This window comes from Carassius gibelio, chromosome B1 (assembly GCF_023724105.1).
Source record: "Carassius gibelio isolate Cgi1373 ecotype wild population from Czech Republic chromosome B1, carGib1.2-hapl.c, whole genome shotgun sequence".
Lineage (NCBI taxonomy): Eukaryota > Metazoa > Chordata > Actinopteri > Cypriniformes > Cyprinidae > Carassius > Carassius gibelio.
This window is the reverse complement of record NC_068396.1, coordinates 29,615,616-29,729,289: the sequence shown is the minus strand read 5'-3', so window position 1 is coordinate 29,729,289 and position 113,674 is coordinate 29,615,616. Positions and strand designations below refer to the sequence as shown.

Here is a 113,674-nt window from a genome sequence, read left to right as displayed (position 1 = left end):
TCGCAGAATATTAAATGTTAACTGGTACAGAAGACTGTTGACTGTTAAGTTTTACTTAAAAATGTGTACGATTAAAACATTCCAATGTTGCCAAATGAATTTTATTTCTTTTTCGTCTCACATTCACAGCTGTTCCCCTATCACCACTGATGATGTGTTTGTGAAAGATGGCAAGTTTATTGCGATTGAGAAATAAATTGTAGCAGCTAAGAAAGAGACAGAGCGACTGATTATGTCCAAAAACACTGGCAAAAATTTAATAAAAAATGTTTAAGTTAAATACTGTATATAGTACATTTGGAAACGTTTTTAAAAGAAGTTAATACAGTACTTTACAGCAAGAACCTATTAAATCGATCCAAAGTTACAGTAAAAACCTTTATACTGTCACAAATATTGTAACATTTATATAATTGTTATTGTGAATAATGTGTCTTGAGCAGGCAGATATATATATGTATTAATATCACTTAATTTTTTTAATATAAAACTATTTGTGACAATAAGTTCTTATATAACAGATTCTGAAGATTCATTAAAAAGGGAGAAAAAGATGGTCTCCAGCACAACTGAATCCACGATTACTGGTATATTCAGATAACGTCACTTACTGTATATTGTCTAATTAATAATAAAATCTTCCCTTAAATGACATACAATAAAACCATCATTTATGTGCTTTCAGCTTCCAGAGCATCAATGAAAGACAAGGCAGCCTATGCAGGTAAATGTAATTCAAATATTACAAAAACTGTCATCCACATCAGTTCATTCAGCAATGATTGCCTTGTCTGGATCTTGTTTTTGTTCATAGTCTCATATTCTAATGTCCCAACAGAGATCCGTAAAGATGAGTCTGACAGTGCAGGACTAGGATTCTGTTCCTGCTGCTCGTGCTGGAAGTGGCTTCTAGGTCTTCTCCTTCTTCTGGGACTCCTCTGTGGTCTCATCGCACTGGGTACATTATGTATCATGATATTATTTTAGACCTACTGATATAGCTTGTGCTTTGGCAGTTTACTTCAAAATGAACATTTCTCTTCTAGGTGAGGAGGTCCGGAAGCTGAAGGCTCGTGTGGATGCTATTGATGGTGGAGAAAGCACAGTCTCTGCTCGAACCAGTCGTTTGTCTGCCTCCTCGGATGTAAACATCATTGATCCACTGGAGTCTTCATACGCTGAGCGATTCTTTGGCGTCCGTGCTGATAACACTATAAACCTGGATTCAGCATCTGCTGGACAAGACCCTGTGGTTCTGGAGAGGACCATCCAACAGATCCTCAGATCCGAACTTCAGTCGGACACCATCAGAGGTGTTAATTATATATTCATGATAAACATATGATAGAGTTATATAAACATTTATACATTTTTATGATTTCATTATAGCTTCACTTGCAGCTTCACTTAAGGGTGAGAGAGGAGTGCCTGGGTCTAAAGGTAATACCTACAGATAAATACATTCAATAGATAAACCTGGAGAAATACTGAGTGAAAATGAGTGAATGCATTTTACACATACATACATACATTTTACTTCTACTCACGTAATTCTAGGTGACCAAGGACCTCCTGGAGTGAAAGGTACTGTATTCATAAAAATATAACAGCCAGCTAAATAAACATCCATGATATAGCAACAGTATCACATAATATCACAAATATTTTACAGTATCACAAAGATATTACAATGATATCACAAACATATTATAATATAAATGTTTTAGAACTATATCACAAATATCACATTGTCACATATTATCACAACAATGTCACATAAAATCACAAGTATCAAAAATGTATCACAATAATGACACATCACCACAGAATCGCTTAACATCACAAATATATAACAATATCACAGCAATATCACAAATGTATCAGTTATATCACAAATTTATCACAGTTATATCACAAATACCTCACTGTCACACATTGTCACAATAGTGTCACATATAATAACAGGTATCACACATTTATCACAATAATGTCACGTCACAACAGCATCACATAACATCACAAATATATCACAGCAATATCACAAATGTATGAGTTATATCACAAATGTATGACAGTTATATCACATTGTCACAATAGTGTCACATAAAATCACAAGTATCACAAATTTATCACAATAATGTCACATCACAACAGCATCACTTATATACACACATGTATCACAATATCACAGCAATATTACAAATGTATCAGTTATATCACAAATGTATCACAATTATATCACAAATATCACTTTGTCACACATCACAATAATGTCACATAAAATCACAAGTATCACAAATTTATCACAATAATATCACAACAGCATCACATAGCATCGCAAATATATCACAGTGTCCCAGCAATATCACAAATGTATCAGTTATATCACAAATGTATCACAATTATATCACATTGTCACAATAGTGTCACATAAAATCACAAGTATCACAAATTTATCACAACATCACAACAGCATCACTTATATACACACATGTATCACAATATCACAGCAGTATTACAAATGTATCAGTTATATCACAAATGTATCACAATTATATCACAAATATCACTTTGTCACACATCACAATAATGTCACATAAAATCACAAGTATCACAAACTTATCACAATATCACAACAGCATCACATAACATCGCAAATATATCACAGTGTCCCAGCAATATCACAAATGTATCAGTTATATCAAAAATGTATCACAATTATATAACAAATATCACTTTGTCACACACCACAATAATGTCACATAAAATCACAAGTATCACAAATTTATCACAATATCACAACAGCATCACATAACATCGCAAATATATCACAGTGTCCCAGCAATATCACAAATGTATCAGTTATATCACAAATGTATCACAATTATATCACAATTATAACATTGTCACACATTATCACAATAGTGTCACACAAAATCACAAGTATCACAAATTTATCACAGTAATGTCACATCACAGCAGCATCACATAACATCACAAATATATCACAATATCACTGCAATATCACAGATGTATCACAACATTACAACTATATTATAATGTGACAAATGTTTTAAAATTATATTGTGACAGTGTTACAAGTGTCACATAATTATATCACAAACCTATCACAATAATATCACATCATCACAACAGTATCACAATATCATAAATATATCACAATAATGTCACAACACAGCAGCATCACAATTATATCACAATAATCACAATTTCACATTATCACACAACTGTGTCACATAATATCGTAAATATATCACAATAATGGCACATTATTGCAACAATATCATAGTATCAGAAATGTATCACAAATATATCACAATAATGCCACATCACAATAGTACCATACGGCACAAATATCACATCAATGTAACACATGTATCAGTTAAATCACAAATATATATGATATAATAAGAAATGTCATGAAAATGTTACAATAATATTACAAATAATTTGACAGGTGATACCGGGTTTCCTGGAATTCCAGGTAATTATTTTTTAATATCACAAAACAATAAAGAATATAGATTTGATATGTACTTACAAGAAAAGCCTAAATTAATAAACTGAATTACTGAATGGCATACTTTTAGGTCCTTCCAATTTATAATGATTAGTAATTTTTCTAAAAAAACAATGCATTTTCAAAGTTTTAAAAAAAAACATAATATCTTACCTACCCCAAACTTTTGGATGGTATTGTATGAACATTTTGAACACATATGGATTTAAAAAAGGACTATATGTGTTGTATCATATGTATAATATATATTTTTTATATACAGTACTCCAAGTACCACCAGGTTTGATTTCATTTGTTCTCCGCTGCATATGAAACAAAACATATCTAGCTTTTTTTTTTTTGTGAAACTGCAGACACTGACAGGCTAACCTTAATTGTTTTATTAAAATTTATTTTATTACATGACATTACTCTAGGTTTGCCAGGTACTCCAGGGCAGCCAGGAGCTAAAGGTATTATTATTATTATTATTATTATTATTATTATTATTATTTCAATTCAGTTCTATTTAATACCATGCCATTATGACTGAAGTTCAGTGAGGTAGAAATTTGTATGATGTATGTATATATTTACAAACATAATTATCATATTATACATGATGTTGTCTCTTTAGGTGAGCCCGGAAGAGTCATTTCTGCAGGTGAGGGAAACACAAATGATAATTTGTTAGTAATAATAATAATAATCTCATTTGATGGTGACAACATTCCTCATTATTTCTTATTTCTGGTCACTCCTGACAGGCACTAATACTAACACTGTGGGTGTACCTGGACCCCCTGGACCTCCTGGAGCTCCGGGTCCTTCCGGACCACCTGGACTATCAGGTGTCATGAAGTTCATCATGGATTATCTCAAATGCATTTAATATGAAATGAAAAGAATCAGTTAAACTGCAGTATGTTCATGCTAATATTGCTAACATTTTCTTTTTCTTTTAAACCTCAGGTCCTATTGGTCCTCCTGGTCTTCCTGGTTCCCCTGGTAAAATGTTTTTTTCAATAAAACAAAGACTGAAATCAGGAAATTTTAGTCTCCTGACATTTCAATCTCTGTAGGTTCAAAGGGAGATAAAGGAGACAGAGGAGAAGATGGGAAGCCTGGAGTCTCTGAGAGTGCAGGGAGTGAGTGTGATCACAAATCTATATTATAAATATATATATCAATAATTAATTAATTCATTCTCATTTAATCTAAATTGAACAGAGAAAGCTGCTTCTGAACCTGGTCCTCCTGGCCCACCCGGACCGCCTGGGAATGATGGAAAACCAGGTACATAGTTCCTGAATTTAGTTCAGTCTGACTTTATTATCTCCAAGTGGCATTTCTGTACTGTTATGGTATTAATTTTTTATTTAAAATATTTTCCAACAGGTATTGGTCATCCTGGTCCTCCTGGTAAAAAAGGTGAACCGGGAAGCTTTGTACCCACTTCAGGTATACTTTAATTCACTGTATGTATACTGTATTGAGATCTTAAATAATGGTATGAAAGTGATCTGACTGTGTTTTTTTGTGATCAATCAGAAACCTTCTTTGCTGGACCGCCTGGGCCTCCTGGACGTATTGGACCAAAGGGATCAAAAGGTAGATCCAAAACATCTTTTTCCCCCCCTGGAAACAACTGGAGCCTGTGAATTTTAATATTAAATTATGTTCTCTGTTCAGGTGATATTGGCCCTCAAGGTTCCCCTGGTAAGACCGACACAACCTATCACACATACAGTATATAATAATCATTCTGACATTTTTGAATTACATGCAAATTCTCTTTGATCTTTCTTTACTCAAGGCCAGCCTGGACTAACTGGAGAACCTGGAATCGGTTAGTGATTCAAAAAAATAAAAATATATATATTAGGGGTGTAACGGTACGTACCTCGGTTTTAAATTCACGGTTCGGTTCATTTTCGGTACAGTAAGGGAAATAAATGCAAACAGTAAACTGCAGGTTGTTTATTACAATACAGTTTTTTTCAAATCCTTTTTAATAATATATATATAAAATAAAAAGAACAAGAAATAAAATACTGCTACAAAGTTCTCCACTAAATAAAATACTCTCAGACTCAAACCAATATCATATAATAAAATATAATGAAAAATATAAATAAATAACTATGATTACAGTGCAGCATTACCAATCCCAGTTTATAGGCCTGCTTCACCAAAACCGCGCTTTGCCTGCTGCTGTAGGTGACAGGGAGACCGCAGACAGACCAGGCTCTTGTCTTCATGTCAACAATATCTAATATCTATACTTCATGTTGAGCATAAATATAAAGCCTACTGATAAAGGACACCGTCAACAGTATTGACTGCAAAATAGACTAAGTTTGACAAGTGCAATACTTGAAAATCGATAATTATTAATTTATTTTTTAAATTACATTTATATCTGAATTTATGTCAACCTATAGATTTTCAAACATCAAAGTGTCATGAATTAATATGTATTTGTGTACAAAATGACATAAACATATTTTCCTATTCTATTTTGCCTGGAAATGCTTCCAACACGCGCGCGTGTCGCGTGAAAAATAAGCGTCGGTTCTATTTCCAGCATGCACGCATTTTCCGCGCGACTCAAGCCGCGCCTGAGAAGCGCATCTCACTCAGGCAGTCTGCCTGTATATAATTAATTAATATATATAATTTTTTTTTACCTTGAATCCAGGTATTCCAGGACAGCCAGGGCCACCGGGACCACGTGGAGAACAAGATCCTGAGGGTCCACCAGGACCACAGGGACCTTCAGGACTAATGGGTCCCATGGGGCCACAAGGTCCAAAAGGTATAATGGAAAAAATATATCCAGTTAGCGTAAAACATTTCTACATAGATTTTTGATATCCCATTTGTATGAACTGTTTTGTTTAAGATTCTGGTTTCAGAGGTCTGCCAGGACCTCAAGGAGCACAGGGAAGCGCCAGAGGACTAGTGTCTTATGCTCTTAACGAAAACCAACAGCAATTCCGCGCAGAGCCTCAGGAGTATATCAAAAGTAAGAAGAGTGTTTTGCTAACTGTATTTCATCTTAAGTCTTGCTCATCGGTGGCTTGTTTATCAGATGAGATTAATTGAGCTGAATAATTACATTACATTACAGTCTGTCCTTCGGATGAGACGTTAAACCGAGGTCCTGACTTTCTGTGGTCATTAAAAATCCCAGAATGTCTTTCGAAAAGAGTAGAGGTGTGACCTCGGCATCCTGGCTAAAATCCGCCCATTGGCCTCTGACCATCATGCCCTCCTAACCATCCCCATATCTGCTGATTGGCTTCTTCACTCTGTCTCCTCTCCACCAGTAAGCTGGTGTGTGGTGGGCGTTATGGTTGCCGTCGCGTCATCCAGGTGGATGCTGCACACTGGTGGTGGATGAGGAGATACCCCCTGACTATGTTAGCGCTTTGAGTGTCTAGAAAAGCTATATAAATGTAAGGAATTATTAATCTTCTGTAGAGCTGCTTCAAATTAATTTCATAATTGATGCATTTCACAACATCGACCCTGTTACTGTACCTGTTGACTTTCCTGGATAACAACACCATTGTTAGCTGCTTATAGCTGAATTCAACTTGTTTTGTAAATCAAACTGATTTAACAGTGACAGTAAAACTAGTATAGGCTTTTTAGAGCTGCTTAAAAAGCATAAATAGAATTTTATCTCATATTTGATGACGTTTGTGTTACACTTGTCAAAGATGAGGCGGTGCTCTTCCTTTTTGCAACACATTTATTTTCTGTATGAAAGTATGAAAAAGACAGTTTAGATTGGGAACACTCTCGGTAGCGTGTGCACTCAAACTCACTCGTTACATACTGATCGCTCTTTCACTCTACTAGCTTCAGTATTCTTAACAGAATCAAAAATAATGTCTCAAAGTGCAAGCATTTATGCATATTCATGACACTGACTGGGACACACCAATACAATATCCTTAAAGTTACATTTTCTAAACCGATTAACACTGTAACACAATAAATCTAAACATCTTCAATACCCAATCTTACACTGTGCAGAAGCAAGTATAGTAAATAACATTCAAGTATCACATTAGACTCTGGTAACAATTACAGGTAAGTACAGTGAAACTCTATACTCAAACGCTGAAAATCACAATTCAGTATATAACTGCATTACTCCAGCATTTATAAATTGTATAAACTTTTCTTATTGCTCTTTTTATCATTTTATTAATTATTTTAATCACAGTTTTAACCCAATAATGGTTTCTATATTTTAACATTACATTCTCAGCAAATGGATTCTAAAATTATTAACACACAGAATCTGATTTCTGATTAATAATACACCATGAAATGCTCTTTCTCACAGTTAATGGCTTATGATGAAATGACTCTCAATAAAGTTAACACGTGAGTGGGATGACTACAGGCCTACTCACACGTGTGCATTTTAGCTTAACTTCTTTAACACTACATGACTACTTCAGGTTCTTTAACATCGATTTAGTGTATCACCTATCTGACATTTTTATGTGAATCATGGTATTTTTACACACTTACTACTCATTTTCACTCATGCAGAAAGTTATGATCTTTTATCAGGATTGTTAATCTGATCGTCGGCCATTTTAGGTGCAAAAACTCTGAACCAGTGTAACATTGAACATCTCAATATGTTTCTCGCAAGAACTACAGTTTTAGAAGCACATAATACCGCTGTGAATTACTACAAGGTGAATTTCGTCAGCTTACCTGTATGAAAGTATGAAAAAGACAGTTTAGATTGGGAACACTCTCGGTAGCGTGTGCACTCAAACTCACTCGTTACATACTGATCGCTCTTTCACTTTACTAGCGTCAGTTACCAATCCTCAGCTGAGTGTACAGCTTAGGGTGCCCTCTATCGGTGAAGCTGAGTTTCACAACAGTAACACTTTTTCTAAAATACATCACAACAGTATGATCACCAAATTTCAACGTAATTCTTATCATCAGAACTCAGTTACTGAAATCAAAATTTAAAGGGGCAATGTTTATACGTGTCTCTTAAAGGGGCAATAAACACTCAGGGCTACACTCTCCCCCACAAAATTAAATGTCTCCGGACATTTCCGTGAACAAGGAAAACATCACTTTAGAACACCTCAGCCATCCAAGGCCTCCAGTAACCATTAGTCTGTGTTACTTGAGTCTCTGTTACCTTACAGTTTCTTTGTACCAAGGACGGTTGACCCAATGTATCATAGCTCAGTACCACAGGCTGGTGTCTTAGTCTCTGGGGTCGCTGTCTTACCACCTGTTTCTCCCTTTGCATCAGAACCAGAGAGTCGGCTCCGGATTCACCATGCTCAGGCCTATCAGGACTTAAGTCAGGTCTCTGAGATTGTAGTGGCATATCCTCTTCGCTTTGTAGTGGCAAATCCTCTTCGCTTTGTAGTGGCAAATCCTCTTCGCTTTGTACTGGCAAATCCTCTTCGCTTTGTAGTGGCACATCCTCTTCGCTTTGTAGTGGCACATCCTCTTCGTGATGCTGAGGACTCTGCTGAGGCTGAAAAGGCTCTGCTAGAGGATTCAATGAACCCTGTCTTTGCCGTGTCCCTCGGCCAGGTCTGAGATGCCACTGGTAGTTGCCGCTGCATTCGTCGCTGGAGGTGTCACTCTGCTCTAGCTGTTGCCAATGCTGTCGTTCTGGCTTGTTTCTTCCCTTTGAATAGCTCTGGGACTCGTGTTGCTGACGAATCTCTGCTGGTGGCTGATCAACGGGAAGGAAATCACAGGGCAGCAGAAGATTTCTATGAACCACTCTGTCTCTTCCTTTACCACTTTCTGGACTGATCTCATAAACGGGACTGCCATCGGCTTTTCTCCCCTTCACTTTGTACACTTGACCCTCCCAGTAGGACTGGATCTTTCCAGGACCCCCTCTGGGAGTGAGGTTTCTGAGGAGAACTCTGTCGCCGGGGTGGAGGTCTCTCCCCTGAACTTTTCTGTCATAGAGGACTTTTCCCCGAACTGCTCCCTTGACAGCTGTTTTTGCCGCAATCTTGTATGCCTCCTGCATTCTCGTCTTCCAATGACTCACGTAGTCATCATAGGTGTCACGGGCCTCATCCTTTTCCAGATTAAATAACAGATCAATTGGCAGGCGAGGAGAACGTCCAAAGATAAGGTAATAGGGCGCGTAACCTGTTGCCTCATTCTTTGTGCAGTTGTACGCGTGGACAACTTTAGCGAGGTATTCCTTCCAATCCTCCTTCTCCTTGTCCTCCAGGGTACGCAGCATGGACAACAGGGTACGGTTAAACCTCTCCACCTGCCCGTTACCCTGGGGGTGGTATGGTGTCGTGTGCGAGCCCTGGATGCCAGAGAGTTTCTTCAAGCTAGCCATCAATCTGTTCTCAAACTCTTTACCCATATCGTGATGTAGTCGGCTGGGAAACCCGAACTTAAGGGCAAAATCGTTGAAAATCTTGTCAGCTACAGTCTTGGTCGCTTTGTTCCTAGTTGCGTAGGCCTGCGCGAATCTTGTAAAATGGTCCATGACCACCAATATATACTCATACCCATGCTTACATTTCTCCAAATGCAGAAAATCTATGGAAACGAGCTGGAATGGGTATGTGGTCTGGATGGACACCAGAGGTGCACGGGTCTGCTTACTCGGTTTCTTCTTCTTGAGGCATTCACACACTTTACTGACAAAATGTTCAACGTCCCTACTCATCTGTGGCCAGTAGAACCGTTCTCGAATCAGGTCAAGTGTTCTTTCGACCCCCAAGTGACCCATGTCCTGGTGTAGTTCTTTGAAGACCAGCGGATGATAAACTTTGGGGAGCAGCAGTTGTTCTCGATGGGAAGTTCTACGGCGCAGAACACCATCTTGACCAACATGAACCTTTAGCCACTGTTTCAGCAGTATGGACACTGCAGGGTTTTCTGCTTTCACTTCAGCTCTACTTGGCCTCCTGCTCTGTGACTTGTACCAGAGGACTCTTGACAGGATTTCATCCTCCTCCTGTGCTTTGCAGATTTGATCTGTGGTGAGAGGTTGGCTGGTCTCACTGTCCTTCACCATGCTCAAAGCACTGACCTGAATCAACCCCACACCCTGGCAAGGGTGTATCCTTTCCGTTATGACCCTCTCCATGGACGCACTGATTACATCTTGACTGGCCTCAGCCGTACAGCAACGCATGTAGTCCTCAATATCCAAGGGCATCCGTGACAACCCATCTGCATCGGAATTGTTCTTGCCTGGGCGGTACCGGATAGTAAAGTTATAATCGGCCAACTCCGCCACCCATCTGTGTCCTGTTGCGTTGAGTTTTGCGGTGGTGAGCACATACGTTAGTGGATTGTTATCCGTGTATACCACGAATGATGGGGCATGGTAAAGGTAATCCCGGAAACGTTCGCAGATGGCCCACTTCAATGCTAAAAACTCTAATTTTCCAGAGTGCAGATGGTACCTCTTTTCTGATGGACTCAGCGTGCGGGAGCCATAGGCGATCACTCTCATCTTTCCCTGCTGTCTCTGATATAATACTGCACCAAGGCCAACTTGGGATGCATCACAATGTAATACGAACGCCTGGGTGAAATCCGGATATCCAAGGACAGGGGGCTTTGTCAGTGCATCTATTAGCTGGATCAACACTTCCTGGTGGGAGTTAGTCCACTGTACAGGTGTCTGTGATGGTAAGTGACCCTTGTATTTCTTTCCTGTTTTACAGAGCTTCTTCACGGTTGGGTCTGGAGTGCACTTCTCGATGTTCGGGACAGTGAGCAAGTTATACAGTGGGTGGGCCACACGGGAGAAATTTGGGATGAATGATCTATAGTAGGAGAGGAACCCAAGGATCTGGCGTACATCACCCACTGTAACAGGGGTCTTCTCCTTTAACGCCTGCACTGGAGCCATCTCTGCAGGGTCCATTGTGTAACCCTCTCCTGTCACCAACTTGCCAAGAAACCTGACACTCGATTTAAACAGCTCACATTTCTTTGGGGTCAGCTTCACACCATGTTCCTTATAACGCTGGAGAACAAGACGGATGTGTTCCACGTGCTCCTCGAAGCTACGACTGTGTACCAGGTTGTCATCGAGGTATGGGAGACAGCTCGTGTCTCTCAACCCAGTCAAACAATGCTCCATGCTCCTCTGAAACTCTGCGGGTGCCGAACCCAGGCCAAAGGGTATGCGCACCCATTCATAGAGCCCCCAGGGTGTGATGAAAGCTGTTAGAGGACGACTCTCCTCATCCAGATAACCCTGGTGGTACGCTTTACCCTGATCTAAGACTGAGAACCACGAGCTCCCACCTAGAGCATCCAACATGTCTTGAATCCTTGGAATCGGATGGCGGTCGGGGACTGACTTACGATTTAGTTCTCTGAAGTCAACACAGAGACGAAGACTACCATCCTTCTTCCGGACACACACCACTGGCGATGAATAAGGGGATCGAGAAGGTGTGATCCACCCTCTTCTCAACAAATCCTGTAGATACTCCTTAACTTCATTGTGAAGAGGCTTTGGAACGGACATGTAAGTCTTTTGAACAGGGCTCGTATCATGGAGGGTAATATGCATCTTGAGTGATGGTATACACCCCACATCGTCACTGTCAAAGGAAAATGCCTCACATTCCTCCCGCAACATCCTCCTCACCACCTCTTGCTGTTCTTCTGAGAGATGGCAGAGATCCACAGGAGGGTCCCATGAGGTTGGTCTACGTGCTTGAGTGTAATCTGATTGTGGTGTGCTACTTGCTTCCCTAGGCTTTGTCACTGTGCTGTCCTTCATTTCAGCTCCTGTATCATTCTTATTTATTTGTATAGGTGCTGTGTATACGGTCTTGACTGGTTCCAGATATCCAATCACACTGTGACGGTCCAGACAGATGGTGCGATCAGTCGTGTTGGTCATGGAGACGGGTATGTATGGAACTCTCCTTTCTGGGATCTGCACCAGTACATCATTGTAAATAATGCCTTCTGGGGGAGGATTAAGTAAGTCAGGTGAAAAGAACATATGTTGACCTTGGGCTCGTGAACTCACATGTGCTCTTATATAGACAGTGGTGACTTGGTTAGCTGGTAATGGAACTCTTTTTCCACCGGTACGAACTACACCAATCTCTGAATTTGAATCACCATTATGCATCAACTTGACTCCACGATGAGCAGTTTTCACTGTTATTGCAAGGGCTCTACTCACTTTCTGTGCCAACTGCTTTCTTTCCCTTTTTGTCTTTTCCTCATTTCTGTTAATGATTGCCTCAATGACGTTGTAGCCGATGATGGGGTCACTGGCAACTGCTGGGTCACTTGACACAAGCATTGGGACTTGTAGTTCATTCATTTTGGTGGGGTCACTACCTAATCTGAAACTGACTTCAATCCAGCCGATATATGGAATGGGCGTGTCATTGGCAGCAAAGACTGTCAGTGTCTCATCCCCCAACAACTCTGAGATGGGTTTTACAACGGTGTGGGGGAGGTGGTTCAGTCGCCAGGGTTCATTCACTATGCTGGACTGTGCTCCTGTGTCCCACAGGGCTCTAACTGGGCGATTGTCCATGACACAGTCCACTATACATCGGCTTCCTACAAGGCTTACTAACTGTGGCTGGTATCGAGGTGGAATATAGTTAACTACACTTACAGCTGATGAGGCACCAGATGCTCTCTTTCCAAGGGCTGTTATAGGTTGAATAACTGGGCTGGGTGATGGCTGCTTGTTTTGGAGCGCTGTTTCTTGGACTACTGCTGGCCCCATCTCAGTAGTCCCTGCCCGTTTCCCGACGATGCTCTGCATCCACGAGAGAAATGGCCTTCCTGCCCACATTTGAAACAGTGTGAACAGCTCTCACCTATCCCCTCATCCCTGCATTTCTTGCAGCCTTTCGCTCTCTGCTTTTATTCAGGAGGACGGGGGCTTGCTTCCATTACAGCCAGAAACATTTGCTTCATCTCTTTGCGAAGTTCTTCCATCATCTGATGCACATTCATGCTGTCAGGCTTAGTGTCGTTTCCTTTTACTGTTTTGATCGCTGCTGTTGAGTTGGACTCCTTAAGTTTAGAGGGGCTCTGGGCAGGTGTGGATTTGACCTGAGTATCTGCTTGAAGCTCCTGCACTTTGGGTGTTTTACCAGCAGTGGATCTTTTCCGTTTTTCTTGTCTCTCACTTTCGACTTTGGCCGCCTCATCCACTTTCTGTATAAGTTCTTCATCTGATATACTCACATCACTGAGGTAGGGTAGAATTTGGAATTTCACAGAATCACTTAAAAGTCCAGTTTCTATTGAGCGGAGGAACTTGCGTTGAATGACGGCTCTGCTGTACTGTTCATCTGTGTCCTCATTCGCTGCTTTCCATAACAGCTTCTCTTTCAACTCAATTGCACGGAATACAAAGTTCAGAGCAGTTTCTTTGGGCTCTTGAGAGATGTTAAGCAGCTGGTGGTAAAGTTCAGTGGAGCTATCTACCCGATAGTGACCTTTCAGGATGGTGAGAAGTGAACTAAGGGTCAGACCACGCTTGATTTCTAGCATGTCTCTCAAAGGCAGCCCTGGACTGACAGCCCTGATTACAGCTTCTACTACTTCCGTCTGTGTGTGCCCTTTTTCTATTCCCAGCTCAATCTGACGGACTAAACTGAGATATGACAATTTATCCCTCTGACCACTCTCTCCAATTTGACCACAGATTTTAAACTCTCTTCGCAATGTTACCTCAGGCAATGGGCGAGTTGGCTCTAATCGACTCTTGAGTGGGGAATCGTTTTTCTTTACATGAGAGCTGTGTGGTGAAAAATCTTTTTTCTGTTCTTCTTTTTGAGCTGGCTTCTCTGATGGGTACACTTCATCTTGTTGACGACACTCTTTACTTTGTCTTTCAATGAACATTAATAAATCAGCACAGTACTGTTTAACTTCATCACACTCTTGTTTCTCCTCAAGCTCATCCAATACACACTCAGCCATCTTGATAAGTGCCCTCCGTGTCCTGCTGCAGGACTCTCCACTGTCCAGGCCATCACATTTCAGGTACCTGCAGACATCCCAGAGAGACTCTTCCCCAAGCTGCCACAGAACTGCACTCACTTGATCACGCAGGATCTGACTGGTGTCCATGTTGTTGAAGGCTCAACTCGTTAGGAAGGAGGGGGGGTTAATGATGCTGATCACTTTGTCGCCTCCTCCTGGCTGGCTCGCCAAAATATGTTACACTTTTCAAAGATGAGGCGGTGCTCTTCCTTTTTGCAACACATTTATTTTCTGTATGAAAGTATGAAAAAGACAGTTTAGATTGGGAACACTCTCGGTAGCGTGTGCACTCAAACTCACTCGTTACATACTGATCGCTCTTTCACTCTACTAGCTTCAGTATTCTTAACAGTATCAAAAATAATGTCTCAAAGTGCAAGCATTTATGCATATTCATGACACTGACTGGGACACACCAATACAATATCCTTAAAGTTACATTTTCTAAACCGATTAACACTGTAACACAATAAATCTAAACATCTTCAATACCCAATCTTACACTGTGCAGAAGCAAGTATAGTAAATAACATTCAAGTATCACATTAGACTCTGGTAACAATTACAGGTAAGTACAGTGAAACTCTATACTCAAACGCTGAAAATCACAATTCAGTATATAACTGCATTACTCCAGCATTTATAAATTGTATAAACTTTTCTTATTGCTCTTTTTATCATTTTATTAATTATTTTAATCACAGTTTTAACCCAATAATGGTTTCTATATTTTAACATTACATTCTCAGCAAATGGATTCTAAAATTATTAACACACAGAATCTGATTTCTGATTAATAATACACCATGAAATGCTCTTTCTCACAGTTAATGGCTTATGATGAAATGACTCTCAATAAAGTTAACACGTGAGTGGGATGACTACAGGCCTACTCACACGTGTGCATTTTAGCTTAACTTCTTTAACACTACATGACTACTTCAGGTTCTTTAACATCGATTTAGTGTATCACCTATCTGACATTTTTATGTGAATCATGGTATTTTTACACACTTACTACTCATTTTCACTCATGCAGAAAGTTATGATCTTTTATCAGGATTGTTAATCTGATCGTCGGCCATTTTAGGTGCAAAAACTCTGAACCAGTGTAACATTGAACATCTCAATATGTTTCTCGCAAGAACTACAGTTTTAGAAGCACATAATACCGCTGTGAATTACTACAAGGTGAATTTCGTCAGCTTACCTGTATGAAAGTATGAAAAAGACAGTTTAGATTGGGAACACTCTCGGTAGCGTGTGCACTCAAACTCACTCGTTACATACTGATCGCTCTTTCACTCTACTAGCGTCAGTTACCAATCCTCAGCTGAGTGTACAGTTTAGGGTGCCCTCTATCGGTGAAGCTGAGTTTCACAACAGTAACACTTTTTCTAAAATACATCACAACAGTATGATCACCAAATTTCAACGTAATTCTTATCATCAGAACTCAGTTACTGAAATCAAAATTTAAAGGGGCAATGTTTATACGTGTCTCTTAAAGGGGCAATAAACACTCAGGGCTACACTTGCATGATTGACTTCCTGTTTAATGCTGTGAAGCGGCTTTGAGAAGATCTGTATTGTATAACGTGCTGTATAAGTAAATGTGTCTTGACATTTGCAGGTCACCCAAGTGCTGATGAGAATTTGGATTACGCAGATATCGCGACGAAGGTTTTAGATTACATTAAGTGTAAGTAATACTATATGTGGCAGTCATTTAAATAGCATTGAAAAGTACAAGATATGGGCAGAAACAGATGTAGGATTTCTTTCTTGAGCATTGTATGTTTGCATTTTTCCACAGCTCAAGGCCTGTTACGAGGCCAAAGTGGTTCTATAGCAATTCCAGGTCCACGAGGTATACAAGGATTCCCTGGACCCTCTGGACCCCGTGGAGCCCGTGGACTGCCTGGAAGTGATGGATTACCTGGACTCCCTGGACCTCCAGGAATCAGTGTAGACTTTTCTCCCTCCAATATGACAGCGATCATGAACTACATCAGAGGCAAGATGGAACTTGTTCAAATTTTTTTTAATAATCTTACATATTTACTATGCATGGTTTTAATTACCACTGACTGTTTCTATAGAAAACCATATGATTGGACAACCAGGTATACCAGGACAGAAAGGGGAGAATGGATATCAGGGACTTCCTGGACCAACAGGAGCGAAAGGTACATATCATATGCCCATATGACTTTCATGTCAGGGTCAGCAAAGCAAGCAAACTTAGTTACCTTCAGTATCTGTGTGATGATAGTAGGAAGTGACATGTCATGACCTTTTAGTATAATTGTAAAAATGTCCCTACTTAAGATTGTGGTTCACATGTATTTAGGTTGTATTTATGTTCACATGTATATATGTCTTATTTTTCACATGTACTGTATATACAGTTGTGTTCAAAATTATTCAACCCCCTTGACTTGCAAGACAATTTGCTGTGGAGGATAACATTTTATGAAATCAATTTAACAGAGGCATCAGTAAAGTATTAGAGAAAGTTTGTTAATACACTTTTGAGTGATTCTGAGAAAGGAACATTGATGAATCATGATAAAATTCGAATTGGCTCTAAACATTCATGTTCAAAATTATTCGTTGTGCAGAATCTTTTATTCTTTAAAATCACCAATTAATGCAGTCTGTATGTGTTTAGAAGCTTCTGTCACCTCGCTACTACATTTTTGGCCCATTCCACACCTGAAAAAGCTTCCAGATCACTGATAATCTTTGGTTTTCACATTGCCACTGCTTTCTTCAAATTCAACCAGATATTGGAAATGAGAATTAAGCCTGGAGACTGAACAGATCACTCAAGTACATTCTGTGACTGATCCCTGAACCAAGCAGTAGTAGATTTGGATGTGTACTTTGGGATGACTGCTTCAGTTTTTGCAACAAAGGCATCACAATTCTTGTCAAAATGGCCTGACACTTTAAAGAATCCATGATTTCCTTCATACAGCCATGATTTCCAGTTCCTGCCACAGTAAAGAAACCCCATAACAGGACTGATCCACCTCCAAGTTTGAGGATGGAGATGGTGTTCTTCTGCTTAAGAGCTTTGCCTTTTTTTGCAGCAGACATACCGCTGATCCATGGGTCCAAAAAGTTCCAGTTTGGTCACATCACTCCATAAAACATTCCTCCAGAGCTCCACAGGTCTACACAATGAATTTTATCAAGTTCAAGTTGGCTTTTTGTTCTTCTTGATCAAGGGTGGTATTTATCAAGATGTCTCAACATGAAGTCCATACTTGTCTAGTGTTCTTCTTACACGCTGCATTGAAATAGTTTTCCTCCTTTCATCGGGTCATCTTGCAAGTCTTTGGCTTAACATTGCAGATTTTTCTCAGTTGCTCTGATTAAACATTTTATGATATTGTGCTTTTTCTTCAACACCCTCAAAGATTTTCTGGTAAAACACACTTTAACCTAAGAAATAAGGCTGAGAACTGTGTCTCTAGGAACTTTCAATGTTTTGGAAATCTTCATAGCCTTAGCCTTTCTAAAGTACTACGATATTTATTCTCTTTAGCTTTTGTGAGATCTCTGTTGACATTTTTGCTACTCAACTTCAGTCTATGTATGGGCTAACTGTATGTGTAACAGCTCAAGCTAATTCTGTTTTTAATAGAGTTTCTAAAGGCTTAATTGTGTTTTGAGACTGTTGTATTCCCCACCATGCAAATAAGTGATTTAAAAACAGCAATGTTGATTAGGGGTTGAATAATTATGACATAGCAGTATTATTAAAAAATCTTATAACTCAAATATATTACATTATATATTGACAATATCACTTTTAATATGCCAGTGAACTGTTATAGATGCAAGTTTTATTATATCCTGGATCTTCAGAAAAGCTTGTATTTGTAAAGTACTGCAGTCCCCAGGGGGTTGAATAATTTTGAACACAACTGTATGTCTTACTTTTGTTAAGTACATATAAGAAAAACTTTTAGATTATTAGTCATATTTAAAGATGAGCACTTGCTGGACTAAAGCAACTTTTTTGTTGTTGTTCAAAAAACCGTGGTAAAATGCATCAAATTTGACAGTCTTTTGACCAGTTTATTTTTAATCTGTCAAATCATCTTTGTATAAACTTAGATCCCTCACAATAAAACCCACAGAGTTTTGATTGTAAAACTAAGCATTTCAAACAGTATATGCATAATTAAGGGATATAGAGTGACTACTGATATTTATGTGCATTTATGAAATGCAAGTAGTCTGTAATAAAGATCTCACTGATATACATTACAAAATCTCTAAATTTCATCATACCTTTTGTCTGTATAAACATCAGCAACTGCATAACTGTTCAGATCTCCTCTATCTTGTTTCATGTTTTGACTTATATTTCACTCCATGCAGGTGACAGAGGATCCATAGGTCCACCAGGCTTCACAGGCCAACCAGGAATGAAAGGACAAAAGGGAGAGAAGGGTATGTATTTGTTTACAAAATACATGAACGATCATAACGTTTTTTTTTTTTTCATGATAAAGTCCAAACAACCCTTTTTTTCCTGCAGGCGAGGCTTCATATCTCACTCGCAGGAGGAAGAGGAACACAGTCATTTAGCTAGTGTGCCTAAAACGTACATATTTACTCTATTCTATTCTTTTTTCTCTTTCTTGCTTTAGACCAAGTTATTACAAAAGCTAAATATATTCAAATTGAATTAACAAGCATCACATGATCAAATTCACCTTTATGATGGCAGTTTTAATGAAATTTAGTTTTGCTAATGTTTTGATTTTCTTGCATGAATGCAGAATGGGATTGAACATAATCTGGGGATGTGCTTTATATTCTGCTTTTTGTCATTTGTGCTGTTAAAATGCTTTCATTAGACTCAAAAGTGGCTTAACTTTTAAACTGAGCATAAAGATTGATTGATTTTTTATTATTGTGGCTTGTAGTATACTTACAGATATGTTCATAAACAGAGACACTTGAATAGAGACCCAGATGACTGAACTATTCACCACAAATGTTTTAATCACAGCAGCTTCCTATAATCACAATGCTTTGATCTTTGACACAAACAGTACATACAACTGCTAACTTCACCTCACAAGTTTATAATGCTTAAAAATAAAATCAAGACAAACTCAAAGTCAAAATGCAAAGAGGCATCATGAATGCTTCATCTGAAGGTGCACAGCACTCTCTGTACAGTCAGATACATTTAGTCTTTTCACAGATTTGAAATATTGTTTTGTTCAGTTTTTACAGAGCACTGCACAAATGTAAACGCAGAAAACATTTTGAACTGTATGTTAACAGTTGAGATGAAAAGAAAACTATTACTACAAAAATGTGCTACATGTGTATACAAGAATAAAATAACATCTGTCTGATTAAAGTATGGTTTACAGGGCACATCATCTTCTACACAATTTTACTGAAAACTACACTAATGCATTGTAGTGATATCTGGGTGAACTAAAACGCAAGTAATTGAAAAACCATTTGTTTCTTTTTCATAAGTAGTATGGACAGTATGAAGAGATTGAGCTCTCTTGCTTTGAAGTTCACAGAAATATGTTGAGATGATTTAATTAGTCTACATGATCACATTGCATAGCAGTGCAAGTGCAAATCACAGCTTAAACCACAGTGATGTCAGGATATTTGCATACAGTGTGGCTGATATGCTCAAACATCTCTAAGAAATGAATATCGCTGCTACTATAAAACCTATAGATCCATATTATGATATACAAAGCTCAAGAAGGCAATGTGTATTTGCCTTTAAATAATGTGCATTTAAACTTCATTAGAATTGTCATCAAAAATGTAAAAACATTTTATTATGGTTCAGATTATTTAAATTTTGATTCAGATTTAGTTAAATCATTTGCTTAGTGTAGTGCACGCAAATTAGCCTGAACTTGAACAGTCATTCCATTATGCAGATATAATCCTAAAAATATCACAGTAGGTTAAATCACAACATTAATACACCGAGACCAATGATTCGAGAGAGAAAAAAAGCTATTTAGTGGCATACAGAATCACATTTTCTTTCATGAACCATTGCTGAAATGTTTAGGGAAACCACACTGAAAATCCACTATTAAAGATTAAATAAAAATAATAAAAGCAAAAACTCCTCTGTATATTACTGGAACAGTGAAGTCCCTCCTTCGTTTCGGCCTGACGTCAGCGATCAGAGGGAGCAAGGCAGCCGAGGTTCAGTCACAATGCGGTTTAGCATCTCTGTGCTCTTAGTGTGAACGTGTGCGTTAAAACCCAGTGGAGTGGACACTCGGGACGGGGTAGAACTTTGAGATCCGGCTCTGGGTGGAGGGGTTAAGGCATGCAGACTCCCCGCTCATTTTAAAGAACATTTCCTGTTCCTGTAGCTTACGGGTGAACTCTTCCTCAAGGGCCTGCATGCAGAGGTTTCATGTACTTAGTAAATGCACTTATTAATTTGATTGAAATGTTGAATAGCAATGGTGCACTCAGTTATTTTCTTATAGGACTGACACCTAGTGGTGTGGATGAAGCATTACATAAACTCTTATCATGGTCCATTCATGAGGTGTGAGAAAGTCTTGTAATAGGGTGCTTACCAAGAAAACTAAATGTATAATGATTCAAGCATTCAGAAGTGTGACTAAGGTGAAGTACAGTAGGTGGTACCTTCTTGCGGGGTCTGAGTTTCTCTCTCCAGTCCTTGAGCTCTGCGCTGTGCTCCTCATCCAGCTCCTTCAGCTTCTGAGTCTCATGCTCAATCAACAGATGGCACTTCTCATTCTGCAACACACAGATGACTCTATCACTGTTGTTTGTATGTAGATGAAATGCTGTACCGTGTCTCTCCAGCAGTATGTGTGTACCTGCAGCTGCTGTAGCTCTCGGAGGTTGGCGTCGCACTGCGTCTGCAGGTCTCTCATCTGAGTCTCATGCTTCTGTTGTTGATGGTGACGCTCGTTCCTTTGTCTCTGCTCCTCCTGTGCTGCAAACTGTTCATTGGCCACACAAATATTACAATATTACTACACAACAAGAAGAAAATGATCTGTGCAATAAGTTTAAATATTTAGGGATGCACTATATATAAATTATGGACTAATATTAGATATTTTTAATTGGTAACCTGCAATATTGGATATATAATAGTGCTATCAACTCATCTTGCAATATTGACTGATATATATCCAATATCTGTGGATACCAATTAATTGAAATCTCTAGCAGCATCTGATAACATATTATGGCAATATTACACCGGTACCCATTGACTGCATACATATCAGACAATATTGGGTATTTAATTAAGCATGTTTATTTCCCTTACAGCATGAAAAAATAAGCTTGCCAGTTATTATTGGCCAGAATGTTAATAACGACAATTAACTTTTCATGTTCATGGATTGGTTTACGTTTATAAATGGTGTTTGATCTGTGCATATTTCTCTCCTGATTCAGACAAGGAGACTTTTTCACTGGATAAAGCGATATTATCGATAAAACTTGAATTTAAAAATGTCATAATGATGGATTTGTTTATACTGCTTTTGGTTTGACAAGACTTTAAATGATGGACTGGAGTTGTGTGAGTTACTGTGATGTTTTTATCAGCTGATGGCATCCATTCACTGCAGAAGATCCACTGGTGAACAAGTGCTAAATTTCTCTAAATCAGACTCATCCACATCTCAGATCACTTGAGGGTGAGTATTTTCAGCAAACTGTCTTTTTTCTGGTGAACTATTCCTTTAATGTTTCAGTCTGAACCCGATATGACCTCTGACCTGTTTGACCCGCTCACGTTCCAGTTCCGGCGTGACCCCTGTGGTCGTGATGCGCAGGCTCTTTTTGAACATGGCCATGCGGGTCTTTGCATCACTGCGCTGGATCTTTGGCAGTCTGGTCTTCTCCTGCGTCTGTTTGTTCTTCATCTCCTCTATCAGACGCTGGATATACCGATGCATCTGCTCCATTTCCTGTACAGAAACACATTCAGAGTGAAAACAAATTCACACCAATAGCCGCCAGAAAAGCATATACAAGACCGATCTGGGAAGTTACCTTCTCGTGTCTTTTAAGCAGCTGGTGTCGTTGCATGAAGTACTGGTCTTTCAACTGCTGTTTGTGCAGCTGGTGTTTTTCCTGTAGGTGGCGCTCTTCCAGCTCCCACATAGCGGCTTCTCGGGCTGCGAGAATCCCAAAGAACCGATTTTAGCCATCAAAACATAACATACAATATAAAAAATGGATATTTCTTTCAACAGTAGTTTATGTTTTAAAGGAAAAAAAATTATATTTGAATAAATATGAAAGGCTGATGCCCAAAATCCATGTTTGCATAGAGAGGTGTGTAAAACAAATGTGCAAACAAATGCTATTTTAGTTTTATATAATCACCTTCTGAACATCAGACAACATTACAGGGTTTGGGCATCTGAGATTTCAAATAGGAATTACATTCAACTTTGTTTGAAATGCTGTACGAGCCTCCATAAAAAAATTTAAAAAACCCTGTGGAGGTCATATGGAGCAGATGCCATGGCAATACATTTAACAGCAGGATCAGATCCGACCAGGCCACATGACAAGCATCAGAGAACTGTGCTGCTACTGCATCGCTCACCACACAAACAACCCACTAAAGCCCTGTCTGAATAACTGCTAGCACTGCAGAAGCTGTAAATGAAGACTTGGGAAGAATGGGAAGGAGACTAATGCTAATATTGACCTCTTAGGAGCTGCTGCTTGTTGTTGAGACAGTCTCTCTCAATAGTGGCCAGCTCATGTTTGTGCTGCTGGATGATCTTCTTCAGAGAGCTGTCCAGATCCTGCTGCTGCTTCTGAAGAAACTCCTGCTCCTACAAACACACACGCATACAGAACCTTAGAAATCGGGAAAAAACAACAGAACACATCCATTTCGAAAGGACAGACCACATTTAAAAATAATAATAATAATAATAATAAAAAATAGAGAACTAAAGCAAAACAGAACTTTTTTTTAAAAACTTTTTAAAAACTCTTTAGTTTTGGACCAATATCTCTCGACTTTAATTATAAATCACTATTCACTGCTCTAAACTGGCCTAAATTTAAAATAAAAGCTGCTTTGTCATATATGGATATGGAATATGGAACTTTACAGGCCCAAATTGAGAAAAAAATAGCAATTTGATGCTAATGTTGGTACTTATGTCCAAAAATGACATTAAAAAGGCAGAACTTATTAATAGAATGAAACTGCTATAACCATACGAGCTAACCCTGTTAATATTTCTTATGTAGACAGAAAATAACGAACAACAGAGTTCATGTTTCAAGGCACACTGTCATTAGACACACTGCTTATGTCCTGCAGGGCGGCGCTGGAGAGACCGTCATCACATGAGCTACGTCCTGTGAGCTAACGTCAGTTAAGACACACGTATCGAATTCCTACTTAAACTGTATAAACAAACACATCGGAATACATTTGAACCAAACCAAAACACCAACACACAAAACTGTGCTGAAACTATTCACCTCGTTGTGCTCGTGTAACATGCACCACATAATCAGAAGTGTCACACTCTTAATATAGCCTACTATAAATTCTTAGTGTCGTGCAAAAAACAAAGGAAAAAACAAAAAACAAAAAAAACAACAACAGCCAAATGTGCCTCATCTAGAAAAAAAGTAGTGAAAAATCTTAGAAAATATGTTTTTGGATGTTACCTCCTCACAAGGAGTCTGCATTAGATCCTTTCTAATACGTTTCAGGATGATCAAATGTTTAGGCGAGAGCTCCTGCACTCCCCGAAAAATGTCAAGAGAGGGAAGATAATGATTTGGGTGGATTTTACAAGGTGAAGCTAGGCCACGTTAATTTGCAATCTGCGAGAGGAGCTTACAAATGTACAAATCTTCTGGAAAGCATTGGAACAACTTCCTAAATTTTCCATACCTCTTTCTTGCGGTTCTTGAGTGTACTCTGAAACTTGGAAAGCTCTTTGTCCTGCTCTGCTTTAATGCGTTTGGCCTCGTCTCTGAGGCGCTCGGTGTGATCCTGCTCCAGACGCTCGATGGTCTGTTTCTGCTGCCGCTCCATATTCTCCACCTCCGTATCATACTGACGCTTCTTACTCTGACAAGACAAGAACACTGAAATTATAAAGCAGCTCCTTGACCCTAAAGAGCCACTCAAAATACTGAGACAGACATAAATAAGTAGGTAGAAGTCACACAGAAATCGGTTCCAGGAAATGGAGCTTAAAATACTGACCTTCACTTAATAATCAGACACCGATTACACATCCTAAATATGACGACACTGCTGAGCATGTGATGTAACTCAGAAAGGTTCATGCCAATGTTTCTGGTTTTGGTGTCAGCCCTAGTCACCACCAGTTAAACCATAACACCGGTATGCTCATGAGCATGAGCTCTTGGGTTGCCAGGTTTTCACAAAAAAATCCTCCCAATTGCTACTTGAAACTAACCCAATCATATTTTGAAGAGGATCCCCCAGTAAAAATTGTATTCTGGTAGGATAAAATTCAAGATTTTGGTGGGAGTCCCATGGTAAAATTCACATTTTAGGGGCTAAATGTCACATTATTGGGGTTGCTTAAACCCACAGGAAAGACTTGGCAACACTGACCAGCACTTGTCTGGGAGGCGGGAGCAGCAGCTAATTTTCATTTAAAGGGGACAAACACCAAAACAGTGGGTTTTGGCTCATACCATAAAAGTGGCAATTTCAACAAACTATAAAAAATTATTGGTGGGGTATTTTGAGATAAAACTTCACATACAAACTATATGATATCAGAGAACATTTTTTAAAATATTGTAATTAATGCATTCAATTGCACCTTTAATCACACACCCTCCTGTCGTTCCAAACCTGTAAGACCTCCGTTCATCTTCGGAACACTACTTAAATAATAATAATAAGGAAATTGGTAAAATAGTCCATGTGACATCAGGGGTTCAACTGTAATTGTACAAAGCTACGAGAATACTTTTTGTGAGCAAAAAAGACAAAAATAACGACTTTATTCAACAATTTTTTTCATCCACATCACCCCATAGCACTATTTTGGAGAGTATCAAATACGTAAACAACATATTCAACGTATGTACGTGGATTTGTTGTTTACGTTCAGATCAAAGCATAAACGACATAAACAGCATATCCGTGAACGGTGCTGCTGAAACAGAAAAGCATATGCTGTTTACTGTTTGTGCTACTTTCCAAATAAAGCTGTTTTTTGTTTTCTTTGCACACAAAATTATTCTCATAGCTTTGTAAAATTACGCTTGAACGCTTGGACCTTGATTGTGGTAATTACACTGCTGTCTATGGAGGGTCAGAGAGCTCTCTGGTTTTGTGGGTTTGGAACGATATGAGGGTGAGTAATTAAAAGGGGGCTACAAGGTTGTTTTATACAAATATTGTGTGCCTTAATTATTCTGTTTAAGAAGCCACATCATCTCACAGAAGGATTTATTTTAAACACTCTACTGATGTTATGAAGTGAATCTGGAGTTAAAACATTATTAAATGTGCTATTTTCACATGCTCTCAGATGGAGCAGTATTTACTACACAGAGCCTTAGTTCATTGAGAAGATACACAAACAGCTGTCATAATAGCAAACGATTTTGTCAATTTCATAATCCTACAATTATAACGTCTGCAATTACGAACACAATTTTGCATAGCTTGTCAGAGAACTACAGCTCTGTGTAGTAAATGCTGTTCCACCTAAAAGCAGGTGATGGAGATTTACTTTTAATCACAGAACCGGCTGTACTGACAAAATGTGCATGACTTATCATGATTAATAGTGCAGCCCTAGACCAAAGCGAGAGAGAGATCGTGCCCCACGACGAGCTTCATCTGGGGGCAGCGTTGTACTGGACTCGCTTGGGAAGAATGTCTCCAAAGAAGTATGTTTTTGGTTTTAAGGGAAAGATAAGTTTGTTCAGCTTCCTAAAGAACCAACGTTATGTAAGCAGTGGATACAGTTTGTTTTTCCTGGGAATTTTATAAACTTTTACAAACAAGGCCCATTTCAATGATGGATTTGCACATCGTTTTATACTGAAAGATAGAGTGGTTCCAGCTATGAAAGATCCCAGCCATGAACTAGAACTGCAGACGGTAAGTGAAACAACATCAAAAGTCTGTTTAGTTGGCATTCGGCACTCTAGCGCTCGTCACTCTTTAGCTCCTCCCATGGCGCACCTCCAGATCATCAGCTTTTTCTGGAGAGAATCGGAAAGCTGTATCTCTCTTTTATAAATATGATAAAACTAAAGACTTTTTGGAGATATGAAGGATGCAGTACTACTCCATAGGTACTCAAGATTAACATGAGATTGAGTGAAACCGTGTGTGTTATGCCTCCTTTAATGACATAATTTTGGGTGAACTATCCCTTTAATATCTTCGCTTGATCTTGCTCACCGTGACTTCCTGTTCGAAGCGTTTGTAGATCTGCTCTCTCTGCTGCTGGAGTTTGTTGCTGAGCTGCTGCTGGGCTCTCTGCTCCTCTTTCTGAAGAAGTCTGAGTTCCCTCAGCTCCTGACGCCTGAAACACAAACATTTTACAGGGATCAAAAAAAAATAAAAAAAAAATCTCACAGGACCTTTCCATTCCATAAAAGGTTCTTTATAAGTGGAACAAGATTATTTCGATGTTTCAAATTTTTAAATTGTTCTTTTAAAAACATAAGCATTTTTTTGGGGGGGGGGGGGTCCTTTTGTAACTTTTTTTTTTTTTTTTTAAGAATGCACAGTATTTAAATTACCTTTATATGGCATTTTTAGCATTTTATGCAATCAAATAAATCCACCTACAAATGCAGATTATGAAAACATTTTTTTTTATGGCACTATCCAGTCTAACAGGATGCTCGTCCAGGCAGGAACAGGAAGTATCACTCAGATTGTTTTCCCTTTAGCACATCTGGTGTTGAAAACTGTACTTAAAAACACTGCACAGGAAACTATTTGCCGCTTCGTAGTTAAAAAAAAAACAAAAAACAGCACAACACCTCTTTTATTCTGTCCTGCCATGAAAGAGGATTGAACACTTAAGGCCACTAGCAGTCTGTGTACATTTACCAAAAGAGGTGAGGTTGTTACATGCAGAAGAGGCAGAAGCTCTTACCATAACATTTCTACCACAACATGAAACAGGCAGAGCTGAAGTCATTACCAGTGAATGCAAATATGATGCAAACATGAAGCAAATATGAAGCAAAACATGCAAATCATCCCAGAGCAGTTAAGCAGCTGATGTCTCACCTGAGGAATCGCATCTCCTCACTTTTGGTGTCATTGTCTGTGATGATCTTGGACGTTGTTACGCTGACTTCCACACCATCCACAACGAACTTGCGAGTCTTTTTCAGAGTCTTTTTCTGTCTCTTTTTGTCCTAGAATACATTAAGATATTATTTAAAAATACTGAAATATAATACAACAACAAAAAAAAACTATTTCTGATATTTTTCAGCATTTTTAATCAATACATAACGCAATATTTTTAAAGGGATACTTCACCCCAAAATGAAAAGTTTTTCATTAATCACATGTCGTTCCAAACCTGTAAAAGCTTTGTTCGTCTTCAGGACACAATTTAAGATATTTTGGATGAAAACTGGGAGGCTTGAGACTGTCCCATAGACTGCCAAGTAAATAACAGTGTCAAGTAGGGCTGCACGATATTGGGAAAAAATGACATTGCGATATTTTATTTTTCTGCGATATATATTGCGATATTTTTTCTTACAAACAAAAAGGGGTGAGCACACTTACATTCTCATTTTAAATTATTTAAACATCGACACCATCGTGTCAATTGATTAATATGCGGGAGGGAGAGAGAGCAAGACAGCGCTCATGTTGTTTGAAAAGGGCTCACTCTCTCTCGGTCTCTCTCTCTCTCTCTCTCTCTCAATTCAATTCGATTCAATTCAATTCAATTCAATTCAATTCAAATTGCTTTATTGGCATGACATACAAAGGTACATATTGCCAAAGCATTGTACATAGCAGAATAGAAACAAACAAAACAAAAATACATATATATTCATAAGAAGAAAAAAAATACATGCAAAATAAATCCATATACATTTCTATAAACATTGATGGTACTTCTAATGTACTCTCTGTCTGTCTCTCTCTGTTTCTCTCGTGCGCAGGCTCTCTCTCTCGCTCTCGCACGCTCTCTCTCTCTCTCGCGCACGCTCTCTCTCTCTCTGTCTCTCTCGCGCGCACTCTCTCTCTCTCTCTGTCTCTCTCGCGCGCACTCTCTCTCTCTCTCTCGCTCGCTCTCGCACGCTCTCTCTCTCTCTGTCTCTCTCGCGCGCGCTCTCTCTCTCCCTGTCTCTCTCGCGCGCGCTCTCTCTCTCCCTGTCTCTCTCGAGCGCGCTCTCTCTCTTTCTCTCTGTCTCTCTCGCGCTCCCTCTCTCTCTGCCCTGTTAAACTTGCATGTGGTTTTCAGTCCTGTCAATGATAAAATTTCACTCTATGATGGTTAAGCTGTGCAGTTGATCTGCGAATCACATTCGTCAAGCGCCGGGGAGCAGCTGGCCCATACAGTTAATGGAACAACTACGACAGCCTACATCGCACATCCTGCGATGTGACTATCGTGGATTCGTACATCGCGATATCGATGCTTAAAGGACACATCGTGCAGCCCTAGTGTCAAGGTCCAGAAAAGTATGAAAACAATCGTCAAAATAGTCCATCTGCCATCAGTGGTACAACTGTAACGTTATGAAGTGACGATAATACTTTTTGTACTTGAAAAAAAAAAAAACTATATTCAACAATTCCTTTGTCAACAGTCTCCACTGTGTCTCTTCATATCACCGTATGCTGGGTATGGTCTTCTGTATCAGCCACGCCACAAGAATGCAATGATTTCTTTCTAATCAAAGAATAAATACACGTAGAAACAGCGCATTCTAGAGGCCCATCCGACACAGAAGAGCATACGAAAAGTGTTCTTGTTGCATCATTACATCACAGCTTTTATCCAAAATATCTTAAATTGTATTCCGAAGATGAACAAAGCTTTTATGGGTTTGGAAAAACACGGGGGTAAGTGATTAATGACATAATTTTAATTATGGGGTGGAGTATCCCTTTAATACGGTTATATACAGTACTGTGAAAATTGTCAACACTTAAAAAATTCAGATCATCAAACAAATTGTAATATTACACAAAGATAATGCAAGTAAATACAAAATGCAGTTCTTAAATGATGATTTAATTTATTAAGGAAAAAAGAACTGTAAAAAAGCTTCCACCCTGTCAATTTTCTCCACGCTCGAGCAGCTGTAAAGTCAACAATGTCTCGCAAGCAATCCCGATGCTCCATGTTCGGATTTTAGACAGAACATAATAGTCTTTGTTCTCTTCCAACATCTGAGCTGCTGAGGACGCTGTGGGTTAATTTCAAGGTACTTTTCCAAGGTAATGCACCTAAAATTTTGCCTAAATACGTGTATCACTCCAGACTCCTGTTGTTGTAAAAGTGCTTTGTGTGCATAAATTAAGTATTTTTTATCTGATCTGTAACATTGTGCTGTTTCGTCCCACTTTAAGTGCATTTGACATCCCATATGTACGGTTAAACACAGGTTATCTCGCTCTGAGTTAAGTTGCTTCTACTGGCTGTTTATTGCTGTAGATATGCAATGCAGTGCCTTCTTCTGGAGAAGGGGCGGGATAAGCAGCTCATTTACATTTAAAGCGATACACTCCAAAACAGCTCTTTTTTTTTTAAAAGACAAACCCCAAAATGACATTCTTCAGCTGCTGTAATAAATAATCTGCTGGGTATTATTCTGGGGACACCCAAGACCACTATTACATATTGTAAAAAGTGGCATAATAAAAAAATAAAAAAATAATAATAATAATAATTCAACCAGGTGTAACAACACTTACATTTAAATCAGAGGCTCCACTGAAAAATGTTCATTTTAGCTATTATAACTAAACTGGTGTAATGAAAGATGTTGTTTCTCACCTGCTGAGAGATGGTTCCTGGCTCCTTGGATTTGCTAATAAAGCTGGAGATGGATAAGTTCAGGTCTATGCTGCTGTTGTCAGCTGAAGAACTGATCCCAGAGTCGGAGTCCTCCTTCTTCACATACCTGGGCTTCACTGGGCTTGGTTTCTCCACCAGTTCAGGTTTCTCCTTTTCCTCAACACTCTCTTCTTCTTTCAATGGAGATGTTGGAATAGGTCCATCAGGTTCTGTTGGTGTCTCCAATGAAGAAATGTCTGATGCAGACGCTTCCTTTATGAGTTCACCATTGCCCACCACCTCCTTTTCCCCTTCCAGTATCTCTCCATCAGGTTTGGCTCTTTGCTCCTCTGTTGGGACTACTGTATCCGCAGGAGTCTCTGGTTTTACAGGCTCCACTTCAGCTTTGGGTTCTTGAGATTCCTTTGGAGATACTTCCACACCTTGTTCCTTAGATCCAGGTTCTGCTACATCCTCAATGTGGTTCTCACCCACCTTCAGAGGTTCTTCTTCCTTCTTTATTCCAGTTGTAACATTATCATCTGGCGGTTTGGCTGTAGAGGCCTCTTCAATCTTCTCAGGAACAGACTCCAATGTGGACGGCGACTGAGGAAGCTTCTCGTCTTCAGAGCTTCCAATGCTAGCGTCAGACGCTGCGCGTTTGTGTCCACGAAGCAGCTAAGGGAAAGATCATTTTAAACATGTTAGCATAATACTGAAGAAAGGGAAAATATAAACATGCTGCTATGTAATAAATTAAAAGGGCACCTCAGGACAATGGTCTGCTGAATACTCATCCAGATTTAGTAGTCTACACTAGATTTAATCTTTCTCTGAAAAGTGTTCTTAATTCGTTAGCAGTTCCTATAATCTCTTACCAGATCTTCTTCCTCCTCTTCCTCCTTCAGGTCCTCGATCTCCTCTGTAACCTCTGCCTTGGCCTCAGCGATGAGCTCCCGCAGGGGTCGGCTGTCAGTCACGCTACTCACAAACGGGTGCTGCACAGATGAAGGAAACTACTTTCACTACAATAAACATTAAAATTACACATGCATATTTTAACAAGACAGTAATAATCTGAACATCCAGAAGTCAGATTACTCCATTCCAGACAAATTCCTTTAAAGCAAGCATCGTCCAACATATTTAATATACAAGTTTTAATTTCATCTGATATTATTGACAATTTTCAGAAAATAATAAATATATTAATAATAATAATAAATACCACACACACACACACATACATATACACACAAACTGTACAAAATTGTACTGTGCAATATAAAAAATGTATAATAATTTTGAGAATATATTTAACAGTACTATTAAATTATTAGTGTTTTCAAAGATCTTATAGAGGAAAATAAATATATTTTACATGAATCAACCTTTGTCTCATATCATTTTGAAGCCTGTTGGAACTGGTGGCCAAAAAATAAATAAATAAACAGTGCCATTAAATTATTATTATTATTTTAAAAAAATTTATAAAATTAACTTTGCCAAATCTAAATGCAAAAATATAAAGAAATGAGCCCCCACAATGAAACCAATATGGTAAGTTGGACAAGAGCCACATCTAGTATGATAACCAGGTATGATAATGATACAGTGTGCATCACCATTTGGAATTAAGAAAATAAGGCCTAATTTAGGACCTTAGATTTATTGCAATGTCGTATTGCAAACAGAAAATTCCTGAAGCTCAAGAGGAAAACGACCACAACAAAATCAATGCCCGGTGAGGATCCTAGTCTCCATTTCTTACCTTTCTTGGCTTTGAGACCTGCTGCACACAGTCTATAGCTGGTCTGAGGATGTGCAGCTTCTTTGATATGATCGCCTTAATGGGAAGAAAACTCCAGTTCTGTATTTTCAGCCCCATTCAGCCTCTAACTGCAGCGTTTAGCGCTTGTGAGTGAGTGTGTGTGCATATGCTCGCGTCAGTCCTAGTGCTGGCCTACTTAAAGCCTCCAATAGAAAATCTCCTTTGTTGACGTCAGTTCTTAGGACGAAGGCTGGTGCAGAAAGTGCCTGACACAGACAAACTTCTGAATGAACAGCTGCTAATTCATGTGGCAAGCAAGGCCACCTGGAGCAGCAGAGCAGGGTGATGATAAACAAGAGACTGCTGCTATACTGACTCAGGTTAGGTCAAGGTTGTGAGGATGTGGTCTTAGATTATAAGTGTTGAAATAAAGGTGGGACATGGCAATTCACCTGAAGAAGTTGTGCTGTGCTCCACCTGTTGTCCACGTTCTTATCCAGCGCATGTTTCAGGAAGTCATTAAACTTAGGAGACCTGCAGAAGGATGCAGAGAGAAGTCATTACAACTCTGAAATAAACCAAATGGAAGTAATATATGTTTAATATATGTGACCCTGGACCTAGTCATAAGGGTCTTTTTTTTTTTTTTAATAATATTAGAATTTTTTTTTTAATAAGCTTTCCATTGATGTTTGGTTTGTTAGGATATGTCAATACTTGGCCGAGATCCAGCTACCGTATTTTCCGGGCTATAAGTCACACTTTTTTTCATAGTTTGGCTGGTCCTGCGACTTATATTCAGGTGCGACCTATTTATGAAAATTAATTTGAAATGAACCGAGAGACATGAACCAAGAGAAAACATTACCGTCTCCAGCCCCCAGATGCCGCTCTACACTGAAGACATAGAGCGCCCTCTCGCGGCTGGAGACGGTAATGTTTTCTCTTGGTTCTAAATAAATGCGACTTATAGTCCAGTGCGACTTATATATGTTTTTTTCTCATCATGACGTATTTTTGGACTGATGCGACTTATAGTCCGAAAAATACGGTATTTGAAAATCTGGAATCTGAGGGTGCAAAAAAAAATCTAAATACAGAGAAAATCACCTCTAAAGTTGTCCAAATGAAGTTCTTAGCAATGCATATTACTAATCAAAAATTAAGTTTTGATATATTTACAGGAGGAAATTTACAAAATATCTTCATTGAACATGATGTTTACCTAGTATCATAATGATTTTTGGCATAAAAGACACTGTATTTTTGGCTGTTGCTACAAACATACCCATGCTACTTCTGACTGGTTTTGTGCTCCAGGGTCACATATAAAAAAAAAAAAAATTAATAATAATAAAAAAAAAACGGAACTCTGTGTCATACTATTCATGCAAACCACTTGGTTTTGTACCATTTTGAAGGCTGCTGGAGAGTAGGCGGCTCAGCTTTGGCGATCTTGAGCAGAACTCTCATTGGGTTCATCTCATGGTTGGGCGGTTCGATCTGGGCCAGCTCGATCAGAGTGATTCCTAGAGACCAAATATCAGCCTTATAGTCATACGGCCTGTCCTTAGACGTCTCGCACATCACAACCTCTGGAGCCATCCTGAATAAAAGAGAGTGTTATCAATGTGTCAGCAACGTCAATGTGTGTAAGTACATGTAGCTTCATTTGATGAAACTCTAACTTGCCAGTAGGGGGTTCCAATGAAGGAGTCTCTTCGCTGGATGGTCTTTGTGTTCTTGGCAGACACTCCAAAGTCAGCTGAAAAACAGAAAACATTCTTATTGTGAACATTCTGCCTGCAAAGAGTGCCTGTGAAACCTTTATATATATAAAAAAACAGGGCTCATCTTGATATTTTATTGTCAAATGCAATGACATTCAGTATTTTTACAACCCAGCATCACAGAATAATTTACATCTGGTCACTGTGGTAACGTTTATTTTAGCTGCGGTTTAGTCAGGCATGTAAATGAGCATCCTCAGTTGCTCTCTGTACTCTCTCTCACCCAGTTTGACGTCTCCGTCGAGGGTGAGCAGGATGTTTCCAGCCTTCAGGTCTCTGTGGATCACCTTGTTGTCATGCAGATACTGCAGAGCATCCAGAGTCTGCTTACAAACCACCCTGATCTGCGGCTCCGTCAGAGGCCTTTCCAACTCTACACACACACATGAAAATTGTTTTCTATTTTAATATATTTTAATAATAATTAATCAAATGTATTCCTGTGATGCAAAGCTGAATTTTCAGCATCATTACTCCAGTCTTCAGTGTCACATGATCCTTCAGAAATCACTCTAATATGCTGATTTGCTGCTAAAGAGACATTTATTATGAAGCTGCTTATCAATATTTCACAATACTGTAAAATCAAAAGTTGTACTTTTATATCTTTATAAAAATAGTGAAACTTGTTTAAGGATTCTCTGGTGAACAGAAAGAAAAACAGCATTTATTTGCAACTGAAATCTTTTATTATAAGAGTCTTTACTATCACTTTTGATAAATGTAATGCATCCTTGATAAATAAAAGTATTAATTTCCTGACCCTCATTCTACAAAACAAAACAAATCTATAGTGAACTGATTGCTTTAACAGGTCAAGCAACCAGTGTAAATAATCAATGTGCAGTTAAAGTTCAACTCCGCCTTTAAGAATTCAATGTGTTTTTGAATAATGACAAGGAACTGGTCGTTGTAAATGACCTTTTCTTGATGCAGTCTTGCATGTTAAATGCTTTCTGTGAACTCACCGAGCATGACAGCATCAATGGCTCCGCCGGCGCAGAACTCGATCAGGATCTGCAGACAGAAACATTAAGAACATAAAACTGGGTCTTTCCTAAAGCACAATCACACTGTTTTACAAAAGCACGGCTGCTTACATTACATTGCACAAAAACAAATCGACTGAGATTAGCATACTGCCTTTATTTCACAACGTTCACCTGGACACAATAGCAGCATTGTTTAGTAGAGAAATCCGTTTATCCTATTACCATGCTACTCATTCAGAAAGCCACCGTTTATTCAACTCATTTATTCTTGTGCACATGAGCACAAACAACAACATCTAGAACTCTCACTCCGCTTCGCTCACGAACACATCAGAGCTTGCGGCAGAAGTCCAGTTTAACAACATCCAAACCTGGAAAGACTAGACCACATTATTACGAAACAAGTCACTTCGCAGGGCTGCGATTGGTCAACAGCGCTGCATTGCAGGGTCGTGATTGGTCGCTGAGGCTGCTGAGTCTTGAAGGCTTTTCTTGCTCCTCAATATGGTGAATGACATAACAGGCCTGTATGAGCACGAGGAGGGAGGAAAGCTTTCTGCACATTAGCACAGCCCAGTCCTTTCTGTCCTAATAGGATTAGAACAGGGTTTCCGTGAACTGCAGGCGGATGGAGGGGTCACGGACGGGGTCACCTGGAGAGGATGGGCAGCACTGGGCAGCACTGGTAGAGATTGCTCACATAGCTCACACTACTAAAAAAAGAAAAAAATTGCTTCCTGCAGGATCGTGTGACACTGAAGACTGGAGTAATGATGCAGATAATTCAGGGTTTTTTACAATAATATTTTAAAATACATTCAAATAGAAAAAAAGCTATTTCATACTGTAGTAATATTCCATAATATGCAGAACCCACAAAGTAATATATTGACAAATTATCAACAAAGCTTTTGTGAACTGTGTTGTCCTCACTGACTCAGAATCAGTTCAGTTCTTTTGAATGAATCAGAAGAATCATCGGCATGAATCATAGACTGAATCAGTCTAAAAATGTACTACTACACCAAATAATCATGGATTAAGCTAATTGCTTGCTGACTAAAATGAGCTCAAATTTTTAAAATAAGAGTGCCAATGGCTTCGGCTCAGAAACACATGAAGCTTTAAAACTACTGATGCAGCTCTCAGAGCAGTCAGCGTTGTTCATTCTCTCGAGCGCTGGGTCACTGTGGGTGAGATGTTGCTTTAGACTGACAACAATGAGAACACAGAAGCCCTCACAGTGCGGTCATTCAGTCTGAGAACTACAATGAGACTTCTTTTACACCTCTGAAATATAGCACTGTCTGGATTACAGAATGCACTATTAAGCCTCGGTTATACCACATTGAGAGGCCTTAATTTGTTTGTCTTAAAAATGTCTACATGTCATTGAAGATTGCAAAATATCAAACCAAGTGGCATCTGAAATTGATGTCATCTAAGATTTTCTACTAATATATAACCAAGTTTAGAGGGATGGAATACTGAACAGATTTATTAATACCGATGTGTTATTAATGCTGCTTAAGCTCTAAGTGGCTGATGAATAATCCAGTTCAAACATTCCTGGAATCACAGCTAAATCTAAGCCCTCCTATACCTTCATACGGAAATGGGTGAGGTTAATAACAGTCCTCGCTGTGAGAAAGTGCTTTGACTTTGATTCTAGACTTGCTTTTCCGGTAAATCTCTTGAAACGTTTGAAGACATGTCCAGGTCATATTGACTTTCGAATTAAACTGAATAATAATGCATATTTGATTTGAAAATGGGCTAAAATTTGAAGGCTCTTATGCGTAGGAATATATATATATATATATATATGTATGTATGTATGTATGTATGTGGGTTCATTACTGCCGTATCATTTTAAGTTGTTTTTAAATATAACAAAGAAACTCTTTGCAAAATATTTTTTTTAAAGATTTCAAACCATTGCTGTGGAAAACACTTTCAAAACAAAATCTGTGTAACAATGAAACATAAACTAAATCCACACTCACCCACAGTTTGCTCTCGTAGTAAAACGCGTCAAGCAGCTTGACAATATTGTGATGATCACATGACGCCAAGATGTCGATCTCCACCATGTAGTCCTCCAGCTCATCTTCAGTTTTGGTGTCAATCACCTTTGCAGCAGCAAAAATGCCTGTCTGCTTGTTTTGAGCCTGAATAAACAGAACATTATATTTCAATAATAAGTATATTTATGCATAAATATGTGTGTAGACTCAACACAATCTCTTTTAAAAACTAGCAAAACAAGTACTTTGGAGGAAAAAAAAACCTAATTCGACTCATGCAGTCAGAGTGACGCAGTCCACCCTTCGACAGAAATCCTATTCAGTGTCATTCACAGTAATGAGTCTTTCTGCAATGCAGAGCAATGAAGGTCACAGCACAATTCAACCCAACGTACAAATGAGTTGTAATCTAAAGTATTTAGAAGCTAATATGATTCAGTAGTGAAAAAATAACTCGGTTAAAGTCTGCTTTTTATTGCAGGATGATTGTGAATGTGCATTGGTTTTTGACTGCATTTTGCCATTATGTTTGCTTTTGAGGTATTTGACATGTTATCGAGACTTTTAGATTTTTAGAATTCAAGCTCTGTCAATGTTAAACTTACATTCAATAAAAAAACACATATAGAATTTGTAATGCAAATTCATAAAATATGAATTAATACAACAACAAAAAAATAGTAATAGTATTGAAACTGAGTTAAAATTATTTAAAAAGTCAAGTGTTTCTAATTTAAGCAAATATTTTGTAAACATAAATAAAAGTTACACAGGCTAATTTTTTCAGGTACTAAAATGATTATAGCCTCCGACTAAAAAGAAAGAACCTTTTCTTTAACATATTTATGGCTGGTGAATATACCCCTCCAAACAATGGTTGACTGAAAAAGTGGTAAACCTGTCTGGAAACAGTCATTATTCTGTCTCCTTAGTGCCCATAGTGGTGGAGCTCAAACAAAACCACACTGTGTCGGCTGAAAATCAATAAAACCCACTGTCCTAAAACCCCAGGACCTCAACCCAAATAATCATTAGTGAGCTGACTAGAAAACTACTATTTACAAACCATCGCCATCATACTTGATGGAAGCATGAAGAAGTACTACTGCAGTTTTTGACCTTATACAGACAATATGGCCTTAGACTTAATCTCCAAATCACCCTGTAACTCTAACAAACTAAGAACCATTAAGCCTTAAAACAGAGAAAGCATTCAAGGAAACAAGACTAGAAAACAATCAAGCAGATTGGACACTACATGATGAGGTCATGTGCAGAACAACCAGGGTTACGTGCTTGAAGATGTCATGCAAGTTGTGACATCATAAATCTCAAAGAATTCAGAAACTTTCTGCACTTTCATTAGTGTGTACAAGACAGACTGCGTTATAAGTGCATTGCATGCAGGTAACCCTGTATTCTATTCATAAGAAAACTATTGGGGACCAAAAATCACATAAAACAGATACCAACTCTAACAGCGAGAGGAGATCAATCAATGTCTTTGTTCACATTGTACCTTGAACACCTTTCCGAAGGCTCCATCCCCCAGTTCTCCCACAATCTCCCAGATTTCCTCCGGATTTGTGTCCCTGTGCACATGATCATATTGTTTCTTCTTCTTCTCTGCGCCCAGTTTAAAGATTTTTCGGAAATTAAAGAAGGACATAGCCAGATCCCACGGGTCTCTCTCTTTCTCTGGTCGGTTGACAAAAAGATATTTCTTTCAGCTAATGTCTAAAGTGGCGCAAATCAATGCAACTGCTATTGCATTCCCATTGCAATCCAATACTATTCAGCCTCTCGTCTAATCAGGAAACAGTGTTGACATGTTCGTCTTTGCAGGTTATTACTGGAGAGATTGGTGTGTTGCACAGACAAAGACAATCCTTGATTCTAGCTATTCCTTGCTCTGAGAGCTTAAGTCCAGAAAATCATATTTTCAAAATAAAAATAAATGATTAAATTGCATTAATCTACTCTGTGCAAGGGTGTAAAGGCGATCCTGAGATGAATACATCATTTCGAGGTAACGTAAGTCATGATGTTGTTGTTGTTCCTCAGAGTTTCATGGATCTTTTTCGTAAAAGCATCTAGTTGTTTCTCTTTCTCTTTAAATAAAGTCTGACAAAAGGCTGATAAAATGTTCGTATCTCCGGTACAATCTCAGTCCTCACAGATCGTACATCCTCCGCTCCTGGATTAAAAGCGAAACCCTCTCCAAACGCGTGAAAACGCACAATAGTTTTTGTTTGGAGAAAATGTGCTCCTGTGCGTGCGTGCGCGCGCCTCCTGTAATCTATTGGATGTGTGTCACTGCGCGCGTCCACGAGGTTCGGTGACGCGCCTGCGCTTTACTGTCGCTTGCTGTCGTGGGTGTCAACAGTGACTTCTCAGTGTTAAATAATACACTGGAAAAAACTGTTTAACTTGTTTTTATACAGTCTATGGTTTTTACTCAGAATTTGCTGGTATGTTTCACGAGAAATAACACATTTAATTAAATGTGAAATTTTGTTGTTCTTTACGCCTTAAATATAATAATAATAATAATAATAATAATAATAATAATAATAATAATAATAATAATTAAAGTGTACATTTTATAATTTATAGTTTCGAACACAAATAATAGAAGACTAATTTGTTTTTGTTCACACACAATTATATTTTTATTTTTCCCACAATATTTGACCCCGGACCACAAAACCACTCAAAAAGATCAATTATTTGAAAATGTATACATTCATACATCTGAAAGTTCAATAAATAAGATTCCCTTTCATGTATGGTTTGAAAACTCATCTGAAACGTGAGCGTTCACAACTTGTAGTCAAGGCGACGGACGCAAACGGAGGAGATTGAGCTCTGATTGGCCGCCGCCTCTTTGACTATCTTGACTGACAGTTCAATGCTGTCTTGTGATTGGTCGATTTTGATGTTTATCCCTCCTCCGGGTAAAGAGCTTTAACGTGTTGAGATTTACTTCAACACACTCATTTTCATTCGCCAGAACCACTATAAGAGGTAACACAAGCTAACAGTGCTTTGTCTCCTGCGTTGTCTTTCATGAAAGCATAATGTATTTGCAGCTTTTATCAATGCGAGGTTTAAATTTAGAGTTAATTCGTGTAAATGATTTTATGTGCCAGTTAAATACAAATATCCTGGTGTCAGAGCAAAGCACAACACTTTCAGTGTATGTTGTGGCTTATAACAATTATCAGTTATCGTTAAATGTTAAATATAATGTATACGTTACAATTACAAATAACGTTATAATTGTTGCAGGGGACGCATTTTTTGTGACCTGAAAACGTAGTTACTCGGTTGCCATGACAAACTGTCGGCGTTGTGGTTTATTTGTATACATTTTTCTTTAAAATAAATGTTTTCATACATAGACCCAAACTAGAGCACATCTAATGACTGTGAAAACATTTGACCTTAGTCAGCTGAGCACAGGATTCTCCAATAGATTTCCTTTGAAGTTTTAATTTGATCATATTGTAGTAACACACTGGATCCAACAGGTGGCGACAGAAACCTTCAAAACGGGATCGGAAAGCCTGAGCTTTGTGAACAGGTTTAGGTGAGCTGTAGGCCAGATATGCAACAATAATGTTTAGTCTCCAATAATGAGTTTTAGATGATTTCTCTATTTCTCAATGTTGTGATCCAGCTGACGAAACCGAGGCACTGAGAAGGATGCTGAGGGCTCGTCGCTCTTCCAGCCCCGTCAAGGGGGCGTCTACCCAGCGCAGTCCCACCAGACACTCACCTGTTAAAGTACAGCTAAGCCATCGTTGCGGTCATATCAGCGAGAGTAGTTTCTTTTCATTCTGCTAATGCTTTTTTATGTCTCTCTTTTTAAAGGGGGGCACGTACGATTCAGAGCTCATGAGGGTGCTACGAGAAAGAGATGAACTACGAAACATGTTGGAGAAACACGAGCGGCATCTCTCAGAGATCCAGGCCAATGTTAAAGTGCTCACAGCTGAACGGGACAAGACCAGAATGCACTACCAGCAGGTAGACAGCCCTAAAGCTCCTAGAATTCTTCATTTTGGCATGACACACATAGAATAAAACAAAGAATCCACATGGTTAATTCTGAGTATTGACTGTCTGAGTATGACTGATATTTAACCTGCAGCTTCTAATTACTTAGGTACAGACAATAAAAAAATATTCTTCTTTTCTCTAAAATATTATAATTTATGATTTAATGCAATACATGTTTTAACAACGCTTCAAATTTGTTTTGATCAAATAAGTTGTTTGATTTGTTTTGATCAAAAAAGTATATGTATATATTTTATATAAATACATAATATAAATATTAGTAGTATTATTTGCCAGATAACATTTGTAGCATTTGTTTTGTCTTCACTACAATAACAAAATACAGTAAAAACAATTATTGTATTTTATATCAAATACATTTTCAATTAGGAAAACCAACAATGTATTCAACATAAGATTTTTTTGCATCAAATTGTGCATCCTTTTGGTCAAATTATTATATTTATATATTTATATATTATTTAATTGTATATTAATTAAAAATATGAATTAATAAAAAAATAATAATAATAAAATATATATATATATATATATATTAATTGATTGCTTCCATTTTCCACAATGCTAAATTACTAAATGTGAATGTAAATGCAAATATAGCCTATATATTTATTAGTAGTATTATTTGCCATATAATATTTGACTAAATTATTTTGGGTTCATGACAATAACAGTGCACAGTAAAACAATGATTGAATTTAATTTATTATAAATGAAAATATTGAATTAATAAAACAATATTAATTTAATATTTTAGCATTTATTTAGTACATGCATTACATTTGCATCAACAAATTGTTATGTATTTGGATATTTTATATATAATTTATATATATTATTTAATTTTGGAAACACAACATATTTTAACACTTTTTTTGTAATATTTTTATTACGCAGAAGAAAAGCACTGACAATATATTGCCAGTATTTCACTAAACAATGTAGCCTCAGATGTGCTCTGTCTCCCCCTGCAGGCTCAAGAAGAGATAGCAGCACTACGAAGGGAGGTCATGATGTCAAAGTCAGCAAGAGGGCCCAAGAGCAGTGTGACCGCTCAGAGCATCCTGAAACGAGTGGAGGCCGAGCGAGACGAGGCCACAGCAGACCTCCATCGCATGAGCACAGAGAGAGACAGCCTGAGAGAGAGACTCAAGGTACGAGAAACACTAGCTGAACATGTGTGTGCATTGTGTCTGCTTGTATCCATCTTATGAACATGTTATTTAGGAGTACAAAAGGAAAATCACTTACACACTAGAGTACAGCAATAAATTGAGTCATCTCACCGGGGGAGCCGAGTGATAATACCAGGAGATAGATGTGCTTTTTTTAGCCTGCTGAGTGTATGTGTTCATGCGTTCCCTCTGAACTGCACGTCCCCTCAGATCTCTCAGGAGACAGCCATCAGCGAGAGAGCTCACCTGGAGCAGAGGGTGGAGGACCTGCAGGCTGCTGTACTCACAGTAAGAGCTCTGTATTTACAGACTGCCATGGAACAGTGACGACAGCCGCAGACTGAACATAACACGCTTAGTACAGTCCACAGGAAAGCTAAATCACAAATGAGGTCTCCGTTATTGCTTTTAGGGAACAGTAACATTAAATCGAGAATGAATGGAGATTTTTTTTTTTAAATAGTCTGAAAACTCTTATTTTGAAATGGAATTTTAAATTTTTGGGAAATTTATTTCTTTATTTATAATGCGTTTCAAGAGTCAAAAATGGATACATGTGTTGAAACTTAAGTGTATTATGTACTCAACCTCTGAGTTACAGTTAATCATGTCAAACAATTCCTTACTATAACATACTGCACAATGCTATATTGTATCATACTATACTATACTATAAACTGTGGTTATTTTTATGCACAGTTATTGTTATGGACTAGTGTCATAGTTTTGTGTGTGTGTCCCAGCTGGAGCAGGAGCGAGGGGAACTGAGAAGCAGGCACGCTCAAATGAGGGAGACCATGATGGCTCTGGAGGAGGAAGTTCAAGTACTTGGGCCAAAACTCAGTTCCAGTGAGGAAGAGCTCAGCCGGCTCAGAAATGAGTGCAGCAGCCTCAGGTACACCAGGATGCATTCATATTTCAATGCTAAAAATAGGCCTTTGATACTTTTATTAGAAATGTATTTTTGTTTTGTGTATGTATATATCAGACTGGCAAATAATCAGTTGGAAATCTCTCTGAGTGAGAATCAGCGAAGACTAACCAGCAGGATTGGAGAGCTACAAAACACTCAGGAGAGAAATAAAATGCTGGATGAGAAGAATGGTAAGAAAAACTAGATAATACTGATATTTAATCTGTTTCATTAATTAATCAGCAGAAGTCTCAGGAGAAATTACGCAAAGCTATAGGAAGATCAAAAATATATAATACCAGTCATTAAGATTAAGATTAAGAAAAGTGAATGCATTTATTCATCATTAATGCATTGAATTGATCAAAAGTGACGAAGTGAAGAAATGCTGTTCTTTTAAATGTTCAATCTTAAAAGAAATGTTTCTTGAGCAGCAAATCGGCATATTAGAATGATTTCTGAAGGATCGTGTGACACTGAATCCTGGACGAATGGCTGCTGAAAGATATTCAATCAAATAAATGCAGTCTTATTGAGTATAAGAGACTTCTTTCAATAGCATTATGAAATCTGACCCCAAACATTTGAATGGTAGTGTGTCATGTTTTGATAAATGTGTTGAATCAGTTGGACAGCTGCTATAGTTTTAGTGTTTAAAGAATATTTGTGTATCAGTTTCCCGTTGTGTGTTTCAGACTCTCTCCTGAAGCGGGTGACTGCTATGCAAGAGGAAGTGAACCTGCTGCGGTGTACAGTCTCAGAGCTGGACCATCACAGAGTCTCACTGCAGGAACAACTGGAGAGAAAGACAGAGCTGCTGAGCACAGCAAATGACCAGCTGGATGAGAAGGTACTACCTACAGTACATTTACACACTAAAACACATATCTTCCTTGTATAGTAGAGTTGCATGCTTTCCAGTTAGTACACTTGGTGATGTGTGTTGTTTTCCTTTCTTTTTTATAAGGAGAAAACCATTAGGAGCTTAAAACTGAGAACCGAGGATCTTGAGACAACTCTAATGTAAGTTCTCTATTCATTTTTACAGATTAACTGACAGTCATGTGAAGTGAATTTAAAGAGTGTGGTGAACAATGTACCAAAGTTCTCTATAAAATACAATTGATTGTATTATTTTCTTTTCCTTACACAGTGTGTTGTGTTCTCCATCCAGGTATAAGAATCATGCTAATGTTGATGTGTCATAATTAGCCTATAGTATATAGTCATTGTTGTTCTTGACTCTAACTCATGGTTATTATTTGTAGTGCATTTCTCCTTTATATACGTGAACGGTGACATGTTTGCGGTCAACTTATGTCTCTTATGCTTATCAAGCCTGCATTTATTTAATCAGTTGATTGTGAAATATTATTACAATTACAAATAACTGTTTTCTATTTAATACTATTTGTAATGTAATGTATTCCTGCGATGGCAAAACTGAATTTTCGGCATCATTCCTCCAGTCTTCAGTGTCACATGATCCTTCGGAAATCATTCTAATAAACCCGATTTGCTGCTCAAGAAACATTTCTGCTGAAAACATGTCCTTACTTACACTTTTGATCAATTTAATGCATCCTTGTTAAATAAAAATTATTATTAATTAATTACTTTTGAATGGTAGTGCAGTTTCCTCTGTGCATTTGTAGTTTTGACTGTTTGAGTGTATGAGTATGCAGTAAGGCTCCTCAAATGATTTATGACTGACTATGAAAATGAGTGGTGCTGCTGATGACGTGACTTCCTGTCCGCAGAACTCTGAGGGAGACCGTATCTGGCAGAGAAAGAGAGCTGGATGTTCTGAAGAGGAAGCTGTCTGACTCTGAAAGCGAGATGGGCACAGTGATGAAAGTCAAAGACGCCGCATTACAAGAGAACGGTCAGCTGAGGGACGATCTTGACAAAGCACGTCTGGAAATTCAGGTACTGTAGCAAACTGTTTTATGCAAATTCACTGCAATAAATAATTTAACAAGACCTCCGACTTTCCTTTCAGACTCTACAGCTCAAGCTGGATGAAGCTAATGAGGAAATAGAAGACTTGCAGAAAAAAGTACAAGTTCACATTGCAGACATCTCACGCACTGAAGATCTGTTGTCTGCTAAGGTGGAGTCATTTAAACTAAGAAGGGTGTTAAAACAGACAACAGGCATGTCCTGTGTAGAGTGTTCGTGATCGATCTTGTTTGTTGCTCTTTAGGAGCATGAGTGCAGAGAACTGCAAGAGTCTCGAAGGAAAGCGTCTCTTCAGATGGAGAGCTGGGAGGAACAGGCCACACATGCTGAAACCACAGTCATCCAACACCGTCTTGAGCTTCACAACTCTAACTTAGAGATACTTCGACTCAAAGAAAGAGCAGACAGCCTGGAGAGCAGCCTGCAACAGGTCACGTGGCCATCATGTCTGTGTTGGTTAATATGCAGAAGATTCTCAATGCGACCCAAATGCTCACTACAAGACCGAAGCCTCATATTGTGGCAAACCCACAGAGTGTGCCCATCGCTAATGTTCGTCAGACTGGTAGTGTGCACTAATTTTAGTTAACTAAGTCTCTCATAAATTGTGTTTTTTTTCTGCGTCCAGGCACTGAGTGCAGAGCGGAGTTGTTCTAGTCAACTGTCTCTGCTGAACCGAAAGATGATTCGCATGGAGGAAGATCTGCGTCAGGCCCAGACTGAGCGTACACAGGTGCAGACTGACCTGGAAAAAACACGGGAGCTCTGTGTCAAACTGGATGTCAGCAAAGAAGCTGTGAGTGCCATAATAAGTATATATTTTTGTATATTACCTACTTGATGCCTGGGCAACAACTGTAGGGATGAAAACACACATTGTGCAGGATTAAAACAGACATTATTCAGCGCTATAGACTGAAGGTTTGTTTGTTTTTTTGTAGAAAGACAAGGCATATTTTACATTTTTAAAGACAAATTACCATAAAGGCAAACATAACCAAGGCAAAACTTAACCTACCCCAGCTCTAAAGGCAGCATCTACTAAGTCACTGGGCATTTCACTCAGGTTGTATTCACTATTAAATGGGTTTTTGTAAAAAAAAAAAAATTACAAAATATTTTAAATTTGTGCAGCATTTCAAAGACAATCTAGGTGGAGCTTGAACCCACAATCCCAAGCTTTGGAGCTCTGCTTTTTCCATTAAACCATTGGGCCTCTGGCTTGTATGATATTTAAAATCGATTGTGTTTTGCTTTTTGTAAGCATATTGCTGTAGAATTTCTATTCTTGGTCACAGTGTCTTTTGCAGGTTTTTGTTTTTCTCCTAGAAAAACATTTTTTTTTCCTAGAATTTGTTTAGCACTTTAGCACATGACTCAAAATTCACAATCTCCATCTCTGGAAAGTGATGCCATTAGGGCTCTTCCAGGTTTAATGGTAACACTTAATTCAGTTTTTCATTTTGTAGAAACATAGGTTTTTGCATATACACATTTTTGCAGCACTAGAAACACATCACAGATGGGACTCAAACCCACACTTTCCTCCTCTGGAGGCTTATGCTATTTATTAAGTTTGGCTTTTGTAGAAAAATTATGCACATTAGATCTTAAAAAAAAATAATAATCCATGGAAACAGTGCTACATTGCTCATACAGCCCAGGTGGGACTTGAACCCACAATCCCCAGCTTTAACTGTTAGGCCTCTACCATGTTTTATGTTTGCTCTTAATTGAATTCTGTTTTTTTTTATGTAGTAACACAAAGCATTTTGTTTTAAACAAGTCACCGTACAATTTTTGCAGAACTGCTAAAATGACTCAGGTGGGACTTGTACCCACAGTCCCCAGCTCTGGAGGCTGATGCCTTATTCATTAGGCTACTGGATCTTTTGCACATGCAATTTCTGGAAAAGTGTCAAACTAAACTGAAATGTAAATGAATGACTGACACAAATGTCTCTGTGCTTATACTGTACATACAGGTGCAGCGTGAGCTGGAATCATGCCGCTCTGAGATTGAGCGGTTACAGAAGCAGCTGAGCGGTGAACATCTGTCTGTTCAGACTTTAGAGAGCTTGCTGGTGTCTTCACGAGAAAAGGAGTTACACAGGCAGCTCACCTCTCAGGAAAGACAGACCGAAATACAAATTCTCAAGGACAAACTCAGCATGGCTGACAGCAAAGTGTGAGTTTAGCACAAACACACATGACATTTCATAGAGCACAGCAGATGTTTTGTCTTTCTCTCTGTCTTCGTCTTCCACTTACTGTCTTCTTCCCTGTCTCCAGGAGTTCTCAGAGTAGGGAAATGGCTCAGCTGAGAACACGATCAACCCAGCTGGAGGCAGATCTTGAGATGACCAAGAGACACCTGGCGACTGAGCGCTTTGAAAGGTGAGATGCAAACCTTAAAGGGATGGTTCAGCCAAAAATGAAAAATCTGTCACTTACTCATCCTCATGTTGTTCCACTTCCAGCACTTACTATATTTGTTTCTATGTGGTTTGAACTATAAAGACTAAGGATTTGAATGTCCTGTGTTTATCAGGGAGCGTGCAGTACAGGAGCTGCGCAGGCAAGGGCTCTCAGCTATTTCTCCCGTCCTCTCCTCCACTATGCGCTCCTCATCCACTTCCCGTCATCGCTCTCTGAGTCCTCACAGATCGTGGTCTCCAGAACGCTCTCATCACAGCACACCTGACCCACCGCTTGTGCCACATTACCCTGACAGGTGCTCGCCAGTGGCCGATCAGTAATTCTAGATTTAAATAAGCAGTAGGTGTCTTTGCTCAGTTTGTTCGTTAATTTGTAATATTTGTATCTGTTTATTTTTTAACAGGAGTCTGACTTTCAGGGACCTTTATGACTGAGAAGATCTCAATATTCAAATACCTCCATATTTTGGCATCAATTTGATCTGTTTTTATCTTTGATTCTTGAAGACTCATATAAGATCTTATAAGATTTACCATGCATTGGTCATGCATTTCAATAAATCAGATGTTTACTGTGATTTTGATTGTTTTGCTGAAATTGTTTGACATTGACGCACACAGTAAAGTTGGAAATAGTTTTGGAGGGGTTTCATAAAAAAAGCTTTTTATTACTACAAATATTTGATTACTGCTTGATTAACTTTAATATAATTTTTTTTAAATGTAAAGTGTTTGTTTTTTTGTTTTTGTTTTTTACCACACATATCCAGTCCTCTTAAATAAACATCTCCATGTTTCTGTGTTGAGATGTGTTTTTCATTATGTAAGTGCTAAACATCTTATTTATTAATTTATTTTATTTGGTTATTGAAATCTTAGAATCAATTTCCTTTTTGTGTTTTGATTTTTTTGTTTTTGTTTATCATGGTGATCTGTTTTTCTTTTATTTGTTTTTCAGTTTGCTTGTTTCGCTAGGATAATGGTGAGGGTGATCTCCCTCTTTATAATCGCTCCAGCAAATTGAAAAACAAAAATAAATGACAAGCAGAAAAGGAAACTAGTGTAATGCTCATTAGAAGAAGCGCACCTGTACGCCTCAGAACGCCACGTGTGTCGTCATCACGTAGGTGTGGCCAGTCACGTGCGCTCACTAGTGTCGTTGGGTCTCCGAGCTGCGCGCTTTTTGTTGATGATCTAAGCGCAGGTGCGCGGCTGAGCGCTTCTGCATCTTCATTTCGCAGAGGTAAGACAACAATATGATGCTGCTCTAATTATCTTTTTATTGTCCGATCTATATATCTCGTATTACGACAAGAGCCACATTTAGTGTAAAAACAACTTTCAAAGCAATTTTATTTTTATATCGATTAAGGTTAAAACAAATTAGATAAAACATTTGAGAAGAAAAAATTAAAAGGCCATCATCATCAGGAAACTTTTAACAGCGATTTTAATAGTTCCTCCGCTAATTTCAAGCCTTTGTAAAATAGAGATTTCGAATGAAGACGCATGTTCACTGTTACTGTATGATGTCATGCACTTGTTATGGTAGTGTGCTTTAGGTAGTAGAGGATTATTAGACACATACTGTAGCCTACATGGCTTGTGAAGTGCACTTCAACTTTAATGAACTTTATAGCAATATATATATCAGCAGATAGGCCTATTAATTTTAAATTTAAGACGTTTGTAGGCTACATACAGTATAATTCCTTTGGTATGGCTGTTTATCAATGCATCATGTTGTGTCTGATCTCCTGCATTTGTGTTAAAACAGGTGTGGGATGTTTTCTAGGAAGGGAAGTCTGTGTCTAGCTCACATTAAAATGAATGTAACCCAAAGGTCAGTTCATCTAAGATGAAAGCAGTGTTTAGGAGGGGTCGGGTATCTTCAAAACACAGTTAATGTTCAAGCAGATTAGTCACTCTCTCTGTTGAGAAGTTAATGTTTGTAGAACAAACTGTCATTAAAGGAAGTATAGTCATATGAAACTTCAGGGATTAAAGTGAATGAATAAATCTTAGTATAAGAGTTTAAAAAGTACTGATATAGAGTAACAGCAATGGGAAGTTTCACTGTTTGCATCATGCCGCAATGCCATTCCAGACCTAAAACATACTATTTTGTACTACAATTAGTGCCCTATGTTATATTTATCTTTTATAGGCTGCCAGCTAACAGGAAAATTCCCAGAACTTTGGCAAAGTAACATGCTTCATGTAACATTTGTTCAGAATTGTCTCTTTAAAATATTCTCAAAACATTAGCACAAAAAAAGTATTTTAACAAAAAAAAATAAAAAAAATCTATTTATGCATGCATTGTTTATGGACCTTTTCACTTTCATAACATCATTAGCAAAAACAGATGCAGGGCACATGTTCAGAACATTCAGAAAACATTCAAAAGTAATGCTCCCATAATGTTTGCATAATTATAAAATTGAACATTTCCTTAACATTTTCACTAATGTTTGCATAACCCAGAAACAATGTTTTTAAAAGGGTCGTTTTTTAACATTCAGAAATACTTAATGGGAACATTATCAAAACATACTTTTGTTAACTGGTTATGCTATTATATGTCTCATAGACAACAATTTTTTAGTGAATGAACTGAATGTAGCACAGGCTGTACAGGGTACAAAGATGGACAGATTGCATTTCATCTGGGTAACATGGTACTTGAATTGACGCATTCATACCTGAAGAAAAGAGAAGGTTGAGTCTAAAAGAAGGAAGCCAGAGAAAGTGCGCTGGAGTGAGAGAGATGGCATTACTGGAGCAGTTTCAGGGTGTTGGCTTACATTAGACCAAGTTGCCAGCTACATAATGTTGTCTTGGATTAATGTAGGGTCTTTAGGAGCAGACGGAAAGGTCGATTAAAACTTCTTGACATTCGCAAGTTGTGTAAGCTTCTGATTCAGAGCTTATTTTTGGAAAGGTCTCCTGGGAAACTTAATAATCTTTTTCCCAGTTTCCCAGTCAGAAATACAACTTGAGATCCCATTATGTACAATTTATAACTAGGATATTCATGATCATTCCAAACGCATGCAAAATCAGCATGAAACTCAATATAAATGTGTTGAGACTGTGTTGGGACTTATACACACATCTCTGCGTTTTGCTTAGATTTTAAATCAGTGTCTGTTTTAGTGCACTCTGGGCCACTGAGATATGCAAATACATAAAAAATACAAAATAAACAGCAGTTTTCAATGACAATACTGGAACAGGACAACAGCTAATGAACTAAATTACATTTTTAATCAAATGTACCTTGGCCAAATCAAGAGAGGGGGTGGGATGTCATTGTTTGTTGGCATGCATCCGGACTGAGAAGAAAACTGATGACAGCTTTTTAATTAATTTAACATGACATGCCAAAAGTCTGAACAGGAGTCCACACAACATCATCCTATTCACTGGAGATCTGTAGTTGAAAGTGAATGTTTAACTGCATCCCAAGGATGCTTTGGTGAATTATTATCTGACAAGCCAGGAGACCAATTCAGATTTTTTACATTTTATTGTAGAAACATCATAGGCACAAGTGTCAAAGTGAGTTACAATCTTGCAACATTGCAGTGACATAGTGACATTAGAACACAATGAGTTATCTTAAAATATCACTGCAATATAATTTGTACAGAATATAGTATATATTTACTGTAAACAGTATATACATATTTTAACATAAGCATACAGTACAGACTGTGGACAAAATGTATTTTATTATAGTGAAATGGTTTAAGATTCAGGTTTTTGTTTCTAGGAGACATTTGTAGCTTGGTAAAAAGCCATGGCCTAGTTTCAATTCAACCTATTCAAATTCTAAACCACCATGAATGCTCTACCAACAATATGGTGTTCAGATCATTTCTTATTTCAGAAAATGCCCCTTTTTTCATGGCAATTATTAATCAATCAATTTATCAATGATCACTTTAATATTTAGGTGAAAAGCCACCTTCCTACAGTAATTATTAACTCCTACAAAGGAAAAAGTTGCTTTAGTAAGAGCTTTTACTACAGATGGTTGGGGTTTTAGAGGGACTTTCGTTGAGTCAGGTCAGGAAGGTGTATGCAAATAGACAAAAAATAATTTAAAGGAATAGTTCACCTAAAAATTACAATTCTGTCATCATTTACTCACACTTGTGTCAGTCCAAACCTTTATGGCTTCTCCTGTGGGAAGCTAAAGGGTACATTTAGCAGTACATTGAAAGTGAATGGGAATGGATTGTTGTCAAGCTCCAAAAATGAAAAATAAATAAATAAATAAATTACCATACTCTAAGTAACCAATGAAAAGATCCCAGTCAGTTATACAAAATTAAATGTAATGCCTATTACTATCAATCTGTTCGTTCCTACTCTCTCTCTCTCTCTCTCTCTCTCTTTCTGTCATTCTTTAATCCCCTCTTGAACGTCATTTACAGATGGCAGTGATCTAACACTATCAAGGACTGGAGACCACCACAAAAAAAGCCAAAGAGAAAAAAAGGAAACTCTCAGACGAGGAAGATCAATCTGCATCAACTTAAAGCTTCTGGTAAGTTTAGAAGTTTCTATTTAATGTTTTTGTTCATTTTACAACCAAATCAGGAATGTATTTCCTTAGTAATAAAGTGTGAATCCAAAATCAGATTGAAAGGTTTTAGAATTCTGAGAAATTTGAAATGAAAGATTATGGCATTTGGACATATTTTTTTTTTTTTAATGAATTTTTCAAATGAACTTTTTAACTTAAACTGTTACATTATATTATAATTAGAATATATTATATGATTATAATTATATATTCAAGTTTGTAATAAATTGTACAGATGTAAAATCATTCATATCATATTTAAAATGGTAAAAATTGTAGAAATGCAATATAGAGGCATTTATATACAGTCCAGTATACAGACAACTGCACTACCGGTATACACACACACACACACATATATATATATATATATATCTATATATATATCTATATCTATAACCAGTAAAAACAGTACATCTATACATCCATATTTTTTGCTCTTAATATGCAAAGCACATTGATGTTTATAAATATGACCTGCAGGAAGAAGACTTAGAAAACTGTCCCTTGATGCCCCAGCCTTCCTGTACTATTACACAATATTGATCTTTTGGTTAAATAAGAGTCTATTGTCTGGCATTGTGCTAATTCTATTCCTGAGCACTTGTGCGTAACATGAAGGTACAGCACTTTTGTCATCCTCTGCACGCTCAGAGCCACATGGCTTTATGACTATGATATTAGACCGCAAGACCAACAGGGGTTATTGGTATTTCTGTCATTAGATTGTTTGGTTAAGAGACGAGGACAGTAATAGCAGGTGTGTGTGCGTATGCTAATGATCATGTCATGCACGGTCATGTACATAAAAACATTGTTGGTATTGATTGCTTAGGTTTTTAATAGAATCACCTCATTATACGGTTTTAGACACACGCACATCGGGGGACACAATAGGATAAAGTTACAGCCATGAAAAAGACAACAAACGGATGTTTGTTTTTATTAGCATTGTTAGCATCACTATTATTATTCCTCCTCCTTGGGATTAGGGTATTAAATGCTATTCAAATTTGGCGTAACAGCACACACCCATAATAACTAACCATGAGCACTTTAGCAATGTGTTAAAACCACTGAAAATGACTTAACTTCTGCATAGCAATGCTAGCGTACACACACAGAGCTACAGTACGTAGCTAGCATGGTTTAGTTTATTGGTCTAATCTGTGGATGAGATACTGGGAGTTTCATGCACAGTAAATGTCAAAGTCGCTGTTTTACAAACACTGAAGAATAAATCTGAGAACTGAGGGCATGTGTGTGTGGTTAATGAATTCTAAGAGCTTGGACCAGAGCTCGGTTTCCCTGGCTGCAGGTAGAAGCGATCTAATATTCACTAACAATCGCGTCACCCTTGTGCATCTCTAGGCAACTGGTGCCCAAGTGAACTACCTATTCTCTGCTCTTAGAAGTTATTTGTATTACAAGAGCCACTGATTATATTGCAACACAAAGCTAATAAAAAGACACAGGAGACGTTTGCACAATCTGTGCTTTGCAAGAACAAGCCCAACAGGATGAAAGCAGATCCTGTGCGTCTTCATGTTTGCCAGTATAATAGAAAAGAGATCAGCACATGACTCTCTCTTTTCATCTTCTGTACGTCATCAGTCTTCTAAGCAATAGTTTTGGTAATGTGACGTAGTAGCACACAATACCAGTAGTATACATTTACAACTAGGCTATTCACTAGGCTATACGCTGCAGTTTTTTTTTTTCTTTTTTTTTTTTCAAGAATGAAAAATACAATAGTAATTTATAGTAAATACTGTAGTGTTTTTGACCTATACTATAGTAAAGTACTTGAATTAATTTGTTGTGGTAATTCTATAGTTGCTGTGGTAACATAACAACTATAGTAATATAAACAAATCACTTTAACCAATAAGTTTTTTACAACTTTAGTGTATATTATACTACAATACATTACAGTTTAAAGTTGTAAAAACTCAAGTATACTACAGTATTTATTACCGTTATCATTTCTCTAAAGTTAATACAGCTGTATTATACTACTGTAGCATTCATTAACAAAGTGTTGTAAATACTATAATATATACAGTATAATACACTCTATAGTATAATAAAATAGTATGGTCCAAAAAAACACTATAGTATTTATAATAAATTACTATAGTATTTTTTGTGTGGGGTATTATACATAATATTTTTATATTATTGTTTTATTATATATATATATATATATATATATATATATATATATATATATATATATATATATATATATATATATATATATATATATATATATATATATATATATATATATATATATATATATATATATATATATATATAATAAAACAATAATATAAAAATATTATGTATAATACCCCATGTATAATATAATATTATTGCAATTTAAAATAAAGTTTTTTTATATGTAATTCACACAATCCTTTAGTAATCATTCTAATATGCTGATATTGTTTTGGAATCTGTGATACTTTTTTCTTTGATTCTTTGATGAATAAAAAGTTATAAAGAACAGCATTTATGGAAAATAGAAAAATTTGATAACAATATAAGTCTTTACTATCACTTTATAGCATTTTTAAGTACTTGCTAAATAAAAGTGTTAATTTCGTTCAAAAAAGAAAGGGAAAAAGTCCTGTCACCAAATTTTCTAACAGTTTTCTAACAAATTTTCTAAAAGATGTCTGGTTTGAATAAATTCTGTTCTTTATAACTTTGTATTTATTGATAATAAATCAGCATATTAGAGTGATTTCTGAAGGATCATGTGACACTGAAGACTGGAGTAATGATGCTGAAAATCCAGCTTTGCAGCGCAGGAATAAATTATATTTTAAAGTATATTAAATATTAAAATTGAAAATAATACACAATATTAATTAATTAAATCAATTTTATATTTTTCTATATATTTGATCAAATAAATGCAGCCTTGATGAGCAAAAGAGTTTTTTTTTTTTTTTTTAATCCCAATTTATATAACATATATATACAACTAGCATACTAATATGTAGAGTAGTATTGTAGGATTCTTGTCTGAATTCAGCTCTTGTCTCCTTAAGCTGAATATTCTTTCCTTATAAGGGCATCACAGAAGAATCTAACAAATGCTTAGAACAGGGTTTATCACCTTTGAACACAGGAAATGATGTACTGAAGTGCAAACAGAGTGTATCTGTTAACTGTGATCATCTGATCTTTACTGCTATAAACCAGAGACATTCAGCAGAGACTGTTCCACCCAAAGGAACGAGCTTCTAGATGAAGTCAGGTTTATAATGCCATTAGTTCAGTCTGCACACACTGAGATTTATACATTTTTTTTCTTTCTTTCTTTCTTTCTTTAAGTGTCTATTTTGATGATAATATGTTATTTTCTTATCTACTGTAGATCAGCAGATAAAAACATGGAATCCAGCTCTGGAGAAATTGACAAAAATAGAGAGGAGCTCACAGGTTTGTGAATATTCTATTGGACATTCTATTCTATTTTTTAAACATGACATTAAGCAACTGTCTGAAACTCTGTTAACTCCTGTGGTTAAATACCAATACTAATTGAATAATTAATAATACAACTCACAAGTAACACAAATGCGGTAAATAACATCAGACTGAACAAAATCTGTCTGTACTTCACAAACAGCCCTTTTCGTTAATCTCTTATTTCTGAAAATCCATTCAAACCAATCATGCTGATTTGCGGTGTCTTCGACAGGAAGGAAGAAGTCACGTTTTAAGCAGCTGAAGACACGTCTCTTTGGGAAACTGAAGAAAAAGGAAAGCGAAGGGCTGATAAAACAAAGCCAGTCTGCCAGTGACATCATGGCTCCGGAGGGCAGAAGAGAAGGCTACGACTCTGAAGACGAGTTTACGTAAGTTCGCATCAGTTTAAGTAATAAGCCATGAGGGCATCTAATAAAACAAACCTATGGAATCTGCAGGTTCCCGCACGGTCTGAGCTCCAGGGCGCTTTCCCATGACAGCATCTTCATTACAGACCAGACCCTGTCCACTGAACCGACCCGGGTTCTTTCACAAGAAAACGTTCATGGCAAAATCAAGGCTTTACAAGTGAGGAAATGCTCTTTGTGAAGAGACCAGAAGCTGGCAAATCTTTTTGTTCGAAAGGCTTCAGATTATTTGAGCTACTCTAATCATGCTCCATCAGTGCAGACTTTCATTTGAGGAGTTTATTCAATTCCATGCGGTTACTATTTTGTTTCGCCAGTTGAAACTACAGCAGCAGAACTTACATCTAGGTCCTCCTCCGATGCTGATTCCTGGTAAACGCACAGAGGACTCAGGAACCACTTCAGAGGACGATGGTTTACCTTGCAGCCCACCTGAGATGTCCTTCCATGAGCGAGTCGTGCATGGAGCAGTTTACAAGGTACATGAATATCAGAGATGTAGTACATACACTATATCAGGGTTCTTCAAATCTTACCCTGGAGGGCCGGGCAATGCACTGCAGAGTTTAGCTCCGACCCTGATCGAATTCACCTACCTGTGATTGTCTTACTATCCTGAAGACATTGATTAGCATGCTCAGGTGTTTTTGATTAGGATCAGAGCTGAACACTGCAGGAAAGTGGATCTCGTGGGCCAGATTTGAGGATCACTGCACTTTACATGTGACATTATCTTAAATGAATGGAATCCGAACGCCATTTTTCTTACAGTATCCCGGATCTCAGAAACATCTGAGCTCTCTGAGCTTAGCAGGAACAGGAAGCGAAGAAGAGGAGCAGGTAATATTCACGTATAATAATAGTCGTCCCATAGCATTCGATACAATCTTTGCAAATTCAACACAACAGTTATTATCTCATTCAGGGGGATCCTTTCCAGCCATCATCGAGACCTCTATCCCCAGTCTCCAAGTATCTGTCCCCTCAGCCAATCATCTCTCCCGCCTCAGCCTTGACCACGCCCACTGCGGGAGCTGACTTCAGTAGCCCTGCAGGGTTCATGCCCAGGTTGGATAACTCAGCTGCTCGTCACCGCATGTCAGTCAAACCAAGGAACCAACGAGCCAGCACAAGAGGAAAACGAGTGCCACCGGTAAGATGATGATGGTTATAAAATGCATATTCCCTTCGCATGAAGCTGTATGTATATCTCAGATTTTAAAAAGCATAAATTAGGTAATGATGTGACACAAGTGTAAATGAAAAAAAATAAGATCACTCTCATTGAAACTGATGATGCTTTGTACACTAGAATTGCTCGTTTTCTAATTATTTACTTGTTATATGCATGCTAGTTAATAGTGAGAATTGGTTCTTAATATAAAGTGTTACAAATTTTTTGTTTTAAACGACATATTTGAACTCTCTTTCCCAGGTATCTCTTTCTCCCAGGCATCGTTCAGAAAGCATCAGTGATTTGGATAATGTTCTGTCTGAAGAAGAAGAAGAAGATGATGAAACCGTGATGTCCACGGAGACAGTAAACCATTACTTGTACTCCTCTCTGAATTTGGAGCTAACACAGAAACCCACCACTCCAGAACCTACAGAAACAACTCCGGAAAAGTCAGCACAGGACCAAGAGGAGAACCCTAACAGAACTCTGGGTGTTGAAATCCCAAGGTCAGAAGAGTTTCTTGAAACTGAGGGGGAAGTCACCTCAAATCCTCTTTATTTGCAGCCTTTGTCCTTCAGCTTGATCCTCTCAGGTCCACCGTCGCCTTCAGGACTTCCAGAATCTACAGCACCGTCAAGAGAAATAGAGTTTTTAAGAGCCCATTCACCTATCCAGACACATGATAGAAATGATATCCAGATTCAGACGTCTGACACAGATAAAAAGGAAACACTTAGACCACATGCTTTACCTCTGCCTCGCTTAAAAAAGCACAAAATGGAAACAAGGAGCCCTCCGTCTCCAAAAGGAGCTGAGGAGGCCTCAACGAAACCTTGGGAAGCTGAAGTAGAAACTGCACCTAACGCTGGATCAGTCCAGTTTTTAATTGCATCTGCAAAGTATCGCTCCAAAGCAACCAGTGAGACAAAGCAGAACGAGGGTCATTTGAAAGATTCTCCAGGAATCAAGACCCAAGCCGTCAAACCCAATCCAGAGTCGCAGAAAGATGAAGTGAGAGAAACAAAACCAACAGAGCTTCAGTATCTCCTCCATCAAACTCAAGAGAGAAAAAGCAGTTTTTGTAGAGAAGTGCCACCAGCTGTAATGTCCAAACCAACAACAGGAACCAATCTTAGGAAGTCAGACGCTGCTGCAGAACATGTGGAAACAGAGAAACCGGAGGAACCTGAAGACAGGAAGATTGCTTTTGGGGTGCAGCTCCGCACAACCTCTATGTCACTAAAATATCGCACGGATGTTTCCAAAATCAAGGATGAAACCAAACGGTACAGTTTAGAGTCTAATACGGTGACAGAAGTCTCAGAAGAGCATGCTGGGAAAGCAGAAACCTTTGGGAATTATTTGCATGACAGCAATTCCAAGAGTAAACCTAGTGTTCCCAAAAAACTAGATTCACAGAACCTGGACTTTCAGCTTGCCGCCCAAGACTGTGAGTGTAAACCATTTCTTCTTTTTGTTCTATATGTGTTGAATTGGTTCATTTGAAATTGTAGCTCGAGGAACTGCTGATAAAATAGACAAAAGCAAGCAAAGAAAATGTCAAATAAAAACATATTTAAATACATTAATAATTAAAAACTATATAACAGTTTCTCAATGATGGTAAAATAACTCTACCAAAAAAAAATTTCTCACATGAATAGCATTCAGATTTTTCCAGTTTCCCCACTATATGTAATAGGACAAAAAGTTTTAAGTAGCTTTAAATGTGACTCATTTTCTTCTAGTGTATTTCTTCTACTATAACAGTTGCTTGATCAGAGTTTCGACTATGTGTTGAAAAGGAATGACTGACTTGCGCAGGAAGAGTGTGAAGCACATGTACAGCAGCCAGTCACTGTTTGTTTATATACACGCCATTCAAGCAGTGGTTTTCTGTGAAATTACTGATACAGCAACAATAGATCTTATTGCTAAGAATGATGCTAAGTTGATTGGCATGTTTTAATAAAACATATTACTGTCTTACAGACGGTAGACCATCTATCCAAAACACAACAGGAGCAAGTCAAGAGGCTGTGTCTGAGCCGGGCTGGATGAGTCTGGCCAGAGAGAAGACCAGAGCCTACCAGCCATTCTTGGGCAGATTATCCACGAATCAGTCACCAGTCCACCCTTCATCTCCAACAGCTCCTCCTGCACAGCCTCCCAAACCAGTCTTCCAGCCTAAAACACCGCTTCTGAGCACCTCGCTTCATCCACTGAAAGCAGCCAGCCTACAGACCTCACCCAGACTTCCAGCAAAACCAGCACCTGGCAGAACAAAAGACCGGCAGGTGACAGAGTACAAAACACACTCTCCTTTCTTTTATTGCTTATTCTCTACCACTAATAAAATACTGCCTTCTGAACTTCATAACTACAGTGAAGACCGAAATTATTAGAACACTAACTAGTATTTTCAGCAGCTAAAAATAGTTTTAAGTCAGTTATTTGTATCTTTTTCTGTAGTGTTAGTAGGAAATATCAGTTTACATTTCCAAACACAATCCATAAAAATTGTGCCTGAAACTTTTAACAGTACTGTAGTTTTGCAGGTAGGTCTCTTGAAGCATCTCAGAGACGTTGCCACAGTTCTTCTGGATTTATTCTGTCTCTGTTTGTTCTTTTTCTTCATGTCATTCCAGACAGACTGGATGATGATCAGATCAGATCTCTGTGTGGAGCACAGTATATGTGTGCGGATTATTACAATTAAAGGTGCTGTAGGGAACTTTTGTAAAAAAAATATTTTTTAAATATTTATTAAACCTGTCATTATGTCCTGACAGTAGAATATGAGACAGATAATCTGTGTAAAAATCAAGCTCCTCTGGCTCCTCCCAGTGGTCCTATTGCCATTTGCACAAACTCTATCGCTCCCGGTAAAAAACAACCAATCAGAGCTGCGGCCCGTAACTTTGTTTGTGTTCAAAATATAGAAAAATTTATATAATAAGTGAGTACACCATGAATCCATTTTCCAAACCGTGTTTTTAGCTTGTCCTGAATCACTAGGGTGCACCTATAATAAGTGTTTATATTCGGACTATTTTAGATTGCTTCGGGGGTACCGCGGCGGAGTAATCCAGTACCTTTGTGATTCTTCATAGACATAAACAGAGAGAAGTAGTTCCGGCTACGATGTTCTTCCGCAAGACGCAAGCAGTTCTGTTTATTAACCGCTAGAGCGTCAAAAGTTACCTACTGAAGCTTTAATGGCAAAATGAATGCTTGGAAATGTATATTCGATATTTCCTACTGACACGCTACAGCAAAAGATAGAAATAACTGACTAAAAACAAAATTTAGCTACTGAAAATACTGGTGTTCTAATAATTTTGCCCATGACTCTACAGTGTATATTAAATAAAATATTCAATATATTTACGATGTAAGAAAAAAAATGGTTAAAAGGGCACTGGTAATTTCCTTCCAGGATATTTTCTGTTAAGTTTACAGATATTTCCTTGAACCCTAATGAACAACAATGACAAAAATCAATATAGAAAATCCCTTCATATTAAAAACAGACGAATTGGACCATGTGTTTCTGGACATTTCTTCAATCGTTGTATGTAATTGTCGTAGATATATCTATTTAAAATTCCATTTATATTGTAATTACATTGAATTATCCATTCCTTTGTAATGTTTCATATAATATAATAATCATTAAGATGCATCCAGAATAAAACAAGAAATAATAAAGGACGAATGATTAACTCTTTGCAGGACAAAGGCAGGAACAGTACACCAGAAGATGACTCAGCAAAGAGAGCAGCAAGACCCATAACACCTAACAACAACACTGAAGGTAAAAGCACAGTTTTGACATGCATTTTTAAGTGTCTGTTCATTTTTGTTTTGCGTTTTAAAGCGTACCATTTTGGAATTAATATTGTTATGTATGTTCTTCTGTAGTAGCACTTACTCTCACACCTGAGCCTCCAGCAACCTCATCATCATCATCATCATCATCATCACCATCAGCAACAGACATCTCTCATCAGCAGCAGCCACGGTCAGATGGAGCTCAGCCGTCCTGGTTGGAGCTCGCCAAGAGGAAGTCTTTAGCCTGGAGTGACAAAACTTTAGAATTGAGCTGAGACATTCAGTGATGAACTGATGAAGTGGTGCAATATCTAACGTTACAATGAATGAATGTAATACTGTGTGTTTGTACATGACTGATCGAGTGTGAGTGAGTGAGTGAGAGAGTGAGTGAATGAGAGAGAGAGAGAGAGAGAGAGAGAGAGTGAGTGAGTGAGAGAGTGAGTGAGTGAATGAGTGAGTGAGCGAGTGAATGAGTGAGTGAGCGAGTGAGAGTGATTATTTTTAAATTAGAATTCATTATAAAGATTTTTGTAATATGATACATAGTTACTGATCAAGCCTTGTTATATACATAATCCTTATCAAAGAAGAACATGTACTGTATATAATTATGTAGTTCATCATCATCTATGTAGTACGTTGTTACATCAAAACAGCTTATTCTCAAGTCTGAGTGATAATAAATTATGAAGTTAAATAGTTGATAGTTTGGGCCGAGTTATTGCATTATATAATAATATATTATAGTGGCATAACAAAATGCAATATTGCACAAACACATTTCAAGCTAAATACACCTGTTTTTGTAAGCATATTATTAATGAATATTTATTTCAAAATTGCATTCAGCTAGTTCTTGAGATGTCTCACAATTGTTCCATTTTGCAAACAAATAGAAAAACAGCAGTAAGAATAAACTGTAACAACAAAGGATGAAGGGCATCACAAACATAAGTTAAATTCATTAAACAGAGATCAGGTTTAGGGCTTTTTGATATTTTAAAAACAGATTCTAAATAAACTTCACATTTTGAAAATGAGCAAAATTTGATTTTCAGTTATTCCATTCGGCCTGATGAATATCAATTTCCTAAATGTATATATATATATATATATATATATATATATATATATATATATATATATATATATATATATATTTTACCTCATTAAAAATACTTCTTTTCACACAAATGAGTGAATATTATTTACCAAAAGATATTTTGATGGAGGATAAAAGATATTAACATATCTTAGAGATATAAGTGATTAGTAAACATATCATTAATTCAAATTTATCTAAAAGCAAATGTTCGAAAACCTTACTTCCTTACACCAAGTACCGTGATTTCTGAACAGGAAAAGTATTTTGCAAGAAATAGAGGTCATGAAAATACGTCTTTAACCAAAATCTGGCACTTCAATTTAACACGTAATTCACTGATAGTCGAAAGCTGTCCATTAGAATTCAACCTACTCTATGAGAACATGATGCTTGCACTGCCCTCTGGTGGATGCATTATACACCGTCTACAAGAGTGTCAGACTAAAACAAGTCCACAGTAGTTATAAAGGGGAGCTCAATGGACACGGCTTGACAAGGGATCCCACAAAAGGACACAAATTCCGTTCAAATTCGGATGACAGATAACAATATGTTATATGAGCCTACCTGCTTTTTAAAACAATCTCGTATATATTTCTCAACATTCATTTAATGAATATTGACTTACCCTTCAACATTTAATGAAATACACAAAAAATGTAAGAATAAAAAATAAAACACTACTAGTTTATATAGACCAACCTTAAACATACAGTATCCTATATTTTGCAACGCAGTCTCTCACATAGGTAAATCCATTCAAAATCTAAATTAAAGTTTGTGTAAGTCCAAGTTCGTCATGTTTGTCTAGGTCAAAAGCATGACATGAAGAGTGCTGCCATCTAATGGTTATAATTTCATGTCATTTTTATCTTAAAAGTCCTCCATCCAGAGATACCGTTTTCCCTTTAAAGTGAATTTTACTGCACAATTAGAGTAAAAAATTATAATATAGGCTTTAAAATATTTTATTATTATTTTTTTTAATATGCACCATAGACTAACAGCCCTAACAGGGTTAAGGTAAGTATATATATATATATATATATATATATATATATATATATATATATATATATATATATATATATATAAAACCCATTTTCATGTATTATAAAATGTATGCAAGACATTTTACTTTATGCAAGTAACTTCAACAAGATCTTTATGAAGAGTCCTTTACACTTAGGCTCTACAAGAATTGTCTTGAATTAATCAATGCTAATATCTAATAATTGTGTCTAATGCACATCCATCCATCCACTTATCATCCATACTTTCATTCCATTTAAGCCATCCCTTGAATTTCAGCAGAAGATAACCAAAGAAATCTCTCAAGCAGCTGTCATCAGAAGAGGAAGCCACCCTGACAAAGAATAATGATGCAGAAATATAGAATATTAAAAGAAATTCTATATATATATATATAAAAATTGTATTACACAAAAAGGGAGCAAAAGAAGAAGGTGAGTAGAAAATGAGGAGTGGATACGTCAGGCTGTTTGAAGTCGGGCATTGTATTGGGGGGTTATTGTGTCTGATGGTGAGAGATATAATGAAGATGAAGAAAGTGAGAGATGGAGCTGATGTTAATAATGCGTCGACCCCCCGTTGCTCCGAATCACCCTCTTCATCGCCTAATTGACCAGGCAGGGTCCCCTGAGCCCTCTGTTATAATTTATTAACAATTCAAAGATAAATAATTCACGACTTGGAAAAGAAGCTATAGCGGACAGAGGCTGTTAATTGAGCATTGGGAGGGAATGGCGAGGCCTCTGTCCTGATTTAACACCACCCTATTGTTTTTATCTCTGTTTCTTTCTTTGTCTTAACTTTATATCATACTCAGTGCAAATCAGGCAGTCCTTATCTTACTTAAGGAGCAGACACATTTAATGCTGTTTAGGGACATTTCATGGCCGAAATGTCAGTTCTATACATTTCACATGTGTCATAACTTTCTCTGCATTTAAAAAATAAAGTGATTTAAACTCAATTGTAATTGCAAATAATTTACGAGTTTTCTTTACAACACATAGCAATGCGCTAATAACCACTTTGAACATCTTAGCCACTACCCAAAACAACTGTCCCATCTCAAAAGAATTGTAAAAGCATGTGTACTAATATATCTGACCAGAGTTATTTTAGTATAATTGAGTTACAGTTTTTATTAACAGTGTGAATTATGTTTTATTTTTATATTTTCTGTATATACTATATATTACTTTTTATATGTCCAGGGCATAGTTTGGTTTGACAAACTTCGCCCCCGCATATGTCAATATAGTGTTTGTTAATTTATATTTCACCACTATTTTTAGTTATTTTTGTACATCCAGCTACACTAACTATATTTGAGAAATATTGCATCGGCAGCTAGCTGAGATTTATTTATTTATTTTTACATGAATTAATACATTTATTTTTTTCAGTTAATATTTATTTATTCATTTATTTATTACATTGTGGCACCACTTTTGCATAAAAAAAAAAACTAAAATTTTTGAAACTTTAAAGGAATATACAAGGTATTTCATGCTTTTTCAACAGTCAAAATCAATACTGAAAACTGTAAACTGTTTGTGTTAAATTTTTTATAACGTAATGTAGTGTACAGTAAATAGGTATTAGCCCTCCTGTCATATTGACAGAACAAGAAGAGCTTGAAAACTCTGCCACAGGATTTACAAAAAACTATCTTATTTTTTTTTAAATGTCTAATGCTTATACGGCATGCTAAGTTTGATCAGCACGGTTCTCTAGGGCTTTAGATCATTAAAAAACCAATCTTGATTCAAAGCAGCTAATGCTAAAAGTTTGCTCTCCACTGAAGCACAGTTTCTACTGGGATATAATAAGTCAGAGAAATATCCCTCTGAAGGTCTTCTTTAGCTTGCTTCTCATCGGGGAACGGTTCATCAGAAGTTTTCAACAAGGTCCATACAAATCTCCAGCTGCCACAGTACAACATACAGAGCCTTTAATGATCGCTGCTTTGGGGAAGACTGCAGATGGGAAGATAGTTTAACTCTGCTCCCTTCATATTTGTATTTTTGAAGGCATCACTGTAGACTTCACTTAATCTAAAAGTACATCAAAGCTTCGAACGCTGCTTGTGCTAAACATTTGTCTGGTCCTTATTACCAAAGTGTGTGTTATTATGCTCGTGGGACACTGAAGAGTCTAAAAGGAAAAACAAACATGCGCCTTTAACTCACAAATAACTGTTTATGCTGGTACAAATGAGCATTCTGGGTAAACAAATACTCTCGAATGCTAAAATTAAAACGGTTGTGGTGCCTTGTGACTTGGTGTAAATGATCAATAGCAATGGTTTATCTCAGATCAAAAGATTTTAGTCAGGTGTAACGATGAACATTATATCAATAAATGAGTGGCACTGGTTTCCAACTTATTAATGGTGCTCTGCTTTAATGAGCACAGAACTGCACAGCTTCGCGAGCGGGTCCCGGTCCGAGGTGGAAACACCTCTCCGGAGACACTGCATTTTGCTTGCTTGATCTATCTGAGTTTATTGCGATCCGTCTCTTGCATGCTGTAAAAGCAGATCTCCAAACCCGCTGAGAAGCCCGGGCTGGTGAATAATAGAACAAAGAGAGAACGAGCCTTCTGAGGTTCCCCTGCTCTTCAGTACCCCTCTGTTGAACACGGGGGGAAGAGATCTGCCTCATCATGAGAAAATGCACTGATGGGTGGAAAACAAATGCTAAAAAGACATCTTATTGTGTTGTTGTGATGTTTGGGTTAGATAACAGATGCCCACACATACACTTGTGGGGAATGACGGGTTACACTTAATCTAAAAAGATTTTGTATATATTTTTGAGAAACAAAAGCCTTCTAAGGTTGGGTGATACGCTCAATGTATAGTTTTTGCTGTCGAATGTGTGTGTGTTGTTTTTATTATCAGGCACTTTAGTTTCAAAATGACATATGATTAGTTTGGCAACTTAAGTGCGATAGCGTTAAGATGGATATTTGTGTTGTCTTTTATTAAAACGTCAAGATAGCTTTAGAGGCGATGAGTTGGATTTGTTCACATTGTCCATTACAAAGGATTGAGTCAAGACTCTGATTTATCGATTTGTTTGTGGTTTCAATTTATTTGGCTTGATACAATTTTATTAATGTCTCTAACAATCACAAAGACTGTCACCTAAATTTATTAATTAAAAAATACTGTAAAAACAGTAATATTTTGAAATATTAGTACAGCTTAACTGTTTTGAATTTGAATTGATTTTTTTAAAATGAAGATTTGCTTCTTAAGAAACATTTCCTAATTTTATAAATATGCTGCTTAATATTTTTTTCCAGGATTATTTGATGAACAGAAAGTTCAAAAGAACAGCATTTATTTAAATTCAGAAATAATCTGTAACATTATAACTGTCCCTTTTGATCAGTTTAATGCATCCTTAACTGAATTACAGTATTCATATCTTTACATAAAAAATATACAAATTGTAAATCTTGTAATGCATCTATTATACTGTGTACGTTTTGAAGTTTTATTGTAATATATTTATTAATATTCTACATTTAACTGTGCATTTTAGGCTTTTGTGATAAATATTATTTATATTATAGAAAAAGATCACATTTAATTGTGTTCATTTAGTAAAAACTGTGAAAATGTTAACTTTTTAAATTTTTAAACATATTTTAACTCAATTTTTATTTCATTAAAAAAAATATTTATTTTGCTTCTTTCTTTAAAAATGTGGGATTGGCAACAATGGTTATTTTTGTTAAACTGATGTTTCCTCTGATTAAAATAATAAATTTGAAGCCATTTCAGACGAATAATCAAGATATATTTTGTGACAAAGTAGAATACGTGTGTGTGTGTGTGTGTGTGTGCGTGTGTGTTTGTGTTAGTGCTGTCAAACAATAAATATATATATATATATAAAACCACATACAGTATATATTTTGAAAATATATACATGTTTATATATTTATATTTAATGTTATATATATATAAATATATTTAATATATAAACATATTTTTCTTAAATATATACATGCATGGGTTTGTATTTATATAAACATAATAAATATACACAGTACACACTTATATATTATGTATCACGATTTATCATTTGACAGCCCTAATATATATATATATATAGTTACATCACCCAATCCACTGCCATCAAATCACAAGGTTTGCACCAAAAGACTGCATTAATAATGTTCCAAGATGGGACAGGGTCATGTGTTCCCATGGGGCATTAACTTACTTTGGAGCATCCGCAGAAGAGTGAACAGACTCTTTGGTCATCACGTAGAGCGATTGAAGTTTTGGCAGCTTTGACGCTTCTGCCCTGATGATTATACACTTCATTAGAGCTGTCAGTCATTTGGCTCCTGTGACGGAGCAGCACTACAGGGCCCCCTCAGGGCCTAATCAATGCAGCGTCCCAAGGAACATGCATTTGAACAGATAACAGGGAGCGTACACCCTACCCAAATGTGCCCAGATGGCTGTCACTGATCACAGCACTTCTCTATCTTTGAGTATTTTATAACTTAGTTAAAGCTATCGTTTCGTTTTGTTATATACAATAACACTTCAATTCCAGAGCCTTAAAGGGATAGTCCACCCAAAAGTGAGAATTCTGTTATTTTCTCTGGTCTTTCCAAACCAAAAAGATATTTTGAAAGTTTATCAATGTTTACTGTGCTTTCTTTTGTCCATACAAAGAAAGTCAATGGGGTCCAGTGTTGCTTTGGGCCCTTTAATGTTCATTGTAAAAACAAATACAGTGTTCCACAGCTGACAAAAAAGCCATACAGATTGGAAATGAGATGAGGGTGAATAAATAATGATTAAACTATCCCTTTAAGAAAGGTTATGTAGCAAACCTTCTTAGCACTTCAGAAATGTTAATTCTGCAATTAAGAAGTAGCGAAAGCTTTGTTTTATGTTATTATTCAGCTTTAATTTAATATCTCAGCATGTTCAAATCCTGATAAGCATGAAAAATAAATGGACAGATGGCCGCCAATCTCCAACCTGAGTCTCTGGAACAATGTGATATCCTTCATATTGTGTTTCGCAATGCAAATACATCAGGAACAAAAAAATAAAGGGCTAAATATAACACAACAAAATAGACTTTGAAGAAAAGTTCTGCAGACAGAGTTCCTTTCAACAATATACAGAGCGAGTGTTTCTCAGTACTTCGTGTTATTCAGAGCAATCCTCTAAATATTTTTGAGAGAGTGAGTCGAGATGAAAAGAGCAGAAAACAATGAGGCTGCACCGTTGTTGTGGCGTCGGTAAGCCCTGGCCCGTCTTTGTGTCTGCTCCAAGGGGTCCCGAAGACACCCACACGGGATCCAGCAAAGATTTCTCCAGGTGGGTCCTTCTCAAATGTTTTGACGCAACATCAGGTGGCATTTATATATGAGATGTTTTAGTTAAAAATAGATACTACCATTCAAAAGTTTGGCCTTTGGGGTTGTTAAGACCTATAATGAAATCATACTAATTAGCAAATTTGGTGTTTAAGATTTTTTTTTTCTTATTTTTATCAATGTTACAAGCAGTTGCTTAATATATATATTTATATTTTGTGGAAACACTTTTTTTTTTCAAAATAAACATCATTTGTGTGGAATAGAAATCTATTTTTCTTTATTTTGACATTTGATGCAGTGAATGCATCACTGCTGAACAAAAGTATGAAATCTTAAAATAAAAGTCTTACTGACATCTGAACAGCATTTGTAAGTAAACAATGCTGCTTTGTTTAACTGTTAAATTGGCGCATATAAATCAAAATCATGAAATATAATTCCTCTTTCTGTTAAGTTAGTGTTCAAAAACTTGCTTTGTTTATTTATCATTATGTTATTGCTTTATTTTTGCACGGAAATTTTTAATTGAAAAAAATGTATAGCAAATACGTAAATGTAAGTTGTTTACAAGATTGACCACAACAGTGTTCCCTGGTATGTTTTCGAGTGGGTTCTAATCAAATATTTTGACCCAACTTGGTTGGTAGGTAATGACTGACCTATCTTTCGATTTTCAACTTTTATTTGACACTTACTGTAATATTGCTCCAACACAGCTTTACAGTGAATAGAGCACACCAGTGAGCAAACCAGAGACCGTGGCACAGGAAAAACTCCTTAAGATGTTTAAACCTTTGACCTGATATCTATATTCATAGATACATGCTGAAAGTAAAGCATCATCCCTTGGTTCCAGCTCAGTTATCTTTGAAGCTGATGCCGCAGTAGCTTCAGAGCGAGAGCTGGGGGTCTGATAAAGAGTTCACCACTCTACCTGTGGGACCACAGTCCATTCATCACTTATTCATAGATGATAGATCATAGGCATCATTGAGATTGAGCTCAGGTCATATGGTCGGCCATGGGAGGAAAGAAATAGTTTTTGCTATGTGGCAACTTTTACGCACATATTTTGATAATTCATTCAATGGTTTTGATTGGCTAAAATGAATATTACAGTATAGTACTGATTACTTTCTGTTGCCTTTATCTACATTAAAATGCATAGTTGACCCAAAAATGAAAAGAATTGTTCCAAACCTGTATGATTTTCTTCTGTGGAGCATTAAAGTAGACATTCTGAACTGTGTCGGTTCCCATTGACTTCCATTGTATAGATAAAAAAATAAAACTGCTCGGACACCAACATTTTTATTTTGGGTTCTGCAGAAGACAGAAATGCATATAGGTTTGGAATGGCATGAGGGTGTGCAAATGGTTATCCCTTTAAAGACTAATATATCAAGTCACCTTATACACTGCTTTATAAAATACTGATTTTTTTGAAAGCAGCATCACAGTAATAAACAGGAAAACAACAGAATGATGAATTCAAGCTAGGTGGAGACAGCAAACATGGTATATATGTGCATGTAAGGACATTAAGCACATTTCATAACAGCAGATTATCAATTAGTGATTATTTTCTCCTTTGTAGATGCTACTCCACAGTCCTCCGCTTGAGGGAGCTCTGCATTGAGATGGAACTGGGAACAAAGGAGGTTAAATCAGACGTCTCTTGTTTTGTTTTTTTAATCCTATTTCAGGTCAAATTTCCCTCAGAGGATAACTTATTATATATTTCTATTTCACAAAGACTTTATTTTACCCAAAAAATTAAATAATAAGTTACAATGTTCAACTTCAGATGACAAAAAGCCTAAAACAACACAGAATATGACTTCCCAAACATCCCGTGCTCACATCTCTAGGCCTGGATTATGAGGTAAAGACCTTAGTGAATGTTCACTGTGTGGCCGAGATTATTCTCCCTCATAATGGAGTTAAACACTGCAGTCAGCAGATGACACAGCGCAGGGCTCAGTGTGTTGTACACAGTGGCTTTGGAGAAGCAAGTGTGAATGGAGGGACAGATTTAATGCCCCAGCTCGGGATGGATTAGCGCGCTAAACTGCAGCCTTCGTCCTGTAGTCTCAGCAAACTCTTGGGGGGCGATAACCACGGTGAAAAAGGGTCTCACGTACAATCCATACGAAACAGGATTATCTCCCTTCTTCCACCACCAAACCTTCGCTCGATCTCTCATTCTATATCCTACGTGCCACTTGGCTTTCTTTTGTCCTGTAGTTTGAGGAAGCATCTCCGTTTGCCGTTTTAAAAACGCATGCATGTGCCAGATAGACGGAAATGCGGGTTCATGGTCAGTGTCGGGGGTTTGATGTGGTGAAGGTAATCCAGGTTGATCTGGTCTAATCTGTCACAGATATGCAGCTGAACGACGGAGACCACCGAGTAGGGGCCCGAAAAGGAAGAGGGACTGAAAACTGGATTATGGTGGTACATTGGCATAAACCGACTGGGTTTATCTCTTAAATGCTCCAAAAAACCCAGTCTGGCTTCTTCGCAGCAGAACTGTCTGAGGAAAAGGCATTGGGGAACAAAATGGAAAGTTTCGGGCATCCAAGATAATCTTTGAGGCCAGTGCAACAACATTTCACTTCAGTTTGTGCATTTAAAACTCATTCATGGAGGGATAATTCTTCATGGATAGTTTCCACTCGAGCAGTGAGAGACTATTAATGTGTGGCTAGTAATGCGCTTCCACCGCACTTGCTGCCTAAACCCAATTATGGTGATTTTATACATGATTAGCGAATAGTGAGCTAGACATGAAAATATGACTAATTGTCGGTTATTTTCAGAATTTGAATGTCTGTCTCCGGCTAATCTGTGCGGAGTCATAAACCTGTAGACACAGGCCTTAACCTCTGCACGCGTATACACACAAAGATCCGCACATACATTGCAAAACACTAGTCTTCATGCCTGATTTCCCAGTTAAAGTATTGAAAAATCTTTACACAGCAGGACAGATTTACTTGGGAAGCAACACTGCATGTTCTATTATAACTTGTTTTCAAAGAATATTTTTATCTAAATATTTTTATGTATTTTGTCACTTCCGTTCAAACATTTGGGTTTATGTTTTTGAAAGAAGTCTCCCATGATCATGTCTATTTGATTAGAAGTACAGTAAAAAAAAATATATCAGGAAATATTATTATAAATATTATTTTAAAACATTGTTTTGATATATAGAAATATATATTTTTAATTAAATTGATTTATTTCAGTTAAGACAAAGCTGAATTTTCTGTACCCAGTATTTGCAGTCTTAAAGGGATAGTTCACCCAAAAGTGAATATTCTGTCATTAATTACTCACCCTTGTGTTGTTTCAAACCCATTAGACCTTTGTTCGTCTTCGGAACACAAATTATTATATTTTTGATGAAATCCAAGAGCTTTCTGAACCTGCATAGACAGCAATGCAACTGACACGTTTAAGGAGCAGAAATGTAGTAAAGACATTGTTAAAATAGTCCATGTGACATCAGTGGTTCAGATACTTTTATGTGTGCGAAAAAAGCAAAAATAACAACATTATTCAATAATTTCTTCTCTTCAGTGTCAGTGTTCACCGCACATTCACGAGAGTACCACAATACATTTGATGCATGACGAAACCATTGAATAAAGTTATTTTTGTTTTCTTTGTTCACAAAAAGTATTAATGTGGACCATAACATTACGTTTGAACCACTGATGTCACATGCACTAGTTTAATGATGGCCTTACTACCTTTCTGACTTCATTGTGACTTTAAAATTCATATTGAAGTTGTGGCTATTTTTAATTATCCTAAAGAATTTTGTGCAAAACAATGTGTGTAGATTATATGCCATTTGCAGCACTACACGGATTTACAGATATTACGGCACTGACTCTGCCAATAGTGTTATTTTTGGGCGTGGCTATCTATTTATCTGACCAATGGCAGACAAGGGGGGGCACTTTAAGAATAGTGTAAAGCAGTTGATTCTGAATTATGCTATGCATTGAATTGTGTTGTTTTTTTAGGATTAAAGAAAAAGTAAATACCTAATTTTCTGTTTTCTACTGATTATTTATCTTACGGCGAGTTTGAAAATGATTTGGAAACAATCATTATTTTGCATTATATTTGCTTTCTGATGCACTCATTCGGACACTTGACTATTTCACCTGAGCAATGAAATGTTCTCCTGAGAACACACACACAAAAAAAAAACACATTTAAAAACATTGACCGACATCAAGCATTCCTGTACAGCCGTGCACTTTGCGTTCCCTGACTCCCGACAAATACTTGTGTCTCCTCCAAGACCTTCCGGATATCGATCTGTGCACTTACAATGACTCTGGGAAGCATAAACAAACAGTCGGAGCTACTCACGCACACTTACAAACACGAGCTCCCACATCCCTAACCACAATCCACAGGGTGGAGGACCCGAAGCACAAGAGAAAGATTCACAGACTGTGTGGATGCTCTAATGTTTATGTTTTGCAGATTAGCAATGATGAAAGAATTCCTTTTCATGTCTGGACTCGAACAACCCTCACACACACACACACACACACACACACACCCCGCCCGAGTGTCATACACACATACACACACACACACACACACTCCTGACTCCCTTCAGAAGACGAGACCTCCCCGATGAATGCAGATCTCCTCTTCTGCCGTGGTCACTCTCCTCATCAATGCGTATATGAGTTCATGTGAAAGGCTTCTATTGTTCCCCAGCAGCGTGACTGTGGTCTCTCTTGCTCTCTTTCTCTCTCTTTGAGCCATATGTTTGGCCTGATTTTTCCTTTCCCATTTTTTTTCTTTGTGGTGACTGGGATTATGATGTGATTTATTCATGTTGGGGGTCCCATGCCAGGAGCCTTCGCTATCTCCTCTGCTTCCCTGCTGAAGAGACCAGCAGAGGCATATGTTGCATTTCGAATGCTGGTGAACTTACTAGGATTTTTAACTAACTTAACCAGCAAAACTTCTGTGTTAACCTGCTCCACCACAAAATCTATGCTGGTCAGCAATTTAAAGGTTTATCAGTAAACAGTATACGGCTATGACCAGACAAACTAGCACTAAGTAGGTATGCACAATTAATCAGAAAAAAATAAACAAAGTTTTAATAATGTTTAACTGTAAATCTAAGGTTAATAGTATATAAGCCTTTCAACAATGAAAACCAGTCTTAAGAACCCAGTCTAATCCACAGATGTGTGGAATCATAAACTGAAAAAAAAACAATTGAATCGATAATAAATATTTTAATACATAAAAGAAAGATACTAAAAGTAACCGTTTTTGTCTACTATATAATGAAAGTCATTGAGGCCCAAAACAACACTGATTTTATTCAGTGTTATTTTAGTATTATCCATCCATCCATCCATCCATCCAAATCTTTTCTAGGGTCACATGGCTGCCAATATTTTAGGATTATTTATATGCTATTATAGTATTTATTAATATTTTGAATATTTTTTTATTTTTATATTTTTAGTTACAAGTTATTTTGTTATGGGCTTTTGTCATTTTTATTAGTTTTTGTCATTCAAAAAAAAATGAATTTTTTTTTTATTTCACTTGTAACTTTTTTTTTCAACCTAAACTTTTTTTCATTTCACTAGCTGCCAAAGCAACATTTGTAATTTTAATATAGGTTTTTTAATGTCATATTTATGTTTTATTTGAGCTATTTTAGTGAACAGTAACGACATTGCAGTGACAACATTGTTTTAAAAGTATGGATGGGGAAAAACAGAGTTTTTAAAAAGTACTTTTGTACTCCACAGAACAAAAAAAGTCATGCAGGTTTGGAAGGACATGAGGGGGGAGTAAATAATGACAGATATTTTCTTTTTGGGTGAACTGTTCCTTTAAGAAACATCACCTAGTATCTTTGGAACCAAATCAAAAAGAATTGGCTGTAATTTGGAATTATTTTAGATTCGATAGACGTGGCGCCAATCATCTGCACCGTAGACAGCGTAACACCCAGCATACACTGCAAGAGAGTGGCGATGCAAAACCAGAACAAGGCGTAGACAGAGTCTAAATAAGAGATTTATTGTGCAGTGTAGGCCGCTTTGTTGGTTATAAAGTGATGGAAGTGATTTAGTATTTTCACATTGCTCATTTTCTGAATGTAATTTATCTAAAATTTCAATAACAGTTTTGTTTTTATGCTGCCAAGAAGACCAGCGTGGAGTTGGTCACTGTCTTGATTTACTGTTGTATAAAACAATGCTAAGTAAATTCAGAAAATGATAAATAAATTCAGAAAAAAATAAATGCAGAAATTCTGAAAGTTTGTTAATTTTATATATATATACAGAGGTGCTGGTCATATAATTTGAATATCATCAAAAAGTGTATTTATTTCACTAATTCTATTCAAAAAGTGAAACTTGTATATTATATTCATTCATTACACACAGAATTATATATTTCGAATGTTTATTTCTTTTAATTTTGATGATTATAACCGACAAAAAAGGAAAATCCCATTCCCAAATCACGTGACAGCCCCATACACTACCAATGCAGTCCGAGCCGGAAAGACAATTGATTAGGGAATTGATTAAGGAATGACTCGTAATATGTATGTATATATATATATATATATATATATATATATATATATATATATATATATATATATATATATATATATATATATATATAAAATAGTAATTTGTAATAATGTAATAATAAAAAATAATTATTGTAATATTCATATATTCATTATTTGTATCAATAGTTATTAAATAAATAATAATTTATTAAATGCATATCCTTATTCAGAGTTCTGTATTGCTCACCATGTGATTCACTTTTCCCCTGGTTCTCTTCACGTTGGTGGATTTGGATTAGGGAATCCCGTGGTTGAAGGGGGGACATGCTCAGGCAATTTGTTTCCCATTATTTTAATGTAAGGGCGACTTCTTCCAAACAAAACAGGATTGCTGGCAGCTGAGCGGGACTCTGGTCGGTGCCTGTAAAGTCAAGATCTGAGGACTTCTCTCCCAAACTCTGAGTCATATTTAAACAGAAGGATAAGTCACAAAAGACACTGAACATTAATCGTTAAACGTTAGATCCTTAGGGCATCTATAAATCACTCGGAGCCCTTTCACCTCCCATTAAGTGGTGTGTGGATCTAGCCAAGTCGTAATTTCTACATTCATCAGATGTTATTGTTTTCTTTGAATGCAGTGTAATGAGGCAATAACAAAACGATACAAGCGAAATGCAAGGACGGATACGTTTGTTCTAGGAAAAGGGTTTGTATGGATTTGTGTTGCTGGGTAAGCCTTCATTTGAGGAAGTCAAAAAAAGATGCGAATTCTGAGCAAGAACAACTTCCTGAAGTTCAGTTAAGTGTTAAATGACCAAACTTTTATATCATGGAGACACTGTAGAAATGTATTTATTTATAATGATTTGTAGTTACTCTTGTTGAAAATTCAGCATAGAAGGTTTGTATAAAAACTATGTGTATATAATACTACTAGGCTACTTATAATAGTTAACTTTATTTGTATAGTAGCTTTCGTACCTTTCAATGTGGTACATTACGATTTAAAAGTACTTAATCTCTTATTAATATCTATAACTTGTATGCAAACCAAAAGACAACCAATGAGGTTATTCATTTTTATGTTTGTTTGAACTTTCTATTCATCAAAGAATCCTGAGAGAAATATACTATGCTTTCCACAGAAATATTAAGCTACACAAATGTTTTTAACATTGATAATAATAATAAATGTTTCTTGAGCAGCAAATCAGCATATAAAGCTAATTTCTGAAGGATCATGTGACACTGAAGACTGGAGTAATGATGCTGAAAATCAGCTTTGCATCACAGGAATAAATTACATTTTAAAATGCATTCAAATATAAAAAAATGTTTAAATTGTAATATTATTTCTCAATATTCCTATTTTACTCTATTTTTGATCAAATAAAAGCAGCCAAAAACTGCAAAAACAGCTTCAGATTATGTAAGACTTAATTTAAAAGACTCTTTAACATACATACATATTATGACAACTAATCCTCTCTGTGTGTCAAGTTTTTCCTCATCTTGACCTAAAGCTGGTCATTTCGAAGGGTCATATGTCAAACATTGTTACAGCCAAGAGACTCTATGTTACTTTCTTGAGTATAATCTGTCTGTTCTTCCTTGTAGTGGGCACCTCTCATCAGGGCCGTGCACAGACCTTTTGAGGGGCATGTGCTGAAACTGAAAAAGGGCACCCCCTCCCTTTTTTTATATCAATTATATATATTCTCTTTTTTAGCTATTCTGTTTGGTTTCATAAGCTAATTTGTATTATTTGGTTAACATTTTTATGAATGACATTGAGAAGAGGGGAAGGTGAGCAATGAGTCAAGTATTTTTGACTAACTTTTTTGAAATATAATTTAAGTAATTATGTCCAACACTACGGTACAACTCAATTCCAGATTATAAGAAACTATAGCCATACCGTTACTATAACATATCCAACATGTTTCCGCCTATCCTGGCAAAAATTTGATACTGTGGTGGACCAGGTATGTTGGTTTCTTGAAGATCTCCTATTCACTACACTTTCCCTAAAATAAGCCAGCAATGAAAAAATAAATAAAAATAGTGTGAAAAGTACAGTTGCAGTGAAAAGCATTTCTGAAGGATCACGTGACACTGAAGAGTACTAACTGCAGTAATGATGCTGAAAATTCAGCTTTGATCACAAAAATAAATTACATTTTAAAATATATTCAAATAGAAAACAGTTATTTAAAATTGTAAAAATATTACACTATATTACTGTTTTTGCTGTATTTTGGATCAAATAAACGAAGCCTTGGAATGAATCATGAATTACATTCTGCATGATAAAATATAAAGATTTCACAGTGATCTTCTGTAATTTTTTTTAGTTACTACTACATTACTGTAGTAAAACCATGTTTTACTACTTTTTATACAGAGAGTATACGGAGAGTATACCATAACATGATTATCCTAAATGTTAAAAAAATTAAGTGTATCAGCAATCATAAATCAAAGAAGAAATTTCTTAGAAATATAGTTATCTAAGTTAGGTGACGAGGATCACTCGCTGCTTTGTGTAAATTCCAGTACGAAACTTGTTATGATTTTCCGATGGTAAAAACAAATTATATGTTGTTGTTATCAATATATCGTTTTTGACCAGCGAATGCGTGTAAATGTTATTTATTTTTTTTGTCCGTCATTAAAACGGCGACGGTGCCTGCCGCTGCCGGCATCACATTACATTTTCATCTACAGGTTACAAACTAGTTTTTTTAGCTATATAGACGGAGCGCTCAGTTTTTCCTGTGGTAAAATGCATTTGGCCAAAATCGCATTTTATAAAAGATGAAATGCTACTATATGCCCAGGCTATTTAAGTGTTGGCTATGTATTGGCTATCACTAGATGGCAAATGCTAGCCCTCTCTCTCAGGCGACGTCCCACCTTTTACTGTCTATGCGTCCCACATGTCTCAGCCAGTCAGACAGACATCCAATAAATAAAATATGAGCCTTTATAGACATAGTGTTTAGTAGTACTTATTCAAAAAACAAGATATTTATTTACCCTTCGCAAAACTGTTCAGCTCAGCTGTTGTCTACTGTGCGGCTGCTGTGGAACTTCAGTTGATTCAATGAATATAGAGGGGGCGGAGTTATCAGCTTACTGACAGCTTGAGAATCGAATTAGATTTACACAAGCTCGTTTTAAGAACTTTCATTTGCTAAATATTTGTAAAACAGACATACAGACGTAAATGGTGACCAATAGCATTGAAAAAAACACGTGCCTGCCTCTCATCTTTCTCATTAGGTGAATTAAGGCTTGTTTGCACAGAAAATCATCTTACCACAGTTAGACTCTATATGTACTTCCAAAAGCTTTCCAAGCAGGACGAGAAGCCCAGCTCCCTCGGGCCTGTAGTGGAGTTCTTATCTCTTGGATAGATAGGCTGTGATTGAAGCCTTATACTCCATACTCCAGGCCCAGAGGGTTGCGACCGTTCGGCTGCAGTCTGTGATATATGAGCTCTACCAGGTGCTGACACTGAAGTGCAGGGGTTATTCAGACATAGTGCAACTTTACCATGAGTGCCATGATTCACACCCACAGAATGACAGCATGGGATTACTAAACCTCTATGAATCCCTCTGTCTGTCTGTCTGTCTGTCTGTCTATCTATCTATCTATCTATAATTTCTCAGAGAAACATTGTAAACATGACATTCTCCCAACTTTTTTGAGATTAACTAAAAAGTCAACTCTGGGTTCTGCATGAATATGTTGAAGCAAAAAAGATTGTATTATTTATTGTAGAAAAGGTGTGACCAGGCCTTTGCCTTTTTTAGCAGTTTCAGTCAAATTTAGATGCATATGCTGTACATTTAACATATCACACACACACACACACACACACACACACATACACACAGAAAAAGATGTACTTACACTGTGCTTTAAATCAGAAAAAACTCCAGAGCCCGAGACTAACATGGGCGAGTGAATCTGTTTTCCTTAGTCGTCCCTGATGTCTTCCTGTGCATAAGGGCCCTCCTGGTCCTATCATTGACCCCTCTGTGTGTTCCTGTCCAGGAGCTGAACCGTGGCCCGAGTGCCCTTATCTGGTCAAACTGGGCGGCGGGGGAGTCTTTGAAGCCACACTCATGTAGCGATGTAATCAGCAAGCTGCTGTAGGGTCTCTAACCCATCATCCACAGCAGCATCCTCTCCAAAGCCTCGCTCAACCTGTTTTTCTGTAGAAGAGGCCAGGGAATCACACCCGAGGATCGCAACAAGGTCACGTACCTCTAGTTTTAAGAAATGTTTTGTTAATCTTTTCCTGATAACCTGGTCCGCTAAACTACAGGGATCCAATCATGAATTTTCCAGCCTTGTCTGAAAAATAAATAAATAGCCTAATCTAAGGAGAAATAGCATATCAAAACAACTGCCCTGAATTGTTTTCCATTTCTTTTTTTGGACTGGTTTTGCAGAAGTAAGAATAGAGTATGAAAATGACAATTTAATGGTCATTAATGCGAATATGAAGTTGAATTGTTATAGTAATCTCAATATAAGTGTTTTAACTTTCTTGTCATGCTCTGTTAGATATAGGGTCATATAAATAAATTGGGGGCAGTAAGGTTTTTGACACAAATTATTCAGCAGTTTGCTCGGCAAACATGCATTATATAAAACAGTGACAGTAAAAGCATTTACAAATGTTTTGAACTTTCTACTACATAATCAAAGGATCCTGAAAACATGGTTTCCACAGACGTATTAAGCAGCAAATAGGTAAAAAAAAAAAAAAAAAAAAAAAAAAAAACATATATATATTATTTTTTTATATATAAAAATTGTATTTTTTTAATATAAATTATAAAAAATAAAAATAAATTACATAAATATTATATAAATATTATATAAATATTATATATATATATATATATATATATATATATATATATATATATATATATATATATATATTTTATTGTGATAATATTTTATAATATTGCGGGTTTACTATATTTGGGTATGTCTTCTCTTAAAAAAAAAAAAAAAAAAAAAAAAAAAACTTAACACCAGGCTTTTGATAGTGTAAATGACTGCAAACATCATGGAAATATATGATTTTAAGTTTAGAATGTTTGTGAAGTTTACAAATCCAAGATTGACCCATCTTAATGAAGCTTTCCAGAGACCTGTGTCATAAAATATTAAATATTTAATATAAATAACCAATTTTAAACATATAAACAAGTCCAAAAAATGTATTTCAAAACCAGACTGGATCAGTTCATTTAATATCTGACAGTGTGTTTTGGATGGCTACATTTCAATCTTTTAATTGGTAAATATGGTAACAAGAAAGAAAGTGAATGTATTTTGTGCTCTGAATTGGGCTTTGCACCATAACTTTGTAAAAATGTGCTTTTTTTTCTTAGCCGTGGTGCCTTCGTTCTCTATTTTCTCTTTCTGTGCTCTTTGAAGTGCCTGTTTTAATTTGGAATCTAATGGAATCTGTGCTGCGGTGTCTATCAGCTGTGTGATCAGAGATCCCATGGTGCAGTGCGGCGTGCCCCCGCACTCTAGTGAGTAGGAGTGCAGATAGCCGTGAAACAATAGCAGTGCCCACAGGGCCTTCTATACGTTCATTTCCAATGCAGATTGCACCAGCTTTGGCGCCATCAGGTTGTTTTAATATTAGCCGTACAAAAGCAGTTAACCTTTTCATTCTCCTCCACACACTCTTAAAGATCCCAAAAGGTGGCCATAGGTGGCATAGGTTCTTCATGGAATCATGGATGCCAGTAAACAATCTTTATTTATAAGAGTGTGGTGCTCCAACCAATACAGAATCACTCAAAATGTCTTCTTATCCATCTTATCCCATCCATATTAACATCAAGCATGTCACAGGTAGCCTAACTCATTTTGGCTGAGTGTTGAGATGTTTGGGAAGATCTGACTTGATGGCCTGTTTCTGCTGTAAGTAAATCAAAGCAGGTGGTTTCCTCTCCTGTGAGACGTCTGCACTGAGAGCTGCGCTCCAGGGTGAACAGCGATGATAAAAGTCAGGTCGTAAATCAATTCTCCATCTCTATCAAAGGCATATTTCATTCGTGTGTCTAGCATTTAACTAGCAGTGAGGTCATAAAAAAGATTTCCATCTGTATGGAAACTACACAGGATATGTGGCTTGCGCTCTTAGCCATATATTAATACAGTACTCACAGGCATAGGAAGTCATGTTCAGACACAGAAGGGTGGAGGGGAAACCCCAGCGTCTTTGAGACCCGCTTTATGTGCCGGCCCTGCTCAAAAAGAGCTCACTAATTGTTTATAGTAGCTTATTTGCATGGAACAACTCTAGATTTTGTTGTATTTGCAGATGTCATGTGATGTTATTTAAATTTGCTAGCAACACTTGGATAGAACATTTGTGGAAACAATTTCACAATGAATTCACAATTAAAGAAACACAATGGGTAATTCAACAAATTCAATGGAAAATTCTGAAGTAGTATTTACTCCAGTAATCTGTGTTTTATTATTATTATTTTTTTCCCACAGTTTTAGGGTTGGGAACTGAGAATCAGGCTGCATTGGTGTAGTCTGTTTACAGACTGAATTACTCTTATGAACCGGTCCTAGTGCAGACATACGGCACCTTTATCAAGAGTTTTTATTAAAATTATATAACTGTTCTGTATACTATTTCAGTCTTTCAACTTGAAAATTTCAGGTTTTATTCGCTTTTTACTTATTGCTTCTTTGAAATGAAATTTACTAGCATTTTGGGTGTAAATTATTAATGCACCATGTTTTACAGTGTAAATTATATTTTAATTAATTATACAAACAGCTCAGCATTTGGCAATTAAATTGCATTCGGTTTTTCCAAATATTTATTCACACTAAAATACTCATCAGTGTAACATTAAGGAACTGGAATGTGTCAGATGAAACCACTATTCAGTGAATATCCAAAACAGTGCAAATAGATGTAAGAAATACCTGCAAAATAAATAATATAATGTTTTCTTTTGTCCATATACATGCTAATTGCATATGCATCTCCTTTTACGTTCTTTGTCAAAAAATGTTGAAGCTAAATTTCATAAAAAGCTACTAATGAAGCCAATGAATATGATGCATTTTCGATCCCGGTCTAGCACATTATTCTAAGAGCGATAAATCAATTCAAGAGACATGCTCAGATTTGGTGGTGATGAGATTCTTTTTAAAAGAGCCGCTCCTCTGTGACTCAAAGGTCTAGAGTGAAGCTTAAAACCCATGAAGATAAATAACACAGAGTTAGCCTGGGATCTTTAATAGCGGCGAGTAGTTTACCGGCCTTATCCGACGGCAAGACCAGGCTTCACCGCCGCTTTGATGTGTGAACAAGCCTTTTTCTCCATCACAAACACAGACACATACACAGAAGTGTGCGAACATTGATCTTGATATGAATTGATATGCCGAGATGCGTCTCATACGTGCGGACGAATTGTTTTGAGCCAAGTAAATATGTGTGCTGCATTTTAATTGCATCACAGCAATTATGATGGGGTTTACAGTGAAAGTTTATTTGTCAGAGGAAATCTGCCCTCGCTCCCGTTGCCGTAAAAGCGGAGAGACGTGTTTGTTACTTTTCTCTTAATAGGCTTGCCTTTCAAGGTTGTCGACCTTGGCTCTGATGTAAGACCCAGACACCCTCACATCAAAGCACATAGACTTTCTTTAGATAGATTTCTATCTCCGAGGAGGCTAGTGACTAGGCAGCAATCAATGAAGCATTTCTCTTTGATCTTTCTGCAATGATGCCAAATTTCATTGAGGCCAGCCACTTGCTTGATTTCATTATGTACCATTAGGTTCATCTACTTTTATGATTGCAAACATTTAGAGGCCATATGCAATAAAGCAAGATGGTGTATTTGATAAGAGCTTGTTCTCCTTTGAGAGCACTTGTGAAGTACACCTGTGCGGCCAGACACACACACACACACACTTTAATATGGACCTGAAGATACAAGGACATTTGTGGTGGATGTGCCTCACATAATGCAGGTGCACCCAGGGAGAATAGGGGCGTTTCCCCCAAACAAGACATCAAGAACCCGAGGCGTTTGTTTGCACTATAGGGGCCACCTGTGGACCTTGACTTTCCTTATTTTACCTCAGACTACACATACCTGTGGCACTGATGGAAGAATGATGGAGCTCACAGGTGTAGACATTTATTTGGGGTGGATGTGGCAAGCGTATTATACTAAGCTTTCCTTTTTTTTTTTTTTTTTGGCTGGGCTTTTCACAGGTTTACCAGAAACCGTTGGCTCATTAACGTTTCTGGTAAACCTGTTAAAAACCCAGCCAAAAAAAATAAAAATGACTTCTCTGATGCACAGCTGAATTTTCTGCGCCGTTACTCTAGATTTCAGGGTCACATGATCCTTCAGATATCATTCTGATATACTGACTTGGCGATCAAGAAACATTTATTATTATAATCACTGCTGAAAACAGTTTTGCTGCTTCATATTTTTGTGGAAATTGTGATGCATTTTTATATAGTGCATCACAGTTATTTGCAATACAGTAGATTTCTTGCTCTTTTATGACCAATTAATAAACAGATTTTCCCACTTGACACAAGCTGATACAAGGATTCTCAAGTGTGTAACCTTCAATTGGTTAAAGAAAATCACTTGTCTTCCTCAGAAAACCCCTAACACACACACACACAAACAAATTCATAGTAATGTAATTAAAAGCAGGTTGTTATTCCCCACTTTTCCACACGTCGTGTGAAAGCACTACTCCTAATCTTCTGTCCCCTGCAGGCTACTGGCCTCGCTCTGCTCCTCTGTTTCAGATGCTTCTGGAGCTGATGAGCCAGACACACAGACACACACACAAAGCACACAGGTGGCTGGCCCGCTTCCAGAGCACCGATATGGAAGCTACCTCTGAATGAGTCACTCGTACACACACACACACACACACACACACATAAAGGGAGATAATTCCCCTCGCCCACATGAAAGGAGCAGGCAGTGGGCTGCTTGCCAGGTCTCGGCTACCTGGAGACAAAGGAGCAGCACCTCCGGGTGGGTGTAGATGCTCATCTGGGAGCGAGCATGCTGACGGATGGTATCTACGACGTGTGCATGTGTGGCCGTGCATGCGTGCGTGAGTGTACAGACATGTGCATGATACGGGGTGTGCTGCCTGTAAGCTGTCTGTGTGTGTTTGTTTGTGTGTGTGTGTGTGTGTGTTCCCAGAGCGCTGTTCAATCACAACCTGCAATTAATCTGTCCAACATTCAGCCTTCCCTGTGGGCGAGACCCCGCTCCTCTCGGCCTGCCACTGATCCCTGGGGTAGGGGGTGGAGAGGGTGGAGGTTTTCGGTGGAAGGGTGGGTCTGCCAGACTGTGCCAGTCAAGTTGCTAGTTATGTGGGACTACGGATAGTGAGCAAGTACAGTGAGAAATCTCAAGTGTCTGAATTACTAATTTGCTGATAAGTATTCCTTATTGTAGATGATCCAGTAAAGCAAAAGCTGTTCCTTGTTTCATTATTTAATTTGTCGGTTTACTTATTTATATAGTTAATTTGTTTGCTTGCTTATTTATTTATTGATTTATAATAACAATAACAATAACAATAACAATAATAATAATAATATTTAAAAACATAACGTATGTTAACATAAATGTATTTAAAAACATTTTTGTTGTTGTTATTTTTACCTCTCCACAAAATACTTTTGATGATGTCTAAATTATTGTTTACACATTTACTTTTGGTGGGAAGGTTTAGCATTTACAGTGTTGGGGAAAGTTACTTTTAAAAGTAATGCATTAAAATATTAGGGATATAAAATATCCCTAAAAAAAGTAACTAAGTTACATTACTTAGTTACTTTTTATGAAAAGTAATGCATTAGGTTAGTTTTGAGTACCTTTTTAAATCTGGGCATGGCTTGCTTGTTTTTTTTTCAGACTTATTACATATTTTTTTTGTTTGATTCTGCTTTTATTTAGTTGGCTTGCTTGTTATTTAGTTAGTTTGCTCATTCATTTATATATGCATTTTTTTATAGTTTTATTAATACAACAGATTTCTCTTTTTCTCTCTTTTCCAGGTCCATAGTGTTAAATGTTCTGAAAAAGATTTATTGAATGTATTATTTAGTGACATTAAAAGGACAAATTGTACATTTTGATATTTTGAAATAATAGATCTAATATTACGAACTCTGAAGCTAAAAAAAAACATTTTCAATTTGAAGAACTGAAAAAGCTTTTTAAAAATTGTCTTTTTCTACATTTATTAATTAGATGCTCCTTTGTTTTGCCCCACAGGAAGTGACATCACGCACAGTAGCAGCTTCTCTAATGATCTGAGCCGTCATGATGTCAGGTGAACGCTGTATTATTAGCAGTGCAGGTTGTGTGTGATTAGTGCTCTGCAGTGTTAACCTACAGTGAGTTTCTAATGATGTGTGTGTTTAAGGAGAGATGGAGAGGAGGAGAATACGGGAAGGCTTATCTGTGCTTCAGTGTTACATTCCTCTTAATTAAAAGCTCTATCAGTGGCTTTGAAGTTAATGAGTCAGTTTGGTTTGGGGGAAGAAATGAAAAAGAGAAACAGGGCCAGATATATTTCGTATCAAGTATTGCCCATCTTTGATTCGACTCTTATCTGTACGTTCTTCAAGACATGTTCACCAAGTGCTACACTGACATGCTTCTTCACTCTCCTTTAGATCGATTGAAAGATTTTTAACATTTTAAATGTGTGTGCAAACTCAGTGTTCATCATACAATCTCTAGTTTCACTAATGTGGACAGAAACGTCAGATACTATGTTATGACCTCAAAAACATTTTTGCCATTGTGCATGATCTGTAAATTAACACATTTTGATATTTTTTAATGTAGTAAACTTGCTTGGTAGCTCACCCGGTACAGCGTTGCACTTGCGATGTAGAGTGCCTGACAAATCCTGTAAAATACAAGTCACGATAAATGAGCTTGATGATAGAAACAAGCAAAAATGGCATAGATTTGTTAACACTATCGGTTAGGTTTAAGGTTGGTTTCAGTGTAGTTGGTACGTAATTACGCAATAAAGTTTAAGCTCCACTCACTGGACATTTTATATAATAACTGCCGTGATACGTACAACAACCAACACAATACAGAATGTTGCCAGATTCATGTTCATCCAAAAACAACAACAACAACAACAAATAAACAGGAAGTGCTTTTAGAGCCTCTCCCTGGAACTTTGAAAAAAAAAATCTACAAGAAATGCTAAAGAATTTCGCAGAGGCACGTTTTTCAAATGAGCCTGAGTTGTTTCATTTAATGCTACAAGTGGCATTATTAATGTGATTTCACACTGCCTCAGGTTTAGCAGTTAATGATACCAAACAAAATCTTGAATGAATTAAAACAACTTATTTATACATTGATATGGATGATATCCTTAGAAAATAAAATGATCATGCTGAATAGCTGCTGCCTTTTTCATTATCTCCTTATATATTATTCTCATTAGTCTTAACTATAGTCTTATACTTACTGTTCTAGATTATGGTAATTACATTTTATGTGTGCACAAATACCATTTTACCAAATTAGAGGTTTGCTAGTCTAGGTTTGAAAGTCAGTTATATATTTTTTCAGGCTGATCCAGTGAATGCACTCTTGAGAAACAACAATTGGCTCTTTAATCTGTAAGGTGGGACTTCATTTCTTGAACCTTGCAATTTCTCCTTGTTCTCTAGTTCATTTACCATTGTAATTGCTGCATGGATTATTAATAATTAAGCGGCATTTATGATTTTTTTTTTATTTGTCAGAAGCAAAAAAATAAATAAAAACAAAACCATTGACCTTGACATCACGAAATGAAACTGCGGCTCAATTATTGTCCATATTTTTTAGTCTGTTCACTGTGCAGTGATCTATAACATTTCATTCTGATGCAAATAAATAGTCGCTTGTGCCCATATGCTGCCAGTCTTTTAAATGCTAATGAAAAAGTGTTTAGAGACCATGGTTTTATTCATTTCACACACAATATGAGAGCTCGTCTGAGAAGAGCTTTTAATAATCAGATGCACTCGGCAAGCGCTGTGCCACGGACAAATACAATCAGATGTTTGGTTGCCACAACTGGCATCATAAAGTGAGGCCTTCTGCAGTCTGAAACTCGCTTTCAGTTTAACTGCACTGTCTTCCTCTCTCTGTTGATAGACAGAATGAAAGCTTGCTTTTATTCCTTTAGTTTTCTGCTAACTTCCTCTCACCATTTTCTACTTTCAAAGCCCTCCTCTTCACCTCTGAAATCGCAGAAACCTCACATAGTTTGCCAAAACCTGGATATTGTTTTATTGTGCTGTGTTGATTTCTTTATTCCCTCAAGTTGAGTGAACTTCAAAAGGTGCACACAAAGGCGCAAGACACCTTGATGTCACTAGCGATCGGTAGCGCTTCTCTCTGCGGGACTGGAGCGATGCAACTTTCATGATTTGGATGAAAAAAATGACATGAGAAGAAATAAATGGTCCAAATGAAAGTTCTGGAACAGGAGTTGGGTCTGTGTTGCCTTGTATTTTTGAAGACTGCTACTTTTTTATGTGTTGTTCAAGGCCATACGAGTTGTTGTTATGCACTTAAACACACTGTCATGATGTCGGAAATGCTTTCCTTTTCATTTAGATGTAGCCGAAATACATTTCAAACCAGTCTAAGCTGGTCTGATGACTTTCGATGGTCTGTTGGCTGCTTTAGAAGGGTCTTACACTGGAAAACTAAAGCAACTAAGACATGAAAAAAGACATTAGAAGAAAGAAATGGTCCAAATGAAAATTCTGGAACAGAAGTTGGTCTGTGTTGCCTTGTTCTTCAATGCCAAAATGAGTGGTTGTTCTCAACCAAACAAACTGTCATGCTGTTGGAAACATTTCCCATTTATTTAGATGTCAGAAATACATCTTAAACCAGCCTAAGCTGGTTTGATGATTTTAGGTGGTCTGTTGGCTTATTTTAAATGGGGTTTGGACTGGGAGACTAAACCAACTAAGACCAGAAAAAGAATTACATGAGAATAAGTAAATGGTCTAAATGAATATTCTTGAACAGGTCTGTGTTGCCTTGTATTTTAAAGGTGGTTAATTTTTATGTGTTGTTCAAAGCCAAATGAATTGTTGTTGTGCACCGATCATTGGAAACCCTTCCTTTTTCATTTAGATGTAGCTGAAGTGTACCTGAAACCAGCCTACACTGGTTTGATGACTTGGCTATTGGCTGTTTTTGGAAGTTTTTTAGACTTGGTGACTCAATCAGCCAAGATTTTAAAAAAAAAGAATGACACTAGAATAAATAAATGGTCTAAATAAAAGTTCTGTAATGGGAGTTTTTAAAGGTGCAGATTTGTTCCGTGTTGTTCAAGGTCAAAATGAGTTGTTGTTGTGCACCTAAACAAACTGTCATACCATCAAAAACGCTTAACTTTTCATTTGCAAAATGCCCGGCACCCAGCAAAAAACATTTGAAATGAGCACAAATGAAAATGAAGGCTTCTGAACATTCTGCTATTGTGGGAAATCTTCAAAGACACTGGCCTTCGCCGGCATTCATGCCCAAGTCACTCTCTCCGTCTTGGAGCACTCTAAAATGCGGGGTTTTGTAAAATTGCTTCTTTGTATCTAGAGGTGTAATTCTCTGCAGCATCTTGAGAGATGTCCATATCTGAGGGCGTGGAGGTTCTTCCAGCTTTCAAGGCTTTGTTCTGGATACACTTCCCTCATCGCCCCCCCTACCCCTAAGACATCTCCCTACGGGATCGACATCACCGTAATTGAAGATCATTACGTAGCCACAATGCATCTTGACAGATCTTGGGGTTCATAATGGAGTTGAATAGTAGGGCGCACTTCAACGCATGCCGCTCGGGAAAATGAAGGGGAGCAGCTGAGGTATATTCCAACTTGAAATGAAGATGCGATTTCCCGTGCATAACACCATTGGTCGGCCAAAGAGGCGAAATAGCTACTGATTATAGGCATCCACTCTGCTTGCTTTATTTATTTCTTTATTTTGGGGGGGCTTGTTTTGTTTTGTTTCTGCTGAAGTGGGGTTGGGTATGGGGGGTTGCCTCCACACTTCAAAAGAATTTGTAACAAACCTAATTCATCTGAAGCGTAGGATGAGCTGGTAAGGAAGATGAAAGATGAAAGTCTGTTGGCATGGAAACTGAAAGCACATCAGTGCCTTGTGGTGAACAAAAGGCTGCCTGTGTTGTGTTGGACTCGTGAGAGCATCCAGAAAGGTTTTAAGTAGTAGCATAGAATTGCTAAGAAAATTACCCACTTATGATTATTCTATCAAGTTTGGTTTGGTCTTGTTTTGTACATTACAGTCCCCCCTCTCACAATGGTATTTAATTTACCTTACCATGCACATTGCTAATGCTGAATCATCTGTTCCACATTTGAATGTAATTTGAGACTTTTGTTTCTGAATTACAAGTAGGTGGGATGACAACAACCACTGAACAAATACTGATCAATAAGTTCAATTACATCTTCATTTACCTTACAAAAGATACAATACTTACAATACTTTTAAAAAAGTCTATCCTGAATTTACCATAGTAATCAAGCAGTATTGTTACCATCTATTGAGAGTTCTTTAATTCTGTCTATTCATCATTCTTTTATTCTACCTTCAATTTATCCATCCATCCATCCACCCATCCATCTATCCATCCATCTGTCAGTAGTACTTCTGTCATAGATGGATAGATGGACGGAATGACAGAACAATGGATACACATATAGTTCTATCATCCCAACTATTCTTCATTCCATCATTCTACCATCCATCCATCCGTCAACAGTTCTATCATTTTCTCTATGCACCATTTTATCTTTAAACCATCCATCCATTGTTAGTTCAGTCATTCTTCATATCTGTCATTATTACATTCTATTCATCCATTCACCCATCCATTTATGTTCTATAATTCTGTCTATCCATTGTTCTATAATTTTACTACTACCCATCCATTAGTAATTCTATCATTATCTCTATCTGTCGTTCTACCATTCTATCTATCCATCCTTCCAATCCCTCCATCCATCCAGGCATTGATAGTTCTATCATTCTATCTATCCATCGTTCAATCACTATCCATCCATCCAATCCCTCCATCCATCCAGGCATTGATCGTTCTATCACTCTATCCATCCATCCAATCCCTCCATCCATCCAGGCATTGATAGTTCTTTCATTCTGTCTATCCATCGTTCTATCACTCTATCCATCCACCCAATCCCTCCATAAATCCAGGCATTGATAGTTCTATCATTCTGTCTATCCATCCTTCTATCACTCTATCCATCCACCCGATCCCTCCATCCATCCAGGCATTGATAGTTCTATCATTCTATCTATCCATCGTTCAATCACTCTATCCATCCACCCAATCCCTCCATCCATCCAGACATTGATAGTTATTTCATTCTGTCTATTCATCCTTCTATCACTCTATCCATCCACCCTATCCCTCCATCCATCCAGGCATTGATAGTTCTATCACTCTGTCTATCCATCATTCTATCACTCTATCCATCCACCCAATCCCTCCATCCATCCAGACATTGATAGTTATTTCATTCTTTCTATTCATCCTTCTATCACTCTATCCATCCACCCTATCCCTCCATCCATCCAGGCATTGATAGTTCTGTCATTCTGTCTATCCATTGTTCTATCACTCTATCCATCCACCCAATCCCTCCATAAATCCAGGCATTGATAGTTCTATCATTCTGTCTATCCATCGTTCTATCACTCTATCCATCCACCCGATCCCTCCATAAATCCAGGCATTGATAGTTCTATCATTCTGTCTATCCATCCTTCTATCACTCTATCCATCCACCCGATCCCTCCATCCATCCAGGCATTGATAGTTCTATCATTCTGTCTATCCATCATTCTATCACTCTATCCATCCACCCAATCACTCCATCCATCCAGGCATTGATAGTTATTTCATTCTGTCTATTCATCCTTCTATCACTCTATCCATCCACCCTATCCCTCCATCCATCCAGGCATTGATAGTTCTGTCATTCTGTCTATCCATCGTTCTATCAATCTATCCATCCACCCAATCCCTCCATAAATCAAGCATTGATAGTTCTATCATTCTGTCTATCCATCGTTCTATCACTCTATCCATCCACCCAATCCCTCCATCCATCCAGGCATTGATAGTTCTTTCATTCTGTCTATAAATCGTTCTATCACTCTATCCATCCACCCAATCCCTCCATCCATCCAGGCATTGATAGTTCTTTCATTCTGTCTATACATCGTTCTATCACTCTATCCATCCACCCAATCCCTCCATCCATCCAGGCATTGATAGTTCTTTCATTCTGTCTATACATCGTTCTATCACTCTATCCATCCACCCAATCCCTCCATCCATCCAGGCATTGATAGTTCTATCATTCTGTCTATCCATCATTCTATCACTCTATCCATCCACCCAATCCCTACATCCATCCAGGCATTGATAGTTCTTTCATTCTGTCTATACATCGTTCTATCACTCTATCCATCCACCCAATCCCTACATCCATCCAGGCATTGATAGTTCTATCACTCTGTCCATCCATCCAACCATCCGTCTATTCATCCATCTCTTTCTTTCTGTCAGATGTCACGGGTGTTGGCAGTAAGAGTTAATTGGAGAGTGAATGCTGTGTAGAGGGGGATTTCCACACCTCAGGGCTGTACTGCTGTACTCTTTGACTCTGAACTCTCTCTGGAGCTAAATGTCATTCAGACACGCAATCTGTGATTTACAGTGAGCACACACACATACTCACATGGAACAACTTTTGTTATCACCACCAGATTTGCTTCAGTGAACTTAGAAAAGTATACATGCACTTTGTATTTAAATGACAAAAAAATTATTTTAGTTAGCCCTGATCAAAATAAAAGAGATTGGTGTGTGTGTGAGAGAGTTTTTTTATACTGCTCCATTCCTAGATCCCTTCTAAAAACAACAACAGATAAAAAGGCTATAATAAGAAGCTCCTAAATTACAACTGCTGTGTGAATATGTGGCCATCGCTTTTTTCTTTTCTTTTTTTTTACTGAAACAATAAGCTGCCCAAACACATCTACTAGTCCTGCATTCATACCTTTTCATGTTTTCTAACCAGAGGAGGAGCTTGATCTCTCAGCGGATCCTGCAATGTCACAAATACACATGAGAAGACAGCAGCTTCAAAGACCACCACTGGCATTTTTTTGAAGAATAATGAAATATTCATTTTAAAAGTGGGATAAAAATACAAATGAAATCAGTACAGAAAGGGAAAAGGAGTCGGTGACAAATCTGTCAGATTTGTGCCAAATATGAAAAAACAAACCTTTAAGCACCTCATGTTGTTTGTTGATGTGTGTGTGTGTGTGTGTGTCTATGCTATAAAGCTAAGCTGTGAATAGTTTTTTTTTTTTAATGTTCACTACTGTTTTGTCATTATACAGTGTGATTGTTTTAAGTGATGTTTGGCAAAGTCAGAAGGTTCATTTCAAGAACTATGGGAATACTTTGTAGAAACAAATGCCTGCCCAACTATCCATTTTAATGTATAAATTCTTGTACTATAGGTCAGTTTTGCCTCCTAAAAATAGAAAACAGTTACAATTGTTCTTGATATACACACCTAAATATATTATCATGTTGGCCTAGATATGCATGTACAAGTAAACACCCAAATCTCTATATTGCACATAGGCACAAGCATAATTTCCTCATAATTAAGCCTGTGCTCAGAATGTCTTAAGTTTGCGGTCACTTTGATTTGCCCAATTCACTCAAGATGATGGGGAAGATGCTTTCTTCTTCTCCAATTAAAACTTTCTATGAATCTGTAGTTCGTTATTGCACAGCAATCTTTCGATTAACTGGCTGCAATGTGCCTTCTTACTGTGACCGTTAAAAAACCTATGCAAGGCTTGAGTGATGAAAAATGAGGATCAATTAAAATGGCCCTTTTTTTGGTGGTGAAATACAGCTCATCTTAACTGCTCGTAGCACCGGCTGCATTCCTGATCGCTACAAAATAAATTACTTGTATTTTCTTGCTTTCTTTAACACGATAATCTGTGTTGAGTGCGGTTGATTCTCTTCAGCAAATTTGACAGCTAATTTTGAATGAATTTTCTCAAGCTTGTAAGGGATAAAAGCTGCTGACAATAGAAAAGGCAACCCTTCTCTTTCCCTGTCGTGTCTCCAACCCAACCTTTTAATCTGGCTCTTGTGTGAGGGCTCAGTAGCTAAGCTCAGCGGAGGGCTGGGATCTGTTGGGGATTCGACAGGCAGCCTCAAACAACAACACCGACAGTGGATGAGATGACACTGGTGCACCAACACTAAAATAATAATACTAATACTACTACTACTAATAATAACTAAAATTGTAATACTTGAGTTTATTAGCTGGAAAAAGGGAAAGGAAAATATCTTCAATACTGTTAAATATGCACAATTCTGTACATATTCTAAATTTCTAAATATTCACATTAACCGGTTTCACATGGTTAAACTATGATTAGTTAAACCATGGGAACAACCCAAATTAACAAACTAACCATATATATATTTTTTTAACTATAGTTACCATGTATTTTATTTATAGTGAAAAAAAAACACATGGTTAAATTTGTTGTAAAACTTAATTTGTAGAAAGAAAAAAAAAACACGGTTTACCATGGAGTTGTCACGCTACGATGAGATAAACGCACTAAGATGAATGCAAGTAGTCTTTAATAAGTCCACACAAGGGTAAATCCAGGACAGAAAAGACAAGAGACACATGTAAGGATGTAGTCGACTGGATGACAAACAAATAAAAGAACACAACTAATATACTGAAGCAAATGAGGATAATTAACCAGACACACCTGAACTAAATGACACAATCAAAACATGAGGGAAAACTGGAGGTGTTTCTCAATGTCAAGGAAGGATCCTCGGAAGTCAGTATTTCGAGGATGCTACATCATCGACATCCGTCGAAGGACTGTTCCAATGTCGAGGATCCTCGGAATTTCAACCAAGGACTGAGTCCTTCGCTCTTCGCGCTCTCAAATCACCCACAATCCTATGCATGCAGCTTTGCTATATAATGTTAGTTCAAAAATTCAAAAATGTCAAACGTTAACGTAGTCGGAGCATTAACGGTTTTTATTTACGTTACCAAACATTTGTTATAACTGTAGTAAATATAAGTAAAGTTTGACATTTAAATACCAGCACAAATTACTACCATATTGATATTGTAAATTATACAAATACAAATGGTTAACTGAACCGGACCTGTCATTTAACAATTGGTTGCGTCATCAGCATTTCTTTTATAAATAACTAGTTAAGTTGTCCAAAGTAATTTAATGATACCATTCACAGCGTTATTCAAACGGACCTTTTCACTGACGTAATGACGCAATTACGTGCACTTGCTAGCCTTTTCCATTTACGTGTTCTCCGTATGCTAAAGAGGAGTCTCACCTAGCCTCTGAAGGAAGTGACTTGGAAGGATCAGTCCTACCAAGGAAGTATCCTTGACATTGAGAAATGCCATGGGTCACAGAACACATGGGGAATAAAAACACAATAAAAGTCCAAAGTGGTGTGACAGGAGTCCTTGCCAAACATAGTATATTATACACTGGGTTTTAGGGTCTCAACAGAGTGCTTTGAAATGTCAACTTCTGCCATCGGCACCCTTGTCCTGAAAGTGGGATCTCCCATCATTTTTCTTCTTGGCAGTTTCCTTGGAAATTCCGACCACTTTGTTGGAGATTGTAATTTGGGAGGGGTTTGAGCAAACATTTGTTTTGATTGTTTTGGTGGTATCGGTCTTCTCATAGATAAGCTCTGCGTTGTCAGCACAGGCCAAAGCTAATCCATAACCCTTTAACGGAGCTGATCGCTTTCTTGTGAAGCGAGCCACACCCCGAGACCCCCCGGAAAACAAAAGGGAGTTTCCCCACTTTCGCCATATGCCTCATATACCACCAAGACTGTCTGGTGTACATTTACGCATTTTTCTTCTCTGCTTTGGTGTGGATGCTAATATAGTTTCATCATGGTTATCTTTATAGTTATCATGTTTGACGATAAATATCAGTGTCCACCAATGGATGTTACAGCATATCTTTATATTCTTATTATATTCTTATGATTGTTTTCTTTGGTGTGAACGGGGCTGAAAAATATATATACACCAGAATATACCAGATTGGATATGCAGCACGATTATACAATGTATCCTGGAGAACCATGTAAATACAGTACATGAATGCATAGTACATGAATGTAGTATTGATTCAGTAGCACTCTTTCTATCAAATTACCTAGATTTTACAGTCACTGTACACAGTGGTACAGTGCAGTGTACATAAACAGTTTACAATGTAAAAATAATCAACTGAATGACTGTTCGTCTGATCATTTGTTTGAAAGGAATGAACAAACAATTCAACAAATCAACAATAGAAAAAAATAATTAACAGATTAATAAATAAATGTAATCCCAAGTACTGTAGCTGGATTTCTGTGTCGTTATTTCAACCTTCAGTTTTAGTCTATTTGAAAATCATGATTTCTCCTTTGCAAAATATGGATTTCCTTTACTCCTGAAACCAGATTCCCACCGAGGGCTAAGACATTAGCATTTGGGGCTTTAGCTTTTCCTCTGTTGTCCCTCTTGCCATTTAGATGTGACAAGCCCGTAACACCTCTGAGTGAGCTATAAAAATCATAGCCCATGCTGGGTAGAGTCATGTTAAGCTTCACTGATAGTATGCCAAAGTGACGCTGATCAGTTTTTTTTAAAAGACACTCACAGCAGGAACCATGTGTGTGTGAGCCCAGTTTGCACAAGACTAATTCCTCCATCATTAAAGAGAAGACACAAGTTGACACTGAATGAGGCTCTGATGTCAAGCTCAGGTGTGGAGGTGGGTGAACAGGGGAGCAATGGAGAACGGGTTAGGAAGAAAATATAACAGTGAGGCAATAAATATTAGTGATCAGATAAGTGAATAAATCTCCTACTGTGTGTGTTGAAGAGTTGAAATGCGTGGATGAATTAATTAAAATGGATTCCATTAGAATTTTTTTTTTTTTTTTTTTTTTTTTTTTGCTCGGAGGTTGCTCTTTTATTGTATAAAGCTATAAAATAAAAAAGCTATAAAAATAGCTATTTTTATTAATTTAATTATTAAAAAATAATGTGGATAGCAGTACTAATGTGATTTTTTGTGTTTTATTTAACTGATGGTACATTGGTTTGTATTTAACATTCGGGGTAATTACCCCCAAAAATCTGTTGTTGTTTTTTTTTTCCTTAATTGGGAGTTAATTCTGGCTAAAAACAAGGTTTATATAAATTATTTATTTGATGGGATGATGTGATCATGACAAAGAAGCACCTGGCTTAAAATTTTAATTTGTGCAAGAGCAAAAATTCTATTTTTCTGTTGAGTTAACAACCTTTGTATAATTGTGTTCTTATATACAGTAAGTGTACTATAATTGTATTATTTTTATTATTATTCAGTTTCTTTTTTACCCCAAATGAATGTGAATAGCAGTTAAGATTATTTTATCATTGTGAAATATTTGATGGTAAAATAGTTTGTATTTAAAATCTGATGCCAATCATTTGCGTGCTCTCAAATCTGACAAATCTGAGAAATCTTTTCTTAAAAAAAAAAAAAAAAAAAACACGCCTGAAAAGGAGACCGGAAATGTAATACTTAATCAAAAGTTTCCCTCGAGACGGCTGCTAAGCAAAGGGTGCTTATACGAGGCAGAATAGCCGATTTTAATCATTTTCAAGACATCCTACATTGATTTTATATAACAGTTTGGGAAATGTAGACACTTTAAGCAAACTAGCATAACCTGACTCGACCGCCTTTCATTCAAATAAACCATGACACATTTCGCATTGCATTGGTTTATCATGAGCAAGCAAATAACGAGGGAGATGGAAATCCTGTATCTCTCTCTTTCTGTCTCCCTCTCTCTGTCTCACACCCCTCTATGTCTCCAGGGATGCAAATCCGACTTGGCACATCTCCCACCCTCACCGTAGCTGTTCACCTCCTCCCCTCTCCCCTGCTCCAAGCCTTTGATCTGAGTCCAATACCCACACAACCCATGGGGGTCAACCGCACTCAACCCTTTCACAGGCTGGCACACTCCTCCATGTTGGCACGGCTGTGGCTTGGCTGCCAGAGCGCCCAATGAGTTTCACAAGAGATGAAAATGATCAACGCAGCTTTTGCATTGTGGGGAGACAGTGGGGTAATTAACCCAAAGCTGTGGGTTTCCATCTTAATAGGGACGGAGTATGTTTGGCCCAGGCTGTTTGGTCAAGAACGAGGTTGATATAAATTCTGCATGCATGGGATGACGTGATAATATCACAAAGAGGTGCCTGGCTTTAAAATGTAGGATATTTGCAAGGGTAAAGTTCTGTTTATGACCTGCTTATTCATTGTGCAATCACAAATGGATTCCCTTTTCTCGTAGCATTCTGTTCTTGCATAATAGATTAATTTGAATAGCCTTCACATTGTTTTCTCACCGTCAAGTCATTCTAAACCCTTGTGTTGCTGTTTTTTCCCAGTGGAAAACAAAAGAAGATTCCTTCAAGAATGTTCAAGCTGGTCAAGCTTGAAAAAGTACCAGTGATGTGGGAAAAAGTACCAGCGATTTGGCATCAGTGATGCCAAACCTTGCATAACATGTTTATGTATGTATATATATATATATATATATATATATATATATATATATATATATATATATATATATATATATATATATATATATATATATATATATAGTTATCTTAATGTAACTGTTTAAATGTAACTAAGAGTTTTAAGAGAAGACTACTAGTAAATATAGTAACCTAAATTTTGAGCTGTTCCTCACACAAAACACTTCAAAAGACTTCAGGAAAGAAATAGTACATGGAAGTCATATGGTCATATTCATATTTATCTACTCTAAAGTTTTTTTTTTTGTTTTGTTTTTTTTTACTGCTTGACAGAAAAGATCATTAAAACTAATAAGAAAAAAAAATTGTCTAGACAAACCATAAATCTATACTTTTTCGTGTTTTGGACCAGGCTGGAAAAAAACACTCCATTTCCCAGAAAGCATTACCTGTCTTGTATATCTTTGACTAAATATCCTCATCAAGCACAGTTGGAAATACTTAGTGGGAATACTGAGTGTGAAACTCTGAATTCTAAATGTTATACAAGTTGGAATGTTGAAAAATGGCATGTTGAAACATATGTATAATATAGTTTTATCATGTAATATATTTATAATCTTTATAGGGTTCAGCTAGTGAAAATATTTCTGTTCTACTCTGATTTTGCAAGTTATTTTAGTTTTACATACTGTTATTTCAATCACCAAGGCGTGGAACAGCTAACAGACAACAGACAAGTTAATGACTGGATTTTCACCATTTGTTTCAACAGAAACATTTAGTTTTAATGGGCTACCATGTATTAATAAGTGACAGAAATGAATAATATTCATTTTTGTTTACATGATAATTATTTTTTTTTTCATGTTATGTTTCCAACTTATATTGGATGCCCAACAGTGCACTTGAAAGCATCATAAAATAAATTCCTTTTCCCGTCATTCCATTTCAGCATAATGTTAGGATAATTCCATTCAAATTCCAAATCATGAATTCAAAGACCAATTCCTCAGTTCTTTTGCCCAACCCTGATGAACCCTCCTCAGAATTTCCCCTTTTGTGTTCCACAGAAGCAGAATGCAGCGAATGACGTGCGAACGAGCAAATAAAGACAGAAATTTCCTTTAATGAGTCGCTACACGTGATTAACAGACTACACTCTGTTGTCTCGCACACCTCCTCTTGAGTTCTTTACATGTTCTTGTCTTCTCCGCTAGAGCCTTTTCTCTCTGATATTGCTCATCTGCAATTACTTCGAGCTTCTGCCGGCGTCTGTTCTTCAGCGACGGCATATTCAAGCGAGCTCCATTCACATGCAGATGTTTCCAAATCCCTGTCTTGTTTTTGTTTTGCGTGACCCATCAATCAGCACTCCTCCCATCTGCTTGTTACTCGCTACTTACTGCCACCCTATTAGCGTACAACAAATAAAAGCATCATAATATCCTTCTCTTTATCTCTCATTCTCTCACTTTCACACCCTCAGGCCTTTTGTATTTATGTGACATTTAGGGGATGCCGATCATGCTATAAAACCAGCACACCTAAATGTATTTAACTTTCTGGACATCATGATCAAATCATAGTGATTTTTTCCCATGTTTAATGTAGGCAGGTTATAAAAATGGGAAAAAGTTGTGGTAACTTAGTGATCTCTAATTATGTCATGCCCCTCAGTTCTGCGGTACAGGCAAAGTTAGTGGAAGATGAAAAAAGGGAACCCTGGATGACTGACAGCGCCCCTTCCCTTAGGAACTCATTAGGCTATGGACTAAAAGCTAGTGGGCACACACAAGCTGGTCTCGCTTCCTCTAGTTCTCTTTTAGTCTTACATTCAATCAGATGGAAAAAAAGAAATGCCTTATTTCAGTAAGCTGCAAGACAGGGGAAAAGAAAGTGGGGAAAACAAGCTTGTGCACTTATTTCATCTGATCAGACGTTGCTTTAAAACCCAGAGTTTTTGGCCTTTTCTTTCAATTATAGTTTCTTAGAGATTCTTTTGCTCTTGCAGATCTTGCTTCTTTTTTCTCCCCTCTTTCTCTTTTCTGTGAGCGCTCTCTAAGGCTGGTTTGGGCCTGTTACAAGGCTTCTGAGGAGAGTTTTGAAGTGTTCGGCCCTTGGAGAGACTCGCTAAGATGTTGTACAGTTCACATAGAATTTGAGAAGTTTTCCTCCCCTGAAAAAAAAAAAAAAAGTTTGGTTGCAGCGTTTTATGTAAGCTCTAACTGCTTGGACTGTTTAAAAGGGAACATCAGCAGGAATATCGCAGATTTCTTCATGATCTTGCCGGCCTTTGATTTGTCATGAGTTGAATCAGTACCATATTTAAAGACAGCATCCCTAACCAATGGTGACAGAGCAACTTTTGACAGGACTTCAAAAGAATACTGATCTAAATAAACTCTGAGAGTTCATTTTGAAATTTTTATGATCTTGTTTCATTTGCTTTCACTTTTGTTTATAAAACTTTTTTTTTGGTCAGGAAGAAATCACAATTAATTTTGAGTAATTTCAACTGAAGAACCAAAACAGATTAAAAAAATGTAAGTCTAAGAACTGAATTGTAATGTTATAATAAATAACATCATCTGGAAGTATGTTAAACCATCATAACTAGTTTGAGTGTAATCTGTTTTGGGCAGCCTATAGTCCGTATGCCAAAAAGGAATTTGACAAAATAATATCAATTTAACTTTTTTTTTTTTTTAAGATAATTTATTAAATTTTTAATAAAACATAAATTTATTTGAATTTATTATTTCATATTATTCTTTTTATTTTTAAATATTTAAAAATATATATGTATATATATTTAATTTTAGATGTTTATTTACATTTATGTTTTATTTATCTTATTTTAGTTAATGTCTGCTGTTTTATCATCCAAAAAAAAAAAAACAGCGTGAAAAACTAATAGCACTAGAATTATTTTCTTTACTTGTTTAAATATTAAGATGAATTCATTTATTTCGATAATAAATACATTGTGCCATTAAGCAGGGTGTTTCTTTTCGGTAGTATGCAAAACAAAACAAAAAAAAGAGTTCAGTTAAGCAGATTCCAACATGCAAGGCATGACATTATCCTTGAAAACCTCCACAATGCGTAAGAAAATATATTCTACATTAAATACAATTTCTTGCATGGCTGAAGGCCACCAATACTTTGATGTAAAAACCAGGTAAATATTTTTCAGGGGTCTATGTTCCTAGGTTTGTATTATGGACATGTTTGTTATAACTCAGCTCCTAAAGCAAACTAATTATGAACTGCTGCCATTAAGCCAACCAAGGTTTGTGCTGGTGACATCACAATGGCCCCACCGGGTCTTTGACATCATCACAAGTCAATGTGCATTCAAACGAATTCAGCGAGAGGCTACGCCGGGTGCTTAGGAGCTCAGCCAGCGAAATCATGTGTGATGCTCGGATGGATATATTGTAATTCTTTCTATGTTTTAAGTCCGTTTCAGCTTGGGAAGATAAAAGGCTCAGTTTTCAAGGAGTCCAGCTATTAGCCATCTCCAATTAGAGAGGGAGGGTGTAGTGTTCTTCCACAAGCCTAATCCCCTCTTAAATTAAGAGAGCCTGAGCCAGAGCCACTCAGGGCAAAGGATATGGTCCACTCACTAACCGCTTTTCATTATACATGTGCAAAACACACACGTACACATACACACACACACACACAGTCACTCACAAAGAATGAGTCTCATTTCAAAGCTACTGTTGCCCCTTCAGTGGGATTTGTACACTCAAGCAAGACATCTCTCAACCCTTATTTTCTTTCTCTCTGACCAATTTATTCAACAGCCAATGGATTCATACCCCAAACAGCCATTCATGACTCGGACAGTATCTTGCAGTTCACACAATATTCAGATTCTCTATGATTTGGTGAGATTATGTTAAAATGCACGGATGTGTTGACGTTTCGCACACATTTTTGATGCGAAAGTGAGTATTAATGTTCATTTTCCAGCATTCCATCCAGCATTAATTTTTTGTTTGTATGTTTGATTCTAAATATATAATCACTCCTATCTGCCATTTGAGCAAACGATTAGCCCGCTTGCGTGGGACTCGTGTAGCTAAACGTTTTGGAAAATTATGTTTGAATTGAGGGGATTCCACCGCATTGAAAAGCATTCGGCACAGGAACTGGATTCACCGAGCCGGAATTAATGACTGTTTTGAAGGCTTTCGAAAAGTTTTTTGGTGTTAATCCAACAGTTTCGTCAAAAATTAAAAAGAAAGCTAGAAGATCAATGGAGTTTGTTTTACATCAAATCCCTTTGCTTAATGTCTCATTTGAAGTTCGGAGCGAGGAGGCTCATTCACTGGAAATCAAAGAGCTGCCATCTACATTTTGGTTTCAGGGGATCATATTATGTTTTAGGAGTTTTAAGGGTTTCAGTTGCAATCTAAACACGAACATCAAGATAGACTGCTTGCCATGCGCAAACAATGGTGATCCCAAGTATTCTTCAGATCTAATTGTGCCCAAAAACACCAACAGAATGCACAGTTAGCGTTGCATCACCACCCAAGACTCGTCTTTGACATTTCGAGCCATAACTGCACAGACTGCTGGGAAAGAACCACATCACATGCCCAAGCCAAACACAACTGGAGGGAATCCATGTCAACCGAACTAAAAGAGAACAGCTCTTGTAAAACACACTTGTATATCATTCCTAGGCCTGCAGCGTAAATAAATAAAGTGTGTTGGACGGTCTGAGTTACCGCAGGTTTACTAAAGACCGCTTTTCCGAGCTGAACCCACAAAGAGACACTCTCCAATCAAAGAGCTCTCTGGCACGCTCCGGGCCCGCCGCGCTGACTGTGCTGCTGCCGTACACAACCAAAGACTTTGAGCACCTCGTCACTCTAAAACCAAACCTAAGATAAGCTAAAAGTAGTCTGGCCTGAAGGCTTTTTTGGGGCTTTGAATACTCTCTGTCACTCGCCTCGCTCCCGCTCTCTGTGATTCCATCTGGCTGGTCTGAAGCGATGGGGCACACTCGTCAAGCCCCTCAGAGGGTACAAAGGGAGGATTATTCCAGCTGCCAGTCACACTAAGACCCTCAGCCGCCCGCTCCCTTACCATGGGCAACGTCTTCAGCCCTCATCCCCGTCTCTCACAAAGGGACATCATTAACACGGGACAATGGAGCCTTCCTACAAATCACCACCATCAGCCAGACACTCATCCTTCCAGAAAACACACTGTACCCTCAGTAAAAAAGGGGGGGAAAGTCCTGGAATATTTAGATTAGAGGAAGATACCCGTCAGGTGATTTATGATGCTATCAGTCACCATGCAGAAATGTCTTTCAGGCACTTATTGTTGTTTTGACGGGGTCGTAAATTGTAGTTCATAGGTGTAGAGGTGAACAGAGTTACACACCAGTTATGCCAACCATTTAAAAAACAGTTCACCCAAAAAATAAATTTCTGTCAACATTTACTCATCCTCAGTATGTTCCAAACCTGTCTGAGTTTCTCACAGCTGCTGAAGATAAAAAAATATATTTTGAAGAAGGTTGGTAACCAAACACTTGACGGTAACCTTATATTTTTCATACTATGGAAGTCCAGAAATGCTCAACAGAAATAGGAAACTCATACAGGTTTGGAACAACTTGAGGGTAAGTAAATGATGACAGAAATGTGTTTTTTGGGTGATCTATCCTTTGAGATATGTAAAACTTTTTTTTTTCTTTTCTCAAAGCCACTTACATTGCATTCAAATGTAATTTCCGTTCTTTGTGAATTTAACTCATAACCTTGGCATCATTAACATCATGCTCTACTGTTTTAGCTTCAATGACCTTTGCTTGTTTATTAGGTGAAGGTAATGAACTTAAAGGGTTACTCCACCCAAAAAAATTAATTTTTTCATTAATCACTTACCCCCATGTCGTTCCAAACCTGTAAAAGCTTTGTTCATCTTTGGAACACAATTAGAGATATTTTGGATGAAAACCAGTAGGCTCGAGACTTTCCCATAGACTGCCAAGTAAATAACAGTGTCCAGGTCCAGGAAAGTATAAAAAGCATCATCAGAATAGTCCATCTGCCATCAGTGATTCAACCATGACGTTATGAAGTGACAAGAATACTTTTTGTACTTTTAAATTGTGTTCCAAAGACGAACAAAGCTTTTACAGGTTTGGATCGACATGGGGGTAAGTGATTAATGACAACATTTTCATTTTTGGGTGGAGTAACCCTTTAAATCAATAGATTATAGTGTGCAAATGAATTCACATTATACTTTTCATTACAGTCAGTTTTCTTTTGTCTTGACACCCAGCTCTTTAAACTAATGCCAAAATTGTGATCTGTAATTTTTTTATTTTTTCTCTTTCGTAGATGACTCTCGAAGAAAGAAGGGGAGCTGTGGTCCATATCAACAAACAGCACAGTGGAGCTGAACAGACAGCAAAATTGCGCTGTGTGTGGATGAGGTTGGATTAGGGCTTCATTTTGGTCACCCCTGGGATCCAATCCACCAGCTCGCCACGATCCCTTCAGGGGCCCAGCGTATCGGGGCCGATGATCCTGTCAGATGGCGATGGAGTCTGGTGTGCACAGGGGTATAGAAGCTCCTCCGATGGGTCTATTGGTTTCTCCAGTGGCCTGTTAGCAATGGGGCCCTGAAGAACCACTTCAGTTTAAACTTTGAATCAGAATTCAGGTAAATCAACATCACATTTTGAACACCCATTTATATGGCCAAAAATTAGCTTTCATTTTTACCTTATGTAAATTTTAAGATCATAACTTGAAGTTATATGTGTGAACCAAGATGAGTCATATAGAATTCTGAATTATGCAGACAGATTTTACACCATAATGATCTTTTCAGAATTTCAAATTAATGTATTTATTTATTGTAAATGTTAATTATTCAGTAAATCTATCTATCTATCTATCTATCTATCTATCTATCTATCTATCTATCTATCTATCTATCTATCTATCTATCTATCTATCTATCTATCTATATATATATATATATATATATATATATATATATACATATATATATTTAGTTACGAAATATTTAGATTACAACACAAATTATGTTTCCAGCGCTGATAAATAATCAGCATATTACAGTGATTTCTGAAAGATCATGTGATTTTATATATATATATATATATATATATATATATATATATATATATATATATATATATATATATATATATATATATATATATATAAGACACACACATACATCTTATATTTATATTCATATAAACTATATCATATATAAATATATTTAATATATAAACAACATATTTTATTTTAAATATATAGATGCATGTCTGTGTATTAATACATAATACATTTAAACAGTTCACAACTGTATGTAAACAAAAACTTTTATTTTGGATGGGATTAATCACAATTAATTGTTTGGCAGCACTAAAATATATGAATAAATTTTTTTAAAATAAAAAATGTATTAAAATGAGAAAAAAAGACGATAAAAACGAGACATCGAAAATAAATATATGTTTATTTAATATCTGGGTGTTTCTTACGGGCACAACATACGATGCTTCCATGTCGGGTGAACATGGTCAACAAACACTGATGCTAAATCATATCTTGGGATAAACTGAATGTTTGCGTGTTTGTAAAGGTGCAAATATTTTCCATCACAGCGCTATCTGCAGTTGAATCAGTTCTCTCCAGACACACTTTATCAAAGTCATGCCGTTTGCTAAATGCTCAAAAGATGAAGAAATTGAAGGAGACCACTGGGGAGGAATGTTTATGGCAGTGAGGCGAGAAATCAAAGCAAGGACACAGCACATGGGAGATGCGAGAGGTGCTGAGACGGGATGGGAGGAAGGACGGTCGGACGATGAGGAGGAGATAGTGAAAGAGGAAGGAGGAAGGCCAAACGATGAGATAGAGCAGAGGCCCATGGGAAACAGGAAGGACATCGGAGTGCATGCATGCTTGAAGAAACACTGTAAACAAACTCGTCGGGGCCACAGGGTCCTCCAGAAATGCTCTCTGTTTACCCACGAATCCTCTTGTTGAAGGAACGATTCATCGTCAAATGAAAGGCAGCAAATATTTACAGAACCCCGCTCATCCGATGCTGTGGTGTTGTGTGAAATCATGAAAGGACCCTTTGATTTCTGTATTCCCTTGGCCATTGATGATAGGGATTAAACAGACAGATGGTTAGGTAAGTAATGACCAGACAGGGAGTGTTAGGGGAGGGGCCTAATCTAAAGAGGTGGGGTCAAATGCTAGACTGTACAACTGCAGAGAAATTCTCCATGACAAAGAAGATTATAATTTCACAGTTATGAAAAATGGTTATTTGGCACTGCATAGTACATTCCAGAAACATTTGTACCTTCTGATGCATACTGAGGTCAAGGGGTTTGATCATTAGTCCAGTAATTGGCTTCTTTGCTTTTAAGAAATGTGGAATTGTACATTTAACAAATAACTGCAGTAAAACGTCAGTATCAGTATCAGGAAAAATATTCATGTAACTATAGTTGTGGAAACATTTATCAGATTCAATTAAAAGATTTGGGGTCAGTGGGATTTTTAAATGTTTTTGAAGGAAGTCTCTTATGCTCGGCAAGGCTGCATTTATTTGATCAAGTATACAGTAATATTGTGAAATATTATTACAATTTAAAATAACTGTGATGGAAAGCTGAATTTTAAGCATCATTACTCCATTATTCAGTGTCACATGATCCTTTAGAAATCATATTTTTATTATAATCAATGTTGAAAACTTGTGCTGCTTAATATTTTTGTGGAAACCATAAACATTTTTGAAGGATGCCTTGAAAAAATAGAAAGTTTAAAAGAACAGCATCTATAAGAACAGAGCACATTTATACTATTATATATATCTTCTATGACTCTAGATTGAGGTGTTTTAACATGTGTGTTTGTGTGTGTGTGTGTGTGTGTGTGTGTGTGTGTGTGTGTGTGTGTGTGTGTGAGTGTGTGTGTGTGTGTGGGTGTGTGTTTTTACTCCTGACCATGTCGTCTAGCAGTTGTTTGAACAGGGTCTTTTAACCCAAAAAGCACTCAATGAAAAAATGACTGAGTGTGTCTGGGGAAACCCCTCTGGGACAAAGCGTTGGTCTCACGTAGCCAAACTTTTGGTTATAGAAATAAGGGCATTGAAAATTTATATCAAAATAAAATGATATTATTATTATTTATTTTTTATGGAAATATGAAAAACATAAATTGTTATTTTGCTTTACATTACTGCTAGAACAGTCAGGATTTTGTATCCATTCAAAGAAAATCAATAGGATATTTAGGATCTCAAAACTGAAAGCCACTGTTTTGACTGAAAATCATGTACAGTAGGTTTGAAATAAATAATGACAGATTTTTAATTTGTGGATGAACTATCCTTTTAATCGCATTAATATTAAAGGGGTAGTTCACTCAAAAATGAAAATTAGTTTCAAACCCATAAAACCTTTCTTTATCTTCAGATCACAAATAAAGATATTTCTGATGAACTCCGAGAGATTTCTGACACAAGTGTCTAAGACTGTGAGAAGAAATTGTTATTTTTATTTATTTATTTTGCGCACAATAAAAAATATCCTCATAGCTTCGTAAAATTAAGGTTAAACCACTGATGTCACATGGACTATTTTAATGATGTCTTTACTACCTTTCTGGGCCTTTAACATGTCAGTTGTGTTGCTGTCTATGGTGGGTCAGAAATCAGATTTCATAAAAAAAAAATCTTACTTTGTATTCCGAAGATAAATGATGGTCTAATGGGTTTGGAATGACACAAAGGTGAGTAATTAATGATGAAATTTTCATTTTGGGGTGAACTATCCCTTTAATGTTTCTTTTGTGAGGATGCGATATACAGTAGTATTGAGTGCTGATGTGTCTGATGTGTTGGGTGAGTGCTGATGTGTTGGGGGTGGAGACGACCTGTCTGAGAGATGTGTGTGTGTTCTTGATTACAGATGGGACTGGGGCACTGTGACCGCTCAGTAGGGCGGCCATGACCTTTGACACCTCCCCAGCAGGTCCTGACGCAAGCTCAATGTGTTCTTCACTTACGCGAAAGAATGAAAAGACAGATCCAGCATTCTGGGCTGCTGGTGGACTTCCTCTCTGAAGCCAAACAAGAGCTGTGGAAATTGCACAAGGTTTGCCTCAATGTGTCGTCTCCCCAAATATTAAATAGATTCACTCGTGAGCCACAAATTCACATTTTAACAGCATTCTGACAACATTTTATATTGCAATATACCTTTCAAAATTTGGGTTTGGTAAGATTATTTCATTGTTTATGAAAGAAGTGTCTAATGCTCACTGAACATGCATTTTTCAAAATCAAAATTACAGTAAAAACAGTCATATTGTGAAATATTCTTACAATTTAAAATAACTGGTTTCTATACATTTTAAAATTGTATTTATTCCTGCAATACATTATTATCATTATTCCAGTCTTCCGTGTCACACGATCCTTCAGAAATCATTTTAATATGCTGATTTGCTGCTCAAGAAACATTAATATTTTTGTGAAAACTATGCTACTTTTTTTAGATTATTTGATTGAAGGTTCAAAACAACAGCATTTATCTGAATATTTTTTGTAACATTGTAAATGTCTTCATTTTCACTTCTGATAAATGTAGTCTATTCTTGCTGTGTGTATATATATATATATATATATATATATATATATATATATATATATATATATATATATATATATATATATAAATTCCAGCATAAGTAATTAAATTATAAGAATTACATTATATAAAAAAAAAAACTGTGACAACTTGCCACAACCTGCCATTCAAAATTCCATATTAACAAGCACACACTATGAGAGACATTCTACGTGTACCTCAACTCTTATGCATGTATTGTTTGTAAGTCTTTTCATTTAAATTATGCGTTTTGACAAGCTTTAGTGTATTACGCTTGGCAAGAGTGAATTTGTGTAGGTGCAGAGGGCTCCAAACTTAATAACCCAGCATAACAAATTTCCCCTGTTGGGCCTTTTCCCCTCCCCAGCTTCATCCAGAATGTGAATTTATTTTAATAACAGTATGTCTGCTTCTCGCCGTGTTATAAATCAGCAGATCACAGGACAGAAGTGGGGCTGAACGCTCAACTCATCCCCTCCAGACACTTTCCTTTCCTCTGAACATCACCTGTGTTCCCACCAATAAAAGAGTAGCAAAAATCATCTCTCGCCTCAGACCTCACCCACCTCTAACTCTGCTTCTTTTCACTGATAAATGGCTTTCTTTTCCCCCTCTCAACTTTAATTGTATGCTCTTTTCATCTTAATATGATGTTTGTTTCCTGTCGTTTATTAGGCGGTGACTGGGAGCTTCACAGCTATAATTTTCGATTAGGGGGGTTGTTAGAACTGAAGCAAGTGGAAGAACCGCTGGAACATCTGCCAGCTCTACCATGGAGAGCAGAGGGTGAGGTTTCCTCTGTATTGTCCTGTAATTGTCTCTGTCATTCTTGAAATCATGGCTGTATTAAGCTAATTGCATGCATTTAATTTTTTTTTCTTAATTAACATTTCAAAATGCTTTTTTTTTTTTTATACAAAATAAGTCCAGGAACAGGTACTTAAAGGAATAATTCACCCAAAAATGAATATTTGCTGTAAATATACTCTCTCTTAGGCCATTCAAGATATAGATGAGTGTAATTTTTCAAAGGTACAAATTTGGAGAAATTTAACATTACATCACTTGCTCACCAATGGATCCTCTGCTGTGAATGGTGTGAATGGGTGCCATCAGAATGAGAGTCCTAACAGCTGATAAAAACGTCACAATAAGTTAAAAGTAACCACTCCAATCCATCAATTAACATGTTGTGAATTGAAAAATGTTTGTAAGAAACTAATTCATCAAGTTGTTTTAACTTTAAGCTATCACTTCCGGCCAAAATAATTCGTAATAACGCTTCCTCCATTGAAAAATTCTGTCTCCCTTTGTCCTCTCACATCAAAATCCTCTGACATATATAAAACCTGTTTTTGCTTGTAAACGGTGCTTGATCTGTGCATTTTTCGCTTCTGATTCAGACAAGGTGATTTTTTTTTTCCTCTGGAGAAGCTTAGTGTACAGAGTATCTTAACAGAAAGCAGCGGTTCCTTTCCAAGTTTAAAACATCTTGATGGATTTGTCTCTTACAAACATGCAGATTTTCACTTAAAGAGATGTTATCTGATGAACTGGAGTCATGTGGATTACATGCAGATTATTGTGATGTTTTCATCAGCTGTTTGGACTCACATCTTGACGGCACCCATTCACTGCAGAGGATCCGTTGGTGAGCAAGTGATGTAATGCTGCATTTCTCCAAATCCGTTCTGATGAAGAAACAAACTCTATACATCTTGGGTGGCCTTGGGGATAGTACATTTTTTTAAAAATTTTATTTTTTGGTGAGCTATTTATTTAATACTTTCTATTTTCTATTTCTTTAATGTTCCTGGTTTTATTATCAATGATTCATAATTGGTGCATGTTTTTTACAAAAAATAAATGTTTGTCTGATTTTTAATCAGAAATATAACTTGTTCTGCCACTGATGCAAGAATATCAATAAAAACTGTGTGGTGCCGCCCATCCTGCTATCATGTTTTATGAGCACTCAGAATCACAAACATATTATTTTTCAGCAATCTGATCCACATGATGGCTGATGACACACCAAAAAAACAAAAAAAAACATGACCTGTTGTATCTGTGATTTAAATGTTGTTTGCAAAAAAGTCAGTATCATATTTAAATAGTATTAATCATTTAAAGGGCAAGTCAGGGAATTTTTCTTCCACTTTACAGGTCATTCCCATCCTCAGATAATAGTTGAACCAAATTATTAATCCACAGTTTCTGATCAATTGCAATGCATGCATGAGCTTCACAGCAAGAGGGCAATCTTTCTGAATTTCCCTTCTGAAGCCAACAGTCTAATTCTCCTCTAGATTAGCAGCGCTCTGATAAATTATGCTGTGTTATGGATACATTCCTGGTCCTTCAAGGTTATATAACATTCAATATGCAGTAGAAGAGTGAGAGACAACTAAATTCAGGTCAGGACACAGCAGGACGCTTTCCTTTTCATGTTTGATCCAGAGGGGTCACTTCTGCAAACTCATTAAGACAGAAATGCAAATGATCTTCTCTTTCACATTATTTCTCTCTTTTTTTGAAGAAAAAAGGCAATTATTGTGCCTACTTACTGTAAAAGAAAAATACTAGGCAAGAGCTGTGCCTTCAACGACCAGTGTACATAGTTTAGATGTTTATGTTTAATTATGATTTCTAACAGTATAATGTCCAGCGATGACGCCATGCTCGGCTCTTAAATGATTTATAAGCTGTGTACATTTTCCTTTGAAGTCTCGCTGAAATGCGGGTAGTTGTACGCTCTCGTCCTTATGATCAGGTCAGATCTTTCATGTTAGGAAATACAGTGAATTGGACTTCTATTCTGATTATTGCCGGTAATATACTGTTTTGAGAGAAGCAGACATTCCTTTACAAAGACACTTGACTAAATTGTATTAAAACTTGCATTTAAAAAATTGCTGTTATCACTGTTCATACACATTTATTCATTAGCCACATACTTATTTAATGTAACTTATAATGCATTTAAAATATAAATTTGATAAGTATGTGTGCATTTTAAGTCTGTGATTTGCCTCTACTGATGAAAGAATGACAGCATTTTGTTTCTGTATCCCCACATTTGATTAGGCCTACATTTTTACTGTTAAATTCATAAATGATTTATGGATTTAAAATTTGGTATATATATATATATATATATATATATATATACATGTAATATTTGTATTAGATTTTATTTTAAATATGCACAGTACAAAAATGCATGTTTTGATCTTTCTGGCAAGCTTGATGTATTTAATATTCTCTATTCACAGTTATGTATTTGTATGTATTTAATTATTTTAATTCAAAGTTACAGTGCATTCATCGTATACAATTTAACAGTATATGTGCTTATAATCAATCTATAGATTTGCCAGTACTAATTATAGCAATACTTTAAAAATTAATTAGTAATTTTATTTTCTGCTACTAAACAATATTTATTTATTTAAATACATAAAAAAAATCTTGTCAGACACATTCAATAATTGTCCGGAATCTGTTATTTTAAAATAATAAATGTTTTGATCTTGCTGGCTCAGAACTGTGGCATACCTTGGTGTACTTTATATGGAGCCTTACATTTAGATATCCATGCATTAAAATATATCCACACGTTTACAATAACAACACATATGTCCTGCTATGCATACATTTCATTTTAAACCTGAAAGGTTCGATTGTATCCCAGGAGCAAATCTCAGTGAGTGAATGTGCGAGTGTGTGTGTGTTTAAGGCTCAGTTTTCCGCTACACTCTGGAATGTGGCCAGGCACGTCTCTCTCTCTCTCTCCCTCTCTCTCTTGAATCCACATTCGGCTTCCAAATTCAAAGCCTTTGATCTTTCTCGCTGTGTCTTCTTTACCCGGAAGAGAACCTTCGCTTTCCCTCTCAGCTGGGATGAAGGCGCGCGTGGAAATGTTGGCCCGTCTCCAGCCTCACTCCATATATGGTTATACAAAGGCAGGGGATGAAAGAGGCCGCCGCCGCCAGATCAAAGGCAGCCACGGCTCCGCCCACTGACCCCACCTCCGTCTGCTTTATAAAGATCTGCCTCCTACTCCAAACTTATTCTCACGCAAGCCGCAGAAACACTTCCCAATGTTTTTCTTCCCCTTTTTTGTTTTCTGAAAGATTGAGGGAGGGCTCCTTTAATTTATCTGGTTTTGCATATTTGAATCTCGAGCAGATTTTTTAGCTGCTTACATTTAAGCTTTATTTATCGTAAGAATTTCAGAAAATCTAGTTAATGTGTGTAATTAACATTAAAAGGTAAAATTAAAACTTGTGTTTTTATGTTTTCAATTAAATACTGCTGATAATATTAATGCATTTTATAAAAAAAGGGTTTGCGGGGGAAATTGCGTAATCGATTTGTATGTCATTGACATTTGGCATTTTAAAACAAATATGCCTCGTCAAATTTCAGGTCAATGCGCTTTATTTATTGATTTTTATTTATTTATTTGAACGTTATCTAAAGGTTACTCATATGCAACAGAAATAGTTCGTATATAAAATGTTTTCGAGTTTAAATGTGATCTGTAAAGCGAAATTATATAGGCTAAGCTATACAAAAACGTGGTATCAAACACTGGGTGATTAAACCGTGTATGTTGTATAAATAAGCTTAATTAAGTTAAACAGTCAAATTTAGATTACCTTGAGAACAAAAAAAGCATTCAGGTCAACAAGTATTCATTCAATCGAGCAATGTGCATGACAAAAATGGACTAA

The 113,674-nt window shown here is 37.0% G+C and overlaps 4 protein-coding genes across 7 annotated transcripts; 3 read left to right on the top strand and 1 right to left on the bottom strand.

Annotated features, from left to right (window-relative positions):
- The first annotated feature begins 525 nt into the window (after window positions 1–525).
- Window positions 526–19,471, top strand: LOC127948996 (collagen alpha-1(XVII) chain). The gene is made up of 24 exons (XM_052545896.1): window positions 526–587; window positions 686–724; window positions 839–958; window positions 1,047–1,313; window positions 1,390–1,440; window positions 1,558–1,584; window positions 3,479–3,505; window positions 3,958–3,993; window positions 4,158–4,184; window positions 4,288–4,371; window positions 4,493–4,528; window positions 4,603–4,668; window positions 4,751–4,816; window positions 4,919–4,981; window positions 5,072–5,131; window positions 5,213–5,239; window positions 5,337–5,369; window positions 6,222–6,338; window positions 6,426–6,548; window positions 16,200–16,268; window positions 16,383–16,583; window positions 16,669–16,755; window positions 18,965–19,036; window positions 19,125–19,471. Exons 1-24 carry the CDS (start codon window positions 554–556, stop codon window positions 19,172–19,174), a joined length of 1,782 nt encoding a protein of 593 aa, XP_052401856.1. The 5' UTR covers window positions 526–553; the 3' UTR covers window positions 19,175–19,471.
- Window positions 19,472–19,574: 103 nt separating this feature from the next.
- slkb (STE20-like kinase b) lies at window positions 19,575–39,504 on the bottom strand. Of its 2 annotated transcripts, XM_052545894.1 has the most exons (19): window positions 38,718–39,492; window positions 37,178–37,342; window positions 35,148–35,196; window positions 34,403–34,552; window positions 34,082–34,154; window positions 33,801–33,995; window positions 32,842–32,923; window positions 31,497–31,616; window positions 30,619–31,296; window positions 27,876–28,006; window positions 27,033–27,156; window positions 24,522–24,701; window positions 24,293–24,364; window positions 23,307–23,436; window positions 22,640–22,764; window positions 22,363–22,554; window positions 21,445–21,570; window positions 21,248–21,361; window positions 19,575–20,991 (listed from the first exon to the last, which is right to left on the bottom strand). In XM_052545894.1, exons 1-19 carry the CDS (start codon window positions 38,865–38,867, stop codon window positions 20,845–20,847), a joined length of 3,003 nt encoding a protein of 1,000 aa, XP_052401854.1. In that variant the 5' UTR covers window positions 38,868–39,492; the 3' UTR covers window positions 19,575–20,844. The 2 variants fall into 2 exon arrangements, with proteins under 2 accessions (XP_052401854.1, XP_052401855.1); XM_052545895.1 differs by lacking the exon at window positions 24,293–24,364 and having other exon boundaries at window positions 38,718–39,504.
- A 658-nt stretch (window positions 39,505–40,162) lies between these two features.
- On the top strand, window positions 40,163–48,575 carry tsga10 (testis specific, 10). 2 transcript variants are annotated; one of them, XM_052545892.1, is made up of 19 exons: window positions 40,163–40,225; window positions 40,732–40,790; window positions 40,881–40,987; window positions 41,075–41,230; window positions 42,259–42,438; window positions 42,670–42,747; window positions 43,203–43,354; window positions 43,448–43,563; window positions 44,068–44,222; window positions 44,340–44,395; window positions 44,526–44,546; window positions 45,133–45,301; window positions 45,375–45,485; window positions 45,579–45,764; window positions 45,963–46,130; window positions 47,320–47,522; window positions 47,627–47,731; window positions 47,886–48,068; window positions 48,177–48,575. In XM_052545892.1, the coding sequence occupies exons 3-19, from the start codon at window positions 40,907–40,909 to the stop codon at window positions 48,205–48,207; spliced, it is 2,151 nt and encodes a 716-aa protein (XP_052401852.1). In that variant the 5' UTR covers window positions 40,163–40,225; window positions 40,732–40,790; window positions 40,881–40,906; the 3' UTR covers window positions 48,208–48,575. The 2 variants fall into 2 exon arrangements, with proteins under 2 accessions (XP_052401852.1, XP_052401853.1); XM_052545893.1 differs by lacking the exon at window positions 44,526–44,546 and having other exon boundaries at window positions 48,177–48,461.
- A 345-nt stretch (window positions 48,576–48,920) lies between these two features.
- Window positions 48,921–62,292, top strand: cracdlb (cracd like b). 2 transcript variants are annotated; one of them, XM_052545890.1, is made up of 12 exons: window positions 48,921–49,015; window positions 52,218–52,330; window positions 55,761–55,825; window positions 56,088–56,244; window positions 56,314–56,443; window positions 56,601–56,762; window positions 57,055–57,123; window positions 57,209–57,436; window positions 57,719–58,910; window positions 59,453–59,757; window positions 61,196–61,277; window positions 61,388–62,292. In XM_052545890.1, exons 3-12 carry the CDS (start codon window positions 55,777–55,779, stop codon window positions 61,567–61,569), a joined length of 2,556 nt encoding a protein of 851 aa, XP_052401850.1. In that variant the 5' UTR covers window positions 48,921–49,015; window positions 52,218–52,330; window positions 55,761–55,776; the 3' UTR covers window positions 61,570–62,292. The 2 variants fall into 2 exon arrangements, with proteins under 2 accessions (XP_052401850.1, XP_052401849.1); XM_052545889.1 differs by having other exon boundaries at window positions 61,385–62,292.
- Window positions 62,293–113,674: the final 51,382 nt, after the last annotated feature.

Excerpts from the sequence above, each read along its gene's own strand:
- LOC127948996 (XM_052545896.1), top strand. The coding sequence starts at position 554 with ATGGTCTCCAGCACAACTGAATCCACGATTACTG. Across the intron at positions 588-685 it reads AACTGAATCCACGATTACTG|CTTCCAGAGCATCAATGAAA; the intron begins GTATATTCAGAT and ends ATGTGCTTTCAG. Across the intron at positions 1,441-1,557 it reads AGGAGTGCCTGGGTCTAAAG|GTGACCAAGGACCTCCTGGA; the intron begins GTAATACCTACA and ends ACGTAATTCTAG.
- slkb (XM_052545894.1), bottom strand. The coding sequence starts at position 38,867 with ATGTCCTTCTTTAATTTCCGAAAAATCTTTAAACTGGGCGCAGAGAAG. Across the intron at positions 32,924-33,800 it reads CTCCAGCAGCCTTCAAAATG|GTCTCCTAAGTTTAATGACT; the intron begins GTACAAAACCAA and ends ATCCTTCTGCAG. Across the intron at positions 22,765-23,306 it reads CAAGCAGCAGCTCCTAAGAG|CCCGAGAAGCCGCTATGTGG; the intron begins GTCAATATTAGC and ends GGATTCTCGCAG.
- tsga10 (XM_052545892.1), top strand. The coding sequence starts at position 40,907 with ATGCTGAGGGCTCGTCGCTCTTCCAGCCCCGTCAAGGGGGCGTCTACC. Across the intron at positions 44,396-44,525 it reads GATCTTGAGACAACTCTAAT|TGTGTTGTGTTCTCCATCCA; the intron begins GTAAGTTCTCTA and ends TTCCTTACACAG. Across the intron at positions 47,523-47,626 it reads AGCATGGCTGACAGCAAAGT|GAGTTCTCAGAGTAGGGAAA; the intron begins GTGAGTTTAGCA and ends CCCTGTCTCCAG.
- cracdlb (XM_052545889.1), top strand. The coding sequence starts at position 55,777 with ATGGAATCCAGCTCTGGAGAAATTGACAAAAATAGAGAGGAGCTCACA. Across the intron at positions 55,826-56,087 it reads AAATAGAGAGGAGCTCACAG|GAAGGAAGAAGTCACGTTTT; the intron begins GTTTGTGAATAT and ends TGTCTTCGACAG. Across the intron at positions 61,278-61,384 it reads ACCTAACAACAACACTGAAG|TAGCACTTACTCTCACACCT; the intron begins GTAAAAGCACAG and ends GTTCTTCTGTAG.